Source organism: Platalea leucorodia, assembly GCF_965183815.1.
Source record: "Platalea leucorodia genome assembly, chromosome: 2".
In the NCBI taxonomy this organism is placed as follows: domain Eukaryota; kingdom Metazoa; phylum Chordata; class Aves; order Pelecaniformes; family Threskiornithidae; genus Platalea; species Platalea leucorodia.
Genome location: NC_138824.1, coordinates 47,566,468 through 47,702,782, shown reverse-complemented (window position 1 = coordinate 47,702,782; position 136,315 = coordinate 47,566,468). Strand labels below are relative to the sequence as shown.

The 136,315-nt window shown below is 40.3% G+C and overlaps 3 protein-coding genes across 12 annotated transcripts; 1 reads left to right on the top strand and 2 right to left on the bottom strand.

The window, feature by feature from the left end:
- Window positions 1-25,417: 25,417 nt before the first annotated feature.
- On the bottom strand, window positions 25,418-34,894 carry LOC309602463 (T-cell activation Rho GTPase-activating protein-like; the record flags this gene model as incomplete). Its single annotated transcript, XM_082336047.1, has 13 exons — window positions 34,812-34,894; window positions 34,214-34,728; window positions 33,989-34,030; window positions 33,551-33,635; window positions 33,399-33,452; window positions 33,207-33,273; window positions 32,882-33,054; window positions 32,469-32,630; window positions 32,231-32,340; window positions 31,652-31,847; window positions 31,309-31,434; window positions 30,971-31,026; window positions 25,418-25,502 (listed from the first exon to the last, which is right to left on the bottom strand). The coding sequence occupies exons 2-13, from the start codon at window positions 34,471-34,473 to the stop codon at window positions 25,418-25,420; spliced, it is 1,416 nt and encodes a 471-aa protein (XP_082192173.1). The 5' UTR covers window positions 34,474-34,728; window positions 34,812-34,894.
- Window positions 34,895-38,939: 4,045 nt separating this feature from the next.
- Window positions 38,940-43,313, bottom strand: LOC309602454 (T-cell activation Rho GTPase-activating protein-like; the record flags this gene model as incomplete). The annotated part of the gene is made up of 13 exons (XM_082336036.1): window positions 43,049-43,313; window positions 42,824-42,865; window positions 42,387-42,471; window positions 42,235-42,288; window positions 42,043-42,109; window positions 41,718-41,890; window positions 41,305-41,466; window positions 41,067-41,176; window positions 40,488-40,683; window positions 40,145-40,270; window positions 39,807-39,862; window positions 39,598-39,725; window positions 38,940-39,166 (listed from the first exon to the last, which is right to left on the bottom strand). Exons 1-13 carry the CDS (start codon window positions 43,306-43,308, stop codon window positions 38,940-38,942), a joined length of 1,686 nt encoding a protein of 561 aa, XP_082192162.1. The 5' UTR covers window positions 43,309-43,313.
- A 9,795-nt stretch (window positions 43,314-53,108) lies between these two features.
- Window positions 53,109-113,718, top strand: RBM26 (RNA binding motif protein 26). Of its 10 annotated transcripts, XR_014230601.1 has the most exons (23): window positions 53,109-53,266; window positions 66,710-66,828; window positions 67,382-67,518; window positions 68,429-68,517; window positions 69,116-69,327; window positions 71,195-71,455; window positions 74,032-74,271; window positions 75,747-75,914; window positions 76,271-76,411; window positions 77,425-77,536; window positions 78,341-78,500; window positions 79,931-80,095; window positions 83,625-83,756; window positions 84,760-84,831; window positions 87,984-88,112; window positions 90,339-90,413; window positions 91,078-91,248; window positions 97,469-97,573; window positions 100,090-100,299; window positions 102,384-102,470; window positions 105,051-105,164; window positions 108,364-111,587; window positions 113,298-113,718. XR_014230601.1 is itself a non-coding variant. In XM_082335042.1 (22 exons), the coding sequence occupies exons 1-22, from the start codon at window positions 53,196-53,198 to the stop codon at window positions 108,451-108,453; spliced, it is 3,033 nt and encodes a 1,010-aa protein (XP_082191168.1). In that variant the 5' UTR covers window positions 53,109-53,195; the 3' UTR covers window positions 108,454-112,657. The 10 variants fall into 10 exon arrangements, 8 of the variants coding, with proteins under 8 accessions (XP_082191168.1, XP_082191166.1, XP_082191171.1 ...); XM_082335042.1 differs by lacking the exon at window positions 113,298-113,718 and having other exon boundaries at window positions 75,747-75,887; window positions 108,364-112,657; XM_082335040.1 differs by lacking the exon at window positions 113,298-113,718 and having other exon boundaries at window positions 108,364-112,657.
- The last annotated feature ends 22,597 nt before the right edge of the window (window positions 113,719-136,315 follow it).

The window sequence follows — 136,315 nt, the reverse complement described above, 5'->3', positions numbered from 1 at the left end:
ATACAACTAGAAGAGGAAAGGCCAAGTAATAGATACACAAGTAACTCCATGCTCTTGTAGTGCCAGTATTGCTTTAAAATATTAACTGCAATGCATGGTTTCTGACCTACAGGAACAGAGGGATGCTGAGTATATATTCACAGTAAGTTACTGCTAGGCCAGTAAGTCTAATGTATTGGCATTTGTCCTAACACTTAAATACAAAAATCTATTTGAAAAAGCTATAAAGTGAAAATGATCTTTTCGGTATCAAGATGATGCTGATCATTCAAATTAGATGTCCTGCACAGTACTGATAATGGGTTTGTTCTAAATAATTTTCAGTCTGTTCATCGTTATGTATGTTTCCCATATATACAGCTCTTGAGCAGGCTTTATGCCCAAATTGATTTTCTTCTGTATAAAATAAAGCTCTGCAAAAATTATAAACCTCTTGGATTTGGAACCACCCTTTTATTCTGTGTCTGTAATACAACTGCATTAAAAACCACACAGTGCTGCTCTGTTCCAGTGGCTCCTTGTAATGCTAGCTTAGTCTCCTTTGAATGTAAGTCAGAATATAAACAAAAATAGAGCATTACCATGCCATTAACCACCATATCATCAAGCAAACCTAGCCAGCTGCAGTGCTAACTCAGCCTAAATTCTAAGGCCCCGTGCCTCGAGTTTCCTGTAGAGTAAGCATTCTGTATCTCGCAAAGCCTTCAGACGACTTTTAGAGGATTTCTGGCATGCATAGTTTTTACCTGTTAGCTACACGTGAGCTTAGATGGCAGTTAAAACTGTCTGTGTACAACTGCTTACCTCAACAGGTAACTTGTTAAACATGGAGAAAAATGTTCTTTTTCACTGGTCAAGCATGTTAACAGTCAAACAACATATATCCCACTGTAGTAGTTCAGCTAGAGGCAGTTGCCTAAATTTTATACAGACACACCTCAGGAACTAGTAATACGCAAACACGTAGTCACAACTATAATTAAAATTGCTAAAGTCTTTTCTGTATCCTTGTTTTCAAAAGCATGTAGCTTTCTGGAAAAAATGCCTAGTTTGCTGAATCTGAGTGGAAGTATCCATCAATATCAAACCTGACCTAGGACTGCAGTGGCAGAAAGTGAAAATGGATTTTGAGAAATAATCTTCAATGACAATTTCCACTGAAGCTGGCTTTTGTTCAGTTGTGAGGTGCATATATATAGCTTCGGGCATGATATTTCAGCATTCATATCACTTTTGAGGCAGAAAAGACAGTGCTATGCTTGAGTGTCTTAAATGCTGCTGGGAATGTACAGAAGTGCTCTAAACTCAGCAGTTCAGTAAGGGTTTGATCCTGTGGTTATGTGAGTTCAGCTAAACGAAAGGAGGAACACTTATCTCGAAATATTTGTCAGCTGCGTTGCCCAGATTTATTCCACTACAGAGCAGTTAGCTCACCTAAATTTAGATGTTTCTGTTACAGATGTCTGCATCAGATCTAGATATCTGGATGTTTTTTATAGTGAGTGGAGAAAAACAGGCACTTTCACGATGCAGTTCATCTCATTCTAAGATAAATGCCTCTGGTCCTGTCACTGGGCACCACTGAAAAGTGTCTGGCTGCCTTTCCTTCCTTCCCTCCCTTCAGGTATTTATATAGAGATGGATGGGATCCCCCTGAGCCTTGTCTTCTCCATGCTGAACAATCCCAGCTCTCTCAGCCTCGAGGAGCCAACAAGGAGAGGTGCTCTCCTGGGCTCGACACTTACAAAGAAGGAAGAACGGGTCAGGGATGTGAAAGGTGGAGGCAGCCTTGGCTGCAGTGGCCGTGTGACGCTGGAGTCACAGGATCCAGGAGGATCCAAGGGGAGGAGGAGCCTAGGAGGAGGAAGCAGGGCAAAAAGCAGGGCCAGAAGCCTGCATTTCAGGAGATCAGACTTCAGCCTCTTCAGAGATCTTCTTGGAAGCATTCCATGGGATATGACCCTGGAAAGAAGAACGGTCCGGGAGAGCTGGTTGATATTCAAAGGTCACCTCCTCCAAGCTCAAGAAAGGACCATCACAACAAGGAAGAGATCAAACATGCAGGAGTCCTGCATGGATAAGCAAGGAGCGCCTAAATGAATTCAGACATGAAAAGGAAATGCACAACATGGGGAAGCTGGCGGGTGACCTGTAGGGTGTGCAGAATGTATCTTTAATAAGGGTATGTTTGTCAGAAAAATAGCAGAAGGTATTTCATCTCAGTGTTGGAGGGGTTTTGTTTTGTTTTGTTTTTTTCTTTTTAGGATATCTCATTTGATTAGCCCTTTCTGGCTGGAAAGTTGAAGAAAAGGCCACTTAAGGGCTAATTTTGCTCATCACAGAATAAGGGGGTAAAGACGAAAGAGGGAAAAGATATTCAAGAGGTTAATTCTGGGCATAGGAGACTAGTCTCCTGTACTTCTGGAACCGTGTTCACATGCCAGCCATATTCTGTTGGAGATGAAAACCATGTGGGCATCAACCACCATGCTAGCTCTGCAATGTGGCCATAACAGAAAAAAAAAACAAAACAGGTGCCCATCTCAGAAAGGAGAATGAATAACTGAGGATCAGGACCATGGCATGTTCCAGCCATAAGTCCATAACTTAATAAGTACATTGAGTAAGAATTAAGTGAGCTTATTTCCTTGTCATTTGGAATACTCTGCAGTGAGAGCTTCCAGAAGTGCTGAATCATGTGCTGACAATACTGCTGCTAAGCTGTTTGTACTGACAAATACAATAAGAAGCAAGGTGGTGGGAATTGAAAATGGGAGCCTCTGTCAAATCTGTAGGCAATGTTAAGTCTCAGAAAGAAGAGAAGGCACCAGACAGGAGGAGAAACAAGTGAAAAATTATTTGCAAGAACCTTTGGAAACTTAGAAACCAACAGATGTGAGAAACCATATTGCCTAAGATGCTGGCTGATACTTTGAGAGAGTTTGACTGGAACTAAGAAATAGTCCTTTGCTCCCTGTACTTATGGATCTAAGATTGCTTTCCTAGGTCTTGTTTCCATTGACCATATCCCAACTCCATTTGAAGGACAGACTCAGGCATGCCTAGCCTTTTATATATACCGTTCCAAGTTTCAACATAAATGAAGCCCAGAATTGTGGGCTGAATGGGACCCATAGTGTTTTCCAGCATTTTTTTCTGATGTTTACAACTGGAGATGAAGATCTGGGTCTTGTGCAAGAATCCTAGCAAAAGTGAATCTATATGTAGCAGGTATAGTGACAAGTCAGCAGGTACTACAGGAATATGACTGCAGCTCAGGTGTCAACAAGGAACACAGAATGTTATTCAACTCAGCACACAGATGTCCACTTGGAAGGACATGCTGGTCTCAAGTATTTCTACTCTGAGGCAGATGTCCCAGTCATGAAAGAAGCGTGGTATTTGTTCGGCTCATTCGGACACCATCAGACTTATGAATGATAGAAAAGCTGCTTCCAAATGTGTAATGTACCAATTGTTCTGATGTATGAGCTCTTGCAGAAGAAAAGCATATGTAGATAAGACCATGGTATTTGCATTTCAAAACAGTTATGCCGAGCATGTGCTTTTCAGGATGACTTTTAGAAACGTTATTTGATCTTAGCACTATCAGAACTAGGTAAAGAAAATGTTAATAATTCACTCTCCTTGAAGATCAAGGAATGCATCACCAGGATTCAAGACACATTCAGGACGCTATAGGTGGGACTGGGCTCTTCAAATGTTGGCATCTGTTACAGGGTGAGCTGAATAGCTCTCCAGACTCTTCAGCCTTACAGCCCAGTGCATACAGTGCTACCATTATGAGCAGCAGGCTGCAGGCTCTGTGTTAAGCTGACAACACAGGCATTAGGACATGTCAGGATCCACCTGAATTTGTCTTGACCTGCCTGGAGGTTGGGTTTAGTTTGTTTAGCTGTAACAGCAGTTGTCTGATAACCAGGTGACTGTTACCTGATTTGATTCAGCCTTTGCTTAGCTTTGTACAGTTGAATGGTGTAAGGCTTATTGCAATATAAATTTTTAGAAGTAGCAGCTACAACATGTAGTTTTTCTTTCTAGAGTGGCCTACCTATGATGCTAGAATAAAAATGCAGTAGAGAGAAGTACAGGCGTAGGATGATAGCTGGAGCCTTGAACATGCAGACACAGGTTGATAACGGAGGGCCCCTGGGTCATAAACAACTCAGCAGTAGTCAGTTACCGGCCGCCAAAGGAATGCAGCCTTGGGAGCTGGGTAAAACAATTTAGGAGTAACAAAAAGACCAAAGAACAGGCATGTGATATATGTAAAACATACCATACATAGTGGCTTGGGATGTAATGTGGAATTGTGAACCAATGAATAAGGAGCAAGTGGACTGTGTTAGCAAGTACATAATAATGACACTAAGCAGACCCAAGAGTAAGGAGCAAGAAACCATCAATACCAACATATTTTCAGAAAAGAGGAGGAAGAACCCCTCAACATCATACCTCCTCCATGGATGACTGGCCCTGACACCTTCCTCCCCAGATAAAAGCCATCAATCTTAGGATGTGATCTCTGTGTCACCAGAATGACAGTGGAAAGGTGAGCATAATACCAGAGAAAGGGACAAATACTATAAAGTTTGGGTATTTCAGTTTTCACTGTATCATTATTGGGATGAGCCGTAATGTTTAGATAATTTGAACTATAATTGTTAGTATCATTGTACCTGGACTAATAATAATTCTTTGATTAGACTGTCAAGACTTTAATTAGACTAGCAGTAAATTCCCAGTTCTGCATAAAACATGTGTGACCCACATAAACTGCACAAGTTGTAGTGCACCACATTGTCAGGGGCAACCTAAGCTGTAATATAAATGCAGCAAATTAGTAACAAGTTTGTAGAGAATGCGGGCAACCTAGACTCATAAAATTTAGTGCAACTATCGACACTATTGATTTGATTTCCACTGACTGTAATGGGAGCTTGCGCATCTAGCTTATAGGTAGGCATCTCGCTTACCCTGTGTGCCTTCAAAAAGCTACAGAACGTGTGTTTTGACATTCTCATTGCATAACCGAAAAGATCCCAGATGAGCATGAGAAGGATTGGTTTTTCTGCTACCAAGGGATTAGCAATAAATGGATGGATGCTAAATAGAAAGGATAGAGTCACAGAATCATGTAGGTTGGAAGGGAGATGCAGAGGTCAGCTGGTCCAACTCATCCTCAGAGCAGGCCCAGTTAGATCAGGTTACTGAGGACTTGCCCAGTCAAAGTTTGGATATCTCCAAGGATGAAGAATCTCTTTCAACTGGAGTCCACATTTACTCCATTCTCTCTGTTGGCTGTAAGAAGGGCTTCTCTGTTAACTTTAGACAAGGCTTAATGAAGCATTGAGGAAATCAATGTATAATCAACTCACGACATACTGTCGAATGTGTCATGTGTTGTTGATCGGTGTCAGAGAGAGGATGCTGGTCTAAATGTTTGTGGGTTTTTTTGCCTGACTCAGTATAGCTATTCTGCTGCTTTTATATAACCTCAATTTTCTTCCTCCTTCAGCAGTTTTTGAAGATACAGTCATAGCTCTGAGCAAGCACTTGGACAGAGGAAAGCTCCCCTCATATAAACTCCCCACCTGTTTTTTAGAAAAAGAAGCCAATGGACACAAAAAATTTGGAATCCTAACAAGGCATCCATATTTATAGCACCAGATGTTTGAATGAACTAGAAGACCCTTAACTCCATCTGAACCAGATGCCCATAAGAACAGAGCTGAGAGAGGAAAACAGATGGCTTTTCAGGCTTTTTTTCTGAATCAGAGAAACAAGAGTACCATTTAAGTAAGAGAGAGATTTTTGTAATGGGAATCTAGGGTATGTCACAGAGTTAGCCTCTGCTAATTCTGAGAAGGCTACTTATCACCACAGTAGAGATAACTGATACAAAGTTCAGATTTAGCAAAGGAAAAAGCAGTATGGATCTTTGCTGTAACTTGTTACTCTGCTGTTTCTAAACGTTATACCTGACATTTATTACTGAAAAAAGTAGTGATTCATATGTCAGAGAGAATAATAGTGAATCAGTCAGTATTCAGGAAATCAGTGCTGGTATCCTCTATCTTTTAGGATAAGGAGGCTGATACCACACACTCTTATACTACTTTTGTCCAAATCTAGCTGTCAAATTAATATATCCAACAGATCAAGTTGCTAATTCATTTCACTATTAGTACTGTTGCCATTAAAGGCGAGTAATGTTTAGTGCCTGTGTTTTTAAACCCCATTAGAATTGGTTTATGGCATCATCATCTCACAGCCATGCTGTAAGAGCTCTTAAATGTGAAAGGCTTAGATTAAATACCTATACCAGAAAAGAAAAAGACTTTCTATGCAAAACCAAATGACTAGGGCAAAAATGTCAATGGTCGGAGTCTATCAGTGGCCCCAATACTAAGTGACTGGCTTACTTCCCAATGGCATGAACAGGTAAAAAAGCCCACTAAAAGTGGTGACTAGGCTTCTTTCATTCTTCATGTCTTCAGTACAGAAGTCTGGCAATATTCAGGACACAAGCACAATCCCAAAAGGCATTGCTAACTAGAATATGTCTTAAATATACGCACTATGTACACCACAGCTGGACTATTCATAAGCAAGTGCTCAAACTTGGTTCTTCAGAAAAATAAACCACTATATGTTGACTTTGTATTGAGTGTCATACAGAGTTCAAGATTTGGAATAACTGCCTCCAAGTCTGTGATTTATTTATGTCCGCAATAACCAAGAAAAGGCGCAGAACCACAACTGCTCTCTTGCTATTTTCACAAAACAAAGCAAGCAAAAGTGAGTATAATGATTGCTTATGATTTTTGAATAATCCCTCCATGACTCAGTAGCTCTGGTAGAATATAAAATCTGCCACAACTTTCTCTTCTTTTTGCTTCAAAGTTCAATGTGCAATCTACTTTTCTCTCGTAGTAACACACAGATGATAATACTGTGCAGTTTCCCTTTATGGGAGCAACACAGAAGAGGCATCTGATGTGCAGCACCCCAGCACCAGGTATTTCACCAAGAGGGTGGCAGTGGATACAAAAAGACATAAATAGAAGGCTTTTGTGGTTTTATGGAAACACATAAAGTCAGTCTTGTAAGGCCATAGGAGGATCTTAAATGACTGTCTTGATTTTTAGACAGCTAAACACACATATACGTAGTTGACAGCAATGAGAGTTTAAGGTTATTTCTGAATTGCAGGTAAATGTAGTGGAAATGCTGTTGCTATGATCCTTGCTATAGAAAATTCATAAAGGCACAGGAATGAACTCTTCCTGGAGGACCATTTCCTTCCCGTAAATTTCTATGGAACAAAAGTAAATTTCTATGGAACAAAAGCAGATTTCCTGCAAAAGCTGCCATTCACCTCAATGACAGCAGAATTGGGTACTTAAAAAGGAAAGAGGATAAAAACAAGGTTACTTAGCAGCTAACTGTAAGGGGAAGTATGTTTTCCCCGGCTACTACAGAAGAGCTACTACATTGTCTGGCATTCCCCTGAAGCAGTGTCCTTGTCTGCACAGAGGCTGGATGAAAGCTCTTGCGTCACCTTTTATCAGAGGGAGGCATGAATGCTAAAGATCTTGTGCCAAAGTACACATTAGTATTTGATTTTGTAAAAATACCATTTGTGTCCAAAGCTAAAGAACACATACAATTTTATATTTTCCTGTATCTTGGTACAGTAACGTGTTGTCACTTCAGCCAAGTATGAATAATTCATTCAGTGAATCACTATCATTTCTTTTTAAATGAACCTAGAATCAACAGTTAGAACCACAATAGTAGAACTTCCGAAGGTTAAAATAAGCAAGGCTAAAATAAACATCTTTGAACTGTAAGGGCCAGATACTTTGCCTGTCCCTAACTGTTTTGATATGCCCAAAGGCATGAAGCAGCTATAAAAACAGGATTCATAAATCCCTCTGAAATAAATTGTACTTGTGCAAAGCATTTGGCACTGTCCTGCACATCATCCCTGTCTCTAAATTGGAGAGACATAGATTTGATGGATGGACCACTCAGTGGATAAGGAGTTGGCTGGCTGGTCACAGTCAAAGAGTTGTGGTCAACAGCTGGATGTCCAAGTGGAGACAAGTGACGAATGGGATGCCCCAGGGTTTGGTGTTGGGACCAGTGCTGTTTAACGTCTTTGTTGGTGACATGGACAGTGGGATCGAGTGCACCCTCAGCAAGTTTACCAATGACACCAAGCTGTGTGGTGCAGTTGACACGCTGGAGGGAAGGGATGCCATCCAGAGCAACCTTGACAGGCTGGAGGCATGGGCCCATGTGAACCTCATGAAGTTCAACAAGTCCAAGTGCAAGGTCCTGCACGTGGGTTGGGGTAATCCCAAGCACAAACACAGGCTGGGCAGAGAATGGATTGAGAGCAGCCCTGAGGAGAAGGACTTGGGGGTGTTGGCTGATGAGAAACCCAACATGACCTGGCAATGTGTGTTTGCAGCCCAGAAAGCCAACTGTATTCTGGGCTGCATCAAAAGAAGTGTGACCAGCAGGTCGAGGGAGGTGATCCTCCCTCTCTACTCCACTCTTGTGAGACCCCACCTGGAGCACTGTGTTCAGCTCTGGGTCCCCCAACATAAGAAGGGCATGGACCTGTTGGAGTGAGTCCAAAGGAGGGCCATGAAGATTATCAGAGGGCTGGAGTACCTCTCCTGTGAAGAAAGGCTGAGAGAGCTGGGACTGTTCAGCCTGGAGAAGAGAAGGCTCTGGGGAGACCTTATAGCAGCCTTCCAGTATTAAAGGGGGCCTGCAGGAAAGCTGGAGAGGGACTTTTTACAAGCGCATGTAGTGATAGGACAAGGGGTAATGGCTTTAAACTGAAAGAAGGTAGATTTAAATTAGACATAAGGAAGAAATTCTTCACTATGAGGGTGGTGAGGCACTGCAACAGCTTGCCCAGAGAAGTTGTGGATGCCCCATCCCTGGAAGTGTTCAAAGCCAGGTTGAGCAACCTGGTCTAGTGGAAGGTGTCCCTGCCCATGGTAGCGGGGTTGAAACTGGGTGATCTTTAAGGTCCCTTCCAACCCAAACCATTCTATGATTCTATGATTCTATGAAATTCTGAGATGTCATCAAGCTGCTATATTGCACCAAAACATATTTTTTTAACCTTTTTTTTTTTAATAATTATTTTCTGGAATAGAGTAGATATCCCATGAATCAGAACACAGACCACTGGAATTTAAAAAAACATAGTCGTAAGACATTATTAACTTATGACAGTTATTAGACTTGCCCCAGTTCATGGAAAGTAAGGCTGGATTACTGCAATTATTTCCTTTCGTTGTCTCCCTTCACTTTATAGTTGTACTACGCAATTTACCAAATCAACTGGAAAAGCTAGATTAAAAAAACAAATAAATTAAAAAAAAACCCATGCTTTTTCCATCATTTGAGACTCTAGATGAGGGTCATCTGAAATGCCCTAGGATACTCAAGGCATCCTAAGAGGGCTGGCGGAACCTAGGGGATACCTCAGCTTTTTGAGGTGTCAGATGGCATCTGAGAAACCTGAGGGCTTTTGAAATGGCAACTGAAAGTTGAGGCAACTGAACCAACCTTTTGTATCTTTTCTGTCTAATTCTCTTCCTTCTCCCCACCCAGCACAGAAAGGCCACATGGCAGCCTCTTATGAAATGAAGAAGGAGTTCACAGTAGCAATTCATTTTTTAATTGATAAAAATACCTTTCTGAGATACCCTTTTTTTTTTTTAAAGTTCTCAAAGATTAAAAATGGACAGACTGGCTTAAATTGTCACAGAAACAAATGATTAGTAAAGGAAACAGCAACAGGCTAACAACAAAGGCCCAGCAGATGAGAAAATACTGTATAGATCAATAACTATTTCCATTAATAATCTGCTATTACAAAAAATGCCCAGGCAAATAATGAATCATTTTAAATTATGCAGATATTACATAAAGGAGGAAAGGTATGTAGGGAGAGATAATATCCTGAAAAAAGAATTTTATGCCTCAGAGCTTGCCTTTTTCCCAGTTCTAGCAGTTATCTAGTAAATGAAAATCTCTCTCCCACAGGTCTTGCTTCATTTCTGTTCTTGGACGATCATGAAAATCACAACACTACTTCCACACATATTTTATAAATCAGATAAATGATAAACTTTAGAGGAGATATAGCAAGAGATCACAAATACTGACAATGTCCAGGACTTGAGCTGTCAGATTCTGTTGCCTAGACATTATCTTCCCCCATTGCAAAATATCTTTTTGTCCTGGGATTTGTTGGATAATAAAATTTGGTCCTATAATATTCCTTTCTGGAATCTGACTGGGTTCCAACCAAGTAATAATGAAAAGTAAAAGCTGTGGACAGTAATTACACTAGTCTAATAGCCTCTATCTCTCAACCATTTCATATTTAAGGAACATCTTTAGCTTGCATTACTCATATTAACTTTTCTATATTAGATATATAGAATTTATAGATATGCTTTACATATGCAAAATGGTAAGTTCGGAAGATGCTTTGAAAGATTATGATGCCAGCTGGTGGTCACTTAACTTTTGTCTGTCAGTATACTAATAAGGGAAGCTGACTGTGAAGCTGTAAAGCGCTGAAAGGCAGTGAAAAAAAAAAACCTTGGCACAATAAAGAATGGAAAAAAATAGCTGAGTTGCTCATAAAATACAGTGTTTTGGAGGAATCCAAATAAAGATAGGGATATCAGATAACATTAATAAAACAGGCTTGTGGATTTTAAAACCGTGTGAATGTTATGTCTGATCTTGATGCAACCAAGGAGGCTGTCAGATAGTATGGCAATGGGAATGATTGATACAAACAGGATTTTGATAAAGACTGGAAAAGAACAACTGGGAATTGATGTGCCTCAGAGATCATATGTCTTCAGAAACAAAATCTCTGGAAAATGTGATAAGGCAGAAGAGAGGCCAAGGACAGCCTTGGACTCTAGGTCACACAAAATGTCCCACTCCCTCAGGATCTTGCTCCCAAGAGCTGCCGATAGTAGATGCGCAGAGAAGGGGGTAAGAACAAGACAAGCATATAGTGACACATCCCCGGAATATTTGCCCAGCTCCCAGGAACCTGTGGCTTACAAAACATATGCACCATCTTTGTATCTAACAGTGCCTGGTAGGCTCTTCTTCAATAAATTTTTTCATTGCTTTTTGAACTCTTGTGACATTTTAATATTCTGGTCCCACATGGCCAAAACTTCCACATCGTGTGAAGAAGTATTTCCTTTTCTGTTTTTTATCTGTAACCTACTACCTTTATTTGATACCCCTTATTTATTTTTCTTGAAAAGGCAATGAGCAATTGATCGCTGTTCACACTGTCCACCCTACTTGTGTAGACTGCTGTCATCTTTCTCTTGAGTCTTCTCTTTTGCAGACCTCCTAGGTCTGGTATTAAAAGAGCCAGTGAAGAGCTGGTGGTAAAAGCACTGCATATGTAGCTCTCTGAAGGAGATGGAGCAGGGCAAAGGGAATATGGGAAGATATTATTACTGAACTGGAGAAGAAGTTCTGATGAAGAACAGAAATGGGCATCTTTTCATTTCAAAGAATACAGCTATAGAACAATTGAGGGAAGATTTGAGTACACCTCTTAGTTATCTTAAAAGCAAACAACTTCTTCTGGAAGCAAATGTGGGAGAAATAATTTTTAAAAGAAACTGAAGAGGAAATTAGATTGCTTGGGAACAGCAAGATAACAGATACTGGTAAATCTCTTGATTAATTATTAAACACATAAGATAACAAGAAGACTTTATAAGCTAGGCTTAGTAGTCTGGAAATATCTCAGTGGAACAGATGAACATTAACACATACCAAATTATGAGAAAGCATGTCAAGATTAAATTGAAAGATTATCATGGCATCTCTACCATTAATGCCATTCTTATTACATTACCCCAAAATCAAAGGAAATAAGAAGGGAACATCAATATGGGGTTTAGAATAAAGGTAGCCCTGGGGGATCAAGTATTTTATATTTGTCAGCTACTCACAAAAAACATGGAAAATACTATTAAATATATTGGTTTTATAAAATCTGAAAAAAAAAGGACATCATGACATTCTGTTAAATAGTCTTGGCTTTTGATGAAAAATTTAGAACCTCTAGTAAAACATTTGAATGATAAAATTAGATGCTTGGAACTGAAAAATATACTGTATAGGTAAGGAGGGAAATCTCTCTTCGGTTTTGTAACAGTTCATGAGTACTCTGAGATATAGTGTATCCTCTTTAAAATTACTACTGAAAAAATGGTTTTGTAGAAGGTAACATTTTCAGAATATCACAACTACAGAAGAGTTCTACCATCTTTTTAGATATGTTAATAATTTGGTTATGATAGGAGATACATAAGGTGTGGAATTGGATTAAGAAAAGGAATTTAAGATCAACAAAAAGAATACCAAACTTATTGTTATAAGCTGACAAATGATGTTAGCCACCAGCCTGTAAACATAAATATCAATAAGTTAAAGCAATTTAAATCCCTACAAGCATTAATTGAGAATTATTTGGGGACAGAGTAAATTAAGGCCTGAGTGCACAGGCGGAATGCTTATAATTTTAGCTCCAAAAATTAATTGTGAAAGACTGTCTCATATAAAAGATTCTTAAAAGTTTTGTTTTCTGTGGATGGAACATTTGAGTAAGAAAGATAATTCAATATATTGTAAAATAAAGTACCAATTTATGTTTGGGTTAGTGAATATTTTTTTTTCATTACATTTATAGGAACATAATTATCATTTGAATTTTCCATCCCTTCTTCCAGAATACCTTGAAATAGTAAATAGGTTCAAAAGGAAGGACACACTCAAGTGTCATTTTCCTAGGAAATAGGCTGATTCTTTCACTTTCCCTGTGCATTTTTCCACTGTGGATTTTTAAAGGATCATCACCCCATATCAGTGACTGCTGAAGAATGTGTGTTCTTTGACAGAACTAAACATTTGAGACAGTTGTACCAACCAGAAATTTAAAGTAGAAGTGTGTGATGCAATGCAGTACAATACTGATACAACCGTTTTTCTTATTAAAGCACTCTGAGGATTTATGAACATCAAAGGACTTAGGTGTAAGTTATCCCCTTGATATTTTCATGGTTTATTAAAGCCAAAAGAAGCTGTGCACTTCAAGGAGCAAAATCTGGGCAGTGGTTGTTTTTCCATCTTTGAACATTTAACATGAGGATTTATTTTACATATTTGAAGCCTGAAAGTTGTTAGTTCATCAACTAGTTTTTAGATATAATCTGCTTGAAAATGCAGCACTGTAACAAAGAGGGTAAAGGAATATAAGAAAACAAAGTAATTTGTGGTGCTATTTTTGTCACAACTGTTTGCTGGTGATAACCTAAGTCTTTCCGTATGCATAAATTATGTACAAATGGGCAATGGAAGGAGCATTTCTGGACAATTACTGAGCAGCCAGAGGAGGGGAAAGCCAATACAGTGCTCGGAGGGAGTGATCCAGCTGGCTCCTGGCATGTCTCCTAGCCATCAAGTTTCCTCCACCATTAAGGAAGAACTTTTTGCCCTGTACTTGTTCACTTATTCAGGCCAACATCTTTTTAAAAATAGGTCTATAATTAGGCCCTAAACCCATACACTCAACTTAAGCAATCGAACTTTCTGAATTGTCAGGCATCTGGAAATTTCCACATCAGCTGGCTGGTCTATATTAAGAAATCAAATGTACCAAGGACTGTTCTCTGGCACTAAAGGCAGTTGGCATGGAGCAGCCCCCACCTCTATACCTATGTGACTAGGCTCTCCAGGACAGGGTGGCCTGGCCTAAATTGCCTATTGGGAACGGTCTCTTACCCATGCTATTACCCAAACCACGCCTGGGAACCGTTAGAAAGCTGGGCAAAGCCCAGACTTCTCCAAGGGATTATACTTGAAGTTTAATGATATAAAGCATTAAATTACAGAGCCTGAGGATTCTCCCCAGTCCTTTTAAATTGCTAGCATAGGCACGGCTAGTAAGCACTCCTAGGTGCTCAGGGTTTCTAAAAGCAAGGCCTCCTGGTTTTTTTTTTTCTTTTTTACTGTTCCCATTTGGAAAAGATTAGGCTAAGCCACTTCGTTTCTTTACTAATATCAGTGAGAAAAGACCTTCCATTATATCTTTCCCACTAGACTAGGATGTTCTTTCCAGCTTTTCACCACCTCACTTTCTTAGATACGGGGTTACACATTAACCCGTAAAAGTTAGATGTGGACTGGTGCGGTACTTTGGAGATTTAGTCCTGTTCCTTGTACTGTACTTTTTAGGCAGCCAGACTGTGATCCTCTTGCTTGTAGTAAACAATATCTTACTCTGAGTAGTCCACTGACATCAGTGTGATTGCTTCTGGTGCAAATAATAAGTAACAATGGTGAAAAACACTGGTATACATAGTTCCTGGGAGTCACTCCCCACTTCATTTTCCATGGGTTTATGATTTTTTCTGGTCTCTGTCACACAGCAGTTGAAACTTGGAGCCTTTCACAATGTACAACAATAAAGGAAAGGCAAAATAGATCACAATGCTTGTTTAAAAGTTAAAAATTAAAGATGTCCATGGTAAGACTGAAGCCATATAAAAAGGAAGAAAGATCAGTCAGCCAAGTATGTGCATCTCTTCATGCCCATTTAAGCTTTCTAGCAAAAATAAACATATAGTTATTTGGTTCAAAAGACAAAACGTCATGAACTTCCCAAAGACAACTCTTACAAAGTTACCTTTGTGAATTGCTCAGTTTCACTGGTAAGCAGAAATGTATTCTTAGTTCCTCAATTATCTTCAGTCAATGACCAGCACGAGTGGGTGGCATGAGATGTACTGATGGGGGCCGCGTCATGGGAGAACAGAAGGACTAGTCAAAAGAGAACTGCCATCAGGGTTATATGAAAGGAAATTTAGGGACAGGAAAATGCACAGATTTAGTTCACATTAAAGAGCTGGGTCAGAGTCTAATCACAAGTTTTAAGAAAACAATACTCTTTCAGACCTCAGATTGTTTTGAGATTGCTTCTTTTTAGTATTTAGAAAGTCTGAGAAAGAAAACAGCAGTCTACCTGTATTTAAGTGCACTGTGGTACAGTATGCCACAGAAAGTGGCAATGAGGACATGTCCGATTCTCCCATAACTGACAATTATAATCTGAAAGTTGATTCAAACTGTGTTCAATCACTTCAATTTAAAATTCAATTAAAAAGTTTTCTTACCTTCCATTTGGATGAAGACCACAAAAATTCATAAAAGGAGCTCCTACTCTTCCTGATTTGCTATTAAAAAAAAAAAAAGTGTATTTTGTGAGAGATGTCTGCTTCTTCTGGTATCCATTTAAGGAGGGAAATATTTACATATGAGACCTTGAAACTATATTTTTCAGTTCTAAAATACTGTAAAGGAGAGCAGCCAAATGGCAACAAAAGCTAACATTAAGGCATCAGTTTCCTCTGTAAGTAAGTAAGAAGACACTGCTCCCTATTGAGAGTGCAGCAAGCCCTCAGACAAAGAAAAAAAATCTAAGCAGAACTTTGGGGAGAAGCTTTTAAGCATCTGGTACAATTATTAGCATGGCTGCCTGTTGTGCTTACATCTCCAGTTGAGTTACCTCAATACATCCGCTGTGCAAACACAGATAGAACAAGAACCTGGAAAATATTTATTATATTTCTCTCTGTTCTTCAAAGAGACTTTTGGTCTTTTTCATTTTTCTTTTTTCTTTTTTTTCCCCTGAGATGATATGCAGCGTAAAATCCATCCTTTTATTATGTCAGTGAAGTAATCAGAACTGAACTGGAGATTATTTTTCGCAAAGCATATAAATGCCTAACATTTATACAGAAAACCTCCTTATAGACTATACCATGATCAATCAGACTTATGACGATATTTCATGTATATAAGAACTATTGAAATCTTGATTCTCATTTTTTCATCTAGAAGTCTTCACATTCAGGCTGTGCAAATGGCCGCACATTGATTTTGAGATTCCAAACTCCATTTGAAACCCTGTCATATTCAAAATGCTTGGGTGACATCAGTAACATAATTGCAAAAGGAGTAACGCCTGGCAAGGTAGAGAGGCATTACAAATGGGTGCATAGAATGGTGGCACGTTCTCATATACCCATGATATTAATAATCTTATTTTTTTTTTATTTGGGCAACATCAAAAAACCAAAATTGAATACATTATTGGAACATTGTAATAGAAATTATAAGTAACAATCACAGTCATTATCAAAATACTGTTTTTTCTAAAATATGAGGCAAGCAAGAATCTAGTATGATTTTTTTTATTATTCATAGCCGTAAAAAAAAAATCTGGCTAGGCGCTCCAGCTTACTGTCTAGTGAGCTTTTCCAAATAAATCCAGACTGAAATCCATGTTTCTAAACAGCCCTCATCTCTCAAATAGTCATAGGACTTGAAGTGATTGATAGTGTCCTGATCAACAGTCACTTTCTATTTTATCGTAGCATATATTTTGCAGGGGAGGGATAAGCAACTGAATGGGATTAATTGCTTCCATATTTGAGCAATGTCTGTTTTAATAACTAAGAACATGAATATCAGTTTTACCAATCAGGCTTTTAATGAAAAATATAGAAGGCTTGTATGAGAGCACATTTTAATACGATTTATTTTCATTTTTGCCATTCAAGTAGGTGATTGTTCCACATATATCCACAAAAGTACTGACTGGTTTAATGTAGTGGGAAAAAAACCTGAAAAGTTCCATATCTAGAGATAGCACAATTAATCACTGGACTGAGTTCAGTAAAAATCATTAATAAAGACAACAGAAGACTGAGCATATAGTATTTGCTGTAAATACAGTTATTTAACCTACTACAGTTGTAAAAAAAATGTAAAGGAGGAAGAGAAGTCTTTGAATCCTAAACGGGTAATTATAACAATACCAGCATGAAAAAAAGTAAACCTGGGCTAGCAAGATCTGTCCTAGGCCACGCATGGTCAAGAGTCAATATTTGAAAGAGAAATTCTGGAGACATAACGGCAATTAATTTTGCTGAGTGATAAATATGGTTCCTGCAAAGAAAATGTGACTCTTCTGCAGTGGTCTTCAGGCAATTAACTAAAACATGTTAGTAGAGAAAGACTCCTGTGTATGGCAGAAGTTCCAATGAAGACCTTGCAACAGTGATAGCATTAAAGTTGCCAAGTAACAATAAAAAAAAAAAAGATAATTTTGAACAGTGTTTGCTTTCTACAACAGATCTATGACATAATATAGAAGAAGATCGTCTGACATATAATAAAGCATGGGTATTGAGTGAAGCAGGTAGGAGGGAAATTTGTAAAATATAGCTCAAATATTCTTTCAGGTAATTCTTCATCAAGACTTATCCTGCATGTGTTTTCCCAAGTTAAAAATTTACATGGAGACAGTACATTTTATGCCATTTCTATTGAGATGTCTGAAACGTAAGAACATATGTAAGTGTTTTCAATACTGAAGACCAAAAAATAGGAGGATTCAACTTCTGAAGGAGAGCATTTACACAAAGTGAAAAAGGAAAGCACGATTATTTGGATGGGTATCTGAGACATAATTTTATCTACTCAGTTGTTAAAGACTTGGGGGGGGGGGATATGTTTACATTCATGTTTTAAAACAGTTCTTTCCTAGCTTTATCTTTCTGTTCCTTTTCTTAATTATAAAAAGAATGGGTCCGAGCAAACAACTCCTCTCCCTTGCAACCTAATCCAGGATAAGATACATTTGCATTCTAGAGACATACACATGTGAGTCCAAGTAGCTTCCTACCCCTAAGGAGAGCTGAACACATCCTGAAAGGTGCTGAGGGTTCTCAGTTCCCATTGACAGTAGGACTGTGTATGTGACTAGTGTTTAAAGCAATGCAAGTACTCAAACTAGCTAAATCTGAGACATGTAGCAGGACTACTTGTATTCTTGAAGTTAAACATGCACTTAATTTCTATGAAGTTACAGGAGTCACATCTTTTTGTCCAATTTTTCATTTAATCTATATTGTATATACCAACAAACGTTATTTCAGTGGATAAGATTTTTTACCAATTTTGTTATTTAGGAGGTATTTTCCTTGTAACAGGTTAGCAAAACAGATGCAAATCAGTCTCTAAGAGTTTTCTGTAATAGTCTAGTACAAAATTAATCTGTCAATATGTATGAAGTCTACAGTTTGCAATAATTATGAAAGCAAAATGTACATGTCTATGGATGACATGCCAAAAATAAAAGAATGGTAATCAGACCTTATTTCTGTGCTCAGAAATCTTAACTTTGCACCCTGTTGTGAATTAGCAATGCAAACAAACTTCAAAAGGAGATACACATTCCCAGGGCTCAATCACACATGTGCCTTGGGGTGCGAACGTTTGAAGACAAAATACACCATGTAGAAGCAAGCGTTGTGTCAGGAACACCTATGCTTTCAAATGCAGCATCACATTCTTGCTTTGAATTAGTATGAGCAAAGATGTTGTTGCTTGACTCACAAAGGAAAAGGGTACCAACATGCAAAGTGATAGAAGAAAAGCAACGTAAAGTGTCTTGGTATAATGAATATACATGAAAAACAAGCCGAAGGTCATAAAGCACACAACACTAACAAGGCATGAAAAAACATGGTTATAATTAAGCTAAAGACATAGTTTTGAAAAGTCTAGAAATCAGAGTGATATTGACACACCGTGGGTTTGTGGACTACTTGTAATAAAAATAGCCAAGAACAGCAGGGGTGCTTCTAGCAAGCTTAACTTTGGGATGTTTTTCTCCTGTGTAGGAGATTCACACTTTGAAATGGATTGAAAACTACTGAACTTTTTCACACGTGTAACCTGAATAGAGTATTCAAGGGAAAAATCAACAATATTATCCCTATGATAATTTATTGATGTACTTAATTGTATTGTTTGTTGCCCACACGTTATTAGTAACATAAATAAACATGGCAATGTTTTTTATGTCTATATATACAGCTACAAAATATATGTATAAACAGATTATGTCAGAGTTACACTGGTAAAAGGGGCAAGATGCTGTGGTGGCATGAATGTTATTTCTGTAGCCTATTCACAAATTACGCAAAGAAAGGTGTTTTTAAACAATTCAATTTAAAAATCAGAATGCATCCCTTTGCCACAAATCAGTGTCCCAGCAGAAGCACCTAGATGAGCTATTTATAATTTTGCCAGCACCAAGACAAGCTTAGTAGCAGCTGGAGCATTTCCTGAGGAACAGGGAGAGCTGACCCTGCAGTTTGTTCGGGAAGAAGCCGTGACTCCGTCACTGGAAGAGAGGGCACAGGGCACAGCCCTGAGCAAGGCCTAAGTGGCCAGAGAGAGATCGGGCAAGAAAAGAGAGAATGGACAGAGAGATGGAAAAATCCATGCTCTACACATTTATTAATTTGATATCAATGAGGTTTTGGATAAAAAAAATAAGAATTTGGGGAATACAGTCCAGATTTCAGATATCTTTCTTTTGGTGCAAGTGTTGTAACTCCTGTGAGGCTGTACAGAAATAACTTTTTCCTTTCCCTCTCTGGTATCCAATTGGGCCCTTCAGGGAGCACAGATACCCAGAACGGTATCCACCTTACCTAGTTTTGGACACTTAACATGTTGATAATTAGATCTGAGTTAGCTATGTGGACTCATAATAAGCTCATCTATGGCTTGGCAAGTCTCTGTTTCTACTGTCTTTTTTTCCTTTTTTTTCTACCTTTTTTCTGTTTGCAGTTTACAGTCTTAATAGCATGAACTGTCACATACAATGTATTTGTTCAGAGCCCATAGTCATTTGGGATCTCTAGACACTTTAAAATTATAACAGTGATCAATAATATATAATATGTATGCATTTACTAAACTACTATCACTTATACTACTTGTACTTTATGTTATAGTTTTACAGTATCCTTAAAATTTGTAAAACATTATGTCTAATTTGTAGCACATGTACATACCAACCTCCATAGGCTAATTTGAGATGCAAGGTTATTCTGTTACAGCTTTTGTAGGTTATAAACCATTCCAAAATTAGCTTACTTTTTAGCATCTGCAGGCAGCACTAATGCACAAAACACACTATGAGATCCAGAAGTATTCTGCATCATGGATGATATGACAGCATCTGTTCTCACGTCTTCAGTTTTAGCATATAATGTTAAGATGAAAAGCATGCAAATCTTTTACCTTTTGGAGGGCTTGGTTACACACAGTTATTGAACAAACCAACCAGATAATTTGTATTTCATTGACAGTCCACTGCGTATGCTTAAAATAAAATGAGACTACAAAGCAATGTGGTTTTTGAAGCTGAAGCTGTGACCACTTGACAGTTTGCTCCTCTTGCATGATGCACTGTGATGGCTCTTGCAGTGCTCAAAATCAGGTCACTTCAAAAATCACTGTAACATTTTCTCACAGAAATTTGAGGAAAAAGGCTGGGTGGAAATAACAATCTAGATGCTCTGCATTACCCAGTGATCAGTGTGTGCAGCAGGAGGGGGCTAAATGGCAGTGGGAAGAACAAGGTACTTGAGGGTTCAATGATGACAGGAGATACGTCAATTCGAAAAGCATTTCTGTTTAAGACAGGACCTAAGCAGCCATGTAAGTCTCTGTGTCTATGTCTAGGCTGACCTGCTGGGGTGATGCTATGGGGTCCTGAATGCCTGAACCCCTGACAGAACAGAGGTGGAGGCTGCTGTGGCTCTCTGGTTGCTGTCTATCCTCAGTACCTCTTTCTTTCCCTTAGAAATGAGGCCCTAGGAGTAGACATGGATGCCAGCATGTGCCTGTGTCTCGTACCTGGCCATGCGTCTGCCCTGAGGAATGTGAAAATATCCCTGGATCTGGTAATGTAAACATTACCATTGCGATCATACACTGCTCAAGTAGCGAAAATGCTTCACCCAGTTTGGTCAGAGCACAGAAACCCTCCACTACTGACACCAGTTCTGTGTCATGGGCACTTCCAGCTGGGAATAACAACTGCTGGTCACTACCAGGGAACCTGGACCACTCGTCAGCCAAGTGATGGACAGAAGGCTGGTCTTGCACAGAAATTGTGAAACTGAGTTCAGGTCTTCTTGTATAACTTTGACCAAGCTCTGCTCCTCATTTGAAAAATGAGGCTAGTAATATTTGTATTTTCTGTTTAGCTTGTAAGCTTTTCCATGGCAATCTTTCAGTATGCATTGGCATTCTGACTGAGAAAGTTCTCAACATCAGCTGGGATTTGTAGGTATTTTAAAAAAGTAGAAACAATCAAGGAGAAAAACAGCAACGTAGCATTTAGCCATGTTGCTGGCAACAGCACTGTTCCAATACTTGAGATGTAATGTTGACTAATAACCCCCGCCCCCCACAATATATCATTATTTTGGATGGCTGCAAGAATCCTTTCCTGATCCATTTGTCCATCATGCCAGGACTCTGACCGTGGACTTGCCTCATCCCTATGGGCTTGCCTGGAGATCGCTGATCGGTGCCTGACCTCGGTTGCTGTCACAGAAGTGATCTGCACTCACTGATCTGACTTCCCTTGACCCCAGACCTGCCTCAGCCCCACGGACATGTCCAGCAACCTGGATTGCTGGCTGGCCCGGACACCGTCACCGGCTCTCCTCTTTTCTCCTTGTTTGCGTGCCATGGAACTGTGCCCTGTCAGGGAGTCACTGCCGTGCCAGACACCCCATCACTCCCAGCTTCCAGCCTCCCTGCCCTTGTGGAGCGTCCCACGGTTGCTGCTTCCTGACAGAGCCTCCCTGTAAAGCAGTCAGCAAACACAGCTGTATATTGAGCACCAGGAGATGCATATGGGTACTTTTATTATAGGTGGTGCTACAGGGTTTTTTGGAACTGCTTGTAACTTGTTATGAAGAAAATAACCCTCGTGCCTCATTCAACTCTCTTCTTAATATACATTTTGCATAAATTTTTTTTTCCCCAATGTGGCCTTGTATTTTACTGCTTCATGTATGCCTCAAAGGATTATAAGTAGCTAATGTTTTGGATAATGTTTGAGCAGGAACATGGCTACTGTCTTATCTATTTGTAGAAAACCAAACGTGCATTTGAGGATCAATAAATAACAGAAGTATGACCTCTACCAACTAGAAAATGCCAAAATTACAGTGAAAAAAGGCCAAGTGTAAACAGTGTATCTGGCCAACAACTTTCATCTTCTAGCTATATGAAAGTCCTTTATCTTCTCTTCCTGCTCATTACCCTTTAGAAGACCAATTATCCAATATATATTGGATTATTTTGGCTACATATTGAGAAAATGAATAGAAAATATCTGCAGGTTTTTGTAGTGTGTTAAATGCTAAGATGCCACTACTTTTAACTTCACTTATTAAAGCGGTTTGTGTGTGTGTATGGAGATTTACTGTACTCTACTTAAGTTACAGTTTAGTTAGCTTTATAACTTTTGCCAAAAAACAATTAGATTATGTCTTCCAAAGTTATTTTGTGCCCTTAGCTACGACTGCCCACTGACTCCAAATACAAACTGGCTTTAATGGGGCCATACGTGAACTAATTTAACCCACTTAAATCTGGCTGGGCTTCAGAGCCAGCTGGTATTTTCCTTGCATGGCACAGCTGAGAACTCAGTCAGCGAAGCTGGGTCTTCCTCTTGCTCCCTCATAATCTGACATGGCATCTATCCACAGGCCTTCCGCACCCCCCACCCTCTTTGAATAAATAGTGAGGAGCACAGTTTTTTTAAACCAGTGAGATTATAATAAATGTTGATAGGAGTCAAATTCTGGAGCTGAAAGAGCTCCCTTTCTGGGTCTTGTGTCTATGCTTTCATGGCAAATAAATTCAAAGGAATTATTTTTGTAGAAGTGCTGTTGTAACTTGTGACTGTAAACTGCATTATTATCAGTATTTTTATCCATACTATTATCCTCATCAATGTTTTAAAAACTTCTAATATTATTTTTATGTGTGAGTTTTGCCAAAATTCTCTGGATATCAAACTAATTTCTAGCCATAATTTTCTGATTATAGATATAACATGGAAACATTAAAAAGGTTATAGTAAGCAAATAAATTATTCTTTATAAAATGTTTTCATGTCTCTAACTCCATGGCCTAAATTTTAAAATGTCACCAATTATTTTGAATGCCTTTTTGAGACCCTGACCTGAGTTATAAATGTGCCTGGTTTTAAGAAAACACTACAATCAGAAAATACTAAGCAATCACCTTCTGAAAATGTGCCCCTTTTCAGGTATCCCAAGCATAAAATTAAACTCTAGGTACTCAAAACCACAAGCTGATATTTGAAAATGTAAGATAAGTATAGAAGAAATCCTGTTCCTGTTAAAATTCTTTGTAAAATTGATTGACTTCTTTGGGGATGGTATTTTACAACTTCTTAATATAATAGTTGCTCAACAAACAAGAAACTTTGTTGTTGTTGTTGTTTTAAACAAGGCATAATATTAAGGATTTTAATTAGCGGAGAAGTTTCCCTTGAACATTTTATATGTATCCTACTTCCTCCATTCAAAGCTCTCTCCTTTGGCTTGTTTGCATCTTCATCATTAGATTAAACTAATCCACATCTATCTCGGTATATTTATAGAAAATATCATTCCCTCATGGATACCCTTTGCTGATGACAGTAATTTCTATTTTTAGTTGAACAACATATTTACTGAGCGCTGGTGCAAGTGTTTAGTTTCAGATTTGTAACACAGTCAAGATTTCTTGAGCCAACAGCTTTATGGACATATTGCTATGAGTGATAATGAAGATGTCAAATACTTGTGTACAAACTGTGTTTATCCTTACATTTCCAAGATTTTTATATCTAAAATTCTTCCAGCTTCACTCCTCAGAATATGCATACGTTTTTTTTGGGTTAACCCCCCAGCAAATATATGCCTATATTAAAAAATTAAGCAAATACCGGTATCCAATTCTTTTTGCAAAACCCGACAGAGATTTCGTTTCATTTCATTTCATTGCAGGCTAGCCATTACCATGCCCAAAACATTACTATAAATTCCTGTCTAGAGTAGAAGAGCCTCTTGTCAGTGGAACCGTATTCCATGAGTATTTTGGGAGAGCCCTCTAGTGGGAAAAGAGGACGTTTTCTGGGAGAGGTTTTTTTGTCACACCACATGACTGAAATACATGATGGACCTATGCTGCAATATGGGGAGAGGAAAGAAGAAAAGGGCATTTTGCAAGAATAATCAGAAGTTAGATGCAAAAAAATCATTGTAGATCAGGCCAGGTCAGAGTGCTTTATGGAACTGTATAAAATGGGATTGTCATCTTCTGTGTGTGTGTCTTCATTCCTCTTTTCCTAGAGGAAAAAATAAAAGAGTTTCTTATATTAGATGTGCTGCATCTTTTTTTTTTGTAGCAAAGTCCTGCACATCTTTGCATAAATAGCAGGTAGAAAATCCTTGTATAGTTACTGATTCTTCTAAGAAGTAATTCAGTTTCACATTAGCCTCTGAGAAAGTTCTGTGTTCTTGCTGTATCAGCATGTCGTGGTTTAACCCCATTCAGCAACTAAGCACCACACCGCTCGTTCACTCCCCCCCCGGTGGGATGGGTGAGAAAATAGGAAGAATAAAAGGGAGAAAACTCATGGGTTGAGGTAAGGACAGTTTAATAAATAAAGCAAAAGCCATGCACGCAAGCAAAGCAAAACAAGGAATTCATTCACTACTTCCCATTGGCAGGCAGGTGTTCAGCCGTCTCCAGGAAAGTAGGGCTCCATCACGCGTAACGGTTACTTGGGAAGGCAAAACACTGTAACTCGGAATGTCCCCGCCTTCCTTCTTCTTCCCCCAGATTTATATGCTGAGCTCGACGCCATATGGCATGGAATATCGCTTTGGTCAGCTGGGGCCAGCTGTCCTGGCTGTGTCCCTTCCCAACTTCTTGTGCACCCCCAGCCTACTCACTGGTGGGGTGGGGTGAGAAGCAGAAAAGGCCTTGCCTCTGTGTAAGCGCTGCTCAGCAATAACGAAAACATCCCTGTATTACCAACATTGTTTTCAGCACAAATCCAAAATATAGCCCCATACTTGCTACTATGAAGAAAATTAACTCTACACCAGCCAAAACCAGCACACAGCATTTAACATGAGCCTTACTAAAATCCAGAAAAACTACATCCACCGCTTTCCCTTCATCCACTATGATTCATCCATTATGATAAGCTTCATCCATTCTAATAAGCTTCACCTTCATCAGTGACTGCAGAAGAAAATGTAAAAATACTCTGTAAAAGGTGTTAAAAATGGCAAACTTTCATTTACTTCGTATTACTATACCAGCCATTAACTACAACCCCTTAAGCCCTGCTGTTCAGCCAGTTCTTCACACAGCACACCGTGTACGTGCTCATCTCACAGTTGGACGACTTGTCCAGAACGATGCTGTGAGGAACAGTATCAAAAGCCTTACTAAAATCCAGAAAAATTGCATCCACCACCCTCCCTTCATCCACTAGGCAGGTGACCTTATCATAGAAGGATATCATATTAGTTAAACAGGATTTTCCCTTTGTGAACCCATGTTGACTGTGCCTGATGATTGCATTACTCTTTAAATGCCTTTCAATAGTACCCAGTATGATCTCCATAATTTTTCTAGGAACTGAGGTTACACTAACAGGTCTGTAGTTTCCTGGGTCTTCCCTCACACCCTTCTTGTATATCGGAATAACATTGGCGAGCTTCCAGTCAGCAGGGACCTCCCCAGACTCCCAAGACCTTTGGTAGATGATTGAGAGGGATCCAGCTGTAACATCCACCTACTCCTTCAGGACTCTGCAATGAATCCCACCAGGCCCCATGGGCTTGTGAACATTCAGCTGATACAGCTGGTCCCTTACAATTTCAGTGCCCACAAATGGATAGTCACCATTCCCACACTCGTGGTCCTCTGACTCACAGGACAAGGCAGCCCAAGGTTTATCATTAATATTAAAGACTGAGGCAAAAAAAGCATTAAATGCCTCTGCCTTTTCTTCATCACTATTTGTCAGGTGACCATCTTCATCAAGTATTGGTCCAGTATTTTCCTTAGACCTCCTCTTGCTATGAACATACTTAAAAAAGCCCTGTTTATTGTCTGACACAACACGGGGCAGTTTCAACTCTAGTTAAGCTTTGGCTTTTTGTGTTTTCTCTCTACAGATGTGAACTACAGCTCTGTGATCTTCCTGCGAAGCCTGGCCTCACTTCCAGGGATCATACAATTTGTTTTTGTGCCTGAGTTGCAAAAGGAGTTCCCTGTTCAGCCACGCTGGTCTTCTGCCCCGCTTGCTTGAGTTTTGGCATCATGGGATTGCCTGCTCCTGTGCTTGTAAAAGGTGGTTCTTAAAAACTGACCTGCTCTCATGGACCCCTGAGTCCTTCAAAAGCAGATTCCCAGGGGACACTGTGAACTAGGGCCCTGAGTAGCTTAAAATTTGCTCCAGGGTAGAAACTCTGCTGTCCTTTATCTCATTACACCAAAAATTTTAAACTCAAATGTTTTGTGATCACTGTGGCCAAGACATCCACCTCCCTTCACATCTCCTACAAGTCCTTCTCTATACACAAACAACAGATAATAAGATATTATCTGTTGCGTAGATAAGCAGTTACGGGGGGACATGGTGAGCTACAGAGTGACCTGCCGTGTTGGCTATGTGCTGTCTGAGAAGCCAGCCTCCTGCTCCGTGAGCACCTGGGAAAGAGAGTCTGTGGCCATGAATGACAGAGCCGGCCATCAGGATAGCCGCCAGTCTTCACTCGGGAATTGCCTGACTTGTGAGTGGTCATCCACATGATGCTGTTAATGCTCTTTGGACACAGATATCTTGTGTTGTTTTGTCAGCCAGGCTTCCAAAAGCATGGCCTATCTGCCCAGCGAAACTCAAGGGACATTTTCTTCAAGCGCAGCAGCTAGGCTTTGGACAGCATCACCTCATGCCGCTTTTCATTTTGCCAACCAGGAACAGGTTTCTATCCTTGGGCTTTTATTTAGAAACCTATGACTGAACAAGTCCTATTTTAATGGAGTGGTGTCTCAAACAATATTACACTGGTAGAAAGCCTTCAGAAGAAGTCTGATGTCCTCTGAACCTCAGAGTATGGTAGCCAGCAACTCAGTAACTGCTGTAGCTACAAATGTCCACAACTTAGCAAGCACAAAGCATACTTTTGTTTTTAATTTTCATTAATCTGGAAAACTGATCATTGGTCTAATAGGATTTCATGCTGTTTATTAAATGTAAATAAATTCACATATATAAAGAAAGGATCTTTTCCTCATAAACAATGCTAAAATGATGAGCAACTCTGAAAAGAAAGGTAAATAAAGCCCACATGCACAAAAACAAAGGCTTCAAAGGAGAAAGGTGAAAGCTGTACATCCAAAGTTATGGACACTGTCACATCATAGGTAGTTGGGGCCAGATCAGATCAACTGCGTTCTAGATCAGCCTTCTTGATGACCTGGATGTTTGAATTTTTACAAGGATAAGAAATCAAAAGGAATGAATACTGAAATGACTGTTTTGGCTACAGAATGACTAGAATAAATATTGAAGAGCAAAATTCATCCAGGTCATAATCAGACCTGCGAGGGTCTTTATCCCTTCATGAAGGTTGGGTGGGATTTTAGGCACCATTTCACCTGGCTTTTTTGACTCCTCCTTCCCATCAGACCCTTGGAATGTATTGTGGCTCAAAACAAAGCGTCACCACTTGACGCTGCGAGAGCAAGGCAACATCATGGCCAGGACCTGGACACAAGTCTGGACCTTCTTGTCACTCAACAGCTGAGCACAGGGCCAATGGGAAGGCAGAGGAGATCAAAAGCATAGCAAGAGAATAGAAATATTGACTAGTGACCACCTGTGTATGGGCAAAAAAGGACTGCTTTTCTTTCCCAAATCAGAAGAAGTAGTAACATCCTCAGTTCTTTCCTTGTCAAGACCTTTTCTTAGAGGCAGGTGCCTACTCAGGTTTCCTGTGAGCAAAACCAAAGCTCCTGGGAGAAAGAAAAGGCTTCTACAAGTGCAACGTTTGCATGGCCTTTTTGTGTTCTTGGACAGTTAAATATCAGAGAGGGAGAGGTGAAATGCAGAGGAGAGAGGAAGAAAAAGGGAAGGGAAAGGAAGGGAAGGGAAGCGGAAGCGGAAGTGGAAGTGACTCATCCAAATACTGAGACTAGCGAGATATATATTTGACACTTTATTTCTGTAAAGAAATAGTAAGCAATTTTAGAGAGAAGGATGTATGGAGAAATGCTAAGAACTGCAGGCAGTCCGTACCACGTATTCCAGCAAAGGCAAGGGGACTAGGCACATATCGGTCATTTGGTCCACTTACAAACAAATCACTCTGTCAGTCTTCAGATTTGAGGTGGCTTTGTTTGCAGATGGCTGGGATGCCTTCTATCATCTCCTAATGGCATTTAAATAATGCTTTATTTCTTAAGTGTTTTGGTTGCAATATACATTGGGACATGCATGCTATGGAAGAGAATGGGGCACAACTTTGTATTCCATTGTCTTAGCAGAGACTCTAAGTCTGTATAAAGCAGTAGCAAAAGGACAGCTGTGTGTACAATAGCACCATCAACTCCGGTTAGGAACTCCAGACAAAATGCTGATCTGCAGTTCTCAACTAACCAGAGAGGCAGGGAAATGAATGGCAGGGCAACAGTAAGAAAGACCATGCCAAGGTCTCGACATCTGATGTTTCTTTCTTTTGAGCACATAGGGATTTTTTTTTTTCCCAAAAAGTATTTACAATTGTTTTTTCTAAAACCCTTCGGTTGTGCCATGGTGCAGAGCTCCTAGCAGTTAGGAGTGTAATTACTTAGGGCAGCAATTGCTGAGGGCATCAAGTGAGACTTTGCCCATGAAGAAGAGATGGCATTGCCTCTGAACCACTTCAGATGCCAGCTAGGAGAGTTGCACCTGAATTTCCACGCTCTGCTGACTCCTGCACAATCATTGCAAGACCTGCAGATCAGCCGTGCAATTCCTTTCCCCCGTTGTGGCTGGCACTTGTATTTTTCCTTCCGAAAGGAGCCCGACCCCATTAGACATCATCCGGGGCTCAAGTATCAAAAGGACAGAGGCTATTGAAGTATCTGGAGCTTTGGGAAAAGCTGCTTTCCAAACTCCGGTTATGACTGACAGAAAGGGGTGTGTTTGCATCAGTCCAGAGAGCACTGATCTGCAGGAGAAGAAGAAAGGCGTGTTTTCTGTAGCTGATCTGGAGTTATTAGCCTAACGGAAACTGCAAGCTAGTCATGTTTGAGCCAGAACGATAAGAAAGGGTATTCTGCTGTGTGCTGCATCCAAGAACTTGCCCTGACCAAAGAGCAGCAATGGATGCTCCCTTCATGTATCAAGCAAGCTGGTTCAGCATCTGCTTGCTGAGAATGAGTAGCTGGAAAGAAAACCTGGAGTCTTGTATAGTATGGAACATGCTGTCCAGCATGTCCCTCGCGTCCCTCCCAGATGATATGCACCACCATGCATCAGATGCTCCATAGAATGTGAAGTTCACGTGCCAGCTCCCCAGCTGGGGGGACGTGCCAGCTGGTGGGCAATTGCTCACAGAGCTGAGGAGTGAGGCAGCAAGGCCTCCTGCGAGGGCTGGGATGGGTCTGAGGGCAGTGCGGGGCTGCTCCACCTTCGTGGTGCACGACTGAAATCTGCTGGCCAGAGCAGAAGGGCATGGTGCCTCTCTCCTCGCCTCCGCCGAGGTGGTGCTGGGGGCCTGCATCGTGGCCCTCGAAGCCCAGGCGTCAGAGCTCATCTGGGGAATCCAAGCAGCAAACACAAATCGGCACCTACAAGGACAGAGTCAGCAAGCACTGATGAAACCACAAAAGCAGGAACAGGCGTGACTTTGTCCCCCGTTCTTTGGGAAGTGCAATGAAAAGGGGTCGTTCCTGGCATGGGAGAGAGAGCCCTTACTGGCAGTGACTACGGTGTTGCTTTGTTCCCTTCTCAACACGTGCGATACCCTCAGAGCACTGCAAGTTGACAGAGATGTGCAGTGCCCTTTGCCAGGCAGTAGGGCTCGGCAGGGAGCACCCGGGGAGCTGGGATGTGGTCCTTTCCAAAATGCGAGCAGCAGCATCCCTCTACTGCCCCTTCTAGAAACCCAGGTCTGAAGGCAAAACATGCTGCTTTTTTCTTGTTTGGATGTTTTTTTCTTCCCTCAATTATCTCAGCTGAAAGGTGAGCTTTCTAAGAAGTGCCAGTATCTCAGTGTCCACAGCTACTTAGAACAACTCCTTCCTGTGTCTTTGGGATTCAGACAAGAGCAGCCAGTGCTAGGCTTGCCAGCTGACACGAACAGAAAAGTGGGACTTTTGCCTCTATCTGGAGGTAGCAGGTCACAGAGCTCAAAATTGTGACTCTTGTGACCTTGCCGAGGTGTTTGCTCAGCCTTGCACAAAGAGAGCTTCAACAAGTGCAAAAGGAAAACTGCCAGCGCTGGAGCGGCATGTTTCTCCTGACATACCCGTTCTGCCCAGGGCAGGTGTGTGCTTCCTCTCTGGCCCCATCTCTGTGCACCTCGCAAACACTGCCTATAGTCAGAGCAGAGTTGAGAGCTTTTGAAAGACGGACAGCAGAGTCTCTTACACACCTGGGCTCCTTGTTCTTCTTGCCTGCTTGGATTTCCTCAGTTGCCCATCCCTGCGAGCTGTTTCCAGCTTTCTCCTCTTCCTCTCTGGTTGCCCGTCACTCCCCTTCTCTTCACAGGTTGGTTTTCTCTTCCTGTTTCCTTGTGAAGAGCCAGGCAACCTTTCCATTCAAGAGTATTGTTAGACAGGTAAAGCCACGATAAACATCAATCAGTTCTGCTCTTAATCTAGCTCACTTTACCTTCTCTTCTCAGAGGAGCTCTTCAGGTGTTTGCTTTCTGGAGCGACTGGAGGCACCTGCAATGGAAATGTAGAAGTTCACAGGTGGCAAGGACCTACCTGCCCTATTGCTCCCTTAGCTCACAAAGGCAGATCCCTTGGATGGGCTTGCTCAGCTCAGCTGAGCCAGCTGTGGTGGGATCACCACGCACAAAGTGCCCTGGCCAACCTGCACCAGCCTTACTCTGCACTTCTGCAGAGCTGCAGGCTGCTGGCTGACCTGGCTTGTCCCTGCGGCAGCAGTCCCACCTTCTGAGGGGGGAGGCTTTGGTTGTCACGCTGTTTGCGGCCCTGACGTACCTCTGCGGTTTCTGCTTCTGCCCCCGGGGCTGGCGACTCCTCGGCCGGCGCAGCAGCAAGCCCGGCCACCTCCTCCTCAAAGAGTTCCCCGTGCTGCTCAATGAGGAACTCCACCAGCCGCGTCACCTGCACACAGCAAAGCATGGGTTTGCCCCTCGCTGGCTGCAAACAGGTCAAAGAGCCTTTCCCACTCCTGAGCCTGGCTTCCGCGCAGCTGTGGGGCTGCTCTTCCCCGCAGCTCCCCCACGAGCGCTGTCTGAAGAGAGGAGGCAGCCAGGTCCCTCTGAAGAGCAAAGCTCGGGTGGGCGCGGAAGGCCGCAGCCGGCTGGTAAACACAGCGTACCTTCCCCGTCACCTCCAGCAGGACGTCCAGGGGGAGCGTGTGCTCCTCGGCTGGGCTCAGGAGGTTCGGCCCCACGCAGATGGCCAGGTTGCCGGCGGTCATCCTGCTGGTGGTGGAGTTTCTGCTGATGTTGTGGAGCAGGGACAGCAAGCTCTTGAGGAGCAGGAGGTTGGCCTTGGGCAACTTGCTGGCCACCCTGCGGGAAGAGGAAGACAACGGTAATAAAGTAGACGTGGTCAACACCGGTCTCAGGCTGATCTCACCCAAGCCCACCCGAGGGAAGGCTCCCTGGCCACGCCTGGTCTACAGCCGCGGGACTGCCTTTGCTGAGACACGGCCACCTCTCTCCCTCCCTGCCCTTCTGGCAAGAGTCCCTTCGTGGAGCGACACCCAATGCTTTTGGGAAGCGCTCTGAGGAGAGAAACGCTTTTCTGTGCCCCTTTCCCCCAGAGCCCCAGCCCCCAGCAGCAAGAGGTGGCTGGCAGAAACCACGGCTTTTTCAGGCGGGCTGTGGCTTTGCAGGCACGTCCCGGCCTCGGGCAGTCCCTGCGGAGCAGGCAGGCTGCTCGCCACCCTTACTCTTTGAGTGCTGCCAGCCTCTCCTGCCTGCTGGTCTTCTGCAGGGCGCTCATCCACTCCTCGTAGAGCTCGACCTCGAGGAGCTTGGAGGGGATCTTACGGAGGAAGTCCTGCAATGCCAAGGGCTCCGCGTGAGCCTTTCACCACTCCGGCCGGGAGCACAGGCAGCACCCCCGGCACTCTGGCTCCTGAGCAGGCAGAGCCGGGAGGTGCCGGGGTCCAGGTGAGCGGGGTTCACCTTCAAGATGACGGCCAGCAGGAGCACAGGCTGGCTTTCGAGGCGGACCTCCGCTCCGCTGTCGAGGGCCTCCCTGAGCTCACGGGAGGCGCGCTCACCGGCCGCCAGCCGGAAGATCCCCTCCGTGGATGGCCCGTGCTCGTGCAGGAGAGCCAGCAGGTCCTGCAGGGCAGAGAGGAGGAGAGTTGCCTGGCTGGAGACAGGCCCTGGGACAGGGGAAGCTTCCTCAGGGGCAGGAGCAAGCGTGGAGGGCTCCGCAGCTCTCCCTGGGGCATGAGGGAGGGGTGGCTGGAAGTGGGGGACGTAGGGAGGAGGCAGCTTTGTGCCCGAGCCTCAGCCAGGGTCCCTGTGCTGGGGACACTGCCTCTGCGGAGGAGCCAGCGGGATGGGGCCCCCTGGCCAGGCTTGCTTACCTGGATGGGCTGGGGCAGCGTGCCGTCCTGGCTGCAGAGAGCTGCCAGGGGCCGGCCAAAGAGAGCCCCGCTGCCGCCAGAGCCCGACTGCCCGGGTGCCTCTGCAGCAGCCGAGGTCCCTCGCCGCACAAAGGGCCAGGGCAGCCCCCTCCTGCTCCTGCGGGTCCCACCTGCTGCCAAGGCAAAGAGAGCAAAGAGCCGTGGAGGAGAAGCGCCAGGACGGACGTGCCCTGCGGGAAGGGCAGCAGCAGCCCCAGTGCAGCACCAGCGCCCGTCTGCGAGAGGAGGAGAGAAGGGCCACCCTGCCTGTCTTCTCCAAACTCACCAGCCGAGTGGCCGCGTCCACCTTGGCTGCCAGAGGGGACGGGTGGTGGCCGCTGCTCTGCATCAGCCTGCAAGAAACACGCTGTGCTCCCCAAACAGCCCCGAGCAGAAAGGGCCCCTGGCGAGCTGTATCGGCCCCTGGCCATGGGTGAGAGGTGGGGACGGCCGAGATTGCACCGGGAGCGATCCTCACCTCTGCCTGGCCCTCGATCAGCCTCTCCAGGCTGCTGGTGGGGAGTGTCGTCGCCTGGGCAAGGGGAAAAGAGCAGAAGGTCAGAAGCAATGCAGCTGATGCTGGGCTGGAGCAGCACATGGGGGCAGAGCGGAGACAGGAGGGACACTCACAGCATTGCGGGCGCTCAGCTTCTTCAGCAGGAGCTTGATGGAGGGCAGCTGGGTGACCCGGGCTCCCTCCGCTCCTTCTGGTGGCCTGTGCATGGGGAAGGGGCAGAGAAGGAGCAAGCGTGAGAAGAGCCAAGCTGCCTTTTCCCTCTCCTGCCAGCCCAGGGAGCACTTCCAAGCTGCCCCGAAGCAGCTGGGTAGCGGCCGGCAGCGGAGCGGAGAGCAGCGGCAGTGGTGAGGACGGGGCTGGGCAGGTGTTGGCTGGACACAGCTGGGCGAAGCCGCTCCACCAGCTCTGGCCGCTCAAGAGCTGCCCGCAGCCGTGGGGGCACCTCTCCCCAGCTGGGGAGCGGGGCTTTGGCATCGTAAGACGATGGCTGGAGCCTCCCCCCGTGATGGGAGCAGGGGCCCCCCCAGGCTGCGCTGCCAGGCAGGGCTTACCCAAGGAGCGCGCTGACCCAGAGCTCCTTCACCGCGCGGGAGCTGCAGAAAGAGAGGAGAGAGAGCCTGAGTGGCCGCTGGTCTTCAGCCTGCGGGCAGAGGCGAGCGCCGGCACAGCCCTGCCCCGTGGGGACGGCCACAGAGGCAGGAGGAAGCCCCGTGGGGCAGGACAGAGGCGCTGCCCAGCCCTGCCGTGGGAGCGTGGGACAAGGCAGCGAGACTCACGGGAAAGTGAGGACGCAGGAGCCGCAGGGCCAGACGAGGACGAGGGAGTTGGTGTGCTTGCCTTCCTCCTCCTCGGCGACGTCCCCGGCCGCCCCCTTGCCGCTGCTCAGCACCTGCAGCTGGCCCAGGGCCAGGCAGAGCTGCGGGCGCGGGGCGCTGCCACGTCTGCAGAGAGGAGCGGCAGGGAGTGACCTGGGGGTGGCCGAGCCCGCTGGCTCCCCTCTAGCATCCGCCGGCCACGGGCACGGCCATGGCTGCATCCAGCAGCAGGCTGGCGGGGGCCTGGGGCTGCTCCTTGGCTGTCCCTGCCCTGATACCAGGGCCAGGGCTTGGCAGGAAAGGCAGCTGGGGTCTGCGAGCCTTACTTGGGCTTGGCGATGACCAAGGCGTTGCCGAAGAGGAGGAGGTCCCTCTTCCTCGTCGCACGGCCCTGGGTCACCCGCACGCGCTGGCGCAGCCGCGGCTCGGGTGATGCCGGGACGGGCGCGCACTGCTGCTCGGCATCAGGGTCATCCCTGCAGAGCAGAGGGGCATGAGCGAGGCGGCTGCTGCGGGGCCCGGCTGTGCCGGCGTGTCCCCGAGGCGCGGGGTAGCCTACCTGGAGCCGCGGCAGCAGTTCACCTGGCCCATCCCGCCGAGGCCAGGAGAAAGCTCCTGTGGGACACGCTGGTGGGTCTCAGGACAGTGCCAGAGGCTGCCAAGGGGGTCCCGGTGCCAGGCAGTGCTGCTGGGCAAGAGCTTGACTCTCCCGTGCGTCGCTCTGTGCTGGCACAGCGCCGTCCCTGCAGGCACTGGGGCCGTTGCCGGGCCAGCGCAGGGCCAACACAGCATGCCATTGTGACCCCAAGGGGGTCGGCGGTGGGGGAGGGGCCCTGGGGGCTCTCCCCAGTATGCCCGTGCCTCTCTCGTACTGGGGAGCCCAGACCTGGGCACAGCGCTGCAGGCACGGCGTCGCCAGCGCTGAGCAGAGGGGAAGGCTCACCTCCCTCCGGCTGCTGGCAGTGCTTTGCCCAGTGCAGCGCAGGGTACCACTCGCCGCTGCCTTTGGGCAAGGGCACCTTGCTGGCTCCTGGTCAACCTGGTGTCCACCAGGAGCCCGGGACCTGTTCTGCCCCGCTGCTTTCCAGCAGCTCTGCCAAGCTGCTTTTGGTCACGAGTACGTGTGGGTGTTTCCCAGGATGCTCCGGGCCCGTTCCGGTGCCCCCCGCAGTCTCTTCCCGCACCCTCTTTCTGCAGGTCTCCCGGTGCCACTGCCGTGAGGGTGAGAAGGGCATGTTTCCTCCAGCCAAAGCAGTGGTCCAGGAGGAAAGGCTCTCTCTTGTTATGGGGCAGGGAGAAAGAGGATGCACCCTGGTGACAGAGTCCAGAGACGGAGTTCCCTGAACTCCAGCTTTTGAACGCCAACTTTGTTCTTCTTCACACACTGCCCAGGTAGCGGGTGGTGGTGGTGGCACTCTCACGGAAAGCTAGAGAGGAGTTTGGCTTTGCCGGCTGCGACAGGAACAGCAGCCGCATAGCTGCCGCCTTGAGCGAGCAGCTGTCTGCAGAACCCCAGCGTGCCGAGGACAGGGAGAGGGGAAACTCCCAGAAGCAGAGCAGACCCCAACAGTGCAGCCCAGGGGGCTGCAGCCACGTCCTGCCCGCTTCCCGCTCTTCCTGGGATGCTTTAGACGGTTGGCAGAGCGAAGAAAGCCGTCCTGCCTGCTCGAGCCAGACCTGTTGTCTCTTTGGCTCCAGTCCTATGAAGCAGAGTAAGGAGAAGCTAGAAACCAAACCCCAAGCTGTTGTCTTTGTGCTCTTGTAGAAATGATACTTGAGTCACAAAAGGAAAGGACTTGACCTCCCCAAGTAGCTGGATTTTACTCTGTGCCTAGCTGAGGTTGCAGGAGAATAACACAGTTTCAGCTCAGTATCCTATTCTTCTGGACTTGGTTACTGCTTTGCTGGTTTTCAGGGAATCATAGAAATGAGAACTCTTGAAGTGCAATCCGTTGCAAGATGTTGATTAGAATAGAGGTACCTGTTCAAGGAAATCCAAAGCCTCCCCTGGCAGAATATAGTGAAGTACTGAAAAATCAAGGAAATAAGCTTCCCACTGTGGCAGAGCACTAGGTAGGGAGCAGAACTAGTAACTGCCAGCTGGTTTTGGTGAAACAAGAATACTTGTTTCTCGTTTCAAGAAATACTAAGAATACTAAGTATACTTGAACTAGTATTAGGCTTTATTAGACGTAATGGGCTGAAAATGCAGTAAAGAACCACAAAGTGGCAGAACTAATATCATCCTTGTCTATACTGAAAGCATAAAAGAATATAGGTACTCAAAATCTCCCACAGCATGCATGTCTCACTGCCTTGCTATGCCTTGCAGTTGGCCGTATTGAGAAATACAGGCCAATAATGCAATACACAGTATGGCTTCCTCCAAATGTTAACTTTCTACTCTTCTGGCATTTTGGGTTATGCTCTTCTCCATTCCAGTTGAAGACGTAACTAAATACTTGACTTCTAACAGCTTCAATCCTAAGAGACTACAAAGTATACTGGTTTTATAAATTAAATTAAAGGCATCAGCGCTGTTCTAATAGTGGCATTGTTTAATTCCTATCAGATGGTCTTGCTTAAACTTCTTAAAAAATGCAAACTCACCTTTCGGAACACGTGTTGAAAACGTTGTAATAAAAATAGCTTCCATAAACACTTTTGTGTGGCAGTGTGCATTTGTGTGACCTGGTAGTAGAAGGACTAAGAGTATGGCTTTGTATCACTTCCCTTTAACCGTTTTAAATCTAGCTGGAATCCAGAGCCGTGCAAGTTCTCTCTGTACAGGCACTGAAGACAGCCCGGTACCTTCAAAGGATGTTTCATCTCATCCTAGAATAGCAGTCTAGGGAAGCTGCATTGCTCTCGATGTCAATGTCTTTCACCATTGATCATAAAGAGAGTCTGGGTGACTGGCTTAGATGTGAACAATTCGGGTTTTGGTAGCGAAAGCCAGGTGATATGAACCCCGTTCTATGATGCAGGAGGAAACAGCGCTGCGTTGTGTCTCCTGTTGGGAGCCGTGTGGACAATTAGTTGCATTGCTTCTCAGCTCTAATCTCAGCCTTGCTTAAGGAGAGCGTTACCTCTGTTGGTACATGCATCATTATTTGGAGAGAAAGAGAGAGAGAGAGAGAGAAGGAGAGGCAGACTGACAGCAAGGAAGGCTTACTTTCCCTCGAAGGAGTGAACTCAGGCAGCAATGGAGCATCGCTGACACCTGAGCCTCCGTTCAGAGCTTTTATGCCGTCCGTAACAAACTCCTGAGGGCGCCTCTGAGAGCAAAACAACGCTTTGTAATCCTCTGCCGCCGCCTTTTACGTCAGAGGGCCTGCCTATAACTTCTGAGCTTTCCCCATAGCAGCCTGAATGGCTGTGCTCCAAGATTTTGGAAGGCGAAACACCAATTTCCTCCAGCTACTCTGACACATCGAAACATGGAAACCAACGCAGTTTAATGTGAAGAATCTCACTTTTTCACATAAACAACCTTTTACATGACATATTTTCATTCCACAATAAAGCGTGTATCTCTATATTGCACCCATATTTATACACCAAAACTGCCACTGTAACACCAGATTTTCTCGGGAACTGTCGTATTTATGTAAACTGCACTACAGACCGTTCTCGGCCTTATTTTGCTTGTTCTTATCTTCCATTAAAACCTGTGGAAGTATACCTGGGAGGCTCTTCAGGACTTCAGCTTTTATGGTTTTTAGTGGTGGTGGTGGTGTTGTTGTTGGTTTTTATAGGGCTCAAAGCAACTTGCTCTTGAGCGCTGTCAGGCTAAGGAGTGATCTCGCCGTATAGTTAACACGTAGTAGGTGTATCAGCATTGTGTCCGGTCGAACAGAGAAAAACTCACAGCTTGCCTGTGTGATGTAGCTACATAGACACATTCTTTCTAATGTGGTAAGGCAGGCACAAAGGAGCAGCGTTTCAATAAGGATCTATGCCCCCATCCACATGCTTGTGTGTTGATGCAGCATGGAAATCATTTTAGTGTTTGCTCTCAGTTTTCTCCGACCTGGAGAAAATTCCTTCAGATGAATGCAGTCCATGTTACTACCTACGTACTTAGAGGGAATTCTTGCAAATAAATACGTGCCTTTTACAGCGTGTGTTACTGGGCAATAGTGAAAGTGCAGTGACAGGAGCCTTTTTAATGAATGTCACGCTCTTGGTAGCCAGAGCCCACCAGGCTTTGGAAGAAACCAACTGCGGTCGGCTGACAGCTTGGGAAAAGGTGTGTCTGCAGAGCGTCACGTAACGCGGTTGGCGTAACTCTTGCAAATGATAGTGAGCCTAAACACCGCAGCACCGCTTCTGCCAGCTTGCTGGATCGCAAGCCACTTGATCCGCAGCTCAAAAGTGCTGTGTGTCTCTCAAGTATTTTTCATGTCAAATGACAAAGGAGTATTCAGATACAGTAGCATTAATATAACACTTAATATTCAAAGATAATAACACAGTTAATATAACAATAATAACACAGTTATAATAACAATAGTCAAAGATAACAGCATAAGATAACTCACTAATTGGCCCTATTGGCTGAAAAACACATTGGAAATTTCTGAAAGTTGCACATTGGAACGTGAAAAAAAAAATGCATTAAAACCCCTCAAGTGTCCTTTGTTCAGTTACTGTGACGGTTATAGCCTATATTATTCATTAGACTTCATATCGTGCTGGTGAACGTTCTGGAGAAATGGTGAGTTGTGATCCTGTTTCTCTGAAGCTCCTCTAGACCCTCCAGCTGAGTAAAAAGGGTGACAACATGAGGGTGCGGTAGGTCTTCCCTTGACAGAACGTTGTTTTCCTCAGAAGCATAGGCTGATGAGCCATTAAGGTGTACAAGGATCAGGTCCAATATGAGCCATTTCTTCAGTAATCTCTTCAGGCTGCCTTGAGAAAGACAGGGAAAAAAGAAGACAGGCATTAGGGACAAGGGTGAGGGGAGAACGAGCAACTTGTGCTTTGATGTGAAATCCAGTACCCATTCGTAGTAATCCTCTGCAGGATTCCTTACAGCTGGCTATTAGGGATTGGTATCATCCCCCTAATCATTTAGAGCGTGGAAGTTTGGGGAGGCTTCAGTGACCACAAGGGCTTTTGACTCAGCTGCTGTATAAATCTATGCTTAAATGGCCAGGCCTGCATACAGCTGCAGTAAGCATGGAGGGTAAAACTGACCATGAGTAAAGCGAAGGAAAGAAGAGCAATAGAAGTCAACAAGTGTGTACAAATCAGTGTTAAAATTTGAAAAACGGACAGCAGGGTCTCTTACACACCTGGGCTCCTTGTTCTTCTCGCCCTGCCTGGGTTTTCTCAGTTGCCCGTTCCAGAGATCTCTGCTTCCAGCTTTTGCCTCTTCTTGCCAGGCTGGCCGCCACTCTCCTCTTCGCAGTTTAGTTTTCTCTTGCTGCTGGACTTTTTTTGCTTCTCCTGTGAAGAGCCTGGCAACCTTTCCATTCAAGAGTATTGTTAGACAGGTAAAGCCACAATAAACATCAATCAGTTCTGCTCTTAATCTAGCTCACTTTACCTTCTCTCCTCAGAGGAGCTCTTCAGGTGTTTGCTTTCTGGAGCGACTGGAGGCACCTGCAATGGAAATGTAGAAGTTCACAGGTGGCAAGGACCTACCTGCCCTATTGCTCCCTTAGCTCACAAAGGCAGATCCCTTGGATGGGCTTGCTCAGCTCAGCTGAGCCAGCTGTGGTGGGATCACCACGCACAAAGTGCCCTGGCCAACCTGCACCAGCCTTACTCTGCACTTCTGCAGAGCTGCAGGCTGCTGGCTGACCTGGCTTGTCCCTGCGGCAGCAGTCCCACCTTCTGAGGGGGGAGGCTTTGGTTGTCACGCTGTTTGCGGCCCTGACGTACCTCTGCGGTTTCTGCTTCTGCCCCCGGGGCTGGCGACTCCTCGGCCGGTGCAGCAGCAAGCCCAGCCACCTCCTCCTCAAAGAGTTCCCCGTGCTGCTCAATGAGGAACTCCACCAGCCGCGTCACCTGCACACAGCAAAGCATGGGTTTGCCCCTCGCTGGCTGCAAACAGGTCAAAGAGCCTTTCCCACTCCTGAGCCTGGCTTCCGCGCAGCTGTGGGGCTGCTCTTCCCCGCAGCTCCCCCACGAGCGCTGTCTGAAGAGAGGAGGCAGCCAGGTCCCTCTGAAGAGCAAAGCTCGGGTGGGCGCGGAAGGCTGCAGCCGGCTGGTAAACACAGCGTACCTTCCCCGTCACCTCCAGCAGGACGTCCAGGGGGAGCGTGTGCTCCTCGGCTGGGCTCAGGAGGTTCGGCCCCACGCAGATGGCCAGGTTGCCGGCGGTCATCCTGCTGGTGGTGGAGTTTCTGCTGATGTTGTGGAGCAGGGACAGCAAGCTCTTGAGGAGCAGGAGGTTGGCCTTGGGCAACTTGCTGGCCACCCTGCGGGAAGAGGAAGACAACGGTAATAAAGTAGACGTGGTCAACACCGGTCTCAGGCTGATCTCACCCAAGCCCACCCGAGGGAAGGCTCCCTGGCCACGCCTGGTCTACAGCCGCGGGACTGCCTTTGCTGAGACACGGCCACCTCTCTCCCTCCCTGCCCTTCTGGCAAGAGTCCCTTCGTGGAGCGACACCCAATGCTTTTGGGAAGCGCTCTGAGGAGAGAAACGCTTTTCTGTGCCCCTTTCCCCCAGAGCCCCAGCCCCCAGCAGCAAGAGGTGGCTGGCAGAAACCACGGCTTTTTCAGGCGGGCTGTGGCTTTGCAGGCACGTCCCGGCCTCGGGCAGTCCCTGCGGAGCAGGCAGGCTGCTCGCCACCCTTACTCTTTGAGTGCTGCCAGCCTCTCCTGCCTGCTGGTCTTCTGCAGGGCGCTCATCCACTCCTCGTAGAGCTCGACCTCGAGGAGCTTGGAGGGGATCTTACGGAGGAAGTCCTGCAATGCCAAGGGCTCCGCGTGAGCCTTTCACCACTCCGGCCGGGAGCACAGGCAGCACCCCCGGCACTCTGGCTCCTGAGCAGGCAGAGCCGGGAGGTGCCGGGGTCCAGGTGAGCGGGGTTCACCTTCAAGATGACGGCCAGCAGGAGCACAGGCTGGCTTTCGAGGCGGACCTCCGCTCCGCTGTCGAGGGCCTCCCTGAGCTCACGGGAGGCGCGCTCACCGGCCGCCAGCCGGAAGATCCCCTCCGTGGATGGCCCGTGCTCGTGCAGGAGAGCCAGCAGGTCCTGCAGGGCAGAGAGGAGGAGAGTTGCCTGGCTGGAGACAGGCCCTGGGACAGGGGAAGCTTCCTCAGGGGCAGGAGCAAGCGTGGAGGGCTCCGCAGCTCTCCCTGGGGCATGAGGGAGGGGTGGCTGGAAGTGGGGGACGTAGGGAGGAGGCAGCTTTGTGCCCGAGCCTCAGCCAGGGTCCCTGTGCTGGGGACACTGCCTCTGCGGAGGAGCCAGCGGGATGGGGCCCCCTGGCCAGGCTTGCTTACCTGGATGGGCTGGGGCAGCGTGCCGTCCTGGCTGCAGAGAGCTGCCAGGGGCCGGCCAAAGAGAGCCCCGCTGCCGCCAGAGCCCGACTGCCCGGGTGCCTCTGCAGCAGCCGAGGTCCCTCGCCGCACAAAGGGCCAGGGCAGCCCCCTCCTGCTCCTGCGGGTCCCACCTGCTGCCAAGGCAAAGAGAGCAAAGAGCCGTGGAGGAGAAGCGCCAGGACGGACGTGCCCTGCGGGAAGGGCAGCAGCAGCCCCAGTGCAGCACCAGCGCCCGTCTGCGAGAGGAGGAGAGAAGGGCCACCCTGCCTGTCTTCTCCAAACTCACCAGCCGAGTGGCCGCGTCCACCTTGGCTGCCAGAGGGGACGGGTGGTGGCCGCTGCTCTGCATCAGCCTGCAAGAAACACGCTGTGCTCCCCAAACAGCCCCGAGCAGAAAGGGCCCCTGGCGAGCTGTATCGGCCCCTGGCCATGGGTGAGAGGTGGGGACGGCCGAGATTGCACCGGGAGCGATCCTCACCTCTGCCTGGCCCTCGATCAGCCTCTCCAGGCTGCTGGCGTGGAGTGTCGTCGCCTGGGCAAGGGGAAAAGAGCAGAAGGTCAGAAGCGATGCAGCTGATGCTGGGCTGGAGCAGCACATGGGGGCAGAGCGGAGACAGGAGGGACACTCACAGCATTGCGGGCGCTCAGCTTCTTCAGCAGGAGCTTGATGGAGGGCAGCTGGGTGACCCGGGCTCCCTCCGCTCCTTCTGGTGGCCTGTGCATGGGGAAGGGGCAGAGAAGGAGCAAGCGTGAGAAGAGCCAAGCTGCCTTTTCCCTCTCCTGCCAGCCCAGGGAGCACTTCCAAGCTGCCCCGAAGCAGCTGGGTAGCGGCCGGCAGCGGAGCGGAGAGCAGCGGCAGTGGTGAGGACGGGGCTGGGCAGGTGTTGGCTGGACACAGCTGGGCGAAGCCGCTCCACCAGCTCTGGCCGCTCAAGAGCTGCCCGCAGCCGTGGGGGCACCTCTCCCCAGCTGGGGAGCGGGGCTTTGGCATCGTAAGACGATGGCTGGAGCCTCCCCCCGTGATGGGAGCAGGGGCCCCCCAGGCTGCGCTGCCAGGCAGGGCTTACCCAAGGAGCGCGCTGACCCAGAGCTCCTTCACCGCGCGGGAGCTGCAGAAAGAGAGGAGAGAGAGCCTGAGTGGCCGCTGGTCTCCAGCCTGCGGGCAGAGGCGAGCGCCGGCACAGCCCTGCCCCGTGGGGACGGCCACAGAGGCAGGAGGAAGCCCCGTGGGGCAGGACAGAGGCGCTGCCCAGCCCTGCCGTGGGAGCGTGGGACGAGGCAGCGAGACTCACGGGAAAGTGAGGACGCAGGAGCCGCAGGGCCAGACGAGGACGAGGGAGTTGGTGTGCTTGCCTTCCTCCTCCTCGGCGACGTCCCCGGCCGCCCCCTTGCCGCTGCTCAGCACCTGCAGCTGGCCCAGGGCCAGGCAGAGCTGCGGGCGCGGGGCGCTGCCACGTCTGCAGAGAGGAGCGGCAGGGAGTGACCTGGGGGTGGCCGAGCCCGCTGGCTCCCCTCTAGCATCCGCCTGCCACGGGCACGGCCATGGCTGCATCCAGCAGCAGGCTGGCGGGGGCCTGGGGCTGCTCCTTGGCTGTCCCTGCCCTGATAGCAGGGCCAGGGCTTGGCAGGAAAGGCAGCTGGGGTCTGCGAGCCTTACTTGGGCTTGGCGATGACCAAGGCGTTGCCGAAGAGGAGGAGGTCCCTCTTCCTCGTCGCACGGCCCTGGGTCACCCGCACGCGCTGGCGCAGCCGCGGCTCGTGTGATGCCGGGACGGGCGCGCACTGCTGCTCGGCGTCAGGGTCATCCCTGCAGAGCAGAGGGGCATGAGCGAGGCGGCTGCTGCGGGGCCCGGCTGTGCCGGCGTGTCCCCGAGGCGCGGGGTAGCCTACCTGGAGCCGCGGCAGCAGTTCACCTGGCCCATCCCGCCGAGGCCAGGAGAAAGCTCCCGTGGGACACGCTGGTGGGTCTCAGGACAGTGCCAGAGGCTGCCAAGGGGGTCCCAGTGCCAGGCAGTGCTGCTGGGCAAGAGCTTGACTCTCCCGTGCGTCGCTCTGTGCTGGCACAGCGCCGTCCCTGCAGGCACTGGGGCCGTTGCCGGGCCAGCGCAGGGCCAACACAGCATGCCATTGTGACCCCAAGGGGGTCGGCGGTGGGGGAGGGGCCCTGGGGGCTCTCCCCAGTATGCCCGTGCCTCTCTCGTACTGGGGAGCCCAGACCTGGGCACAGCGCTGCAGGCACGGCGTCGCCAGCGCTGAGCAGAGGGGAAGGCTCACCTCCCTCCGGCTGCTGGCAGTGCTTTGCCCAGCGCAGCGCAGGGTACCCCTCACCCGTGCCTTTGGGCAAGGGCACCTTGCTGGCTCCTGGTCAACCTGGTGTCCACCAGAAGCCCGGGACCTGTTCTGCCCCGCTGCTTTCCAGCAGCTCTGCCAAGCTGCTTTTGGTCACGAGTACGTGTGGGTGTTTCCCAGGATGCTCCGGGCCCATTCCGGTGCCCCCCGCAGTCTCTTCCCGCACCCTCTTTCTGCAGGTCTCCCGGTGCCACTGCCGTGAGGGTGAGAAGGGCATGTTTCCTCCAGCCAAAGCAGTGGTCCAGGAGGAAAGGCTCTCTCTTGTTATGGGGCAGGGAGAAAGAGGATGCACCCTGGTGACAGAGTCCAGAGACGGAGTTCCCTGAACTCCAGCTTTTGAACGCCAACTTTGTTCTTCTTCACACACTGCCCAGGTAGCGGGTGGTGGTGGTGGCACTCTCACGGAAAGCTAGAGAGGAGTTTGGCTTTGCCGGCTGCGACAGGAACAGCAGCCGCATAGCTGCCGCCTTGAGCGAGCAGCTGTCTGCAGAACCCCAGCGTGCCGAGGACAGGGAGAGGGGAAACTCCCAGAAGCAGAGCAGACCCCAACAGTGCAGCCCAGGGGGCTGCAGCCACGTCCTGCCCGCTTCCCGCTCTTCCTGGGATGCTTTAGACGGTTGGCAGAGCGAAGAAAGCCGTCCTGCCTGCTCGAGCCAGACCTGTTGTCTCTTTGGCTCCAGTCCTATGAAGCAGAGTAAGGAGAAGCTAGAAACCAAACCCCAAGCTGTTGTCTTTGTGCTCTTGTAGAAATGATACTTGAGTCACAAAAGGAAAGGACTTGACCTCCCCAAGTAGCTGGATTTTACTCTGTGCCTAGCTGAGGTTGCAGGAGAATAACACAGTTTCAGCTCAGTATCCTACTCTTCTGGACTTGGTTACTGCTTTGCTGGTTTTCAGGGAATCATAGAAATGAGAACTCTTGAAGTGCAATCCGTTGCAAGATGTTGATTAGAAGAGAGGTACCTTTTCACGGGAATCCAAACCCTCCCCTGGCAGAATACAGTGACGTACTGAAAAATCAAGGAAATAAGCTTCCCACTGTGGCAGAGCACTAGGTAGGGAGCAGAACTAGTAACTGCCAGCTGGTTTTGGTGAAACAAGAATACTTGTTTCTCGTTTCAAGAAATACTAAGAATACTAAGTATACTTGAACTAGTATTAGGCTTTATTAGACGTAATGGGCTGAAAATGCAGTAAAGAACCACAAAGTGGCAGAACTAATATCATCCTTGTCTATAATGAAAGTATAAAAGAATACAGGTATTCAAAATCTCCCACAGCATGCATGTCTCACTGCCTTGCTATGCCTTGCAGTTGGCTGTCTTGAGAAATACAGGCCAATAATGCAATACAGAGTCTAGCTTCCTCCAAATGTTAACTTTCTACTCTTCTGACATTTTGGGTTATGCTCTTCGCCATTCTGCAAGTCCTGCCAGAAAACCCTGCTCCAGCATGGGTTCCTCTCTCCATGGATGCACAGGTCCTGCCAGGAGTCTGCTCCAGTGTGGGCTTCCCACAGGGTCACAGCCTCCTTTGGGCATCCCCCTGCTCTGGCGTGGGGTCCTCCACGGGCTGCAGGTGGATATCTGCTCCCATTAACCTCCATGGGCTGCAGGGGCACAGCCTGCCTCACCGTGGGCTTCACCAAGGGCTGCAGGGGCATCTCTGCACCGGTGCCTGGAGCACCTCCTCCTCCTCCTTTTTCCCTGACCTTGGTGTCTGCAGGGTTGTTCCTCTCACGTATTCCCACTCCTCTCTCCAGCTGCAATTGCGCAGGATTTTTCCCCTTCTTGAATATATTATCACAGAAGGGCTACCGCCGTCGCTTATACGCTTGGCCTTGGGCAGCGATGGGTCCGTCTTGGAGCCGGCTGGCCTTGGCTCTGTCGGACGTGGGGGAAGCTTCCAGCAGCTTCTCACAGAAGCCACCCCTGCAGCCCCCCCGCTACCAAAACCTTGCCAGGCGAGCCCAGTACACCTCCACAGCATGACCAAGAAGAAACAATGTCTGTGCTCCCTCTTCTGGCTCTGCAGCAGCATTGACCTAAGCAAATCCTAAGCATGCTGACATGAGGGCTGAGGCCTGTGCACAACAGAGAGAACAAAATCGTAAAGCACTGTACTGTTTCAGCTTCCTTAAAGAGAAAAATTAAAAGTTGCTTCAAATGGAAATTAAAATGGTTAAAAAAATATTTTGCTTCCAAACTTCCTGAAAGTTTTTTTCCAAGATCTGACAGTTGAAAAATACAAAAATGCCTTGCACAATGGATGACAGCACTTCTTCAATATTTGTAAAACTGCAGCATTTTTTAATAATCCAATCAGTACATTCTGCCACTTGTGATTATTCTTTTCATTTACTACAAGTTCGATTATGATCTTAGACAGCTGAGGCATCTCGGAGGCAAAGGAGGTTCACACCATGGCTCAGGAATGCCTTACCTCCAGCATGGTGTATCCTGCACAAATGCTGGCTCGGAAAAATACTTTTTCCCTGCACTTGTTCAATTTAAAGGGAAGGTGGGCTGAGGATAAGGGGTACAGGAAGGGCAAAATCAAGACCCTGCTTGCTTCCTCCTATGGTTTGTGTATGACTAACATCTGAAATGGAAAGGATACTGTCTCTTCTGTTTCTGCATAGGATGGGCATAGTAAAATACACTAGACAGCACCAACTCAAAATCTGCCACTCTCCAGGAGTCAACAGTCCACGTGCTGTTCAATGTGGCCCAAAACTGTAGGCTTATGGCCAAAAATGGGGCAGCGCATTAGCTGGTGGATAAGACACACAGTAGACAGGAGTTTGGAAATAACATTTGGGATGGACTTACTTAATTACTAGGAAGCCAGCCTCTCTTCCCCAGCAGTAAATCCCATGCACGGAGCATCTGCTTCGTGACACAGAAGCTGAGACCACAGCGCAGTCATCAGTGTCACAGCTGCCTCCAGCCTCGGCCAGGCTCATGGAGCCACCGTCTTCCTGCAAGGCACGGGGGCCTCCATCACAGTGGTTTCCCCAAGGGAATTGGGGAATGTGGTCGGACGCTTACCCCCATGTGCAGGCACAAATCCAGGTGTGGCTCTGCCCTGTAATTGTCTGCTTGCACAGACCAGCGTGACACAGTTGGTACTTGCTGACTGCATTACGAAGATTTCTAGAAGATGAAGCTCTGCTGGTTGGTGTCATAGGGGCAGAGTTATGAGCTATGTCTTTCCTGCTCCACCGCATTTTGGGAAGAAGATGAGGTATTAATTACACCCTGGGCCCTCTCCCAGTCATCCTTCCCATCGGCACAAGCAGGGGCTAAGCTTAATTTTGCTGCCATTGGCAAAGTGGAGCAATCCTGTCCCTGCATTAGTACAAGCTAATGAGCAAGCACAAATAAGCTGTCCCTGCGTTACTACAAGCTAACGAGGTTCCACGACACAAGCATCTTGTATCACAAAACTGACCCATTTTACTTCTTAAAACACAAGGCCATTTAGAGATATACAATATAGACTTAGCATAGTGTGACTTCAGAAGTGTGATGTATGTTGGTAAATATCCGCTACTGGTAATGTTTCTATATTTAAACAATAATAAAAAACACTGAGTTTGTAGATTTGACTTCTGACTGTAACAACTTGTTCTGACCTTGGCTTTCAAGAAAACTTGTTTAACAGCTGTTCATGTCAGTTCAAAAAAGCAACGCTGAATCCTATGACTTGCAATCTCAGGGTAAATGCTACATACACCAGCTACAAATACTTAAAATCCCTGTGGCTTTGGGACACTCTGCCAAAAGCCTTTCACAGAATCACAGGATGGTTGAGGTTGGAAGGGACCTCTGGAGGTCATCTGGTCCAACCCCCTGCTCAAGCAGGACCACATTGAGCCCTTTTCTCCAGCTGTATCATCTATCTTCTTCCTGCAGCAACAGAAGCAGGAGAGATGATACACAATCCCATGGCTTAGGTCTGTTGTATAGAAAGACCACGGTCACAGAAAGTTGTCTAATGTCCACAGCGTATTTCATGATTAAATTTTTGTGGTTTCAAGATGAGAGGAAGACATTAGATCTTAAAGACCATGTGCTCTGAGAGCTCTTACAGGCCCCAGTTTTTAAGTGGCAATGGCTCAGTTTGATTCAATTCACTATGCAGGAGTCAACAGTAAAAAAGCAAAGGACTAAACATTCATATAAACATTGATCTTTTTGAGGCAGACACGTAAGAGTCATACGAAGCTGACCTACTGCTCTGTTGAAGCACTAGTAGGTGTATTTATGGGGAAAGGCAGAAGTGCCTCAGCTTTCAGATGCTCAGGAATTGATAGGCATTAGCTATTTGTGAAGGACAGAACAGGGAGTCTTCAGGTCTGGATCCATTCTGTGACATTATCCTCAAAGCTCCTGTCGATGCCTCCTGAGAGGAAACTCACTACAGAGTAGACAAGGAGTAACAGGAGGAATATCATTTGACCACTTCTACACAGAACAAAGGCAGTACATCTACAGATGTACAGATGTACACCTATCCATATCTAAATAGCAACGAACAGCAAAACTCGAAACTCAGTGAAAGTACAAACTAAAAATCTGAACAACACACAAAAATGTTTTTGTTCCCATCAAGCCATCCTGCTGCCATCCAGTTTCATCAGCCCTGCCGTTTTAGCCTGTGCTCTGATGCTAAGGGCCGTGGTACGCTGCAAGGAGATGGAACCCTCGATCTCCAGATCATCCACTCAGATACATCTGAGGCCTGTAATGCTTAAATGCTTTTTCTGGGAGACACTAGGGGCCTCAAGTCTGGAACTGGTGGATTACATCCGCTATGCAAAACCAGAATCACATTTAACACTAGTAGAAAACCTACAGTCAGAGACGAATGTTTAAATCCAGTTGCAAATGCAATCACATTTTCCTAAATAAAAAGATGAAGCATTAGAAGGATAGATTGAAGAACTCCATAACGCCATAGACCAGCCTGGCACCTTCAAAAAAATTAAACTCACTTGAAACAAACAAACAAAAAAACCCCAAAAGCCAAACACACAAACAAATAAAAAAGAAGAAGAATTAACCTTTTTTCTGTATGACATAAACACTGACTGATGAAGGTAGAATAGGTCTGGCAAAAAGATGGATGTGCCCACAAGCTATTCCCTTCTACAACTACTTTTTGTATTAAAAATGAAAGGGACAAACCTGAGTTAAAAAGAGATCTATGGACATTTAAGAAAATGTCAGCTTTTAAAGAAAAATCTTTGACACTTAAAAATTGCAGCTTTACACATTGACAAAGATTGCTTATGAGCACAAGACCAATGGCTTTGGAGAGGCGTCAGTGGAAATAAAATCTCAGAAATCTCAGGAAGGATTGATATCTCTGTCTTGGCTGGCAACATACAGCTCTCACATGAGCAAGTGAAACAATAAAAATGTGAATAAATACAACCCATTATTTTTAGACATCAAAGGTCACTAAATTGAGTTAGATAAGGCTACTGCAAACTAAGTGCACAGCAAACCTATGAACTTTGGGGGTTATTATATATGAAACCATCTCTACTACTCTGAAGAACTTAGCAAAGTTTTTGTAAGCCAAAAGGGCTATTAGGAATCTGTAATTCTGATGCATGAATAGAATAAGAGAATGAGTTTTGTATTACTTTATTAACAGAACAATTTATTTGTATTTTAAGATTATTGATGTTAAAATGCACTTTTTATATTAATCCACAGACTATAGATGTCTATTTTTATATTTTTGAGATTTCTATTATTAAGTTCTTATTAAATGTTTGGTATCCATAGATCATCTACCTGATACAGAATGTCACTATCATTTAGCAACAGGAACTGATTTTTTAAATGAAGGTGTTAAATTGTTGAAACCTAAGGAGAGCATGTTCAATTCTTCTTTTGCTGCTTTCCAATCTTTTCAAAGATTCATTTTCTTCCTTGTTATCTTCTTCATGGCTTTAATTGTACAGGTAGGGAAGACATTTAGGGTATGTTTTATTTTCCCTTGGACAGTTCATGAATTTTACATCGAACAGCTACAGGAGAAATAGAAACTTATGTGTCTCACGGAAATATGGCATTGTAGAAGTTAATAATTACTTTGACCCTTTGCACAGATTCTCTATTAAGTTGCATTAAATGAAACATGATCTTCAGGATTTTTTTCAGTTAAAGTCCTGATTTCACTTGTGACTGAAGTTTGATTTAAGTAAAAACTATTCCTTATTTTGTAGTTTTAAAATTGTTATTAAGAACCTAAAGATGTTGTGTCTTAAATAGAAACCACCTTATGTATAGAATTCACTTTATATTTCAGAGGAAATGATTTCCTCAGATCTCATAAATAGTTTTCCTTTGTATTCCTCTAATTCCTGCTATGAAATGAAATGAAAATTGCCTGAAAGATGCTACAGAACATTGCCGTCACTTCTGAAGATGTGGAATCTAAATCTTTATAAGGCCTTAAGATTTCAAGTCTGCAAACTCTAGAACTGGGAATGCCAGCAGCTTTTATTTATTTATTTATTTAATATAGTTACTCGAATATCGCCACAGAAGAGTGGTAACACCACCCTTCTATCAACACAGTGATGTTCAAAAATTACCACATGCAGACAAGTCTTATCCAGTGCATAAAATGTATTCATGAAATCCTTTTGCTGATCACAAATTTCATTTACTTACAGCACTGTGCTTCTGAACAGCTGGAAAGTAGTTTAGAATGAAATGTCAAACACAGAGAAGTTGCTACCATGATTATATCCATACATTTTATGTAGGGAAACCTTAGAAGCTGTGTTTTCTTGCTGGCCATTGCATATTCAAGGATCAAAGGAAGTTACAAAGATGAGAGTGAAGGGGACTGACACAGTGCTTGCCTGAATTATTTCCACTAGACACTGGCTTTTGCAAAGGATTAAGGGCCAGATCCAAAACCAAATTTAGATTCTTATCACAATGCCTGATTTCTATGTGCCTGTCCCTTCAAAGACCCATCAGAATCCCAAGCTTAGTGACCCTTTTTATGTGTTCAGGGGGAGTTAACTTACAAGTTGGTGACTGTGAGCCAAGGACTTTTTAGATGTCTACACAACAGCCTCCAGAGAATTTCAGGCTCTGGTGATTTTCTGTCTACAGACTGGATGTGCTGTTCACTCTCCACTATGCAAGGAAACCGAAGTATATCTTGTAATTGGGAAGTCCTCACTGAAGTACCTACTAAGCTGGCAGTTTATTTTCTTGGCTTGCTACACTCTCCAGTTTTCAACAAACTTTCAAGGATGATAATTAAGCCACAAATAATTGTGTGCAGGCAGCCTTAGCCTCCTCCAGCTCTTATTTAGCTACCTCAGATACTGGATTTCTTGGCAGTCTTTCTGCTGCCGTCAAGTGCTTCTTGGTAGCGTGCAAAATTGTAACTAAGGGTCATAACTGCCAATGTCCCTTGCTTTGTTACAGATGCAGTGAAGTAAAGTTGAGCTTTTTCAAAGAGAAGTAAGTCCTAGCAGTCTATGGTGGGTTCCCATGGGCGCGATGAAGCTGGGGATGGATCTTGAAGGAGTTCTCATGCCGGAAGAACAGCCAGGCATCTCCTTTATATCCAAACACATCTTCTCGTCTTCACTCCAGCTCTCTAGGGATCCCTCTGCTGTTATCCTGAGTCTGCGTGACAAAGGTAGGACTTCAGGCTGCTCATAAATTGACAGGTCAGCCAAGAACACGGCTGCCATCTAATCTAACCTGATGACCTGAAGTTCCTCTGTATTTGAGAAAATCAGGCAGGCTGCTCAGGAGCCATCCACTCTGCCCCAAGAAAGGCAGAGCGAACGCTTTCTTTGAAATACTCGCCTTTGTTCACTGACTGTGCAAAACTCCTCACTCAGGAGCTCAGGTGAGACACCGGTCTTTTGGAAGCCCACCAAACCGACTGAGGTAAATTCACCGCAGACATTTTCTTTCAGCATTCAGATAACCCAGGGTACTGGCGAAAGCAGCGGCGTACATTAACTTCTCACAGGAAGGCCCCGCACCGGTGGGCACTGGTTTTTGGGGAGCCAGTCCATGCGGCTCCACCGCGGTTAGGTCTGGGGGTGACTGAGCAGCCGCGGGGGCTCAGCTCCCCTGTCAGATCCACCTTGCGGGGCCTGAGCCGGCCAGGGAACCCCCACGGGCAGGTCGCTGTTGGCCCCGGCCGGCCCACAGCAGGGCCCCATCCCACCCCACGCGGGGCTGGCGTCGGGAAGACACGGGACTTTGCTGCCAACTCCCATGTTTTCAGGGAATTTTGTTACTCCGACCTTTTTTTCCAAAAAAAAAAAAACCCAACCAAACAAAATTTTTATTTTTCCTGTCAGTTGCAAACATTGACGGGAGCTCGCGCCACGGGGAAGGGAGCACTCGCTGTGCCTCCCTTCCTGCTTCTGCCAGGGCGCGTTTCCTTCTCACAGCACCCCCCCGGCTCCCCGGGAGGCCGCCGGACCGCCTTCCCCTCTACGGGAGAGGCCGCTCCCACCCGCGTCCCCGCCGATGGCCGCGGCAGGCCGCCCCGCCGCCTCCCCTCCGCGCCCCGCCCCGCCCCGCCCCCCCCGCCCGGCCTCCCGGCAGCCCCCGCGCGCCGCCCGTTCTCGCGAGACTCCTTATTCTCGCGACAGCGGGGCGCCGCCATCTTACCTGCTTGCTCGCTCGCTCTGTCTGGCTCTGCGGCTAAGGGGAGAGCGGGGGGCGGTGCGCTTGCGAGCCGCGCTCGGGGCCTGTCGCTCGTCGGGCCCGTCGGCCGCGCTGCCCTCCGCCCGCTGCTGAGGCGGGGGGGAACCGCGGAGCGGCCGGACCGCGCTCCCCGGCCAAGGAGCGGCGAGAGCGGGGCCCGCAGGGAGCAGCCGCCGCTCGGCTGGTTCCGCCCCCTTCGTGGCGCTGGGCCTCCGGCCCCTGCCAGGCGGCCTCTGCCGAACCGGGAGGCGGCCGCGGGCTCGGCGGGTGGGGGGAGGCGCGGCAGGAGCCGGGGTCCCGGCCGGCGGGGCGGCGCGGACCCCGCCGCCGTTGCTGCTGCTGCCGGGGAGGCGGGGGGCCCGGGCCGCTCTGGATGGTGGTTAAAATGATCATAGAAAACTTCGAGGCGCTGAAATCCTGGCTCAGCAAAACCTTGGAGCCCATGTGAGTAGTCGCGACCCTTCCTCTCTCCCCCGCCCCCTCCAAAATAAACCTTCCCTTGGAAAAGAGGGGGATCCGCAGGGGAGGGGAAGGCTGTGCCGGGGAGGCCCGTGGGGGCGTCCCGGGAGGTGCCCTCCCACCGCCCTTCTCCCCCGGCCCTCTTCTGTGGGGGCCCTGCGCGGGGCTGCGTCGTTGCCCCACTCTGCCGGCGCCGTCCTCGGCGGGGAGGCAGGACCGTCTTTCTCCGGAGGATGCAGCTTCCCCCCCTAGCGACCGCATTCGTCTCTCCCTTTGTAGCCCAGGGTAAGCGGGAGGTAATGTGTCTGCGTGTGCAGCTCGCTTTTCCCCGCTCTCGGCCCCCGTAGAGGCCGGTTTAACAACCAGGGCCTGCCGCCCTGTCCAGTGACCTTCTCTGAGAGAGCTCAGGTGCCATTAGGACCTTTTCCAGGATCCTCGGATCTTCCCAGTGGCATTTTCCGTAGACTCGTCGCACGTCGTTCTCGGTCGTTTTGAATATTTGACGCTGTCTTGTTTCCCTCCCCCCGAATAAAAATTGCATCAGTAGAGCCCTTGGGAGTAGCAGCCCCAGAGAATTATTTGCCTATTTGTGAATACCTGCTTGGCCTCTAAGCATAACATTCGTGTGAGTAATTGGGGCTCTTGTGCAAATAGTCCATGTCTTCCTTCTGTGAATGATATTTTAGTAGAACTGAGGCATGAACTTGGTTTTAAAGGTTTCATCTTCTGGAAGTATGGTGTCTATATAGACGTTTTAGATCAAGCCATACGCTTGACTTGTCATTCTGAAACACCATTTTAACATGTCTGAATTAAATTGCTGGAGCTTCATTTGAGTCAGTAGAGCTAGAACTTATAAATTAATTCTGGTATTAACTTTTATTCTGAGACATTTGACTACTGTCAGTTTTACTCTGATGCTATCAAATAGGAAAAAAAGTCTGCGGCTTCCATAGTCATTAGTTAAGTATATGTATGTACATGTATAGTTTGTATGGCTTATGCTGAAATAACTTGAATAGGTTATAAACTGATGGGACATTTTTAGGAGAGCTTCGCTTGTGTTTTGGGAGGGGGGTGGGGGGGTGGTGGTCTTTTTCCATAGGGCCTAATCCAAACCATACTGTAATAGATGAGTCGTGAACTTAATTTCAGTGGACTTTGAATTAGGCCTGCAGCAAATCATGCTGAGTGCCTTTATATAAAAGGTTTGACTCTTAAGACTGTGGTAGGATTTTTTTTTTTTATTTTAGTTGCAAAAAAAGAATGCATCTTCTTCTTGTAAAGGTGCAGTTTTGGTAAGATGAATTAATCTTCCTCTTGGGTCAATGTAAGGTAACATTAGAATAACGGAGCACATTGGTAAGGTAATATTAGAATAACAGAGCACATTATGTTCTGTGGTAATAGATCCAGGTAGTCTGCTGGTGCACAATGCTCCATTAGTCTCTGGATATGTTCTTGCATGAATATTCTGTTAATGGCAATCAGCAGTTTGATATCAGTATTTAGAGTGTGCTGGTCAAGAGGCTTGGAACAGGCGATATTTAACTTCGGAAGATCTTGTCATTTCCAAAATACATGTCGGTAATTTGAAATGATAAATCATACACGCTTACCTCTCAGTTGGTCAGCAGCTGAAGATCGATATGTTAGCTTCAAACAGTTTACAAGGAGCATTTTTAAATTCTGTGAAATCTGAAACTGGAAGTCCGCTAGTGGTGTTTACAGGAAGGCTTCAGTTGACTTCAAAATCCCTTTTAGTAAATACTTTAGGTTCTTTTGATTTTGCAGATCTGTATCCACAATTCATTTATACTGTCTTCTGCTCTTTCTTGAGTATTATGCATCAGGAGCTGAAGTTTTAGCTTTCACCAGTGAATAATAAGTTTCCTATTCACAATATAAAAAGTATCGGAAGTTTACCATGTACTATTTAGCTGGAGGTCAATATGGTTCCTCAGTCTTTCCCCTCAAGCTCCATTCATTAGTAATGTATAGTAGTAACTTCTTATCCTGGTAACAACTTGGGTTGTTCCATGTTTCTCTATTTGTTTGAATATTGAACTGTGATGTCTGCTAGTGATAGTCAGCAGTTAAAGGATGAAATTGAGATTTTCAGCTTTTGTGATCAGTGCAATTTTCTGCTTTTTTGTACTAAAATGACCAACATGTTTCTGTTAAGTTAAATGTGGTGTGTGAGCAGTTCAAATGTGGTTCTCATGCTGGAAAACTATGTTGTGGGGTAAGGAATTGCTGGCCTGGAGGATGCTCAGTTCTCTGAATTTTTAGCTTTGGGAGGAAACGAGCCAGCAGGGGCTGTTAAATTCAGCTGTCATTCAGTTTTGTGCGGTGTCCTATGTAACTGCATTATTCTAATAAATGTTGGAATTAGTGGAGAAGTATTGTCATTTCCTAGCAGCCAAATACTCTTGGAGCTGCTTCTGATCTCGGCTATCTGTAACGTGTGCCTACAGCCATAGCTTCGGGCCGTAAGAAGATTTTAGCGTGCAGTTATTTCTAAAGAAGTTACTTCTAAAGAAGTAACTGCTGTTGGTGCCGTACTACTACAATGAGGCCCTGAGTGCTGGTCGTCTGGAGGTGTTACCATAGCCTGAAAATAATTTTTGACTTGTCTTTTCCTTTTAATGAAACAAAAAAACCATGCCAACTGTTTTTATCTTGTGGGTATTTCAGAAGCCTTTAGCTGCAAGATAGGCAGCTGAATTTCCTAACTAGACTAAGGAAGACACCACTGCATTAGATTATTATGGAGGTGTTGTCTCAGTAGTTTTAAGGGGAGAAGTGCATTTAAGAAGATATATAAATAAATTTTATACACATGTATATAGCTCTATGTGCTAGTTATCTAGAGCTGAGTAGTTAGAACATGCTTTTTTTTTTCCCAAGTTGCCCATTTCCAAGTAGCTAGCAGTTTTTAATCAGGATGTATAGCTTGTGCTAAAGGCCATAACACGTGTACTTCTGAAACATAATGTTTCAGAACTAGAAGACAGCAGTATCTGTAAAGATTGTTTCGTTTTTATAATGAAGTTTTATCTTTAAACTGTTTTAAAGGTTTAGCAAGAATGCTAACTTTTTAGTGTAATGAAACAAGTGTGTTATATAATTGTGTGGACTGGACATCATTTGGTTGTTGGATTGCTTTCACGTGGTGCCTCTGGGAAACACTGTTCATTGACAAGAATGTTTGGAGGAGAGGGATGATGGAGGATTTAAGTTTTGGAATTTTTTGTTTGTTTGTGGGGGGTTGTTGGGGTTGTTTGTTTGTTTGTTTGTTTGTTTTGGACTGCTCTAATGCCTTTGGCAAAGCCTTGGTGATCCTCTATACAAACACTCCTTATCTGAGTTTGGTTGTGTTGCAGTGAGGCAGAAACTGCAAATGCTACCATGCTGGAGCATTTACACAGTCCAGCTCTGCGTGAGGCTGGTAGAACTCTAGTAACTTTCTGCAGCTCTCCAAAGAGAGGCTGCTTTTGTGGTTTTGGAAATAACTCTTTGAGCAGCCTCTGTGTGTGTACAGAGAATTACTAATTATGCACACAGAACCATTACAGATACATCTATGTGAATGTAGTACCAGTGTAAACAAATGGCAAGAATATTTTTTGTGGTGTGACTACTCTGTATTTGATTAGAGCTATCTTTATGTTCGACTCCCATCAGCTCTGTAAAGAAGGCATTTGTCAAAATTCTTCTTTGTTGCTTGCAGACAGCAGTATGCTTAGTTTCTAGTGTTACACACTTTTTCTTGTCCGTGGCATGGCTCCTGTAAAGTGTTTGAAAATAACGTTAAACTTGGAATATAACCTTATGTCTGTCATTTCTAATTTCTCTACTAACAAGGTCTTCACTGAGCCATATCCGTTGTGATGGGTTTCTTTTCTGCAAGTGCATTGCAGATCCTGTATAAACTGTGTATATAAACCTTACTGGAATATCAGGATCTGCCTTGGCAAAGTTCCAAGTAGGAATCTCTTTTCAGTTTTTTTCTTGATTTTGTTTGAATCTCTACGTGTGAAAAAATTAGCTCTTTTGTACTAATGCTACAATCACCATTTTGCCTTGTAAGACATTGTACTGTTCTCCCCCTTACCCTAATTCTTTCCAGTGGAAAATTTTCTTGTTTTTAATTACTTTGTGTAAAATAAATTTAATTAAAATCTTCCACTGGCCCACTGAATTTTACTTGCAGCTTGATTAAGTTTCCCATATCTAATTTTTTCCACTTTGCTGTATTTACTTTTTTATGAAGGTTTGTTCATGTGCTGAATCAGACGTGCAAGGAAGATGAAAAAATATCTAAAACAATGTTTATGCAGTATTTAGGCATACCTCATTAAAATGGAAAGTTTTTTTGCACTGGTTAATTCTTTAAGTGATTATGGTGTTGGAACTACTTATGTCAGAGGGAATAAAATCCCAATTGTTTAAAGAATATTTTGAGTATGTCATTGGAATATTATATGGCAAACAGTCAGTATGCTCTGCTGTTCAGTTATGCCTTAACTGTTACACTTTTTGTTTGTCATGCTTTTCAACCTTTCTTTGTTAAATTTCATGGGTTTTGGCTGTTTGGATCTTTACTTAATTGTTAATAGGTTACTAGTTAGTTATCTTCACCTAGTTACTTAAGAAAGGTAGTTAATAAAAAAAGGTTTAACAATGGTGTAAGGAATATGCTAATAAGCCAAGATACTGAAAGAATAGAAATAAGTTGAAATAAAAAACTGCGGTATTCGTTTCCACATATATGTGGCACACCATCCTATCAATAACACTGATCAGCCCACCAGGAGGTTTCACTCTCATTTCCCGTGAAACTTCCTAAGAAGTTCAAAAGCAATAGGTGTTTCTCTTCATTTCACTTACTCTGTTAACGCTTTACATTAAGCTATTTATAACTAAGATAAATAAAGCACAAATACATGTCATTGATATGTCCCTCTCAACACTAGTGAAGTTACTCTTCTACATCTGTTATGAAACTTGATAGTTTGTTCACCTGATTCATGGAGAGCTGCTGCATTTGGGAAATTGAGGTTCCTAACTTAGAGTGCTGATACTGCTAAGCTTCTGTGTAAAAATACTATGATGGAGTTAAAATACTGATATTATAAGGTGTAGTTGAAAGCAGAAAATATAGAGGAGAAAATTATTCCTGTGACAGGAAACTTTTCCTGTTCTTACACTGAACATAAGCAGCAAAATGGAACCTCGTGGCTGCATCGCAAGTCGTAGAGACACGATGATGATTTTTGCTTTCTGCATTGAATGTGTGTTGGACAACCAGTAAGCTGACAGCTGTTCTGCCTCATGAGAGCTGGCTTGAATCTAGAGGTGGCATTTTAAGCTGCCAGTTCCTGATTGCAGCTGTACGAACATGTCAGATCTGGGTATCATGATAATTTAGATCTATTGTAATGACATCGGTAACTTATGTAATGGCATGGGAGGCTGTTGCATTCTTCAATGTATTTTTATTACTTTAAATACTGTTAAAGAGTTAATGAAAGTAAGCATTACAGGAGTCATCCTTCTCATCTACAGTAGTGTCTCAAGATAAAAGTCAGATCTTGCTGAATGAGCCTGTCATTCATTTTACTTATTGAACATTGTAGCTTTTTATAGATCTTTTTTAGTAGCAACACAACAGAATGGTACAACTGCCTAAATTAGACTAGCTGCTCTGCCCAATATACAACATACATTTTTCTGCACCCACTCAGCCCTGCAAATACGAAGTATGTCTCTCAGCCTTCAAACATAACCATGTCTACCTTGGTTAATGTCAAGAACTGAGCAATATTCTAGAGAAGTAAAAATATTAATCTTTAGGCAACAAAACTAGACTCTGAAATTTAGGTTATAAATTCTTAGGATCAGACTACAACAAATAACATGCACCTACATGTTGTTTCCTTTACAGAAAGACCATTCACTGCCTGGAGGACTTCAGACATGCTTTTCCGGTTTCAGTGTACTGCGGTAGTTTAAATTTGTCAAGGAATTAGTTTTAGGACTTGCAGCACCTTTTTGGTGTGTACATTCATTTTAAAAAATGAAGGAAAAAAAAAAACCCTCATAGTGTTTTGTTGTTGTTTGGGGGGTTTTTTTGGTTTTTTTTTTTTTTTTTTTTTTTACCATTTTAAAAAAATAGTGTTTGCACACTAGCTGTGTCCAAAATGAGGTCTAGATTGAGGGTCTTGGCATTAGCTTGAAATAAAGGCAATGAAATGTAACTGAAATGAACAAGTAGTGTTTTTGTTACAAGGAAACTTTATGGAATTTTCTTTTCTGTCCTCACTCCTCTCCCCCCCCGCCCCAAGCACACTTCCCCCCCCCCCCCAAGTGAGTAACCATGTTCATTTTGTGAAAACTGTCAAATTACAGTTTGACAGTTTCAGCATGAGGATTTTTTTCCTTTTTTTTTTTTTTTTTTTTCCCCCAGGTGGTAAAAAGGTTATGCATCCTATAGCTAAACACTACTTATGTGTATGTCCCTTTGGGAGTTTGCGTACATTTGCCAAACATTTTCACCAGAGGGTAGACTTTGGAATACTAGGGTTTTTTTTTCATAGAAAAGGCATGTAGAAAAGTGTGAATTAAATTATGTTGCCAAAAAGCTTAAAAAAATCAAATTAATTTTCTCTGTAATGGTTGAGTTGTTGTCTAATAGCTGTAAAATTTAAGCAGCGGTTTGTTTTGCTACGCCAGGAAGATTTTTAGCAAAATATAAGATTATCCTCTTGTTAAACTGATTTCTGTGGTGTTTACTACAGCACCATAGAATGGCGTCTGCACCGAATACTGTAGATACTACTTTTAAAAAGAAATGACTAGAAATAATTACTTTTTAAAGACTCCAATTCAAAGTGGCTACTTTGCTTATTAAGAACTGACTTAAATGATGAATTGCAGCATGGGGAACTTCATAGCACTGGAGATATGTTTTTTTCTGGGAGGAAAATACGTGTGTTTAGATATTTCAGACCTTTCCTCAGCTAATTAGTTGATACTTCAAAAGGATTCAGCTCGGTATATGTGTAGTATACCTAGAACATCTATCTTTACTCATTCTGTGCTTTGTCATGTTGGAAAACGTTATTCGAGGAAGTCAGACTGGAGTAGGATAGACAATGTTAATAAGCTATTTAAATATGTAAATTTTTCAGGTATATTTTTATCAACTTCACAACTATCATTCCTGAGTCTGCTTACCTTTTTTTAATTCCTTGCATTTCATCCTCCTTGGCTTAAGAATTCATTAGGCTCCCCTCCCCTCCCCCCCCCCCCCCTTCCTGTCGATGTGAGTGTTGTAACAGGAGTCCTAGCGGCCTTATATTCAGTACTTACTTGGTGGAGAGTTCAGGGCCCTGTTGAGGAGACATTCCCGAAGTTCTCAGTTGGTAGTGGAATATTTAGTCCAGCAGAGGCTTTCAGATCTGACTTCCATTTTGATACCTTTTACATTAAAAATACTGAAATAAACAGCATGTTTTGTCTTTCATTTTAATATGTATTTTTGTACTGATGCTTAAAAACATTCATAGGCACTAGCCTGCCAAAATATGCCCTCAGCATACTGTATTCATAGTTTCTGTTTATTCTCTCTTAAGGCTTGAGAGATACTTACTGTATGCGTCTATTTGATATCTTTTAAAATGGTTCTTATGCAATATTTATGTACAAAGGTATTTTGCTGGTTTAGCTTATCTGCCTTGTTGAATTACTTTTAGCTATTTTGGCAAAGTCTTTCTAAGTCAATATAATCTCTGTTGTTAATAACAGGGTTTGTATGTACAGCTACACCAGGAACGTTTTTTTGCAAACAACTTTAATATGTAGTCCACATGCCCGGAATTTGTCAAGTAAGGCTGATGCCTGTAATTGCATGGTGATTATAAAAATCAAAGTGAGTTCTCAGAACATACTTAGTATTTTATATTTTAAAATATGTAAATCTGAGTATTGGAAATGGATAGATTGAGTGGTGTTTAATTGTTTAATGAATTGCAAAGTATTCAATTAAAAAAAAATAAGACTGTACAGAGAAGTGAGTCCTCTTCAGTCAAATTACTTTCCCCGTCTTAAACATTCAGTATTTTTAAAAAAAAGTATATATATGTTTAAGGCTTAAATTTACTCACAACAACTTAAGCTTTCCTCTTCTGCTTTGTTTTCTTTATTTGAAACAGTAATTTCAAATAATGACTGCAAAACCAGATGAGATCAGAAACAAAGGATTTTGAAAGAAGGATTTTGAACTTTTTTTGTGAGGTTCGTTGCAGTTGTGAACTCTTGCTCCTACAATTGAACAAAATATTTGATTGGGTGTTACTTTCCTTTTTGAAGCTTTTCTCTGGTGGTTAGCAGTTGGAGGTATCCAGATCATTCTCTGAAGAACATGTAGAGCTCTAACAAGAGAATTCTTCCATCTATGCCTGTATATTAAATAATGTTTATTAAAGCAGGATTACCAGAGCAATCTTCCTTGTTTAATATAGAGCAGTAGACACTGCATGTTCTCTGGCTGATAGAGTACAGACTCTGCAAAAAAGCATTACTAGAGGTAAAAACATTTAGCATTACTAGTTAGGATCATATATTCAGAAAGTAGGTGTAAGAAAGCATACTGTGGTGTGTAATTGTAGCAGGCACAGGGATGTACTTGCTGCAGTGGAAATGAGTTCAGATTACTTGTGCCAACTGGTGTGTGTTTGTTAAAGAAAACGTGAAAGACTAAACAGGAGGAGAAATTTATGTGATTACTGATGCTCATTACTGCCTGTAGCACATGCCTACAAAAACCTGAGGGGATGTAGATACGGGATTCAAAGTTGAGAAGTGTTGTTTTGCATGTTTAAGTGTACGTGAATGTTTTTCTAGTGGCCAAATTTTAGCCTAAGAATGAAGTTATGTCTAAATTTGTGTCACACTTTTAATGCACAGATTCCATTTATGCTCAGGTCTGTGATGTACCACACCATATTTAACTTAAGCTAAGGATTCAAACCTGTATCTAACAACTGAAAATGTATATCATTCAGTGAATACTAGAATTTAGATATAAATTTATTTTTAATTTTGAATGCAACTTAGACTATTTGAAATGTGTAGGTGGTATTCTGATTTTTCTCATTTTTCTGAATTGTCAATTAAGGACCTTTCTCTATTAATCTTATAATCTGCAAGAATATAGCATGATATATACTGTATGATAAGTCCTTGTGCTACACGGTATATTTTGCTGCCATCAGCATGGGTGCCTTTCCTGTTTTCTTTGAAGTGACATCACTTAATAAAACAATGTTGACTATAAGAGCATAAAGTACAAGACAGAGAGGTTTAGAAAAACTGATAAAGCTAGCTCAAAATAGGTGAAAAATCCATGTATGCACAACAAAGGTACAGCAAGCATTTTGCATATTATTCACACACAAAGTCTTGCTATTCTCTAAGAAAATACTGTCAGACTAGAGAACATAAGAACTTGTTTATCAGAAAAACTCAAGGCCTCTATAATCCAAAACAGCAGATTTTGACTAAACCAAAGGATGGAGAGTTTCTGGACAACATTTCAGAATTCAGTTTGAATGAAAAAGTAGAAAGGAATTGCTTTAAAAAAGCAGCTCTCCCCCAGCAAGACCATTAATGATAATATCCAGGACTCCAATAGCTATAAAGAACAGAAATTTTCAGGCAGACCTCCTGTATTCACAGTTCTGTAAAGCTTCTTTTTTACTTCATGAGACCAGGTATTCCTTTCTTCCACCACTTCAGGTTGCTAGCAATTTAATTTTAGCATCATCTTAAAAAAAAAAAAAAAAAAAAAAAAAAAGCAAAGCATTTTATAAGAGTCTGAAAAGCAGTAAAAGATCAGACTATAACCTTTTTAAATCTAAGATACTAGCTACAGAAACAAGCATCGTTTTCACAATAGCGTGGAGAAAACAGATCAGTTTCTGGGTTTTTTCAAGCTTTGAACAACAGATATAGAAGAGGACTTCTGTTTCAAGTTAATACATAAAAAAGGAAGTCCTTCGGCTCTGTAAAGATCATTAGCAGTTTAATTTTAATTTTAAAAAGTGAAAAGAAATCACATAAAACCATAATGTCAATTTACAAAAACATTTTCTCCATCTTACTCTACCACAAAATGCATTGTATTCATTATTGCTTAATTAGCATCAATTTGAAGTAATTAGTCTGTTAGTATTTCTTAAAAAATAGTATTTGTTGATTAGCCAAAATAAATACATAGTTTTAACTTCAAAGCATGTTAAGTTCTTCCTGTTGTGTACAGGGGGATTCCTACACTGATATATTGAATAATAATAGAGTTCAGTATGATTGTTTTGTATTGTTTGCATATGGTTGTATCGCATATGGAGTGATAAATGCTAAGACAGTGCCACAAGAGAAAGTGATTCTGTGTTTTGGAAATTAAAAGTACATTTATGTACATTTTTGTTGAGGATATTTTCTTGAGAGTATCTTAGAGTTGGGTGGATGGACTGAAATTCTGAAGTCATTCTGGGGGGGGACAATATTGCTAAGATTTCCAAAATCATTATTGGGGGCAGGGAGGAAAACACTAATTGTTTGTTATTTTTAAGTAAGTTGTTTTGTTTGGGTTTTGGGGTTTTTGTTTGTTTATTTTTTGTTACACCTTTTGGAATCTAGGTGGCTTTCCAGACAAGATTTTTCCATTTGCTACCCTGGTCATGAGAGAGGAATTACTTTAAACTGAATATGAGGTTGTTGTATAGTCACTACTGTAGGAGCTGGAGAATTAAAGTACATTGCAGTAGCTAACAGGAGTGGGTTTTCACCTTATAGACTTCGCCCCCCGAATAATTTTGAGTGCACGTGTCATCATTTAAATCGGTTGTAGCAGATTTTGAACAGTGACAGTTGGCTGTATTATCAGATGAGAACCAAATTTGTGGAAATTGAAATAAAACAATTCAGCTTGTAATGTTTTATCTGATTTTTGTGGAGAATAGAAAGGAGAAGAAAAGAATTAAGGATTATCATGTGAAAAGTGTCCCCTCCCTCCAATATTGTTTTCCTGTTGTGACTATAGATAGATAATATGAAAATAGCACACTATTTTTCTGAGGCATGATTCAGCTTGAAACTGGGAGAGGACTGAAAATCTTCTGTAGTGACACTGAAGTTGCATTAAGGAACAGTAAAAAAAAAAAATAAAAAAATTTTGCAAATTCAAGCATTGAGAAGTTATGAAATGCTGCCGTTAGGGCCTCCTGGGGGCTGTACCGGACGAGGACCCTCACTGCAGCCTATGAGGAACACTCTGTTCAACACTGGGCTTTCAGATAATCTGCTCGGATGATGAGCTCAGGTGCTAGCAGCGTAGAAGAGACCATGCAGTCCTACCGCTCTCGCTGTAGGAGGTTATTTGTGTGCCTGCTTCCGAGATGACTTGATGCTTGGACAGCATTTTCTTCTGGATAAAGAATTGTTAAATCTGCATGGGGGCAAACCATATGTGATAGTTGAAGGAAAACATTTCTGAAGAATTTTGAATTGGTTTGCAGTCTGTTTTTCGATTAACAGTATATATTTGCGTTTTGTATGTCTAGCATGTGCGGGTTCTTCTGGAATGTAGACTGATTGTGAACTCCCATCTCCTGTATCTATGAATAATGCAGACTAATACAGAATACTGTAGAATGTCCCCTAGCAGCTCAAGTTGCTTTTACAGCATGCAGTTCTGCTATTGCCTGCTTTCTAGAGGATGCTGAGTTATGTTCGAAGCTTTGACCTTTAACTTTAGAGGACTCTGTGCTGGGCCCAGGCTATCCAGTGGATCTCCTGGGGATGGATGCTGACAGATCTGCTTCCTTTGCTTAGTGGATATGTTTGCACAGAGGGTGTTGCTTGCTGTGCAGGAGATAGCTTCTTTGGAGAGAGGAGTTAGGTAGCGTGATGTAGTGAAAGATTTGGTTTCTTCTGCCCGGTGTCTAAAACACATGTCATTTAAATGATCAACATTCAGATTTATAATGAAGCTTCAGCATTGAAATGTCACTTGTTTTAATGTGGAAGAGGTTGGGAACTGCAGTTTTATTCCATCATTGTGACTAGTGGACTTCTGTGCTGGAACGGTATTTGTGCGATATTGGTATTCAGTGCAACTCCCTGACCGCGGTTTAATTTTAGTTCTCAGTTATTTTTGCTGGAGAGGATGTACAGTTAGGATGCATCAGTGCAATTTTTTTCCTCTTGTTGTAGTTCTTTAAAATGGTAGTATTAACTTCGATCACAACCCAAACACACTAGCTGTCTGTATCACATGACCACTGTGTATGTGTTAAATCCTGCCTGATTTTGTAGGGTTTGAGGTCTTCCTTTGATTTGTGCTAAATAATGGGATTAAATGGTTTAAGAAAGTGTTGCTGTTCTGCCTGATAAACCAGTATCTAACCATTTCATTAGTTACTGGTTTTGAATTATGAAGTGTGAAATGGTTTTCTGCAGTATTCTCACTTGCTTTGACAGGTTTTACTCTATAACACCACTACAAAGTTCATTGTAGATTTCTGTTTGTGAAACATTATAATAAAACTATATCAGTAATATTAAATAATGTTCTGCTTAATGTGGATATACAGCTTACGCTGTTCTAAGTTCTTTGTTGAAGTGCACGAGAGCATCAGCTTCTACACTGAAGTGCTCCATACTTAATTCTAGATTGAATTTAGATGTCTAAAAGGAATAATGATCCCCTAAATTTCACTTCATTGACTGCACCTCTTACGGAGATTTCTGTGATAATATTGTATGAACACATTTTCCTTAAGCTTTTGCAATTAAGATTTTTTTAGTCAATATGCTTTTTATGGTGTTCATATGTAGGTAGTAGTAAGATTCTTTACAAACATATTTAAGAGAAAGAGTCCCTCTGAGAGTCTGAATTTTTTTATAGCATAGATCACTTCTGCTGTATCACTGTATTAATTTGTAATTAGGTAGACTGACTTTTCCCTGTTAACAGTCATTTAGTATTACACTCAGAATTACTGATTTTATCATTGGGAAATTATGGAAGTATTTGTTGTATTTGTAATTGTTTTTAAGACTATTAGGCAGTTGGAGCTGTTTCATTCTCTGTAGTACTTACTTGTTTGTTATGAGGCACTCTGTGGAATATTGTTTGGAAATATTCTAGGCAGTTGCTTCTCTGGAAAAGAAAGGTGATACTTAGCTATCTTATATATCTGGACTCTGTCTTAAAACCTTGAGCGTTTTTCAGTTACTTTGGTAGGAGAGGTTTTGGTCCTCTATGTGTATTGGTCATACTAGTTTCAGACATTAACTGCTGTAATGTAATTGCTGCTGCTTTTTTTTTTTTTTTTTTTTTAATTAATCTATTTGCAGATGTGATGCAGATCCGTCTGCCCTAGCTAAATATGTTCTGGCTTTGGTAAAGAAGGATAAAAGTGAAAAGGAACTGAAGGCATTGTGTGTTGATCAGCTGGATGTATTTCTTCAGAAAGGTATGGTCTTTGTCATAACAATTAAGCTTGAGTGAAAAGCCTGTCTTTTTTAATTCATTCAAACAATCTTTTACCATAGAATCGTGTGTTTATCTCTTTATTAGCTTTGTTACTTTGAAGTATGTAATACAATTTTCATGAAGTTGTTGTAAAAAATCAGATTTATAGCACAATATGCATATATTAGGTGTATGTTTTGTGTCTATTGGTATTCCTGGAAGAAAATTACGGATGTTAAGAGCTATTGCCAGAATTAGAGGTATTGGAGCTCTGTATATGTTCCAGAAATATTCTTCTGGGTGCTTTATTAAGAGACATTAAATAATTCAATGATTGAAAACCTTTATGGAACGTTGTCATTCTTGACATGTTTCTTGACTCTGTAAATGTCCTTTTTAAATATAAAATTAGCAGCAGAGTATTTAAAAATAGTAATCTTCATTGTTTTAACTTTTTTGTGAATGTTGATTTTTTTTTTTAAATTAATTTATTTTTAAAGCAAATGTTAACCAAAGTTTTGAATAATGAATATTTGTACACTCTTTGCTTTTAGAAACCCAGATATTTGTGGAAAAACTGTTTGATGCTGTGAATACAAAAAGCTATCTACCTCCACCAGAACAGCCGTCGTCAGGAAGCCTGAAAGTAGAATTTTTTCAACACCAAGAAAAAGAGACAAAAAAAGAAGAGGTAGGCATTGAGTTTTTTTTTTTTAAATTTATGTCTCTCTTCCTCATTCCTGTAGTTTGATTATGTGGTTCAACTTCATTGTGTTTATTTGTTTATTAATAATAATTCCCAAACTTATACTACAGCATTAAAATATGTCAGAAGATTTGTGCCTAGTATGTTGAGTACTGCTGCACGATTTTTCTAAACATAAGTGAGTGCTTCAAAGGTAAACCAAAGTGGTTCTGACTAGGCAAATGTAAATAAAGTTATTGAGTAGTGTAGGAGTTGCAGTACAGCCTACATTAGTTTTTTGCTCAGGGTTGCTGTTGTAGTTATGGTGCCTTTTAATTCAGCATAAATCCAGGCTGCCATTCCAAATGGCAGTCCTCGTTTCTCCAGCTGCTTGATTCAGATAACATCCTTTTTCCGACACAAGTATTTATGTTGTTCTTTGAGCCAGAAGAATAGGTTTGTCCTTTTCAACAGCGGTCTAGGTTTGGCTGCATGAAAGTGTTTAACAGTGAACTGAACCAGCTAACCTGCTGATGAAGAAAAGACCTTACTATGTCAATTGTTGAATATTTATATCTTCCTAGATCTGTTACTGCAACTTAGTATGGATTTTTGTCCACCTGTATCAAAAGCAGATGTATTTTCAGTGCAGTACAATAAGGATTGCTTATTCTGCTGTATTTTCTCCCAATCCGTGCTAGGAATAGAAATCCGTGCTAGGAATAGAAATCCGTGCTAGGAATAGAAATCTAATATGTTATGAAGATTCTCTAATTGCATTAAATGCAAAAATGTTAGTTCAGTTCAATTCTACTGCTGAGCTTGCTCAGCATTTTGAGGCTTCTTATTTGATTGTGCAGAAGTCTCCATGATAGTGTACTCATGTTTTGATCAAATCTATATACTTTAAATTCAGATAGTTAAAGAGGAAGAGCGAGAGAAGAAGTTTTCTAGAAGATTAAATCACAGCCCTCCTCAGTCAAGTTCTCGCTACAGAGATACCAGGTAATAAATTTTACTTAACCTCTTGTATTATATCAGTAATCAAATGGATTTGGATAATTAAGGTGTTACTAAATGTTTGCTTTCTGTATGGTCACCTAATAAGCCTCAAAATAAGACTTTTACTGCTTTTATGCATATATGGTTAAGTGGCAAGTATGTGACAGTGTAAACTGTCTCCGAGTTGTGCACAACTATCACATTTGAGTTTTATGATTCATTTTTATGTTAGATTTGTGGTTTATATTACAACACTTACTCTGCTCAGTATTGAGATTGAATTGTGATAATGTTAATTTAGAAGCCGTCCCTTCAGTAACTGTTACTTTTTGGTGTTTCCAACTTCGGGAAGGTGCAGCATTGGGCAGAAGCAGAATTTTACATATGTTTTAAAATCTTATGGATGGTAAAAGTAAAATGCATAAACCAAATAAAAGAATTTTTAAAATGTTCTGAGAAGAAAGGAAGGGACATAGTTAGATTCCATTTGTAGCTTTTCTCTAATTTTCCATTGCCATTTCTTGAGGTTTTTAATAGTAGTTAAGGTTTTAAATTATGGCTTCATAATTCTTGTAATTAACCTACAAAATTACATGTTTAGAAGCCGTGATGAAAGGAAAAAAGATGAACGTTCTCGGAAGAGAGATTATGACCGAAATCCTCCCAGAAGAGATTCCTATAGGGATCGATATAACAGAAGAAGAGGGAGGAGTCGGAGCTACAGCAGGAGTCGAAGTAGAAGTTGGAGCAAAGAGAGGTTGCGGGACCGGGATCGAGACCGGAGCAGAAGCCGGAGCAGAACACGAAGCAGAGGTACCAACAGTTGGTCTCTAAAATACGGTGAATGTTGTCTACAAAATTTAGACACTAAACTTAAACACTATGTTCAAGATGTACCAAAATTTCCTCTATTGTTCTTGTTTCTTTGTTCAAATTCAGCTTGGTTTTCTGTGAAAATAAGGCTTATGTGATTATGTTTTCAGTGCTTGTTTTCCCCTCTTTCCCTCCATTCTTGTCTAATACCTTTGACTGTGTTGGCCACTTTTAAGCAATATTGTAAGACGCAGAAAAATCCAAGTTAATTGCATTTCATTAAGTTTTAGGAAATTCAGAATCTGGTTTGGGAAGATACAGAAATTAATACCCATTTACGGAGGTAGAACTGGCAGAAATTATCTATTTGACAGCAAATGACTTGTCAAGCAGAACAGTACAGCTCTGTTCTTTTTGTCTTGTCCCCTCCTTGGTGTCATAGGGAGGGGCTGAAATTATTACAGTGCATTTGCACACATATCTGTAGGACTTAAGTCTTCAGTACAGTAGTTTTTCGAATTAAACTTCTTTAAAAACAGAGCTGTTTATTCAGCTGAAAAGAATGCTTTTTCCCCCAATACTGTGACTGATAAATTGGAAAAGAGCATTGAGAGTCATTTTGTATCTTTATTCTGTCTTAAACAGTGTAGAGGTAAAAATAGTCTTGTTTAAGTCTCCTGTGTATTATTTTTCTTTCTGTTGAATGGGCCTTGGTAACTCGGCCTTAGAAGTAGGAATGCAGAGTTCCTGAAAATATGTGAGCAGATATTTTCCAAACAGCTTACAAATGAGCAAGTTAAATAGCATGCAGCAGTTTAACTAAACGATTACAATGTGATTAAATCTTAATTTCAGGATTACTTTACATAAACTCCAATGGTAATATCTTACGGACAGTATGTTGTAGTAAAAGCTTTGTTTCTTTTTCTAAGCATATTAAGAAAAGCCTGTTTTATCCACACTTATCTGCCATCTTTAAGACATTTTTATTAACGGTACTTTAATGTGGGGTTATTTGAGTCTACCAATTTACCTCATGACAGAGCTCTTCTGTCTTAATCTGCATACTTACTGTTTATTTGATGGTAATATTAGAAAATAAAGAGAATAGTTTGTATGTATTCAGAATAAAAGGTCATGTTACTGCTGTATCTGTCCAGGAGTGTTCCACACCTGTCAAGCACTGTTATTTCTCCAGTCATGACAAAGCTTTGCATGCAATAAGTATATGCATTTGAATGCAGATAAAGTGAAGATAAACAACATGAAGATACAATAACAGTGTCTTGAAACATTAAAGATGTGTAACTTCTATAATGTTTTCAAGTGATGGTTATCTTTCTCTTGCCCATTGCTTCCCTTTATTCAGAATAACTTCTCATCTGAAGTTCTTAGAATATATGCATCACTACAGATGATGTACTCTGCTTCAAGTCAGATAGGGTTTCTGCTTTACTGTGGGTATAGCTGTTATTAAAATACCCCAGTGGCTGACTATGTACTTTTAAGATTATTATTTTTCTGATTAAACCTTTGGAATGTAGAATTATGGAGTAGTTGATGTTGGAAGACACTTCTGAAGGTCATGTAGTCCAATACTCCTTCTCAAAGCAGATACACTGGAGCAGGTTGCTCAGGACCCTATCCAGTTGGGTTATAAATAACGCCGAGGGTGGAGACTCCACAGGCACTCTGGGCAACCTGTAGAACATTTCAATTATCATTTTTATATTTTGAGTTGAATTGATGTGGAATAAAGATACTTAAACAGGTTAGTGGCTGCTTCTGGTGAACATGTGCAGAAGGAATCGTCCAATATAACTTTTTTTTTTTTTTTTTTTTTTAAAAAAAAAAAAAAAAAAAACAGAAAGGGATTTGGGAAAGCCGAAATATGATATGGACAGAACAGATCCATTAGAGAACAATTATACTCCAGTTTCTTCTGTGACAAATATTTCATCCGGCCACTACCCTGTCCCTACACTGAGCAGCACTATTACTGTTATTGCTCCTGCTCATCATGGAAATAACACTACGGAAAGCTGGTCGGAGTTCCATGAAGAGCAGCTGGACCACAACTCCTATGGAAGACCTCCGCTGCCAAAGAAACGCTGTAGAGATTATGATGGTAAGTCTGTATTTTTTTAATTGCTTCCTGCAGCTATGATTGGCCCCTTTCTGAAAAGATTGAAGTGATTCTCCTTTCCTGATCTCCTCTAATACTGTGTTTTTTCTGTTACACAATTCTTGAATGCAAATTTTATCTCACTTAGCTTTTAGACAGCTTGCTTTATTAGTGCTTGTATAGTTTTTTTAGTTACTAGAATTATTTTATATAGATGAAAAATAGTATATTTATATAAAAAGGCTATGAAAAAAAATCCAGTTTTACCCAGATTTTCTGTCTTACGTGATGTTCAAGCCAAATACTGTATTTGATAGTTTTGACCATGATTAGTACCTTACTGACCACCTCATTTTTTTATTCCATCCTATCTAAGTGAGAATTTTAACTGGAAAGGTCTAGAGCTGCAACTTCCCAGGCTCATGTTAACCCATTTTTTCCATGTAGGTGTTTCTTAAAATTGGGTGGCTTTTTGTGCTTATCTGTGTCTTAAGCTATCATTTTGCATGTCTTGTGCCAAAATCCACGCAAGAGGCTGCTGCAGTTGGCAGTGACTTAGCTAAATTCAGTCAGTCAACCTGTTAGCTCAGAAGAGTTTAAATTTCCCCCTGAAGTTTTTTCTGAGGGGTTTTTTTTGTTGTATATCACAATGACGAGTTTAAGATCTAGGCCAGTTTACATTCGCAACTCTGGTTAGGATAGAATTTATTTTTAAGTAAAGAAAATGGAAGGCTGAGCACTCAAGTGTTGGCAGAGTTGTACTTGTGAAGAATAGCTTTGCCAGTATACATCACAGCAATACTATGGAGCAAGTTGAGTTGTCGAAGTGTAGCTTTGTTTTGAAGTTTTCTTCTAATGCAGGCTGAGTTGCAGAATGTTGTGTCATGGTCTCCCAGCTCTACAGGTTTTATTGAATGGAACAAAACATGCAGGCTAGTATGCTTTTGAAGCAACATCTCCAGGCATGACACTGGGACTTTGTACCTTTAACAGTCTGTCTTCTCTAGCAGCTTATTATTTCCAATTTCTGAGTATGAAGCAAATGGTAATGTGTTGGAAAATTGAGATACAGTTGTCCTCAAATTTTTACTGGCTTTTTGTTTTCCCTATGTTTCTGACTGTTACTAAAATCTCTCATTAGATGTCTCTTCCATTTGCTTTTCTCATGGCTGTTTCTGCCTTCTAAATTTATAAGCTCATCTCTCTCTTCAGTGGCTAGCTGGTTCCAACGTACCGCTTGTCCTATCTGCACTTCCACATTTTCTACTTGACCCTCTGCAGAACTTCTATTTTTCCTTAACGTTTCAGTTTATATGTTCTATAACTCTTCCTGAAGATGAAGTAATACAGACTGCTTTTAGCATCATGGTTTGAGGAAGTGGACACTCAGCTTTCTTGCTATTTTATTGGAAGATGTTTTGAACTTATCCCCCATATTGCATTGTATTTTATTGGGGTTTTTGTGGGGGTTGTTGATAAACAGATAATCATAGAATCATAGAATGGTTTGGGTTGGAAGGGACCTTTAAAGGTCATCTAGTCCACCCCCCCCCACCCCCCCCCCCGCAATGAGCAAGGACATCTTCAACTAGATCAGGTTGCTCAGAGCCCTGTCCAACCTGTCCTTGAATGTTTCCAATGATGGGGCATCTGCCACCTCTCTGGGCAACCTGTGCCAGTGTTTCACCACCCTCACTGTAAAAAATTTCTTCCTTGCATCTAGTCTGAATCTACCTTCCTTTATTTTAAAACCATTATCCCATGTCCTATCACAACAGGCCCTACTAAAAAGTCTGCCCCCATCTTTCTTATGAGCCCCCTTTATGTAATTAAAGGCTGCAATAAGGTCACCCCAGAGCCTTCTCTTCTCCAGGCTGAACAACCCCAGCTCTCTCAGCCTTTCCTCATAGGAGAGGTGTTCATCCCTCTGATCATTTTTGTGGCCCTCTGGACCTACTCCAGTGTTTTACTTGCATGTAAAAGAAAAGAAATGAATGTGTATTCATTTTTATTTATGTGTGTATTTCATATTTACATATGTCTGTATACATATACAATACATATATATGTAAATAACAAATTTTTTTTTCTCTTACATAATCACATTAAACTATAGAAAAATATTCTAATTCTTCCTGAAATAATAGCAAAAGATAAAAAAGAATGGGAGTGAATTTTCTCATGTTGGAATTTTATAATATTAACTTGTAACTTTAATAGGGGTCTCTCAATCCCAGTATCTGCACTTTTTACTTAGAAACACTGTGTTTTTGTTAGTGATGACACCTAGATTTCATTCTTTGTTTTCACAGTTTGTTACAATTCAGTGCAGAATTAATTCTTCAAGAAAAATCTAACTCCTGTATTTATTCTGCTAGAATGTTGCTGCAATCTTTCTGTGTGCTGACTTAAAATAAAGTTATACAGCTAATTTCATTTTCTAATATAAATTTCTGCTGGTGTGTGAAGCTCTTAATTTACAAACTGTTGCATTACACATAGAACATCTCATATCTACTCTGAATCAAACTACACCTATTGAATACTAACAACAATTCTTTTTGGTTTTAATGTTTCAGAAAAGGGTTTCTGTATGAGAGGAGACATGTGCCCGTTTGATCATGGAAGTGATCCGGTAGTGGTAGAAGATGTGAATCTTCCTGGCATTCTGCCTTTTCCAGCACAGCCCCCTGTTGTCGAAGGACCACCTCCTCCTGGACTTCCTCCCCCTCCACCAATTCTGAGTCCTCCTCCTGTTAACCTTAGACCTCCAGTGCCACCACCAGGCCCGTTACCACCTAGCCTTCCACCTGTAACAGGTAATTAAAAAAAATTAAAAATCCATTTTTTAGTAGAAAAGCCTGGATGTTACTTATGTTGTATGCAGTGCAAAAAGCTGTTTTAAGAATGCCAGCTGTATTTTACAAAGTTGTACTATGCTTTACTATCGCATAGCTTACCCCAAAATGATTGTTTTTTATAGTAATTACTACATAGTTGATTGTTGTAAAATTTGCATGTTAAGTGTGAATCTTGAGTATGGAATAATATTTTTATTGTGTTTAAGCAAAAGCATGGCATGGCAAAACTCAATTCCTTGAGTTTTATAGAAGTTTTCTGAAACTGACTACTGTTGGAGAAGAAGGGAAAATCCTGGAAACAGGAGACATTTGGCATTCCAGTTGTAATACTAAAAGAGAATTCATGACCACATCAAATTTACACCTGATAATATGTCATTCGCGATTAATTTTGAAAGTGAACTTGTAAAGTAACTAAGAAAGAAAATTCTCCAGCTCGTTTACTCTTTCATTGGAAAGTACTTTGGCTCAAGTACTAAAAATTACATGAAGACTTGTGTGCCTGGCTGTCATTTAGAAAATAGCAGTTTAATTTTCAGTTCCCTTGTGTGGTTTAAAAACTGTTAATGTTAGTTTTATGTGATTGTTCCTTTCTCTCTTTTTTATTAACTTAGATGTCCCACTTGGTAAAATTATTCAAGAACAATTGATATTTGATATTGCTTGAAAGTTTCTTAAACTCTTTTCATTTCCATTTGATAGTATATTTAAGTAAGAACTGCATTTATTTATTTCACTTAGTATAGAGAGGAACTGTTTTGCTGGGGTGATCAGTTCTGCCTCACAAGCTATTTCTAGATATGTGTGGAAAGTCCAAATATGTGTCTTTGTGTCTTTTTCCAAAATGTGATTTTGCCAGTAATTAAATTGAAGGTCAGGCTTGATTGCTCTGCTTTGAAAGTGTTACGTTACCTGTTGTAAAAAAAAAAAAAAAAAAGTCGAACCAACCAACCAAACCTCTCAGTTTTCAGAAGGATCCCTTTGACTTTCTACCGGAGTTGCAGGTATCTTCTTGGGTGTTTGGAAAACTAATTACCGTGAAGTTAGTTATTGTTGTCATAGAATATTTTTGTTATACACTATTAAAAAATAGAATTTCTTTCTTTGAGTGGGTTTTATAGAGCTTTAAAGACCTTCTGTTGGTGAAGATAAATACTGGCTTAGCAATTAAATTTTGCTTATAGAAAGAAGGTGTTTGGAGAATTGTTAAACTATTCAAATGCTTTTCTCTCTAATCTAAGTTCTGAGTCATTTGCTGATGGGGATGTTTTCATATGAATGAATGGTACAACAAGGTGTCTGTATACATGCCCTCTCACCCCCTTTTTTTCAATAGCCTTAAAAATATTTCAGATCAGTTTCCTTATGGCTTCAGTGTAATGTAAGTCTAGTGGATAATAAATGAAGGCTATGTTTTTCTTTGTTTTTGACAGGACCACCCCCTCCACTTCCCCCATTGCAGCCTGCTGGCATGGATGCTCCCCCAAATTCAGCAACTAGCTCAGTTCCTACTGTTGTTACAACGGGTATTCATCACCAGCCGCCTCCTGCTCCACCCTCTCTTTTTACAGCAGGTGTAGTACTGAGGCTTTGCCCACAAGGTTTGCTAAATAGAATAACGTTGATTCATATTATACTGTACTTTTTAGAGATTATAATTTCATAGTTTGGGAGAATCAGTTTGTATCATGTAGACTGTGACATAACTTAACACTCTTTTTTTTTTCTAACTTAGTTCAGGACAGAAGTAAAATTTGCATGTAAAATGTGAATCTTGACTATGGGATAATATTTTCACTGTGTTTAAGCAGAGAACTTGGCATTGCAGTTTTTTAGGATAGCTGTTATACAACTCTTCCATTGTAACTGTACCTTGTAATTAAATGAAATATTATATTTGAAATCTTAGGGGTTTTAACTGCAATTTATTTTAATTAGACAATTTCTTTGTTACCAGAAACGTATGACACAGATGGCTATAATCCAGAAGCTCCAAGTATAACAAATACTTCAAGACCTATGTATAGACATAGAGTACATGCCCAAAGACCAAATTTGATAGGACTCACATCAGGTGATATGGATCTACCACCCAGAGGTATGCTCTCAAAGCTATACTTACATAGTTCAGCTGGTTTTCTTACATTGCTGCAGATTGAGGCAGTTTTCAGAGAGTGTAACACTGGAAAACATTGTATTTTTTAAAATCTTCTTGAATTAAGAGAAATTTAATTGAATAGGGAATTATGCCCATAGTTGCTCTGTGTGTGCATTTTTACAGGTAAAATGAAATCTCTTGCTAGAGTATTGCACAGTTTACACTTGGTGGTAATAACTGGTCACTTTGTACATCTTTTATATAGAAAAATGTTAGTATTTCTGTAACAGACTCTTAGGATGATTTTTGCTGCAGAGAGGAGGGAGTCATTTTTATCTGGTAGCAGACAGTTACACATGAGTAATCTTAACCTCGTGGTTCCTATGCCCCCGAGAAGAAGCAGCAGCAGCATACAAAATGAGAAAAGAGGGATAAAACCTTTTTTTCTTCATGTGGGTTTGTTTACATCTGTATGTATTTGTGTTTAATCTTACTATGTTTCTGTTGGTGTATTTTCAGTGAGGAGTCCCCCAATATGATTCCTGTTCTTCAGCAAGAGCCACTCCTCTCCCACCCCATCCCTAAATCTTGTACTTAGGTGTTAGTGCCCTGGAGTACTGTATATTTCCTGTCATGAGCATTTTTGTGTGTGCCCTCTAACAGTAGAATGGAGGTGTTAGCAGAAATGGTGTGAGCCTCAGAGTATTGTATGGGACATTTGTGAATCAGTGAGTGCAGTCATCTTGAGGCAGATGCCTTCTGTCACGCCTCTTTTGTTTTCTTTATGTATGACTTTACTGTGACAAAATGAAAGCTGTTCGCTCTTTTGATCTGTCACAGCATCTGTTGATAGTTAAGAAGAAAAGCCTGTGACCAAGATTTGATCCAATTTGAACAAGGATCATAGTAATTTCCAAATAGTTGTGCTTTTCAGTGCAAGTTCAGAATACCTTTTTACAATCAAATACACAGAAAATACAAAAATACTGTAAAATCTTTTCATCTGTTTACAGAAAAACCTCCTAATAAAAGTAGTATGAGAATAGTGGTAGATGCTGAATCCAGGAAAAGAACAATTGGTGCAGGGGATGGTGGAGTTCCTACAAAGAAGACTTGGTTTGACAAGTGAGTGCTCATTAACACAAGGTTGGCTTAATAGTTGGAATTCCGTGGACCTCTTTTCTGTAATCTGAAACATAAAAATCTATATAAATTGCAAGCAAGTTAAACTGTATAAGCTGTACTAAAATAAATCACACTATAGAGTGATCTGTATTTGACTGTCTTCTCTCAAAGGCAGTACAGAGATAGCTGAAGTTGCTTTGGATGATACCAAGATCTACTCCCTGAAAGCTGGAATGATCTAAGAAACAGAGAAGCTGCAGTGTGATGTTTGTTAGGGATGAACGATTTTAGATTTTGAAATGTGAATTGTATCATTGCTATTTTGGATTGAGTTGCTAGGTATGTTACTGACAGAAAATACGGGGTGCAGTGCTTAGTGTCCAGATATACCTGGGGTAACAAAAGGTTGGAAGAGATTTTAAGAGATTACCGGGACTGAGGAGAGCGTTGAAGTAATAGTTATTTGAAATGTTAGTGGGGACATTCTGTGGAATAGCTGAGAAATAGTTTTTGGAGAGAAGCAACATGAAAGTCAGGACTTAGTGACACAAGCAAATTATTGTGAATTATCTCACAGAGTTATGCGCTGGGGTATGCCAAGAGTATCGGTGGGGAAAACTGCAGGTATATGGGCCTGTGTGCTGTACTCTTCTACACTTCTTTAAAATTTACTTTTTACTTTTTAAAGTCTACAGATCTTTCTCTTGTGTCTCAGACACACATGCTCCTTTGCAAACGTATACAATTGAACATTGTGTTTGCTAGCTTGCTATGGATTTCTGGCTTGATTTTTATTTGTTGCAGGCAAAATTTTAACAGAACAAATAGTCCAGGTTTCCAGAAGAAGGTGCAGTTTGGAAATGAAAATACAAAACTTGAATTGAGGAAAGTTCCCCCAGAACTTAACAATATCAGCAAACTTAATGAGCACTTCAGTAAGTTTGGAAACTTAGTCAACTTGCAGGTAAGCGTCAACAAAGAGAAGGCAGTATGTTTTGACTTAATGATAGAGGTAGTTGCTAAAAGGAGAATGCTAATTGTTTTTTAACTGGTTCCCTGAAACTGTTCTCATTATTTTCCGAACTTCTTTCTTAAGCATGATCTCATTGTTTTTAATGGAATCATCACTGAAGAAGCAGAAATGAAAGAAGACTAGAACATTTCAGATTTTGAACAAATGTTTTCCTAACAGATCAGACTTTTAAGATACATTGTTTAAAACACTGAAAATTGATTGGAAGTGTTTTTCCTTCACCCCTTTTCTCAAGTTTGGATCTGATATCATAAACTCTCTGTATTTTTTGAGGTAAATTGTAAATACAGAAACCCTATATTTCTCACCCAGAAAGCAGTCCCTATGATATAATTGCTTTCTTGTCCCATAGTAGTGGTGGTTTATCCTTTATAATTACTTCATAGTATATCCGAGTGACCCACATTTATAAACAAAAATAAGCAAACAATTAGAGAAAGGTACAAAAAAGATGCAAAGAACTAAGGCCTAGCTTAGGTTGATGTTATGTATTGGAGGCTGTATATGTAATGTCAGTATTTCATATCCAATCTCTAAGCTACTCAGTCTGATCTTCCATCATTTTTCATTATCAGCAACAAGTTTCAGATGCTAGCTAATGTTTTTATGAGTGCTTTCTTGTTAGCACTGAGAGGGTGAATGAAGAGGTGTAATAGAATATTTTTGTGCGTACTGATACAGTGCAGAATAAACCTCCTGTGCCTGTCTGAACACTGAGGGAATTTAAATCTCTCTTAATTGCTCTTAAATGTTTGTTAAGCCTTTCCATAGTTTACCTAAGAATATGGGTTTATTAGCAGGCAGTATGATTCAGTAGGGCAAGTAATATTGTGTGTAAATGTGTATAGAGAGACAGACAGGTATGCAGATAGATATTGCAACGTATGCTCTTCTTCCAAAAGGTATAATTTTGTCCTTTGTAGGTGTCTAAAATAATATGTGAATGCTCAAAGGAGGGAGGAAAACCAAAATGAACTTCGTTGTCTAACTCTGACACTAGATAGGACATTTATTAACTGACCCCTGGGGGGTTTTTTTAGCAATTTTCTTTACTTCAGTGTTGCTCCCTCTTGTCTTTCAAACAGCTACTCATAATTGCAATGAGAAATACTGTTTGACTGTTTAGGTATTTTACTTGTTTGTTTGGTTTGGGTTTTCTAATTATTCTTAAAGTTTATTAGCTTAATCTCAAGGTTGCTTCTTGACACCAGGCTTTTCAAACAGAATCATGAATGGGAAATATTTATCTGCTGACCCATACTGGGTTTAAATTGTAAGCTTCTGAGCCTTGAAACTAGTGATTTTATGATAATCCAGACACAAAGGAAAATCACACGTGCATCTTCTGTTTTAAATCTTAGGTTGCGTACCAGGGTGATCCAGAAGGTGCCCTTATTCAGTTTGCCACACACGAGGAAGCAAAGAAAGCTATATCAAGTACAGAAGCAGTATTAAATAATCGTTTTATTAAAGTTTATTGGCATCGAGAAGGCAGTGCACCACAAATCCAAACCACCACACAGAAGGTAGAGGATCTAAGTCTTTTCTATCTAGAACATTACGTAAAATATAATCTTTTAAACATTTTTTTAAAAAGTTTATAGAAAGTAAACTAAGTACTTTTGAAATAATGAATACTTCATGTAATTCTTTTCCAAAAGTTACTCTTTAATTCTAGATTCTTTGACCTCAGATACAAGGTTCAGGAGTTGATTAGCAAGATAAGCCTGAAGGTATTTAAAGAAAGCCCTTCTGTGACTTACGGAGAATTCCACTCTGTCGTCATCTCATGTGAAGCAAGATTTCATGCTGCTGTCTGCTGAATAACATCTATTTTGCTTTAACTAGTATAGGCTTTTTTTTTTCTTCTGGTGAGCATAAGAAGCACAGCAGTTATATTTCTTTTCTTGGAAGATAATCTCAATTTTCTTCCAAAAGGTGCTGTTTTTTCCAGTCTTTTCTTTTTTCCTTTCCTGTTGAGCATGCATACTGCTATAGAAAGTAGCAGAATTTGTTTTACACAAAGGTACCTACATGTTTATACAGATATACACACATAAGTTTGTAGCAAGAGAGGACATGCAAACAACAGTGTAAGAGGAGAGCTGCATTAGAGAGACTAACTTTGTGGAAGTGAATCAGGGACATTTAACATTTTTAAGTGGAGAGGGAGGTGCTGATCTCCCTAGTATCCAGTGGCAGGATGCATGGGAATGGTTCAAAGCTGCATCAGGGGAAGTTCAGACTGGACATTAGGAAGCATTTCTTTACCGAGAGGATGATCAGACACTGGAACAGGCTTCCTAGAGAGGTGGTCGATCCCCCAGGCCTGTCAGTGTCTAAGAGGCATTTGGGTAATACCCTTAATAACATGCTTTAACTTCTGACTAGCCCTGAAGTGGTCAGGCAGTTGGACTAGATGATTACTGTAGGTCCCTTCCAACTGAACTATTCTATTCTACATTTTGTGATTGAATTGCACAGTGGAGCACCTATTGATAGTTATCATGTGCATAGTAGCATTGGCAACTTTCTAAGAATATGAAACAGCAATTACTGTTGTGGAGCTTAGATTTGTAACCTGTGGCAAGCCAAATCAGATTTGGTAGCAGGCATAGTGGTTCTACTCAAACATAAGGGGAAGCTTGGATTCTCCCAGGTCATGTAGGTTATTGGATAGAGAGTCTTGTCAGTTAGCTCCCAGTGTAGCAAGTCCCTCTAAATACTTTTGTACTCTGCTTTATTGGATTTGCTGTCAGTTTGGAACAACACATTCTACACGTAGAAAATATGAGGTAGGCTCTGTAGAAGAAACGTTCATTTATTTATATACGCTGATATAATGAACAAATGAGTTGTTAGAGGATTCTTTCAGTTACTGCTCTAAGTTTTGAATTCTTTCTGTCGATGGTGTATGTCATCCTTCAGAATCAATGACCCAATTTTCCATAGCAATCCTGCTGTAGGGCATTTTAGGTAAGTTTCCTCTCTTTCCTTCTTTTGTAACAAATGCCCTGCTTTTTATCTGCAAAAATGCAGTTTTAGCGACACCTGTCTCACTGTCTCCCCAGTTATCATCCTTTAGATTTGAGTTTGGAATCAAATTCATAAATACCCTTGATGCTCGATCTGAACTAGAGCTACTCAAAACAGTATTTATTTTCTAAGCTTGATTTACATGTGATCAGCCAGAAGAGGGCAGTGGAGTACGTCGTTTGCATTCATACAATCATTACCTCTCTTGAGAAGGACAGCTCGAATAGTTATTGACATCAGCTTATTTGCTGATTATGCTATCCAGCTTGGAGTATTAACTGTATATTTCCAAACAAATATCTGATCTGTACATTTGTTATTGTTGAAAACATCAATTTTAAATAGTCTTGCAGCTTTTAGTGATGTTACTAGCTTCCCAGCTTCCCACCTTTGGCAAGTTAACCTTGATGGTTTGAGCATGAATTCCCCTTGGTCTCAGGTGACAGTATTAAGGGTTCCCACTTCACAAAGGACAGGGTTTCATCATGTGTTAGGAAACTACAATTGAAGACTGTTATGAGCAATAGAGGGCACACAGTGACAAGAAAAATTTAAACAGGAAATTAAAATTTTAAGTGCAATGTTTTCATCTTCCTCTACCCCAAAATATGACAATTATCAAATTGTTGAGTCCATAAAGAGGTATTTTTAATCACAAGCCTTTCAGGAGCATGAATATTTACTTCCCTTTTCATCGAAATTAATATTTGGTATCATATCTACAAGTAATATGGAAACTCTTTTCTTATAGTACTTCATGTACTGTATTTGAATTTTTGTCAAGGTTTCTGGTGTATTAATTAATTACAGCTGAATTAATTTCACCTGTATTTATAATTGTTTCCAGCCAGATGTTTTCTGTTTCAGGCACTAAAGACATGCTTTTGAATTTTTTTCCGTGTAAAATCAGTTGGCTTTTAAGTTGTCCCTTCGATAGTATTTGGTCTTGCACAATTTCTTGACCATTGGTGTTTCCTCAGCAGGATTACTTTGGAAAATTCTTAACTGCGGAAATTCTGAAAGGAGTACTTAGTAAAGACGATGGGAGTCAACCATAATAAATCTGGCTTCTGCCAGGAAGCAGAAATAATGTGCTCTCCACATCTGTGGTAGATAAAACAAGAAGTACTGGGCTTAAAAGGCAGCACAGGAGATTTAGGTTGGATATTAAGAAACATTTTCTAATGCTAAAGGATACTGAAACACTTCTACCTAGAGAGGAGATAGGACCTCTTTCATTGGAAATCTGTGAGAACTAGATAGATACTGTCAGTAATGGCTTAGGTATAGCTGACTTTGCCCGGGAGCGGAGGAATGGATTAGGTGACCTCCTGAGGGTCGTAAATATGACAGGAAGCTTGCTTCGAAGCATATTTTTTTGGTCTTAAGTGTTTAATGTTTTTGTGAAAGAAAAAAAGGCAAGGTGTTAGCTGTCAGGGCATATCCATGGTACTTTCAAACATTAGCTGCTCTGTTTTTCTTTTTCCTCAGTCCCATGACTGCATGTCTCTTTATCCTTCTTTCTTTTTCTATTTTGTCCAAGTTAAACACATAGGAGATGAAAAGTGACATATTGCTGTAAAAAGCAAGAGTCTTTCTGATACAAGTTTGTATTCTACCTTTCCATAACTAAATGGTTGATGATGAAAGATTTGTGAAAGGAATCAGAAGACCGCTTATTACTTTTTGTTCAGTTCTAACAGGTGGAAGTTCAAATAGTCTAAGTAGACATGATTAATAGAAAAAGACCAGAGTTATTTGATCACTTCTGTGAGCTGCAAGTGCAAAATAGATGTTACTGCTGTATGCACTACACAAATAGTTAGTATAACATCCTAAATCTCATGAAGTGTTTATTTTTGCCATCAGGTGAAAAAATTATTGAATGATAGAAAGGAAGAAGTGTAAATCTAAGTGCCATTGCAGCAATTTCATTGTGTATGTATTGAACTACGTATGTAGCAGCCTTTTGTTGTTAATATTATGATGTGCTTTTTTGGGGGTGGGGGGGTGTTACAGGTAATACAACCCTTAGTTCAGCAACCTAGTTTACCGGTAGTGAAACAATCGGTCAAGGAGCGATTAGGTCCAGTACCTGCAAGTAATATTGAGCCTGCAGAAGCACAGAGTGCCAATACAGAAGTCACTCAGGTATGTATGATAGTCAAAAAATCAGTTGCACGTTTTTCTTTCTGTAATAGGTTCCATAGTGTGTGATTGTATCTGTTACGGTTACTCATCTAGTGCAAGTACACATTTACTACTTACAAGTGCATTTAATTTGATTGTGAGTGGTGTTTTGATATTAAAATTTTCCTCAGTGCAATGATACTTGGCTTTCTTACCCAAGCATGGTACTTAATTTTTAGTATCATAGCCTTGTACTTAGTTTAAAAAAACCCAAAAGCCTCTGAAAATATTTCAGTAATGTTTTGTTAAATTGCAGTTTTCAGATTTCAAAATAAAGTTTGGTTTCTGTCCAAAGAAGTAAAAGCTATTCTTTTTTTATTATATATGTTAAACAGCTAAAACCATTAGAGACCGATGGTCAACATCTAAAAGTGTTTTCAGTATTTGTACATCAACCTTAATAAGGAAGAAGGTAACACAGTACCAATGTGAATAATGACAGAATCTGGCATGTTACTCCAGTTAGAAATACCCTTTAAATTTTTATTATTAGCATTGTGCCACTACTTAATTTTACTTCTGAAAAGGGAGACCACCACACTTCAGAAAACATTTGTAGTTTAAATTCGAACAACAACTTTCTTCAATTAATGCATGCAAATACCAGATTATAAAACACAAAAACTGAAGTGTGTTTACAAGGGCCTGTGTAAATAATCCTCTGCCAGCTAGCATGTCATGGACTTCTTGTAAAAAAATATTTAGTATAATCTTTCATTCCAAATTTGGCTTCATCTTCCTCTTATCCAGTCTATATATAGGTGTATATTAGCTCTAAAATCAAATATGTAAAATTCATTTTATCAACTGCTTTATTTTTCTTGTATTGTTGGTCAAAAGTCTATGGTTTTCTTAGTTACAAATGTTTTTTTCTAAATTCCTGACATTTGGAATTACACAGGAAACAGTAAAATAATGAGAAAATAAAGCATATTTGACCTATAATTTTGTTTTGTTTCCTTAGAATGTGACTAAATTATCTGTGAAGGATAGACTGGGTTTTGTGTCAAAGCCAGTTACTCCAACAACTGAAAAGGTAAGAGGATGTCTCATATTCTCTTCCTCTCACATTTAATTTCAGTAGAATTAACTTTATTATAAAGCCCCTTGTGTCAATATTAAGTTTGTTTCATAACTATCAATAAAGTTATTTGTTAAAGGTTAGTTTTACAAAGTATAATATATTGAAACTCAGCTTAGCAGATGAATAAATGATTATAAGAAGAATAAAACATGCTAGCACACAAGCTGCTGTTCTGTGGTTTTTGTTAGTAGGTTCCATTTATTCAGTGAAAATAACTAGATGCTTTCTAGGATCCTGAGTTGTTAGAAGAATACAGAAATAAATTTTAAAAATAAATAAATTTTGACAGTACATATGAATCTATAGAAAGCCTTTCTATAAAAATGTTTTTGGGCTTTTGTGTCCCTTAAAAGGTGATGCTGTAAACATTTACCCTCTTCTTTGGCCTTACAATTTGCAGTACTTGTGAAAAGATAAAAGTGCAAATTAATCAGTATAGAAAGGACGAAGAGAGGTAAGGTGGGAAAGGCGCATCTGAATGGTGGTTATGAGTTATGTATTTTGCCCAGTGGTTGCAATTCTCAGAACACAGAATTGTTGATGTGTTTATTTTAGTAGCAAAGTTTGTGATGCATGTTTCCAGATCTATTTAGCACCTTAGGGCACAGGCTTCCCCAGGGTTTATAACATTCATTTGAGAAGACTTTTGGTAGAAAGGCAGCAAGTTTTACTCAGTAACAAGATTCCTCTGCCTAGGTATATATTTTTCTGTTGGGAATTGGCTTGACCCGAAATGAATGAAGCATCTACTGCATTTCCCCCCTACCCCCTTACAGTGTGGCAGTTAATGCATGTAGTGGAATCTAACAAGTAAAATTCACTCCAAAGATACTATGCTGTACTTAGCATACAAAGGTAACAATACTTAATGTTAAGTTGTAATTGTAGAGGATGTCTCTTTGATTCATTTTAAGCTGAGCGGTCCACCTAAATGCACTGATCCTGGCTTCTTGCCTATATTTTGTTGTTTGTTTGATTAGTTGTATTCTTGTTGCCCTAAATTAGTTGCAGATAAAGATTGTACTGTGTATTCCTGAACTACATTATACTGTATACTTACTTCAGAAATAGGAAGTCTGCTTCAGTTTGAGTGGAAATACTTTTTTTTCTCTCATTCCGTAAGAGTTGAGTTATCCTTAAACACTTTTCTACAAGGAGTAAAGTCATGCTAAAATGGTTTTCCGCTGTGCTGTCTTATAGTACAGACTGATTTTGATTAGCTGCTGGGCTGTTCAGTGGACTGCTGGTGATGCAGAAGTTTCCTTTGGCATTTTTAATACGGTTCTGAAACTTGGTTTGACCTGATTTTACCTACTACTGTCCCTTTGGAAGGAAGTACTTTGCTTAGTTTGCAGTGATAATGCTCTATAACCATTAGAAATTAAACGATAGATAGCTGTCAAAAACATAGATGTCGTGTCCTAGATATTTTTTTTGCTTCTGACTGAGTGCAGGGTTTGACAAGAACTTTCCAGTAAGGAAGTAGGTAGCTATGCTTCCCAAAGAGCAGGAGGAAAAGGAGATGAGACAGTCATCATGAGGCCTTTTAAGATCTGTATAGGGACTTGCAATTTATGAACTTGTGAAGAGATTCACACTATTCCTTTTCTTGAATAGTATTAAGAGATTTGGAAGACATTGATGTGTTGCTTTTTGCTCTTCTGTGTTAGTTGATGCAGGTACGTCTGCTGTGGCATCTCTCCTTATATTAAAAGAGATGAGAAAGCATGGTTCACTCTGCCATGAAGTCAGTTGAGGGCAAAAGGAGTGTGTCAATATTTTGTCTTTACTTGGTCCTCTGTTTGTGATGAAGCGTGTCCTAAAGCTACTTAGTAGTAGGAACTATGTGATTGTGATGTGCAAACATTAATGTGCTTTAATAAGTTCAAAAAGAATTCCTTCATCTCCTTTTTAATGGCCTGCTTGCAGCGTTTTATATCACCTTTTTTAATACCCCATAACATGCTTTGATTTTTTTTTTTTTTATTCTCCTCTCTGCACTGCCAACTCTAGAAAATACTTTACTGTGGGAAGAAATAGTATAAATAGCACAATGAAGTGAAAAGCTTTTATATGAAGCATTCCTGTTGTAAATTATTCTGATCTCTTGATCTTTTCTGTCTTTCTGATGTTTCTTGGCTGTCTTTTTTTTTTTCCTCGTGTTGGTGGGCATTGTGTCTATTTTATGGAGTGCATCGTGGCCAATAGACTCTGCATGCATCTTTTAATTTTCCACATATATATAAAGTATTTTTAAACACCTGGAAATTATACCAATTGTATAATTGCCGTGATATGCTAACAAAGTGGACAAGATCATGCCTATATTACCTCCAGCACTTAGCCATGGATTTTTCAATAGTGACATGACCAAAATGTCCTTTAAGGAATGTGATAAGAAAACAGAACTGTCCAAATCTTCAGGTATTGTGGAGATGTGTGTAGTATACTTTAGAGAGGTTGTAAAGCGTACAACTGTGTTCTCAGTAAGTCATGAAGAAATTTTCATACCTCATTAGAAATGTAGGAGAGAGAACAGAGAGACATAGGAGTCTCTTCCTTTGCTGTATGATGTTGAAGACTTCCCTGTACTTGAGTTACTTCTTGTTGATTGTGCAAGCTCTACTTTGCACAAGCTGCATATGAAAAGGAGCTATTGTATCTACTTTAGACCTTAGTCTCTAAAATTATATTGAATTTTTGCTTGGAAAACTCATGCAGCCACAAAAAACTGCATTTTAAACTTCAAAACAAAAAAAAAGAAAAACTTCAGTTGTTCTTGGGAAAATCTCAGTCTTCTGTTTCCTTAATTATGCTCAAATACATAAGATTTTATGTATTTGAAACTTGGAAGTACATGTGAAATCTCAATGGAGAAGATTTATAATCCGATGTTTATAATTCTTAGATATCTGATGTGATGCTGCCTCTTTAAAAATTGTTTAACTTCAGCAACTCCAAATATAATTGTTACACCAAATTTTTATATTCCATATCATCAAAACAGACAAAAGAAAAGACGCTTATATATTTTTAAGCACTCATGTTTTTTTAAAAAAAATTGAAATTCACTGGCAAAAAAATAAAATGATTTCCTCCTATAGGTTTTATCTACTTCTACTGGCTTGACAAAAACTGTGTACAACCCTGCTGCTTTGAAGGCAGCACAGAAATCTTTGCCTGTTGTTTCCACTTCCGTGCTAGACTCTAATGAAGCACAGAAGAAAAAACAGGTAAATTAAATATACTTCTTTATAAAATGGACCTAGATTGGGAACTTGTGACCACTAGAGATAGTGCACTATGTATATTCATCTCAAGAGCATAGGTGAAACTAGTTATAAGATTGAATTCACTATAATGGTTTCTTTTCAAAGAACAAGAAAATTCAGCATTGTTTTGTTATTTTTTCAGTGTATGTTCAGGCAGTGTAAGCAGTTTTAAAACTTGAGAAGTTCAAAATATGAAACACTTTTTCCTGGAAGCAGAATCTCCACGTTGAGGCATGAATTGTCTATTGTGAGCGAGAAGGGAATATAGTATAGTCACTATTCTTCTCTCTTAAGCCTTTCTGAAACTGGCCTTTATTCTCATTAAACTGGCCTTTATTCTCAGTGTGTTTTGTACTGGTGACCAAATTGTTTCTTCACTTGAGAGAACTGAGAACTGCATGACTCTGCATTTCATTGTTTCCCAACTATAGTTCTGCATCCGTTTTTATTTTTTGCATAGTACTAGGTTTTCTCCTTTTTTTTTTTTTTTTTTTTTTTGATGTTAGAGAGGAAATGCAACATGAATGCATTTGGCCTTGAATAGTTTGCTTAGTTGTAGTTTAGCTTGCTTAGAATTTTCAAAAGAGCCCAGTAAAGCTCCTGTTTCAGGTTTATTCTTATCATTTAGGAAAACTAAATATAGGCCAATGTTTATCTTTCTGGTTTCAAAACACAAAATAAGAGTCCAATACTAAGTTAGATTCAAACATGAGTATTGAAAGCAGTATAACCATTAAACAAAGATTTTAGCCTATTGGTAAACTTCTGTAACTAATGTCTAATGTAATTTGAAATAGCAGTTTGTAGCTGCATGTCAGTTGTGGCATTGGTCCAGACTTTAAAGAAATAATTTCTAATTTTGGGATTACATTTCATATTTGTCCCCTAAAACATGTTTTTAGGAATTAGAGCCTTTACCTTTCAAGTTAAGACGCGAAGTGCCTGTGAGATGGCAAAAAGCTCATAATAAAATTATTGGCTTATCATAACGACTATAGGGGTTTTTTTGAGAGAAGACACTGAAGACATGCTAAGTGATTGGCTCTTTTTTCATGTACTCTTGTGCTCTTTGCTCTCTTCAGAGATTTCTACTACAATATACTAGTACTTGTGGGAAAACATGATTTTGTGGGACTCACTCCCTTCTTTCCCTCTATCTCCCTAGTTTTTCTTAGCATTCATCCCTTTGTCTTATCTTCCCTTTCCCTTCAGAAAAAATGATTGCATGCTGTATTGCAAAACTAACATTTCATGCAGCAGAATTTGTCCGTATTTAGGAATACATACAGAAACCTTATTACCATTTCTTTTTTATGGCTGTTGTGCATTTGCACTCTTTGTGTAGGGTAATCCACTTTCAGTCTGATCCCAGTTGATTAGTGATCTAGAGGTGCAAAATCATCTTCTGCCTCTCCTCTTTTATCCCATTAAATATGTTGGTAGCAAAGCTCTTAATTGTTTTCCGCAAGTATCCTGCTATCTAAGACTTCGACATTCTGTATCTGAGAGCAAGAAACAATTGCTTTCTCTCAAACAACGTTAGCAGGAGCTGAGCACAGCAGCTGTGGCATCTCTTCCTGCTTCTCCTTCTGAGCGCAATATGTCACAAATTTATCAGTTTCAATTCATTTTGATTTGCCCATTGCAATGTCAAGATTCTGTTTTTAGCAGATTGAGTGGTGGTACTTGTCACTTCCAAGTTACAGTAGTCAGATGCAAGAGATGGTTTTCTTTGGGTAACATTTTAAAAAATAGAATGTATTTTCTTTTTGCTTGTAACTGTACTGGAGAATGTGTCTTAATTGGTGGACTTGATTTACAGTTGCTTTCAAGATACTGTCCTTGCAGATTTAAACTTTTGTATATTGTACCTCTTGTAGTGTATTATATTGCCTTTCAGCTTTCAGTTGAGTTGTGTAAGGGGTTACTTTGTACGTAAGTAATAATGAAGTCTTCCCAGCACAAATATAACTAAAAAAGGTCATTAAGTCCTTCGCTAATTTGGTGATGCGTTGTTTTCCAAAACATAATTTGAAATATTGCCTATTAGTACCTTGAGTTTCTGTTACTAATTTTTTTCCGTGTTATTGTAAGTTACTACTGTATAGTTGTCAGGTATAGTATATTATTCTTCTGGCATTATTTTTCAAAATCTAGAAACTTTCTGTAATTTTTTTATGCTTCTAGGAAGCATTACGACTTCAACAAGATGTGAGAAAAAAGAAGCAAGAAATCTTAGAGAAGCACATTGAAACACAAAAGGTAAAATGTTAGCATTAAAGAAAGTCAGCAATTCAGTTGTAAAATCTCAGTTCACTTCTCTAAAAAATTTCAGAATTTGTAAGCATGAGCTACAAAACTGACCTATAAAATAAGCATTCTCTTAGAATGGTATTATCACATTATTTTAAGCTTAGAGTTCTAATCTAACTTGTCTTGTTAGTTCACTTTAAAAACTACAAGCTTGTGCAAGTTAGGTGCAATTTTAGTTAAAATTGCCTAATTTGGGTGCAACATGCTTATGTTTTTTGGGAGAAGTGAAAGCCTGGGAGTTCTACTTGACAAGAGCAGGAGAGATGGATGTAGAAAAGTATGCATGACTGCACTCAGGGTTAGGAGGAGAAAAAGGCCAAAATGTCATTTAAGTTTAATAAAAATTTTGAAATAATTTAAGTATGTTGATCGAATCTGTCCAAATGAAGTGGAGATATCAGATGTTTATTAGCAAATGAATTAACCAGAGATCCAGACAAAGATTTTGATTCAATATAAGCTTTTAAAATCCCTATATGTTGAGTTTGAAGATCACAGCAAAAGAAATGCAATATTCTGTTTTTCCATTAGTTGTAATGAGTACTAGACAATTGATCTGTAATAGTAGTTGCTAAGTAAAAAGATTTTTTTTTTTTTTTTTTTAATTGGACAGATGCTGATTTCAAAGCTGGAGAAGAATAAAGCCATGAAGTCAGAAGACAAAGCAGAAATCATGAAAACACTGGAAATTTTGACTAATAGCATTACCAAGTTAAAGGATGAATTAAAAGGTGTATCACCAGGAGGAGGGGCTCCTTTAAAAAGCATGAAAACTAAGACTCAGGTATTCAAGTTTTGGTCAGCTTTTTAGTAAGATGAAGTCACATGCTTATGTCAGCAGAATAAAAATATGCAGCCACATCAGCAGTATTTAGAACCATACTGGTTTAATTTTGAAGTCGTCTTTGAAGTAAGATTGGTTTTGCCCTCTTTTTAAAGGAACATAGTTAATTTTAAAACCAATGTGTTGTCTAAAAGGTTTATCCACTGTTATGCAGATGCTACATCATCTGGAAAATCAAAAAAAAAAACCAAACTTATGATTATTTCTCTTGCCTTATCTGATCTTTTGTGTATAGTCTATTGTTTTTTAAAATTTTTAATAGAAATAATGAAAATAGTATTTCTTATGCAAAAGGATTATCATTATGCAAAACATGTCTTCCGGTCAGGTGTAATCCACAAAACAAACTGCTTCATGAAGCTAGTTGGCTACTGCACTGGTACATAATTTTCTGGGGTTTTTTATGCCACTGAAGTTTTTCTATATATGAAGATTTTTAGATTGAAGATGATACTGGTCAGTTTTCCTTTGATCTAGCTACCCATGCTTGGGTTGTAGCTGTGAGAGGAGTTTCCCTTCTCTGCTATCATTCTTATTAGTATATTGCTTTCACCAGTTTCCCAGCTGCTTAAAGATGCAATTATATTACCTTTCTAAAATGCAGTATTTTGCTTTTTATAGAAGTATTTGCTTTTAAACAGGTCGCAAGGTGATTAAGAATTAAGTGAGACTTTGAGAAATAACATTTTAAGAAATGAATGTGTTCTTTTTAAATACATCATAAGCTTTTCTTGCTTTATCAAGTGAGGAAGAGCTTTGATCTCTTCTTGCTGTTTTCATTCAGTTCTTAAATCTTCAGAATGTTTAGTCTTCTCTTCTAATGCTTGGGATTCTGTTTTAAAAAGCTGGTGTAACATTACAACTCAGACTTAATTTAAATGGATCATTAATGTTCATTTTGAACGGCATTTCTACTGTTTTATTTTACATAGAAATAAGGTATTAAAAGTAACTGCAGTGTAAATTACAGTGATATACAGTTTTGAAAAGGAATATCAAAAAGAAATACTGGAATGACCTGCATGTACTCACTGTAGCTTCTTACATTGTTCGTCAGTCAGGAACAAGTTGAAGAAGCATATTTTTATCCTGAAAATGGACATAGATTATAATTTCTGGAAGTCAGTTTATACCTCTTAAAACAACTTCAGTTGCAGTGGAATACTCTACTATGTTTTAGAGGGGGGACTATCTGTAATAATCCCAGAATTCAGACACTGCTATAGTAAGATTAAATTCCTCTTTCTTTGGAGATGAGAGACAAGGGAGGGTTTTTTATATTTTTTGAAAGAGAGTGAATGTTGTTTGGTGAGAAGATATTTCTGAGAGGTCTGAAGGAAGTTACGTACCTGTAGAGTGAATTTGAACTATAAAAGTCCTAGAAATTGGCAATATTTTCAGAGCTGCATTTGATTGTTAAAGCCTCATGTTTTTGAGAAATACTCTTCTGCTGGTGGTGTACAGTGCTTCATAAATTTGAACAGAAGAATAGTTTATAACAGTTTTGATCCAAGAATAACGGTTGGTTGTGGGTTTTGTCACATGCAAGGGAAAGAATCCAGACCCATAGAAATGAAGAAGCAAGTTGCATCATGAAAAGTTGGTAAATTCTTGAGTAGAAAATTGTGAATGCAGCATTTTAACCCATGACAGTTATTTTACCCTGAGAGTGGTCCAATAAATTCTTAGAGTGGACAAGAAAATAGTCCAATAACAGAAAATTTCTCAAAATGGTTGAGATTGGAAGGGATCTCTGGGGATTGTCTTGTTCCATCACCAGGCGCCACTAAGAAGAGTCTGGGTGTCGTCTTTACTCATCCACACTGGGTGTTTATACACATGGATAAGGTCGCGTCCCCCCGCCGTCTTCTCATCCTGAAGTCAAACAGTCCCAGCTCTGTCAGCCTCTACTCATAATAGTAGATGCTCCAGTCCCTTAATCATCTTTGTGGCCTTTCGCTGGACTCTCTGCAGTGTGTCTCCCCTGTGCTGGGGAGCCTGGAACTGGACACAGCACTCCATATGTGGCCTCACCACTGCAAAGCAGAGGAAAAGGATCACCTCCCTTGACCTGCTGGTGGTGCTCTTCCTAATGCAATGCGGGAGGCTGTCGGCCTTCTTTGCCACAAGGATGCATTGCTGGCTCATGTTCAACTTCTTCTCTGCTACCAGGACACCTCAGGTCCTCTTCATCTGGGCAGCCCCAACCTGTACTGGTGGCTGGGGTTATTCTTCCCCAGGTGCAGGACTTGACATTTCCCTTTGTTGAGATGCAGGAGGTTCCTCCATTTCTCCAGCATATGAAGATCCTTCTGAATGGAAACGCAACCAGCTGGTGTAGCAACCACTCCTCTGAATTTTGTATTGTCCACAGACTTGCTGAGGGCACACTCTGTCTTACCATCCAGGCCACTAATGAAGATGTTAAAACAGTATTGACTGCTGGGGTACACCACTAGTGACTAGTCTCCAGCTGGACTTTCTGCCACTGATCAGAACCCTTTGAACCCAGCAGTTCAGCGTATTTGCAGTCTACCTATCTATTTAGCACATCATCCTTTTGGCTGTGAGGATGTTGTGGGCAACAGTATTGAAAGCCTTATTGAAGTCAAGATAAACAACTTCCACTACTCTGCTCTTGTCCACCAAACCAGTCATCTCATTGTAGACAGCTGTTAAGATCAAGTGTGATTTCTCCTCCCCTTTCCTGAGTCACCTTCTTGTTCTTAATGTGCTTGGAAATGGTTTCCAAGATCATTTGCTCCTTCCTCCTCCCAGGGATTGTGGTGAGGCTGACCAGCACATAGTTCCCCAGATCTCCTGCCCTTCTTGAAGATCGGAGTGACATTTGCTTTTTCTCAGTCCCAAGGAACCTCCCCCAAATGCCATGACCTTTCAAAGATAATTGAGCTTGGCTTTGCAGTGACATCAACGAGCTTCCTCAGTACTTATGGCTGCATCCTGTTGAATCACAGGTATTTGTGCATGTCCAGTTTGTTTTAATGTTTCCTAACTTGGTTCTCTTCCAGCAAAGGTAAGTCTTCTTTGCTCCAGGCTTTTGCACTGGTCTCAGGGTCTGGGATTGCTGAAGGCAAGTCTTTCCAGTAAAGATTGTGTCCTTTGTTGTCAGGTCCCCTTTCACATTCAGCAGTCAGCCCACCTTTTTCACGGCATAGTGTTCCTTTGGCTGCTCATAGGCCTGCAGAAGCCTTTCTAATTGTTCCTCAGCCCCCTTGCCAGATACGACTCCAGATGGGCTTTGGCTTTCCAAACCACTGCCTGTATGCTCACACAGTTTCTCTGTATTCTTTCTGTGAACTGACCCTGCTTCCATCTCTTGTACACCTTGTTTTTGGATTTAAGTTTTGTTAGGGGCTCCTTGTTCATCCAGGCAGGCCTCCTGCCACCTTTATTTCCTACACGCTCTGGAACTTGGAGGATGTGATTCTTGAAAATCATCCTGCCTTTCCAGCAGATGTCCAGGCCCAGAGTCTTCAAACAGGAGGCTTCTTCCAGTTTTCTGAAGAAGGCCTCATCTACTTCTTTTACCTAGTCAAGCAGCGTGTAGTACACACCCACTGCAACATCACTCCCATCAGTCTGCTGTCTTAATCCTGACTCACAAACTTTTGACAGGCTCATTATCTGTACCCAGGCAGAGACCGTGCATTCATACTGCACTGTCACATAAAGGGCAACTCCCACTCCTCGCCATCCTGGCTTGTCCGTCTGTGAGAGACCGTATCCATCCACTGCAGCATTCCAGTCGTGTGAGTTTTCCTACAAAGTTTCTGTAGTCTCAGTGAGATTGTAGCCCTGTAACTGTGCACAGACATCTAATTCCTCCTCTTTGTTTCACATGCTGTGTGTATTAGCGTACAGGCTCTTCAGAGAGGCACTGATTTCCTAGAAAAGAAATGAGATCTTCTCCTGTGATACTGTTCTGTAGGCCCTCCCTCGTTTATGTGGATTGGGATGTGTATGCTTGAGGTGGTCTCCCCCTTCAGCCCAGTTTTGTTGATCTTGAGATATCTTCTGCCCACATCACCCTTTGCTTGGCAACCACTTCCTTGTGTGGTTGTTGTTTTTACCTAGTAAATTGAGGCGATATGCTAATTTGAATTACAGTTTTTGAGCTGGTTTTCCATTTCCTTTGTAATATGGAAAGTGAAGAAACGTTTTAAGCAAACCCATTTCATAATGGACAAAATATCCAAACTGTAGAAAAGTTGATTTTATTGATAGCTTTCCTCTCAGGGGCATCGTGCGTTATCTGTGAACATTGTTTTGTTAACATTTGAAAGAGAAAAAACAATCAGTCCCATCTGACCTTTGTGAAAGTGAGGAATTAACAGAGCCTTCAGTTAAAATGTACAACTTTGATAATTTTCTGAAAGACTTTGCTCTAGGTTCTCTTGCATTTTCTTAACATTTAAAACCTGGGCAACTGAGAAGACCCTGCAAACTTGAAGCATGAGGTAGATGAGGCCCATGTGGCTGTGCCATTATCTACCTATTTTTGTCTTGTTCCAGTTCATGCAGATTACAAAATATTCTTCTCCCTGAGTGTAGAAACCTTTGCTGCTGCTGGGTATGTCTTGAAGGAGGTATTTTCTTCTTGAGACCTGGCACAGCTCTATAAAAGGGAAGTCTTCTTTAAGAGCACTAGAAATAAACCTCAAAAGTCTACAGACTTTTTTTTATGACACCCATGTCACTGGTTGTTTTGTGAGTTCTAACTGCTGGTCATTACTAAACTTCGGAAGTGGTTGTTTTGCCGTGTCATTGATGTGTTGCAACACAGTGGGATTTGAGAAAAACACTGTTTCCAATTTTAAAACTTTGAAAATCATTATACAGGAGATAATGGATTTTTTTTTTTTTTTTTCCATGATTGCTGTAGATAATCAGAAAATGGGTCTGAAAGGGGTTCAGGTTGAAGTTGCCAGTTGAATAATCCAGCTTTTTTTCTTTTAAAGCTTCCAGGAAAAAAAACCAAAGAAACAAAAAAACCCCTTCTTTATCATTCACTGGTGATACTTGGTTTCCAACTGTCACAACTGCAAAACCTTCATCTCTTGACTGCCAGCCTTTGAATAAATTACATGCTGTGGTTTTGAATCAACAGGTGTAAATGTAAAACTGTTTCACAATCATCTGTAACTTTTACCGTTCATTTGTGATGTCACTGGAACATTTGGCTGCTGCTTTTTCCATTAAAAAAAAAAAAAGAAATCTTCCAATTTGGAACAGAACTTCAAATAAAATTTTAAGGGTGTCATAAAGCCCTTTCCTGCACCTGTACGGGCACCTGCACCTCAGTGGTTCCAATGAACATGTCTAAATTTGCGTTCAGAGACACCTTTCCGTTTCATATATATTTTTGAACTTTCTAATAGTTTTTTTTTTTTTTAAGGTACTATGTTCTCGAAGGCAACTCTGGGTGCATCAGAGACCAACCTTTTGTTAGCAGAGGTTTTGTTACTGTGGTCTGAACAGAACTACCATATGTGCTTTTTGCATTATGGAATTGTGATAAACTTAGATGCTGGTTCTCGTTACTGATTATAGATTTTGTATTCATTTATAATTGTACTGCAATTTTTTTTTTTTGTAGAATCCCTTTTTTTCTCATCACTACCATATAATTTTGCATTTTCTATTTTGTCTGTCTCTAGTTTAGAAAAAATTCCACTGGCTTTGGCTTTGTGTGGTAGTCTAAAAGCTTTGACATCAGCAAGCTCAGAAACATCTACTACACATTGAAGTTTTATCTTGCCAAGAAGGCTCCTAAGCTTGTACTCGGTTTGTTTTTGAAGGTGGAAGCTTAGTGTAGTAAGCAGTATACCTGCAAAGTTACAGCTGTGATCTGAATTAATAAGCCACAACTTGGTTAAGTTTAAAATGTCACTACAGCCTCTAGTTCTCAAATTCCCGTACCTTAGAGTTTCTAGGAACTTGTTTTCCAGACAGAGGTGCTGTGGCAGACTTCTGCCTTACCTGGAGGCCAGTGCTGGCCAATCCTTAAGTCGCTATGTCTTTTTGGAAATAGCCTGATGATAGGAGCATAGCAATAGATTCTTGGGTTTTATCAGAAAATTATTTCCTCAGTAGAGAATGTGAACTGTGGAACTAATAATTTACCGTAACAATTTCTTAGATGCAGAAAGAGTTACTAGATACTGAACTGGATTTATACAAGAAGATGCAAGCTGGGGAGGAAGTTACTGAATTAAGACGAAAATATACAGAGCTACAGCTGGAAGTATGTTTGTCTCTTCTTTTGTAGCAATTAACTTTTAATCAAATATTTTCATATATGTTTATTAGCTTCTGTATTGTATCATGAACTTTTTTTTTTCCAGAGTGAAATATTAAGTTGCATGTAAATGGAGACATTTAGCGGTAATATTTTAAAAAATCAGTTCTGAATTCCACTGAGGTAGAAAAATAGTACTGTCTTTAATTTTGATTACTAATCTATTTAAATTCTGTAACTACTTAGATGATGTTATATTTTATAGATTTGTAGTAGTAATAGTTCCTTGAGAGCATGGAGTGTTTTTATATTGTTGCCTGTAGGTGGTGTTGCGTTTGATACGGAAGAGTTAAAAACCACTGCTTTATCTTTTATTCTTGTTAGCATTCTCTTAATGAGATTAACCAAAAAAGCTGAAGTGCCAAAAGTAATATTATTACAGCATTGGTTTCAAGAGAAGGAGGACTTACCAAAAACAAATACAATGTTTCAAGAAGTGTTCAATGTATAGAAATGCTTTTTCTTGCAGTACTTGCTTTTACAAAAAATTCAGAAGGCTGTGCAAGATTCTTCATATCTGTGTCTTATTTTAGAAATTCTGAATGCTGTGGGTGTTATTCTGTGTTATATTGCACTGTCTTGCCTATATGATTGTGTAATATCTACTTAATTGCATGATAATCTTACCTCTTTTTACTGTTAAGCAGGCTGCTGTGTCGCTTAAATCCCTCTTGTCTTAATGAAGTTTGGTCATGTCTTATGTATAACTACATATGAACACAGTGCACATACATATGGCTAAGTTGCATTAAAATCTTACTTTAAAACTAAGTTGTTATGCAGCTTTGGTAATTGTGAAAATAGGTTTGTTAATAAGCCAAGCCAATTGAATAGAAATGACATAAAAGCTTATGTTAATAATTTATATTATGATGGTGAATAATATTTCATAGGTGTACTGAAAGCTTATTTATAAATCATACATTTTAGAAAATATGTGAATTGAATGATCTGTAAAATAGCGGTAGAAAAGTAGGTGCTCATTAAAGATACACTGTAGTTGACTGTGCTAATCCTACTCCATCTCTCATTGAGTCTGTATTTTGAGTTGGAAAAAAAATGGTAGCTCTTTCAGGAAAATAATATTTTCTAGTAAATTGAATATTCTGAGGCCTTTAGCAAATACTGGTCAAAGTAGATGGAGGAAAAACAGGGTTATTAGTAAAGCACACCGGTATTTTTCAAGGAACAGCATAAAATGTATCCCTTGTATAATTTACAAGAGGGATATGGGTTTTTTTCCCTTGATGTTTGTTTGATTCTTCAGTATTCTTACAAATACTTTAGGAAAACTTTCATTCACACATTGTCTTTGTGACTGTAACTCCCACAATATTCATGTGTTGCTTCTGTGGCTCATAACTTGCTGTTCTATTCCAGGTGGCCCTGATTTTACTGTGAGAAAACCCAAACAATATACAGCTTGATTGTTGAGTCAGCGTAATCTTTAACTTTCTGGATTATTTATTTAACCATTTAAAAATGTTTTTTAAAAAAAAAACAACACAGGATTCTCTTTACAAGAAATAAAGAGTGAACTATATGCTATTGTAGAACTATATGAATAATTTCATGAGTAAAGCCATAATGGATTGATCTCATGGGCAATATCACTGGCATGCATTAAGGTAGTGCTATCAGTGCTTGAGTTGTAAGCACTGTAGGATATGTTAAAAAGCGTTGTTACGGTGATTTCATTTAACATTTGATTCCTACATCAGATCTATTTGGGTTTGAAAAGATTTTTTTTTTTCTTGTTATAAACATTGAAATTAAATCCTTGAAAGTGCTTTTTTGAAACTTAAAATAACTTTTGCGAATTATTTTTTAAATGGCTGTCAGAGATACTGTCATTGGTCTTTTCAATTTTCTTGGAGAGTGCATGCCAGTTCTTTAGAAGGGATACAAAGGTATTGTGGGAATGGAAATTAGTGAGTACGTAGAGCCAAATTTTTAGCAAATACTTTGTCCTGGTAGGTGCTCATTAGAGCCTCTGTTTCATACCTCCCAATTCTGGGTGGCCAAAAGTTATTATGCTGGATTAATTCTGGTCAGAATAAAAGTCCTGGCTGGACTTCGAGACAAATTAAGAGACAAAGATAAAGAGACAAATTAAGTAGTTAGTCACCACATCAAGAAAATTTGTTAATGAAATTTCAAATGTTGTACTGCAGTTCCTTTCTCCTATGAGGAATTATCCTCACAGATAAGGGCTCTTTTGATATCTGTTTTTAATACCTGGTTCTTTTCTCCTATTTCCATCCTATTTTTAGTCTGTTAATAATTAACAGTATTAGCTTTTTAATGTTATTAACATGTTCACCTTTTGTTATTTTAAGACCTTTAAGCTGCTCTTTCTGACGCTTGTTTTAGGAAACATCAGAATATGTCTTTGTTAATTTCGTCTAAATATTTAGATAATGACTTTTAATACATCAATATGTTATGTATAAACATCTTAGGCTGCCAAACGAGGGATTCTTTCTTCAGTTCGTGGTAGAGGGGTTCATGCAAGAGGTCGGGGTGCATCACGTAGCAGAGGTAGAGGAATACGAGGCCGGGGTAGAGGCAGAGGAGTTCCTGTGCATGCAGTTGTGGATCATCGACCTAGGGCTTTAGAAATCTCTGCATTTACAGAAAGTGATAGAGAAGATCTTCTTCCTCATTTTGCGGTATGTGGCAATTTCACTTTTTCTGTTCTTTGGATGACATTCTTCTATTGAATGACGTGTTTTCTCTTGAGTGAATTCACCTGGAAATACTATTTAGGAATGAATCTTTAACATGATACACCTGTTCATGGAAAAAGAGGATGCATCAGGTGAAACAAAGAGAGATTACACCATTTATTCAACTAGTTATAACTGTAACTGCATAGCATTTACCAGGCTTGGTTTTTCTCTTAAGAAGAAAGGAAATTGGGAATATAAAGTAATGACTTATAATATTTTTTTTGTTCAGGATATATGTAAAATTGTTACAAATTTTTAGGTATAGAAAGATAAAATAACTGACAGGATGGTGAGAACAAAAACTGATTCAGTGCCAAACTTTCGATACCTGAAGTCTGTTTATTGAAGTATCTTAACAAGTGCTTTTGCCTAACTTTCTGAATTTAAAAATCAAGATGAGAATTGTGCAACTATATGCAAATCTTGGCAGGGCAGCCAAAGGTTTCTGTCTTATTCATCTCTGTAAGCTTAAGAAGTCAGAGTTTATTCTACATGTTTTTTTCTGTTTTCAGTCTAAAAAATGGTAAATTGATGTACATAACTTTTATCAAATTTTTATGTGCAAATATAATAAAGTGATAAATCACCATAAATTTATGAAAACTCACAACAAAAAAAGGCCACTATTATAGTGGGTTTTTTAAGGTGTCATGTTTCCAGGAGCTATATATATACACACACACATACATAAATGTACATACATATTTCATTCCCCTTAAATACACCACATCATACCTATATAGGGGAACAAAAAGGGAACCATCATACCCATAAGGGGAGCAAAATTACTTTCTAGAGAGATGAATGACAGACCAAACATTTATACATACGTCTATATATGCATATATGTGTGTCTGTGTGTATTTAAGGGAAACAAAAGTACTTTCTATAGAGATGTATGATAGACTGAACGTTTGAGCAATGACTTTACAAATTTTTTGGTGTAAAAGTAAGAACATAAAACTTTAAAATGAAGCAATACAATCCACTTGGTCAACCATAGGACATTTCTGAGTCCAGTTTCAATGACAAGTATAAGGAAAAACTTATTTTTAATCTACAGCATGATATTGTGATTTAGTCTGCCTTCTGAATATTGCTAAACTAACTTTTGCTGGCCACCTTTCGTATTTTGCATTGCATTTTGTACTTCTCTTAGTAACTGCAAAGAATATAAAAATGAAGACAGAGAATCTGCCACTGTAAAAAGCTTGATGTGTGCTGTCAATTTATGGTCATAAATTTGCTCAGAACTTAGTGTTTTCTTATACTTTGGTTTTATTGCAGGGAGTATTAAACTTACTATCTTTAACAAACAAAAATATTAACCTAAAAAAACTTAATACCATCAACAATGCTATTCACAGTGTTAGTAGTATAACACTGAGAAAAAGATGTTATTTATTTCATTTTGCAGGTTGTGCATTTGCTGTTTTTAAACTTGCTTGAAATTCCATGGAAATGCACTGAGCTGTATTTCTGTGATTTGATATCTCTGCACATCAGCAATGCTCTCCTCCTGTACAGATATGTTGGGCATTGCAGCTTACAGTGATGGCTGCGTTAAAGGTAGCAATACCATAGAGACCATTATAGGAATAGATGGGTCAGGTTCTTAAGATGCTGAAATCAAGTTAAGTTTTGAAACTTTTTCTACAGTCCCTGTGTCTAATAAATCTTTTTGTGGAAGAGTTTCAAAATAGACTAATGGAATCATCTCAAGATCCCTTCTTTCTGATCAAGAAAGAAGTATTGAAGCAGAAGAACCTATTTTTCTGTCATAATTCTACTTCATACCTGTATGTTTACAATCAGGAAATCCAGAGACTACAGCACTTCTGTGTTTTAGAAATGCAACTAAAAGTAACTGTATTCCTTGCAAAGACAAATACTTTGATTGGCATTAAGGCTGTGAAAGGTACATTATTTTCTATGATTTTTGAGGGCATTTGATTTAGGACAGCATTTTTAGAGGTGGAGAACTATTTCACTAAGCTTTTATTTATTTATTTATTTATTAAAAGCAATATGGTGAAATTGAAGATTGCCAGATAGATGACTCTTCTCTCCATGCAGTGATTACATTTAAGACAAGAGCAGAAGCTGAAGCTGTGAGTATAAGTCTTTGCTGAAAATACTCTGCAACATTCAACTACTTTCTAGTCACATTATACTTCTATATTTGATTAAGTGTAATACTGCAAATTATTTAGAAACATTTTAAAAGAAGGATGGCACAAAAGTTTAATTCTAGATTAAACAAATCTGTCAGAACAGCATATTACTGAAATCCTTAGGAAACGAGGATCTTTATAGCAAAGTCAAGTACAGGATATAAGAGAGAAATTAAGAGAAACACTTGGGAATTGGTAGCTGGATTTCTTGGTTTATCTTTGTTTATTCGCCAGTTGTTTTCACCTGAAGACTTGGTACCCTCACAGTCTGCCTGAAAACCTGTGATAGTGTAAATGTGATTTGATGTGATTTTCTTTTTTTTTTTCTTCCTTTTTTAGTGTATTTCTTAGAAATTTAGGAAATTACAGAAGTATAGAATTTTAGAAGTAACTTTCAGAGACTAACATCCAGAGTTGAGGTGTGTTGTAATTCAGCATCCTTACATATGGATCATTAGGACTTTATACATTTGGCTCAGCAGGACTCCTGCCTCATTCAGTCCATGGTGTAGGCAGTATGTAAACCTGCACAAAATAACCATAGTTGTTCTGCAAATGGTTTTGTTTTCTTTAAAATCCTTGCATCGCTGCTGGAAAGGAGTATCCTGAAAATAACAGGGACTCCAGAAAGAATGGATTCATATTTACGGTATGGTTGTATGGAAAGATTTCATCTTGACAGTATCTTACTACAGACACTTGCTTATCAGCAATATACAGTTTTTACTGTTATAACTTGTTTTGCCTAAAAGTTGGCATGGAGAATCATTTCAGCCTTAGCTAAATTTCTGTACCCAAAAAGCAGGGAATGGTAGTGTTTTGGAACCAAACATAGAAGTGTAGAGATAGGAAGCACCTGAAAAAGAAAATAGTGCAGAGGATGAAGAAAGATGTGGGCAGGGGGAGAAGGGAGATGTGTTTGGAGGAAAGGTTGAAGTCAACATTATGAACTTCTCTCTTTTTTTTTTTTTTTTGTGTTTTTGTTTTTTTTTTTTTTCCCCCTGCTCTCTTTATGATGCATTTCACTGCATTTGAAAAGCAGTATGTTTTTCCTCAGTCACTCTCAAATAGAATGGGTGGAGTTTTCAAGGTGGAGTTCAGAATATGCTCCGGGAAGTGGGGATATTTTAACTGGGTCGTAATTCATGATCAATGTGTGAGATGTCCACATTCTAGTTAGCATTAAAACTTTTAATTGTTGAATGACTTTTGTGTCCAACTGCACCTTCATTTTTAAATTAAAATGTTATGAAAACTGTGTTTGGTCAAATATAGTAAAATCTGTATTTTCCTTAAGATACTCTTACATATTAAATGTATTTCCACTGGAATTTCTGTGTTTGCTACTAAAGCAGACTATAAGACTGGCAATTGGAGAAGTTGTAGAAGGTAATCATTAAAAACCTCTGTTGAGGCCAATTGTGATGTAAATGCAGTTAATATTTTACCTTCTTAAATGAAAATAGGCCTAAGCTTTATGACCATATATGTTCTAGACTGGAAGGATGAGGAGGATTCCCTGTTGTGAAATGTTGCATTTTTATGTATTAGTAATTTCTTCCAAAGATTACAAGTTGTTTCTGGACCTAAATGTCACGTATAAGTACTTTTAAAAATTCTAGTTGTGTGACATTGTGATGAGACCATGGACAAAAAGCTCCTTAGCTGCATTTTAATAAGCATAGAATCTTTTAAATTTATCATAAATTTATATGTACAGATTTAAAATTTATACCTGGGGACTTTAATATCACACAATTCATGTTCAGATGTCATTGAACATGTAATTGTTTCTACATTTCACATTATGCTGTGCTTTCAGATTGTACTATAAATCTTTTGTGACCATGACGGTTATTTCGGAATGTTGCTAACGCTGATTTATGCTCATTCATGTTACTTTAATTTGAACATACTATTTCCAAAGCAGACACTTAATGCAGCTGGTACTTAGAAAGGCATGAATATCCCATAAGTTAAAAATTTTTACATTTCAATTACAACAGCTTTACAGGAAGTGGAACATTTTCCAGTAGATTAAGTTGTAATCACAAAGGGACTTTTTTAGTTGTTTGTTTGTTTTTTTTTTTTCTTTTTTTTTTAAATATATTAAATCATTTGTATTTGTGGGATGTCTTGCTTCTTCCAGTAAGTTATGCATTAACAGTTTTGTATCCGTATTTGAAAGGGGGAGAACCCATCAAGATTAATATTAAAAACCAGGAAGGTGTTGGTTCGGTATGTTACCCACATCACCAAATGCTTTATGGTTTTCAAAGCTTGTTTTCTTCTGGATATATTTTGATCATTTTCTGGAAAGGATGTGTGAATTCCATGTGCAGTGAATGAAGCTGTTTTGTTTTAACCTATTAATAGTAATTCAGTATGAACATATTACAACTTGGATTTTCTTTTGAAAAAGCAGGCTGTTGATTTATTTCTGGCATTTAAGTATTACTGAAGTTAGTTTTTCCCCAACAAACAAATATGTAACTAAAATGTTTAAACTTGTTTTAGGCTGCAATTCATGGATCTCGTTTTAAAGGACAAGAGTTAAAGTTGGCATGGAACAAGCCTGTAGCTAGTATGTCAGCTGTTGAAACAGAAGAAGCTGAACCTGATGAAGAAGAAGTAAGCTTGCTTTTTCTTTTTTTTTTTTCCCTTTCATTTTTGTTTTTTAAGATGAAATAACATAGCTTTTTCAAATGAAAATGATCTATTGATTCGTACTTCTAATTTTGAATCTAACTCATGTTTTGATATCGGAAAGTGGATTTATCTGTAAATACATTTCTTGGTTTCTAGGCTGTTGAAAGTCCAGATACTTTACTTTTCCTTGCAGAAGTGTTTCATTTCTTACACAACATAAAAATCTAGATGAAAATGGAAGGGGTGGGTTTGAACTTCCACGAGAGAGATTTTGTCCAAAACATGGGGTTTTGTGCTATCTACTTTAGGCACTGATTTCTTAGAAGATAAAATTTCAGAATGTAATTTTCCTCTACAGAGAGCTATGGCTTGAAGGGATACAGGTGAAGGAATAATTTAGAGCATTTACTAACTTAGTTCAGACATCTAAAGTACCCCTGCTGAGTGTTGGTCTTCATTGTGGTGCATGAAAGATATTAAAGCCTTGTCCAAATGACCTTAATTGGTTAATGTAGGAATAGTGGGGCAACATTTCTTGATGCATTTAACTCATTACACTCAAAATACTGATGTTTGTGAATTCTGAAAAATAAATGCCACTTGGGGAAGAAGTCAAGCAATCTTTTTTCTAATTCATTTACTGTCAGTTAACAGTATATACATAATTGTATACAATTGTATACAACAAATATATGTTGTATACAATTGTATACAACAAATTTCTTTACACGAGGGGTTTCTATTCATTAATCTTGGGAAATTTTGCATTTAAGTGCCATTCTTTCCTTCTGCGAGCTTTGTATTGCTTCTGGCATTTGGTTAAGTTAGTATTTGAAGTATAATGTTATGATCCCCAGGTCCCGGATGGATGAGTTCAAGAACTTCATGTGCTGAAGTTCAACCAATTGCATAAAAGAAATTTTACATAGTTTTATTGTTTAAAATTTGGTACTTATGCAGGATTACATTGGGGGTGGGGTAGGTTTTTATAGCCAATGGCCTGAGTTTCAGTCATACATTCTCTATACATGTAAAATGTCCTGAATTTCTGCATCCCTATAATTCATCATGCTACTTATTTAACTTCATTGTATAGCAGCTATTGTAAACACATGAAAAAGGTTTCCTTCATTTTCTATGTCTAAACTCCCATTTTAGTTCAGCTAACGAACACTATGCTAAAGAGGGATAGCAGGCTTAAGACTTGAGTGAAACTAAGTACCTTGATGTTTTAAAAAAAAAATCGGGGGGGAGAGCTAGATCATTCAGCAGAGTGACATTCTTAATAATGAAACAGGGCTCCTAGTCCATTTATGAAAATATAAGGTAGGTCTTTTGGACTTGGATGCTATAGAAGATCTCTGGTGAGTAGCACTTAATTATGAAAGCACCTAATCTTCCTATAGATGCCTTACATTCTACACCTGGGTGCCTAACAAAAGAGTTGACTCTGAGTCAACAGAAGATTCTAGGAAGAGTATAAGATGTGTAAGTAAAAATAAGCTTTTAATCATCAGTGATTTGCAGTTTGGGGACCTGTTGAGTCAGAGGTATGGTGTCTTTGTAGTTGAAAGCCCTTGATAGGTGTTTATTTTATGAATTTCTCTGGTTTCTTTGGAATTTGAATAACATCTGTAATGTCCTGCAACAGGGAATGCTACTCTTCAACTATGTCTACCAGGAATAAGTATCTTTATATGGGACCTGCCACCTGCATGTTTAATTTTGATGTTCTGCTCTTGCTTCAAAAAGAAAACCATCGTTCTCTCTTCACTTTCTCTGAGACACTTCATCTATATGGACTCCTGTCATATTTTCCCTCAGTTACTTTTTCTCCAGGCCAGAGAGTCCCTGTAGTTGTTCCCCTATATGGAAATTGTTCCAGGCTTTTTTGATCATCCCTACTGCCACTCAGCCTTGTGCACCTTAAAGTTCTGTAGTGCGTGCTATCCAGGACCTCCTCCTTTTTGACAACACTGTCGTATTTTAGCCTGCTGGATGTCTAGACACCAGGGGAAGAGGCTAAGTCCTCAGAAAGCTTCTGTGTTTTAGTCTGGCTCAGAGTACCCAAGCATACATTGACAGAGAGGTCAGGTGTCAACAGAGCTGCTTTTTAAAATGCACTTTCCATAGGCAAAAGTAATGAAGACAGTAGTTTCTACCTCTTGTAAAACAGCCTACTGGAAAGAGAGAAGGCTTAGTTCTAGGCTTTCTTCAGCCTAGAGCCTCACATCTCTCCAGAAGGCTCCCTAACTTCACAAATCAACCTTCACGCCTCCTGTTGAATTTGGAAATTCTGTAGCAAAAAAACTACAATTACTGGACAAGAAGAATAAGCAAGGAAGACCATAACTCTTATCTAACAGCTGGGAGACATTGCTAGGGAAAGATGTCCTTGTGTTTTACTTCTTTCTTTAGCTAGTGCAGAAATTGCTGTGATAGATGCAATCATCAAAAAGGTTCTGAGACGGGATAGTTTTATGTATACACCCCTGTGTCTATATGTAGACAAAAATCAAAACAACTCACTGTTTATGTTTCTTTTTTAACTTTGCCTCTTTGAAGCCTGTAACTGTCGACCTGAAATGTTCGGGGTTTTGTGAAGTCTGTCGAGTTACTATGTTGTTACTGAAAGCAATTGAAAATACATTAATGTATTTTGTCTAAATTCCTGTAAATACCTGCCTCCCCGCCCTAATCTTTTAAATCTTTATATTGGTTTTAAGCTTGATTAAGCTGTCAAAATCAAAATGTCTCAGATTCAACCTCTTTAATACTGTGGCACAGGTGGATTAAGCTCTTGGATGAAAACAGGCGTAGTTATTGTGAATGTGCAAAAACTAACATTAGTTTTCAGCATAGCATCCTGAGTTTCATAGGTACATTACAGCTTGGGCATGAATGATATGCTGAAGAATCAGCAGAGCTATTTATGTATGAGGTGCATATGTCCTGGTCATTTTGAAGTCCACTGAAAAGGAAAAAAAAAAGTTTCATTTGCCATTTATTAATATATGTATATAATACGTATACATACAGTATACTTTTTTGGAGGAATTACTGTTTGCAATCAAAAATAAATTAGTTCTTTATTAAATCACAAGTATCAGGAATTTGTATTTTGCCTTTTACGTCAGAAAATGTTAAAGATCAGCAGAGTATCATGTTTTCTCTCTTGAAGTTTCAGGAAGAATCTTTGGTGGATGACTCACTGCTTCAAGATGATGATGAAGAGGAGGAGGATAATGAATCTCGTTCATGGAGAAGATGATTCAACTGATCAAAGACAATGCTAGAACTGCACCTGTGTTGCATTAGTATTACCTAATGTACTTCTGCATCTTTGTATTAAAAGGGGTTTTGTGATGAAGTTGGATTCGGATATAGACTAAAAAGCAGCTGGTCGGTTATACATTTTGAAAGATTGATGTTTGAGTTACATTTCAGTAAATGATCGCTAAAGACATCATACTAGGAACATATGCAATGTTTTTATTACATAGTTCTACAGAAAGTTACAGAATTCTTTGGGTTCTTTGTAATTTACTGAATTGGTCAAACACAAATGACCAAAAGTTGTTATAACATAGGTAATTTTTGTTCTATTCCAGATACAGAATGAAAATTTGCATTTAAAATCTTTGTGAATGTTTTCAGAAATGAACAGATAACAGTACTAAACTGAAGTCTCTAAAGTTATGTATTCATAATATTGCATAGTAGTATGCTTAGGCTTTACTATGTACTAGCCTTTTGTTGGATTTGTGTACGTATTTTACCTATGGGTTTTAATGATAAAGTGTATGACTGCTTTGCATATAAGTCCTTATGACTTTAAGATGTTAAAAAATAAAGAAATGGAATGGTCTTCAAAAAAAAAAAAAAAAGAAAAAAGAAAAAAAAAAGCAATAACCAAAAAAGCTAAGGCAATGGTCCTTCATAATGAAAAAAAAAAAAAAAGAAAAAAAAAAAAAAAGAAAAGAAAAAAGACCGTTCCAAATGGCAACCCCCACCCCCATATTCACAAAAGGAGCTCTAATCACTATCACTTATACTAAAATAGTATTGAATATAAAAAAAAACCTCGATGTGATGATGTTTCATTTACATTAACACACAGGTTTACTCTGTTGCATAAAAGCTTTTGGATGTCTTCTGAATTTTAAACTGATTTAAGTCAAATGGTAAATAGGATAATATTCCAACCACATGGAATTTATTCTGTATCCATGCACTGTGCAACTGTAGAAGAAAATTTGGTCCCACAAAAATATATTCAGTACTGAAACGTGATTTAGAAAAATACATTAGGTGAAGTGGCATATTTGGTAGGTATTATTCTAAAGACTTTGACCACACACAGCAATGTATCTTTTTTATTCCTGTGTTTCTATGATTATGTTTTTACATTTCAAAAGTAATACTCAGCAGATATTAAGTTCACACTACAGGGTATATTCATCATTTAAGAATGTACATACATGAAATGTTAGTAGAGTTCCTACTCCACAGAAATACTTAATTGGCTCTTTCCAACGGGGCATTCTGTTATGTGAGGTCTGAAGTTTCTCCTCCTCTTAGGAAGGGGAACTGCCTTGTCCTTTGCAGTAAAGGACCTCATTCACCAGAAAGACTTGTTTTTATTTCCATTTAGTGCCATTTAGTGGCATTCTGCTGGTCTGTTTTCAAAAGAAAACCCATTTATTAGGTATTGGAGTTGTGGGTTTTATTTTTTTTCCCTCATCAACTCATTAATGAGTGCAGCATAAAAGCACTATCTCATTTATCAAATAGATGCAAGGGATAGTACTTCAGTTAACAGTATATTATCTTTAGTCCATGTTTTTGTCTTTTTCGGGGGGAGGTGGGGAAGAACTGCTGCAAGTCACGTCTGTGCTGTTTTTTTTTTTTAATTCCAAAATAGGAATGGAGGAAAGTAGTAGTGTCCCAGAGAGAAGAGCTCCAGCTGTAGAATTTTTGTTCTGTGCTTTTCAGTTATTTGAGGGCTTTTTGAGACCTGGGTCCTGTTTTGGGTTTTTTTGTTGTTTGGTTTTTGTTCTGTTGGTTTTGGTTTTTTTCCTATATCCCTGTGTGTATGCATATCTTGTTGCAAAAATATGCACTTGAAATTTTTGTATAGTCTTTAGTTTCACATTGAAATTTCACAATTGACTGCCATGCTTGTTATAGTAAGTTCTAAATCTTGCCATAAGGAATTGTACTTGGGAAACTGGTTTCCCTTTACACTGAATTTCAGGCAAAATAAAATATTTTAAGAAGCTTTTTACCCAGTGCTCTGAATGAGCTGTTCTAGTTCACTGAATTAAATACAAGCTTTCCTACTTTTCTATTTTAATAATTTAGTACATCTGAAGGGTGCCATATTGACAGTCCGGGAGGTGGAAGTTTTTTGTGTGTTGTCTTCCAGAACAGGTACAGCACGGGAAAGGACTGCGCGTGCTGCCTTAAGGTGGTTGTGTGGCCTGCTGTGTCTGGTGCTCAAACCTGCCTTTCTTTTCACTGCAGTCAATCAAGACAAGCTAATGACAACTATTAGTGTGTTCTTTACATGGATGCTTTTTATGAATCATGCTGTATCATGTAATTTTAAAATTAGTATTGCAAGTTTGCCTGCTTGTTTTGAATTCAGCCTGGTAATGCATCCATGCAAGATTAATTTCTTAATAACTCTTTGCACCCTGGTCTACCTGTAAGGGGATGAAACCTTTTAAAATTCTTTTTACCACCTTCCTCCCCCAAACTTCCATCAACGAAAGGTGTCAGGGGGAATTCGTACTGGTGTGTATTTTGTCCCCTGCTGTTACCTTGTGGCACTCTGAGTGGTTGAAACCCACCTGGATCAGAATGGCTTGGTTTACTCTCACTTTAAGAAACAAACCCAAATGTCTGTTTCAGTCAAAACTAATCTGTGATTTTATGCCATTCAGCATAAGAGAATGATGTCCCGGTTGCAATCTAAATGAATTCTGTACATATTTCTGTCATTATCAAAATACTTTCTTGATTTCTTTTTGGCTTTCTCTGTGCTTGTGTTCCTTGTCTAGCTCTGCTCTCCCCTGCCTTTTTTGCTACTACCTTAGCCAACTCTGTCTTTTCAGTTCAGTCAGATCCTTATTAGCATAGCCTTCAGTGAGATCTGTTGTCACCTGGAGCAGCACCCTTCCTTGTTGGAACCAACAAACCAAGCAGCCTGCTGACTTTCATTTCCTTCTTTACTTAGTTGATCCTTTTGAATGCATTCCCAAGTATGCCTCCACTGTGATTAGCTAAATCATTGTATTTTTTTAACAGTTCTGCAAATGAATTTTCCTAGTCTGAAACACCAAGAGTGGGGTTACCTTGGTTTTCACCAGGCAGCTTTTCAAAATTTCTGTGGAAAAAAAGGTAAACGTTTAAGAAGGTATTTTCTTTTCCCGCTAGATGCTAAAGGGCTTGAATAAGATGTGATCTGACATGTACTTTAATGACAATATTGTAGTAAACCACATTTGGTTGAACTACAAAAAATGTTAAGTAATGGGAGTCAGTAATTCAGACTATATTAGTCTGTCTGCAAAACAATAAAGTTAGAATACCTCTTTGAAGCATTACTGACAGGCAGTGCTATTTGTATTTTTTCTTCTCTTAAAACTCACTTATTCCAAATCAGAAAACCCACAGAAGAAATAGAAGTTAGTTATTAGTGAAACAGAAAGGTACAGGACTTACTTTACTGTCACGTCTAAGCAGGTCTATTTCTTAAATAGAAAAAGCACCCATTGAAAAGTATTTGTATAACATCAGGCACTTAAATAGGTTTCTGTTATAAACCACACTGAAAACAGTCTCTATTCCTTAACTAGAAAAGGAGTCAAAAAATATTATCCGGGTAACTTAGGTATCTGAGAACAGTGTAGCATGATTGTACCTAATTTAAAACATCCGATGTTTTTTGTTGACCATCTACTCTGAAGAGGTTCCCAAACCAGCTAAGCTTACTATATCTGTCAGCCCTTGGATAACTTCTAATAACTGTACATTTATTTGAGGTTTTTTTAGATAGAATGGACAATTTGTAATTACCAGTTGTCTCATGAGCATAAAAGAGCACAAAAAGATGCACAAGAATTTGGTTTTGACTCAAGGAAGTGATTTTGAATGTTCCCTGTATGTGTTTAGCCAATCCCTGAACTAGCAGGTCTCACCAAAAATAGATGGGGAAGGGCAGGGGATTTTTTTTTTTTCTTTCACCAGTCATACATTACTGTTGTACCAATACACGTAGTAACATAAAGGGGCATAGACCTTCAATGAAGCACCTAATTTACTGTAATTAATCATTGTTTTAATGTTGCAACTAAAAATACAGTCAGATTTAATCCTACACCACTTAGCTTTTATTACAATTAGCAAATTAAGTTTCAATTAACAAATTAAGATTAGAACAACTGGAACAAATAGCAGAAATTTGAGGGGGTTGTGGGAAAAAAAATTAAGTGTGAAAAATCTGAACAATTTTGGTGGTTCTTCATCATCCTATTCTGAGTGGAGCTGTTTCTTACTGTACTGGTATATAGAACTTGATTATTTTCAAATGAACCTAAGTCAGACAAACTAGAAGTTCTTGATCAAGATTAAAAAAAAAAAAATTATCAGTTATCTTTTTTCAGTTGAGCCAGTATAGCTGTAAACTAATCCTTGCTGAAAATGAACTCTTAGTTTTTGTGGACTCATGTAGACCTTTATAAACACACTGGTGCTTGTCACACAGTTGCCTAAATACTGTAGTTTTATAAAATAATTATTTTCATTTTTTACTTTATCTCTGCATGTTTTATTCTGAACCATGTTTTGAATCTGTAGACATCAAAAATATTTGCAACAAAAATAGACTTAGGTGATTTCAGTCTTTTATTTAAATTCTCTTTAGATCTAATTGGGATGCTAATGAGAGGGATTTCAAGAACATACTGCACAAGAAATTTCTTTTTTTTTTTCCCTAATGGATCATTATTTGTAAAATCCTTCTATATGTGTTAAAGCTAAAGCTTATCTGAATATTTGTACTTTGTTTTTTGTCCATGTGAGTGAAGATTTTTCTTTTTCTTCTTACAGTAAGCTTGTAATCCTGAGACCAGTTGATGTCTTTGAAAATCATCTCATCTGACCCTGTGGTATTTTATAATAATTTTGATGTTACAGTTTGAATTCTTGAATTCCAAGATCCTTCCTGCTTTGTTAGCACAAAAGACTAATTCAGTTTCTCACCTTTCTCTGGCAAAGACTGGAATACCACATTCAGCAAATCTGTCTCTGCTAGCCGATGAGCTGGATTTTAGTATTTCCCTGTTAGCAACTGGGAGAAATAAATTTCGAGGCATTCATTTTTCTGAGAAACTTCTGCAGTAGACATTTTTTTTATTTTGACCTTTGAGTTGCAGAGAGGGTAAAATTGTCTTTTTACCCTTTTACACTATTTTACTCTTCTATGTTGCGGTTTCACAAAAGATTTTTGGATAGTGATTTGATGGGTAAATCAGAGCTTTTTATATCAAATACTTTTCTTTAAAAAGGAAGGGGGGGGGGGGGGGGCGGGGAAGAAAGCAAACTGGTATTTACAGTTCCTCCTGACAAGCTATGGAGATTATTTGAAATCAGAAATGTTATTTACAGGCCTCAAAACTCGAACAGTGCAGATGACCATTTCCTAGTTGCTAAAGAATGCCTTCTGCTTCTTAGGCTTAATGTTCTTTTAAATGCAAAGGAAAAAAAAGAAACACTAACTGCTCCAAAATTTTTTCCTAATGATCTGCAGCTAGACAGAAAATTTCTCAGCTCTAAGGCATACTAACTCTTCTCTCTATACAATAATTTGCTCTCTAGGGAAATGAGAAAAGTTTCTTAGGTTTTAAAGGTCATAATTTATTCTTCATCTTGCATGGAATTTTTTGCGATAAAGATGTTTGAGCCTAAATGTTTCCTCCTTGTGGAGAAAACAAAGACTTCACGAAAATGTATGTTGATCTATGCATGTAAAAATCTATATCCTTTTGCCAAAAATCTTGTGCATGTTGCTAATGCATATGCGGTGTAGGTGAGATCTACAGAAGCACAGAAATGCCTTTAGGGTACAAGAACTCTTTTTACAGAGCTTCCCAGCTTTGCAGGACTCTGCTGCATAAAAGCTGAGAGAATTGTCCTTTCCATTAAAGTACCTTGTTTTTAACATGAAGAAATGTTCTTCCTCACATTAGCAAACTGTCCTTTCTCTGCTTAAAAAAAAGGCAGTTCTGATTTTGTGGATTTTTTTTTTTTTTTCCTTGAGATAAAGCCCTGTATTTTCTCTTTCGACTGCTAGAGGGCACTATGGCTACACAAGTGAAACTAACTGGAAGTAATTTGCTCCCCTTTCAACACTTCTGTGATATTTTTCCTGTTTCAGTTCTCATACTAATATTTGCATTTCTTGCAGAAACCTGTACACATCTCTACCATGTCAGCAGAAATTCTATTTGTGTGAACTGAAACAGAGTGTCTCTCTTTGGATTTAGGTACCAAGGATAAAACATGACTCCAGGTGTTTAAATCAGAATAAAACAGAAGAACGTTTCTGTGCTGAAGGGGCATGTCTGCATCTCCTTTTCTGCTCTGGGAGTTGAATTAGTTTTTGATAGATTACAGTTGAAGTTACAGAAAACTTTGGGTAGCTACATCCTGTTTGTCAAAGCTTTTCATAAAAATTAATCTTATAAGCATGTGTTTATGCTCTAGAATAGGGATATGCAGTGAATGGAAAGCTAAAACTTATTGCTGGAAAGTGGGGGGGACAGAAATGGCAGATGATATTACATTTTTATATAAACTACAAAGGAAATTGCCAGCATAACATTGTGTGAAGAAATTTCACCACTGTAGCCAGTTGTCTTTGCTTTATGGTAGGCTCATGCTAAACACATCAAAGAATTACTACTGTAGCTCCACCAACTGGTGCAGTGTAACTACACGAAACAATTTTTCAACTACGATGTGGAATACTTGTTCATCCTGGTACTCCTGATATACTGTCTGTTACTGTCTTGCCCGAGTGCATTGGGAAGCTACTGGTAGCCCATGCGTCTCTACACTTGGAACTCTCAGTGTGCAACGTCCATGCACGCAAATCGCGTTTAGGCCAACAACATGATTCATTCTCTGTTGTTTTCTTTTCCCTTTCAGTCATTAGTGTGGTATCAGAAAGTGCTGTGGTATCACAAATTTTCTTATGCTCCTCCTAACTCTTTAACTCAGCTATATGGAGATTATTATATGCTGTCTTTTTTCTTGCAAGATGGCAGCTGTATCGTCACCTGTGGATGGACATCATATAATGCTGGAAAACTTCCAAGAAGTCACTATCTTTGAGTTCATTTAAAGATGGAAACCTTGCTTGGCAGAAGTGATTGTGAGAAGAGAAGTTCTTGTTGAAAAAATTTTGTTGTTTTTTTTAATCACAATTATCTGTTTGCATTCAGATCTGATAGATCTACCCACTGCTACTCTCAGAGAGGTATTAGATAATGTTTAAAATTATATCTCCCCCACGCGCTATTTCTACCAGTTCGATAGCAAATAAAAGACATACTATCTTCATATGTATTTTTATACAATTTTTAATGATATTTTTCCATCTACATTCTCTATGGTAATATTTTACCTTAGAAAAGAGAGAAGAGTGGTAGGATACTATTTATTTATTTACAAAGTTCTACAACCTTAGCCTTTCTCATTGCTGCTGTTTTCAAAACTCCCCCATAGGCCGTACCATCCTTTGTGTAAGACAAAAAAAGTTGTGTAAGGTTAAGTAGAATTGCAAGTTTTATCAAGAACACAAAACCAGAAATACCCAGTAAGCAGCAAGTGAGCAGGTTTAGAAAACTTTGCTGTGGTATAGAGTTGCACAGTACAGATGTTCACAAAGGTGCATTTTCTATACTTGAGTAATTGAAATCTAGTCTGTCTTTCAAACAAATTCTAACAGTGAAGGGAAATATTACCTGCTCATACCTGAAAACTTTGCTTCCATGCATTATTCCAGTGATTGAATGGGCCTGGCTATTGAACCATAACTGCTTATCTGCTGGAACAGCTTTTAAATGGGTTAATCTTTCCACAGAGAGAATAGAAAACTTCTTTCGCAGCTATACCCAGGAGTACTTATTCAGTATCTTTTTAGAAAGGAAAAAAAATCTGTCTACTTTTAAAATACTAAGTCATTAATTGGTGAATATTTGTTTCCAGTATTCAGGGATCTGAACACTGAGGGTCCTACAAGCTACTTCTGTTGTTTGTTTGTTTGTTTGTTTGTTTTTCTGTGGTAAAATTTCATCAGTTAGTTTGCAAAACTACCTTTTGGAATCTGAAAAAGGCATTTTCTGATTTTAGAGTTAGGAATTCTTTGTTCCCAGGAGCAACATCCTGTACATAGTGTATTTAGATGTATTATTGTAATGTGGCCAAATTTATGTGTGGGAGTATTCTGTTCCTGAAAAAGCTGCGATTAAAGAGCAAAGAGCAATAGCAGTAGCCTTTATGGTGGAAGAAGCTGAGAGATGGTTAACGCGCAAAGTGCTGGTCAGCAGACTTACTGCCTGACCTGAATTACAAAATAATTTTTCTATTAGAAATTATGTAAGGATATTGGCAGTGTAGCAGAATGAAACTGAGCACTTCTTTCTGTTGATATATAGTGAAAAATTAAGGAACATAAGTCACCATTAGACCTTGTTAACTTTTAACAGGTTAATACTGTCTGTATTTGCAATTTTGTAGTGGTGAACTTCCCACAATATTATTTGTATGTCTTCACTAAATTTATGTTTTTATAACTTTAATATTAAAATAATTTAAAATATATTAGTTTCTTCTGTTTCTGTGTTGAACTATCTCTAAACATCCTTTAAGTGAGTTTAAAGTGCTATTTCTTTTCCATCCTCATTTACTGTAATGCTTCCTGTACTGAAAATATTGATGTGTTTGCTCTTGTACTGGCCCTTCTCTACAAATTTACTATATATTGAATTTTTTTAAGACAGCTTGCCAACACTGAAGAAATAGCTCTGTATTAGGGGAATAAGTTGTAGAAACTGGAATCTGAAATAATAAAAATATTAACCAGTAATGTTCACTACACTGCCATTTTTAAGATGGCAGTATATCATGCTACAATACTATCTGTAGATAAGCTTTTGTTAAACTTTTAAAGTAATTTGAGTAGGTAATTGCTAGTGTTTTAGTAGTCTAAAGCAGGATTGATGGCAGCTTGATTGGCTGTAGCAGTTACTAAAGTTCATATTTTATGACCTCCTTAAAAATATTAATTTAGAAGCTTATGAATTACTCTCTGGTGTCACCCTGAATTAACAAATACTGAGCTATCTTTTAGCTTTTTAATCTTTTTGTTATTAATTTCTGCCCACTACTGAACTTTATAGTGTTTTTCAAGAACTCATTTTCTAGATAGAGCAGGAGTAACTCCTTCCTGGCCAGGACTAAGTTGCGCAAAATATTCTCATAAATAGTCTTGTTCCATGCCAGCGTTAAAGAAGACCCTGCCTGGTCACTCCTGCCCATCCTTTGTGCTTGACAGAGCAGTTATTTGTGTGATGATGTAGTAATTGAGGATCTGCGCTATGCATTTAAAAATGGGGTAGTCCAGCTGAATTACCTTCCTAATCTACTTCACCAGGTGGCTGAAAAGACATTAGTGTTGGGGGATGCTGGGGCGGGAGTGAGGAGCTGGGATCAGTAGAGCTCTTCATCCCTCAGGTCTGGTTCAACCTGAGCTACTTCCATTGGAAACATCGGCACCGCTGTGCTGTTCTCAGTTACATGTGTTTGGCTTCAACTCTTGGTTTTTCTCTTCTCTTCCCCCAATTTACAGGAGCCAAGACAAAACATTTAACAAAGCATTTAGTGAGCAAAATGTGGAAGCTGAAGCACTTCCACAGAGGAGCAGAAGAGCAGTTGAGAACAGAAGCCTCACACTTGCACAGGCTCCTCAGAAACACAAGGCATACCGTGGTTCAACAGTGACCTGCTAAACTGAAAGCTGCATGGCCCTGCTTTTGAGCTGACCCTCTGTACCTATTTGGAAGTCAGTAAAAAGGTAGTCTTAATAGCCTCATAAACAGGGACTTCGCTGTGGGAGCATTGGTTCCTTTTGGCATATCCCTGAGTGGTTCTGATGGGGTGGCGGGGGGAAAGGCATTCTCAGATGAGTTAAGGATCACCTCCAAAGAAGGCGTGAGAAGCCTTGGAAGAATTTTGTCAGACCTTTTGGATCTTCACTTAGCTTATTGTGAGTACAGTAGTTCTGTGTCAAAGGCTTGTGATTCATCCGTCAGTGCAGTGCTAATGCAGTAGCAGCAGGCTGCTTAAGAGGTGCTTCCTCCTCCACGTCACCATTGTGCAGTGGGGCCACGGTGCTTGTGCTTTTGCTTCCTAGGAGATCTCGCGTTTGCCAGCTGGGTAAAACAGCTCTGAGGCGAGGCTGCAGCAGGAAGAGATCATTGCCTCTAGAGGATCTGTGTAGACAAGCTAAACCATTGGAAGGGAACATAGACAACTCTGATAGCATTTAGGGACATTAGCCAGCCAAGGGAACCAAGCAGGTGGGAAGAGAGTGGAATAAGTATAGGGATGTACTGTGTGCTATAGGACTTGCAGTTAGGTTGTAGGTTAGACAGCGTCAAGGCTGGTTTTGTTGAAGTTTGTTGGGTGTTGGTGAAATAAACTACCAATATGCAATTGTTAGAAGGAGGTGCTGAGGCAGATGGAAGCTGAGGTTTCAAGTTTTTGGCCAAACAATTGGTTATGTGCATGTTTCCTTTCCTGCAATCCACCCACTGTCTGCTACACCTGTGGGCAGCCCAGTTTGTTGCAGAAGAGAAAAGACTTGCTATAAAAGATTTGGGAAGTACTGCTAAATCCACAGAAATGGGCAAGGAAAACCTCATTTTTTTCCTTGCACTTTCACAGAGGCTTGCCTCTGGAATTTTAAAATAGTATCCCAGATACCTAACAGTAGAGAAACCTTTCTTTAGTGGTTCATTCTGGATGGCTTAGGGATCACAGAATTCAGTGTTCCTTATTATGAATCTCTATGGAGTATGTTGTGTGGTCAGTCAGTTGCTGTTTCGAAAGACTACTGTCCTCTTCCAGTCAAACAGCGCTTGTGTGTTCAAGCCTGTTTGTCAAGTGAGGTTAACTTAAACTGGTCAAGTAATGGATCTTTGCTGTTATTTTAACTGTTTGACCCTGTTGCCTGAGTGAGCAAGTTAGGAAGCAGTTACATGAGCAACATAGCAGGCAGATCACAATTTCAGATGGGAAAATGGATGATGAGCTATTGTAGTATAGGAATATAGGATCCTCTTTGGCCATCATGGCTGCGGAATAAGCTGGAAGGTATGGCTCTAAACTCTTACAGTTACATTAAGAGGAGCATGTGAAAATGGAACCTTTAGAAGTGGACACTTCTGCAGCGCAAAGCATTTCAGTGCCTAATTCCTTTCAGATATCTCTTCAGCTGTCCAAAGAATCAATGGTACTGTCTTGCCCTTCTTTCTCTGAACAGACTGGGAACTCACACGAAAATTTGACGTGTTAGGAGCCATACCAAGTACTGTCTTATCTGAGAGAGGTTTTGTATGCTTTGATGACTGCTTTCTAAAATCAGGTAATCAAAAACATTCAAAATGAAAATATTAATATGAAAGGAAAGGTAGACTAATCTTGCATCTTTGTTGGAGTCCAAAAATCACAATGAAAAGTAATTTTCTACTTTTATCTCCATGGATCCACTGGTTAATTTAAGGAGTTCTTAAAGCTGACAGTAGCACATATGCAAATGTGTAATGTACCCAAATACCATATATACTGTTAATTACAAAAATACGCATTGCCTTTTGAAGAATTCAACAGTTTGTTTCCTTCCAAATGTCCAAACAAAAAATGAGTAGTCTTCTCTAGCCCTGCTCTGTTTAGTATTATTCAGTGGTTATGGGAATAACGTGTTAGGAACCCTCAGCATGAATTCTGTAATTTTAGTTGCACAGATACTGAATGAAATTTTAAATGACATGGGTATTTCAGGTGCTTCTGAATTTTACACCAAATGTTTATGGGACAAAGGACAAACAGTTACATACAACTTGCTCTTCTACCCCAACAATCGAATGGTGAGAAAAGCCCATCGATACTCTTGCAACACCAATGGGCTTGCCTGTAGCACTTTGCCTGAAGATTTTGCAAGGTGGTAGACTGTGGTGGCTTCCAAATGCCTTGATGTCATGCAGTCATGCTATGGTTTAGTCTGCTGCCTATCCGGCACTATCACATTTCAGCATGCCTTTGTAGCTTTTGCTTTTAGCAGAATTCACTGGAGACATAGGTAATTTCAGTGTCTTGTTCCCTGTCTGAATGTTGGTACTCAGCCTCTTAGTCTACATCAATACTAGTAAATTAAACATGGCTGGGACTTTTCTCTGATGCTGAGGCCAACTGGCATGGAACAACTCTCATACACACTATTAGGCTTCAAAACAGGACAACCACATCCACATTCTCTGCTAGGAATGGTCTCTGGCTTGGGATGGCTGATCCAGGTCTCTGCGATGCTAAGGCCTAACATTTTAATAGTACCGACAATAAAGTTCCAGTGCCTATGATATATGCTGGACCTGTTTGTTTTACTAATTCAGATGTGGTCCGAGTTGTGCAGTATCTTTAAATGCCAAGCTTTGTCCAACAGCAGCAGGTAATGGGGTCTAATTCCACTGGTAGACGGTGGGGTCTGGAGGAAGATCTGTTCTTTGGAAAGGCAGTTACAATTGACAACACTGTTCTGCAAGGAATCCATCCCCTCTAGTGATAAATGTCACTAGCTAAAAGAGACAAAGGGTACTTTAAAAAAAAATCCTAGTACTTTTGCTAACATATAAATAAATGGCAATTCGCAACTAAAAATTTATAGACTGTAGTAACCACTGGATTTAATGAGAAGTGTAAAATACATGATGGTCCTGTGAGATACAGTTAGAAGAAATCGTATTAAAGAAAATGAATAAAAATCTTGAAGCTGAAATACACATAGGCCATTATATTAAAACTTTCCTATCATTCGTAATGTTTGGAGGCCTCTTGAACTATCCACTAAGTATTATCAGCCATCTTAAAAATTAACCTAGCACTAATGCAATGCTGTAATCAAAGGGGCAAGCTGTGATACTTTTCTGGCAAGCCTACCTATAGAGTTGCAGTTGCCTATAAAGTGACAAAGGGGAGCTATACACAGATAATTCATCCTTTAGCCCTTCGTATGTAAGTATGCTTTCTAGCACAATAAATCACCTTAATTATTATACCTTCTACAGCAGGATAGAATTCTCTGACCAGATATTTTTTTGTTGCCAAATTACTTGCACATACCTGTATCTGTACATGTATTTCATCAGCTAAGCTCCTATCTGTCAAAGTAGGGTGGATGCTTTAATTGCTTAATCAGCTTTCCGTGTCTCCCATGCAGGCACAAAAACACCACAGTGAGTTGTATAGTTATGTGGTGGTGCATAAGCGATCATCAGAGGTAGTTTTCCCAACTTTTGTATTCTAGCAGGTGACAAGCATGCTGGATTTAGTGAGATTATAAGCGCGATTATTTACTAACAGAAGCTGATGTTTTTCTCCCCTCTATTTTTACATTTGAGGATAAAGTACAATTTATGTTCTGGGCATCATCTTGTGGAAGTTCTAAATCACTTCATGAGGCTTTCAGCCTGGCTTATGTCATTTATCCCTCAGCACTCAGTCCATTTAATCCAGGCCTCTCAGCTGTACAGACCCAGCTCCTGTTGTGAGTGATCGGCCTGCTTGAGTGCTCCCAGCTTCTCCTGTCACATCACATTTGCATAAAAGAGGACGGATAACCAAATTTGAACACACAAATGAAAATGCTAAGCGCTGAACCTGTCACAGTTGTTGTTCAACTAATTGTGAAAAATTTGATTTGCTGGCTTTTCACTGTTTATCATGTGGACCCCCTTCTCAAATTTGCCTTGGCTTCTGCTTCTGTACATGTAGCTTTTAAACTCTCTACACAAGCAGCCCACCCTGGGGATTACTTACCTCTCCTACCAGCTTTTAATGTTGGCTCATCTACTTGACTAAATTAGGCCACCATGGCAAACAAACACATAATTAAAAACCTGGGAAAGACAACTGCAGTCGCACTTCTTAAATTGATTTTGCAGTCTATTACTGGTATATGCCTTTGCATTTTGTCATTTTATCTTGTCCTCCTATAAACCCTGAAAATGTCTTTGCTGGATTATATATAGGAGGAACATATATTATTTCAAAATGAAGACTGAGATTTTCTTCTCAAAAGGGAATAGTAAATAAAAACACATTCTTATTTCTGGGTACTTTGTGGCAGCCTGTTACGGAGGTGCTGTATTCATTTGAAATTAAGACCCATTTTTGAACTGGCATTGGAAGCTCATGGTATTGTATTGCTCCAATTATTGTGATTTTTCAAAATTCTGGGGTTTGACTTAGCTTTCCAAATGTACTTACAACTGTTATCATACTTCTGTTTCAGATCAGCTTCTCTTAACTGTATAATTTACACATCACTTATAATCTATACTAAAAGGTCACCAATTAAAACAGTTGAATGTCATGTTGCATTTTTGTGAGGGGAGAGGAGGCTCAGCCAAACAATTATCTATATAAATACGCAAAAAAAATTCATCTACACATCCAAATCATGCATCCCTTTGGTATCAATGCTGGTTATACTCTGAATGCCCATAACTATCATCCTTTAAGAAGGTGGATGATAACATGGACGTAGTAGATACAAATCGGTGAAGAGCATTGAAAGCTTCTAAAAACAACCTGATAAGAAAAGCTGGTATTTAGACATGCACAAACAATTTATATTTTTCTGGCAGTACTAAAATATCAAAATAATTGTTTTCAAATGAAGAAAATAATTTGTCAGCAGACATGACTGAAATATTGTTTAAAAATAAAATTGAAAACATTTTTCTTAAAATGCTTTTTAATTTCATTTCATTCTGTCGGTGAAGGGGGAAAAGCCCCTGCAGTGACCTTCATGTCAAGTTCAGTTCACTAATAACGGTGGTAGTAATGTGGTGTAATCCCTTTCGTAAACTGATCAAGACCTATCTTAAAACTGTAGGCTATTTTCATCTGTTTCTCTGGTAAGGTTGTAAAAAAAATAAAAAAATATATTTTCTGATTATTAAGAACTATATGATTTTTAGCCTAAACTGATTTACATCCAGGTTAACTATGGTTAGCTATCCTTTGTTTTAAATAACTTTTCTCCGTTCATGATGTTTACTTCCTTGATATGTTCATGAACAGCTGTCACGGCGCTGCCGCCTTCATTTCACTAGGTTAAACAGGCTGAACTGTTAAAGGGCTTGGACAGACGAAGTCTGATGTATTTAACTGCAGCAATTTAAGACACTGACATTCACAGCTCAGTGTATTGGAGATCACTGTCCTTTATTTTTCCATTAAATTTTGCTCTTTTCCTCATTTTTACTACTGAATTCTACTGTCATTAAAAATGCAGCTGGAGAAATAACTCCATACTCTCACTACATTTTGTTTGTTTGTGATCACTAGAATACTATCAGTTTCCTTTTTCTCATCCTTCCTTCACATCAGGCTGCTTTATCTCCTTCCTCATTAATAGCTTTCCAAAGTTGTCCTCCTTTCCTGCCCTCTTTCTCAAGTTTGCCAATGAATTATATTAAATACAGAAATCATATTTTCAAAGTAAAGTATTTGGAAAAGAGGGATACAGATGTGTTTAGAAGAGACTATTCATTAGCATGTCAGGCCCACAGCATCAAATGGAGGAGCAATGGAAATTCGAGAAATGAGTTAGCTAAAAAAAAAAAAAACAAACAAACAATCTGTGCTTGACAAACTGCAACTACATTGCCAACAGGTTTGATTCTGAAAATCTGAAGTGGCAGCTCTTGGTCCAGACAAAAAGGTGGCTTGCGGATTTCCAGAATGTTGTCAAATCTTTTAGATTACTCTGAGTAACCTTCAGCAAGATGTTCCATAGTGAATCTAATATTCCCTCCCAGCTTCTCCCACTTGCAAAATACATCCTGATAGCTAAAATGTCCTGAGATATCTTTGTGATCAAAGAGGCAGAAGAAGATTTATCTCATGAAAATAGGTACCATTTTCAAAACCCATTTTCTTCATACAAAGAGAGCAATAAAAATTTCCGTAGTTACCCTGTTCTTTAACAATTGGGTTAATATCTATTGATAAACTGTTATCTCTTCTTACCATGCAATGATTGGATCTGAAAATCTCATAGATAAGTTAAAGCTGGTAGAACAGAATTAAATATTTAGGCTTGTGCACCACATTGGTCATAGGAAGATCTATGTTTATGGATAAGATTCTGTCCTCTGCTTTTTCTCCGATTTTAACAAGAAAACAAGACTTTAATTTCTTGCTTCGTTTCTAATTTACCCATATTGGAATGTGGAAATTTTATTGTTCAATCCTGGAATTTTTTCATTCTTTAAAAAAAAAAATCCTCATCCCTTGTTTTACTTCCTTTGCCTCTCTCTGAACTTAGTTATGTATGTTGTGAGATTTATTCTGAAGTAGTGCAAGAAAAGGAGAATGGAAGGGTATGACTACAACCGCCACAAAACAAAATATCAGCTCTCAGGGTAAGTTTTACGGTCAAAATATTTGTGACAGTAGAACTTAAATGGCAGTTTCTGAAAAGAGAAATGAGATTTTAAACTTTCTTTAGTAAGTTTATCTGTCTCCTATGTAACTGTGAACACCTGATTTATAATTTCAGAAACTACCTTGCAAAATTTCTTCAAGTTCTGTATCCCTCAATATCCTTATCCATAAAATGTTTTGCTAGGCAAGTCAGAGAAACACAACAGAGTGAGGGCAAGAAAAGTGTTTAAAATTTTGAACAAGTATTAATGGAAAATGTTTTGCCATATTCCCTCAGCTCTAATAAAATGTACACTTTCCATTTATCCTTCAACTAGATATCTATTGATGTTTGATTAAAAACAATCTCCCCTGCTTCTGTAAGTACCTTTGTGTAATTCATGGGGATTTTCTCATTTTCCCAGGTCCGCTTAGGTAAATAAAGGTTTCTCCTTAGCTCAGTCTCTTAGGTTGGATGTTAGAATAAACAAACTTCCATTAACTTGCTTTTTGTTTTGCTTTAGATTGCAAGTAACTTCATCAGCATGTGAGAGAGACAACTGCTCCATCTCTCCCTATATGTTCTATTATACAAACCTGACCCCCTTCCCATGAGCTTAGCTCTTGACTATAGCTAAATGCAAAAGAATAAGCACACACAGAAAGATTAGCAGGTTACACATACACATCTCCATGGTCTGTGGATATATGCAAAGAAAGAGATATGCTAAATTGCCTACTCTTTTTATATAAGAGAGAAAACTTATTTACCCTATGGGTAAAATGTGTGTTGACCTACTGTATTACAGTATAAGCATGAACAAGGTTACTTTTTCCCCCTTTCTGGTAAATAATAAGGCAACTCATGCTGAGGGTGCACTTAAACTATACCTATAACTCTTGGAAATTCATAGATCGTAAGGCCAAATGGGACCATTATGATCATCTTGCCTGACCTCCTCTATAGCACAAGCCATAGGGTTTCGACAACATAACAGTATTAGTAATTTCATATGCATTAGAGTGCTATTTATAGGATATATATTGTATTGAAATGGCAGAATATTCATTGCTTTGAAATTCTGCTAGATAATTTTACTACTGTAGTGGCACGTACAGCGTTCTCATTTGGTATATATTAATAATAAAAAAAAATCAAACAGAATTTCAAGTAATTTGCTAAAAATGTGACTACATCCAATAAATCTGCTTGGGACAACAGCTGCAAAACCATATGTTTAATATAAAAATATAGGTGATACAAAATAATCCAAGTAATCATTAATTTCCGAGTACTATAGAATCTGAAGTCTAATTAAGAAAAGGAAAATTATGACTAACTGGTCCCTTGCAGTACTGGAGTATTTGAGCAAGAATAGAGAAAAGTAAAACAAAATTTGTGTACCTTTCACAAGGCTTACTCTTATCCTGTGCTAAAGCTCTTTTTCCTTTGGGCTGATATTGAGAACTACAGTTCTTGATTTTCGTTTTCATGGAAGCATTGCTATAAATGATTGCTACAATGGGAACTGATTTTAAATGGTGACTAGTGCAGAAGCAGACATCTGCATTGTTACACAGGTAAAGCAAACTGAATTGCATCCCCTGCCTTGCCTTGTAAAACTATCACCCTTTCTTTATATGAGGAAGTATATTTAAAATTAATATTTCCCTTTTTTAAAAAAATAAAATCATTAGTCCTCGAGTTTCCTTTCCTACCTATCTGAAAAACAGAAAATGTTCTCTGCATTTTCCATAGGAGTCACTAATGAAATGTACTGCATTGAACAGTCCTAAAGGTCCCAATCAAACCAAACCAGCTTCACTGCTCAAATCTTGGAAACAGATAGTATGCCTGATTTTTAAAGATAAGAATCCAGATATTGCCCATGTTTGTATTTGCTGCTGGGAAGGGAGCAATAAAAGGGCAATTAGCATTTCTACTGATCATTGGTTAAAATGATTTAACCCGCCTTTTAGGAAAGTAATAAAGATCCTTGAAGTAATTACATCATTTTGTTAAATGCTAAGAATGATCAGATAAAACAGCATGGATATCATTGGTCAAAGATGTTTATCTGTGCATATTAAAAGCTTTTGAACATGATCTTGTGGAAACACCTACGCCATTCAGATCAGTCCCTTCTCCCAGTCTTCTCTAATATTATACGTGTTTAAAGACATACACTTATACAAACAACTATGCCTTTAAAAAAGCAGATAGAAAACTAAATATACGACTTAACAGAAACTTTCAGGAATTAGTTATCAGTAAGATAACCTGATTTTGTAAAATCTGAAATGCTTTGTTCAGAGAGTCTCCCTGCTATGCAGAAGCTTTGACAAACTCTTGTGACAAGTGCAGGAGGAGGGCTGTGTCTCGAGGTTTGCATTTTGATCCATTCACTAGTAAATTCTCTGAGAGCCTAGATAATTACAACATTTAGCTAAAAAAGGTTAGTTTAAAAGCAATTTTTAAAGATATTTCAATGGAGGAAAAGAGAGGAGGGATGAAGAGACCAATTAACCAATTTTTCTTGGCCTCTCTCTCACGCGCAGACACATTCTGTACAAACCCCTGTTTTGATGTATTATTTTAATTAATCCCGGTCTTTTGATTTCTGCAAAAAGAAGGTTAGCAAATGTAACAATGCTCGAGAGTTTCTTTATCGTAAAAGACACATAATTTCAAGCATTTAATAAGGTAGATTTATTCTGGGTAGTTTAGTTTGCACATTCACTCAAACAGCCCTCCCCAAAGACAACATTAAAAATGTGATTAGTTAGCTGCCATCAATAACACAAAATAGGAAAACACTCTCTGAAGGGACAGCTTTGTGGAGGGCACTGCACAGTGTGTAGTAAAAATATATGGCCTAATAAGTTTACATTTGCAGGCTCATTTGTTAAAACTCTTGAATTTCTAATTTGTGTCGGAAAGATAAATGGATGGGGTCTCAGTAAAGTGTGAGATTAATACTGATGGATGGGGATTCAGATTTTTGCTAGCCTCTTACTTCTGTACAACCCAGTAGGCAGTTTATGGGGAAAACCAAATGTAAATAAAAAAGAGGACATTATTTACCTTGGTCAAGGCCAATTACCAGTTATATTGTTCTTTTCAACTTTATTGTTTGGATGTAAATTATCCTTATCTAATTATTGTTTAATGCATTTTGGTAATCAAGACCTTACAAAGTGTAATTAGATGCTAAAAAGGACAGGCACCCGATGGTTACTTTGAAACACTGCAAATAGTCAAATGGTAGAAATGGAGGCTGCTGGGACCTTTAGGGATGTCAGGTGGAAGAATAATAATAAAACATATTATATAATAAAAACTGCCTTATACCTGAATCAAAATACTCACATAAAATGAAAATGAGCTGAAGTTAATACAAATAATAAAATAAGTGGGATCTACATGAGCTGTACACAGTTGATTTCGCCAGCCTGCCTTCCATATGCAGTGCCAGAGCAACGCTATCGGTGTGCTGTGAAGAGACAGACAATAGCTGTGACAGCAATATTTCTTACCTGTCTGGCAGAAGGTACCTCTGAACTTGCATGAACTTTACCAACTTAGAGAAAAAAGTTCTTATGTTCTAATAGTTGCCAGATATCTTTTCAAACTAAAATACGAACATAGATGTGGCAGAAAGGCAGGCATTAGTAAAGGAATAAAAAAAGGGATGCTTCAACATGAACAAAACAAAGGTTGCTGCTGTTATGCTTCTGTATGTATAGTACTTTTAGTTCAAAGCTGATCCAGCAGTCTTCAATATTTGTAAAACAACACATGTTGAAATGTCAGTATAGGTTCATAGGGGTTGCCGAAGCTGGCAGCCTCATGGGGACAAGGCTGCCACAGCTCCAGGCACCCAGCTCCAACCAGTGGTGAGGCTGGGGATGTATTCCCAGTAGGCATGCACACAAATGCACATATACAATACACGTATATAAATACACATACCTGTCCGGCCACACAGATCAACACAGGCAGACACATGTGAACACAAACGGCACTCACGGCTTCATCTTGTTCTCCTCTCTGGCAGATAGGGATGAAGGCCCATTTGTGGGAAAAATATAGATACGTATGCAATGTGGATCTCTCCGGTAACTGGGCTCCGACACACAGTCTGTCTGGTAACTGCCCCTGGATCCTCTTGTCTCCAGGTGCCTCACGCACGCACATACACAGGTCTCTTAGCCAACCCCCAAGCCCCAAGATCTCTCTAGCAGTTGGGTGGGACTCTCCTGGTATTTCCAGTAGCCAGCTTTTCCCGTGGTCTTACCCTCAGACACGCCCTGGCTCCTGGATCACTTTGCCTGCTCATCAGCTACTTCCTCCCCTGCACATCCTACAGTAAGTCCTGATCAATCCCAACACACTCTTCCCTTGCACCCCGTAACATGTCCCACACCCCTAGGCAGTGACACCCCTCAGTCCAGAAGGTGCTCTGGAGAGCTGCTCCCCTTGTCTCGTGGTGATGGATTTCACTCCTGGGGCTGACATCTCTCCTGTGATGGGCCTGGAAGTCACTGGGAAGGGTTTTAGTTGTGTTACCCCTCTTGCCATTGCTCATCTGTGTGCCTTTGTGTGTGTGTGGATGAGGTTTTTATCACATAACTTAACACAGACTAACACTTTGATGAGCTACATACTTAATGAATTTGAACAGCCATCTTTAAAAAAGCAGGCAGAGATGGAGCCAGGATTTGCAGGGAAAATTGTTGTCCTGTAAAAAAAGGGACAGTATCAAAATTGTCTGTTTAAGCAGCTGCAACTTAAAATGTGGTTGCAGCCAGAAAAGTGGCTTACATCTATTTTTCCTTTACAGATGTGTAATGGAATGGATGTTTTCTTGACTTCATATACTTCCTTCAATACCAGTGGCATTTCATGTTATTTTGTAATCTGTGTTGCAAAATAAATATAATTGTGAAACTTGAAGGCAGGTGCTTCTTTAGCTTCAGCATCATCCATCACAATTTAAGTTGAATTATTGCTGTAGGAGCTTCAACCTGTAGCCTTACTCCACAGACACATGGTTCAGGGTATCAGTGCTCTGTGAACCATAAGAATCAAATCACAGGTCTAGCTTGCATTCTTTCATTGAGGGAGTTAACTTTCTTCATAGCAGTCCCTGTGGTGCTGTGTTTTAGATTTGTGACAAAAACAGTGTTGATAACTCACCAATGTTTCAGCTGTTGCTGAACAGTGCTTGCACAGTTTCAAGGCCTTCTCTGTTTCTCACTGTGCCCTCCGCTGCAACCCCACCAGTGAGTAAGCTGGGGGTGGGCAAGAGGCTGGGAGGGGACACAGCCAGAACAGCCGACCCCAACTGACCAAAGAGGCATTTGATACGCTATATGATGTGGTGCTCAGCAATAAAACTGGGGGAGTAGTCTTTCCAAGGTTGCTCAGAGACTGGCTAGGCATCAGTCTGCTGCTGGGAGGTGATGAATGATTGCTTTTGCATCACTTCTTTTGTTTTGGGCAGTTTTTTCTTCACTTATTAAACTGTCTTTATCTTGACCCATGGGTTTTCTCTAGTTTTTGCTCTCCCAATTCTCTCCCCCATCCCACTGCAGGGTAAGTGAGCGAGCAGCTGGTGGGTGCACCACAATAAGTATGTCAATATATTGCCAAAATAAGAATAAAACTGAAAAATATGTCCTATATGGACAGATGTAAACAGTTCTTAGTTTAATAAAAAAAAAAAAAAAAAAAAAAAGGTGGAGTAGTGACTTGAGACATTCTACATAAAGAGAAAGCTCTTCAAACCCTGTGGGGAAATTTTAATGAGGGTAAATCTTAACAAGGGTAATTGAGATGACGATTCACTGTTGTCTGACATTCTTAAATTAAGATTTGATGTCTTCTTAAAAACAATGCTCAGCCAATTCTCTGTTGAGCAAACATCCATATCCATGCTCCACTCTTGCACACAAGCATTTTCAGCTCCTGAGCCTGGAGTTTTGGAATAACCTACCTCTCTGTGTGTTTTGCATGGAGGACCTAAAAGGGCAGGATGCATCTTCTTCCTGCAACTCTTTTCTAAACACTGTGCTGTAATTCAACCATAAATCACTGCACGTGATGCAGAAACTACTGACTGAATTCTATAGCCACTATTATGATAGAGGACAGAATAGATGTTCTCATTGGCTCTTACTACCTTTGCAAACTCTGAATCTCTTAAAATGGATACTCATGTCTCATATACTCAGATTGTAACTGAAGAAAACTGGCAGCTGTTATTAATAAGTTTAGCTCTAGTTTCTATACGACTTATGCACTGGTACGAGTACATGTTTAAATGCATGTTTATTTGAAAAGGTCACAGAACAATCATGATGTTAATGTCAGAACAGCCCTTTTGTTGTGAATAAAGCTATTACCTCATTTTTAACTGATTGCAGCTTTACATTCTGGCTAGATAAAAGATCCATTTGTATTACAGAAGCTCACGGCTTGAAATTTGAATTTCATCACTGGAAGCAATTACAGTATCAGTGCAGTCTCTGCACGTAATCCCTCATTTAGTAATTTAATTAAAAACAAGTAGTAACAGGAGCACCAGAACTACTGAAGCTCAGTTTTCAATAGAACCGTGTCACATAGTTGATCAACTTTATACTGAGCTACAAGAAAGCTTCAGTATAAGTTCCTCCTCTGCTTCCATCATTTCAGAAAATGTCTAACTTCTAGTTCAAAATCATTAAACATTTTGTATCTCCGCTGCTCTTGACATGGTTCGGAGTTGCAAGAAGAGAGCAAGTTTGGTTGGGGCAGTCGTGGCAAGAAAAGGCTTTTCAGAAAGAACTGGGCACGCATAAACGCGACAACCACTGCTTCAGCCTGACTGCTTGCTTATGCTGGAGAAACAGTGTATTTGTGGGCTAACTGTGCAAAATCTGGGACATGGCTGACAAAGAATAATGGAACAGTAGCAGGGAAATTCACAGACTAAAACACGCTATTATACTTACATTTCTATAAAAGTAAATGACAAATCTAGTATATTTCTTCCTTTTTTCTCCCTCTATCAAGTTTTGGGGTTTGATCGTTCCTATATTAGAAAGAACAGGTAGGAGAGGAAAGAGTTCAACAGGCTGAAAACAAGGGAAATTTAAGAAGTGTTCGCACAGGCATATTGCCAGTCTGAGTCAGCAGACCTTGACATCAACTACATGCTATGCCCAGTTTCTAGCTTCTTAAAATGAAAATAATGCACCCACTAGCGTATTCTCTTATGAATAAAATTAAATGCCTTCTTTTCCTCTGTTGAGCGGTCAATATCTGTAATTTCTCAGACTTTGGGAGATTTATCAAAAATAACTATATTTCTGCACACTAGAAAGCTGTCTAACTCTTTTTAAAGTGTTTAAATGTGCAGCAGCCTCATTCTTTTGAAATTAATTCCTGCTGAATTTGAGAGAAGTGAAAGCAAAAATCACCTGTGTGTGTATATGTCACATACCTATCTAAGAAATTTATTTAAAACAATAGAGAATACCATCTCTTGGATGGTATTACATGTCTTTAGATTTAATTCACTAGTGTTGAATCGTCTCAACACTTAGGACAAGAAGATTATCAGTTCATTTATTTACAGTTATTGTATTTACAAAGGGAAAATATACACAAAAATGTGGGCAGAAGTCTGCCTACTTAAAGTTATAACTGATTTAGTTATTTTTAAAACATTCATTCATGGCCTTTTTTTTTTTTAATGATTAATACTTGGTGCTTTTATTTCACATGAAAGATTTTATATAAGAAAAAGTGCAGGAAAAATTTTGTGATAATAACCAAACAGGTTGAGCTTGGATCACTGTAGGCCACTCAGCTTGAGGTTTCTCCTGCAGAATGGCTGAGGTGGAACACGAGTAATAAAGAATGGAAGTGTAATAGCAAACATTTTCAGATGTTCTTGTGATTTTATGGAAAATACATTTTATTGTATAACACAGGCGTTGCTCTTCTGACTAGAGCAAAAGTTCAGCGAAGATGATTGTTCTGAACTGTGGTGACCATTGAGTTTCTGCGTGGCTCTCAAATATGCACCAGGTGATGTTGTGATGAAAAAGCCTGCACTTTTTGCCAGAGTGAATGGATACAGAGCCAGCGGTGAATGGATTGGAAACTGGACAGTTGCTCTTAATAAAAATTGTCAAAATTGAGGGTGTAACAAGTAAGACAAAAGAGATATAGACTTGGCATGGGTCTGCATGGGTCAAGCTTGCAAGAGAGAATGCATCCATTAAATAAGACAAAGGGGGAAGTTTTTGAGAGTTAAGTTATACAACGTACTGAATACAAGTTTTCAATGCAATGTTTCGGCCACATTGAAACACCCCTGCCTGTCACATACACATTGGACGTGTATTCAAACCAGAGACAGCATACCATAGCTTATAGGATGTGATGTGGCAGCTGGTATGGTGTGTTTTGTTCTGGTGTCTCCACCCCGAAGGACGTTAGAAAAAAAGAGGTAGCTCAATATGTGTCTGCCTGTTCATATACCAGATCTTACTGAAAAGCAGCCATCTGATCCATGATGGAGAAATTGCTGGTATCAAGGGCTGCTGGAACAAAACAATGTGAATATTCACTAACGGAAAAAAGTAGAAGCACTCTAGATTAGAAACACAAGAAGTGACAACAGTGCAAAATTAGGTGTAAAATAGTTATCAATTTAAAACTTAAATTTAGAGAGAAAACCCTTGGTGCTTTTTTGTTTGATTAAAACCTAGTGCTAATGAATCTTTTATTCTAGACACTTGAGATAACGGTTATTAATTACAGAGTTTTATTTGGACATGCCTCCAAAAATGTTTCATTTTATAGTCTCTTGAGACAATTGCTTCTGGTAAACTTTTATTGATGATAGCACACTGGGACCAGAACTACACATCCACGAAGTCTGTTGTTTTGTAATGTAATTATGACTCTTGAAAAAATAATTGAAATGACGTTCACACTGATACCCATGTTCAGAAAGGCATACATTCTAGCCCATATATATTCAACAAAGGTTGTAAGCACATCTTTTTAACATTATACATGGCTTTTAACACCTTTTGATTTCACCAAGATTTAAACAGATTCTCGAGTGCTTTGCTGGTAAGAGTCTTAATATAAGCTTTCTTTCTAGCACTAACAATATCACAAATGTTGCATTTTCCATCTATTAACCACATTTAATAACAAGTTTTAGTGATGGTGAATGCATGTTTTCAGATCTGACAAGGCAGAATCCTATATCCCTCATTCTGTATACGTCATTCTAGTCTTGCTTGCATGGTTTTTAGAAATTGTTTATTAAAATGAATTCTCTACCTGTTCTCTGCGTGACTGATCACAAACATAGTTATTCAGATTAGCTTGAAAGAAACAAGTTGTATTTTGTATTACATCATTTTAAAATTCCCTAAACCATCTATAACAGCAAGCTGTTTAAATGGGATACCAGAGATAAAGAGGATCTGGTTTTCCATGAAATAAAATAGTTGACATTGTTAAGAATTATTTCTACACCACTTTACTCAATGAAACCACAGTGCATGAAGACATTCAACTGTGGAAAAAAAATTCCACCTTCTCCTTACAATTTAGATGAAATCATATATATATAAAATTCACCACACAGCAGGCTATGTCAAGTGTGAGTTTATAACTAATCTTTTTTGCCCAAGTCGACAGAAAACTATTTAAAAAATCAAATTATTCAGAAATAAAACCACCCTCTTCCTTGTTTTCTTCTTTTGCTGGCACCCACTGTTTACAGTGACAGAGTGAAACGTTTTCACAGCCTTCTCCAGATGTCATCCATACTGAGAGTTTTAGCTCTGGTAGGCCTTTTAAGTACTCTACTCTTCCACTCTTATACTGCAGTATAATTTTAGTTGTCTTCTCTCCCATGCACTGTTCAGCACTCACTTGGGGTCAAGGAGCTCAGCTGTTTAGTACTGTACAGCATGAGCCTCTGCAATAAAACCAGTAACAACCACAGCCTTTCAAGAAATCGCAAAGTCGGTGAAAACTCTCATGTAGTGCCATTGCAATTCCCAAGAAGTGATCGTTTCTACAGAGCCCATAAGCTGGGCTGCATATTCCCAAAGTTCATTAGTTTCCTAGCTATCTCTGTACGCAGAATTGGTGAGTCTGTATGCCCTGTTTACAGAGACTTCTGGCTGAGAAACTCAGCTCTTTTGTGGAGCCTGAATATGGCTTGAGGAGACTTCTTTAGGCTCTTGCTTTAGAAGTGTATCGCCATACGTAGCTTCAGAGTTGCATCAAAAATGTGTGATGAGAGGCTGTAGGTTCATGAGTTTCAGCAGCAGAAGGGGCAGGAGGGGGCAGGTACAATGAGCCTGGCTTTCCTGCGGGCCTGAGTGGCACGTTAGATAAAAGGTAGGTATCCTTCTCAAAAGTTAAACTGATTAAATAGCAGAATGGAGGCTATGGTTACATTGTTCTTCATGAATTTTATGCAGAGCAGGTATAAGTTCTGTAATGAATCCATGCGCAATTGCTTTCAACTCTTCTCCAAGCGGATGACATTCCTATGTATGTTCATCTACATTTGCAGCTCAGATGGATCACTGATTTGACATTTCAAAGACTAAAACTGATCTAAAAAATAAACACACTGCAATAATTTTGAAGGCTGATCAGCCTTTTAATGTGGTGTCAGTTGACTGTTATTTTGTAAATTAGGCAGTGATTTGATTCTTTATCAATTTTTAGTGGTGTTTAACATCACCTAACTCATGAAGAAGGCAGCATCGGTAGCCTGAAATGTAATGAAGCTTTTATCTACTTGAGAAACAATGACAAGTCTTTTAAAAAATTTGGGATGACTTAAGTACTCATGAAAGAGATGCTGATGGCATTAGCTAACACAGATACCGTGCCAGCGTGCCTTGTGAGCTTCCAGGCACAGCTCTGACAAGTCTCCTCCATCTGCTGGCAGCAGTTTTAGTAAGGGGCATCTGCGTGAGCAATGACTCTTGTGAAAAAGGGGGAATTCAAACCAAAAAGGTGATACTGATACGGAGTTCCCCTGGATTTGGGAGGTATTTCCTTTTCTTCAGGTCTCCAGTAATGGAAAATGCACTCCCAACACACTGAACAGGGAACTATTTTTGGTGGTTTCAGTAGACAGGAACTCCTTAAGTCCCAGTTTTCAGGACTGAGTATAGTTTTATCAGTGTGGCTCAGCCATTGTTACCGGTAGTCAGAATTGAAGCAGGTAGGTTTTTGAGGCTTTACACAATGTAATAGAATTTTTAGAGGATTTTTTTTTTTTTTGGAGGGGTTCCAGATCCTAATACAAAAA

Coding starts and splice junctions, on each gene's coding strand:
- RBM26 (XM_082335040.1), top strand. CDS start 53,196: ATGGTGGTTAAAATGATCATAGAAAACTTCGAGGCGCTGAAATCCTGG. Junction 71,456..74,031: donor ACGCTGTAGAGATTATGATG/GTAAGTCTGTAT, acceptor TTAATGTTTCAG/AAAAGGGTTTCTGTATGAGA. Junction 78,501..79,930: donor GAAACTTAGTCAACTTGCAG/GTAAGCGTCAAC, acceptor TTTAAATCTTAG/GTTGCGTACCAGGGTGATCC.